This window comes from Pezoporus flaviventris, unplaced genomic scaffold (assembly GCF_033815535.1).
Source record: "Pezoporus flaviventris isolate CSIRO_AGI_PZ_B2104156 unplaced genomic scaffold, CSIRO_AGI_Pfla_v1 ptg000072l, whole genome shotgun sequence".
Classification (NCBI taxonomy): Eukaryota; Metazoa; Chordata; class Aves; order Psittaciformes; family Psittacidae; genus Pezoporus; species Pezoporus flaviventris.
Genome location: NW_026892620.1, coordinates 340,420 through 484,598, shown reverse-complemented (window position 1 = coordinate 484,598; position 144,179 = coordinate 340,420). Strand labels below are relative to the sequence as shown.

The 144,179-nt window shown below is 40.7% G+C and overlaps 1 protein-coding gene across 3 annotated transcripts; it reads right to left on the bottom strand.

Annotated features, from left to right (window-relative positions):
* Window positions 1-47,237: 47,237 nt before the first annotated feature.
* On the bottom strand, window positions 47,238-133,576 carry NCK2 (NCK adaptor protein 2). Of its 3 annotated transcripts, none has more exons than XM_061472632.1 (5): window positions 133,288-133,576; window positions 101,860-101,931; window positions 79,848-80,089; window positions 58,210-58,931; window positions 47,238-48,616 (listed from the first exon to the last, which is right to left on the bottom strand). In XM_061472632.1, the coding sequence occupies exons 3-5, from the start codon at window positions 80,071-80,073 to the stop codon at window positions 48,422-48,424; spliced, it is 1,143 nt and encodes a 380-aa protein (XP_061328616.1). In that variant the 5' UTR covers window positions 80,074-80,089; window positions 101,860-101,931; window positions 133,288-133,576; the 3' UTR covers window positions 47,238-48,421. The 3 variants fall into 3 exon arrangements, with proteins under 3 accessions (XP_061328616.1, XP_061328615.1, XP_061328617.1); XM_061472631.1 differs by having other exon boundaries at window positions 101,860-101,927; XM_061472633.1 differs by lacking the exon at window positions 133,288-133,576 and adding an exon at window positions 126,491-126,547.
* Between the last annotated feature and the right edge of the window lie 10,603 nt (window positions 133,577-144,179).

Here is a 144,179-nt window from a genome sequence, read left to right as displayed (position 1 = left end):
GGCTCATAGTGCCCCAACCCTTACTGTCCATGTGCCACAGAGCAGGGGATGCTGAGGGCATGCCGTAGGTCCTCATGGATAACTGGTTATGCTGATGTGGCTGAAGACCACCCAAGAGGGAGCTTCATTGCCCCCTTCTCCTGGCTGCTGTACCCCACAGCACCGTTCCCTAGCTAGAGCAGCCCGATGGTGTCTAAGCATGCCATAGCCAGAGGAGGCAGTGGGACAGCTTGTGGGGCGCAGCTACATTGGAAAGACACCACAGCAAGCTCACAAGCAAGAAGAATCTTGGAGTATGGCCTGATCCAGGCTCCTTGCATGGGCTGATTTCCCAGCCTGAACATTTGGCATGTGGATGATGCAACAAGTCATCTATCAAACAGAAACCAATTCCTTGCCTGTCTGGATAAAACACTGATAGGTAGCAGCTCTGGGAGAAGCCTTCCATAAAGGAATAACTGAAATATCAACTAAGTGAAAACTCTGTCTAAAAGGATTTCTGATAGTCACCTTTCCTACAGTCTGTGACTATAAGTCTGCATTTTGCATTATCAAAACTTTCCTCCAGAGGTTCAGCATCGGGGAGAACAGCTCTGAAGGAATAGCCGAATTCACAGGCACAAATCTTTGAAAGCTACAACCAGGGTTTGGGGTTCTTTTTAATAACTAACAAAATAAGGATTATGAAAACAGCCACGAGACAAATCAAGTAGGACTGGGTGAGAATTGTACCTCAGTAGATAGCCTTGTGTTATTAAACCAGTAACTGGAGCAGAAAGCTACTTCTAGACAGATGCAAAAGGAAGAATTAAGGAAAAAAAAAGGGTGTTGACGAGTCATTAGTCTGAATTACTGGAGAAGGGGCAGCAAAGTGACAGGTAGCTTCCAGCAAATTTCTATGCAAAGGTTTTGTAGACCCTACCCAACCAAAGCTTTGAGAGGAATTTCATTTCTGATCACTAAGAAAGGATTAGACAGTAGCCTGAGGAAGCTTTGATATTTAGAAATCTGATGATGCAACCGTGATGGGGAAATGTCAGCAGAAGGAGGATGCTTTTAGCAGCATGGGAGACAGACAAGATGGGAAGGAACACAAGTCCTGTTCATGAAGATATTTTACTTCAGATTTCTTGACCCATATTATTTAAATAGCACGTCAGCTCAAATCAGAGAGAGAGACAGTTTCTTCTGTTGCATGTGTGATTTTGCCTCGTGTTGCCCATAATACCAGTAAACAAATCCTGCAGTTACTGAGCTATACAGTAACTAAATCAGCTATTTTGGGGAAATTCTTCCCGTTCTCCTGCGGACTCTGCCTGTTTTGGCTGGTCCCCCGGCCTCCTCACATTCCAGCCATGGCTCTGTTTATATGCCTGTATTTCACAGTACCAGGAACTCAGACTGGAACGCATTTGTACCTCTGACCATACTATGAATGGTCCCTTCTTGTGAGGACATGTGTGAGCTCTCAGAGCTGAGCAGCATTTTGTTGAAGGCACCAGCACACAGGTACCCTGCTGCCAGCTTTATTCCATAAATAACTGCAGCAGCATTTCTTTTTTGGGGGGAAGGGAATACCCACAGCACTCTCCATCCCAGTTAAATGAGTGAATTCCACCAAAATCCTTCTCTCTTCAGACTTCAATACTTGTCTAAAGCAGATGGCCCATAAATAATACATCCTAGGAAACCCGATCAGCTACCTCTGGGATATGCTCGAGCTCCTGTCTCTCATCATATCATCACTAGATTAGCTCTGGGAATTCTTTTAATTGAATCCTTTTAACAGGTCATGTGCACAAGAAGCGGTGACTGGGAAATTAGATGTGTTCGGTTGGGCTACATCATTGGTAATCTGCAGCTGGCAGGTCCCTGTTCGTTGCTTTCGGCGGTGTTTGCTGCTGCACTTGGCTGCTGACCCCTTGCTGCCTGAGCCTGAGGCAAGGGAGCCCAGGGTTGATGTGGCTGAACATGGTGAAACTGGGAAAGAAGAGCCAGGGGACAGAGTATCTGAGCAGTGCAGTCACATGCAGCCAGAGCGTTAAGCAGGGAACACAGTTCTTCAAGCAAGGAGGCACTTGTTGTCTTCTCAGGGAGTTGAAAATGCCATTTATTTTAGGGTGCAACACAAATCTTTGCCTTTAGTACCCCCTGCTTTTTCAAATTACTGAATTTTAGCAGTTGTTCAGAGAGGTCCCATAGGATTTATTCTGACCATCGCCCAACCTCACTCCAGGCATGTGGGCAGAAATACCAAGTACCAAATATCATAGAATCATAGAATCACAGAATCACATAATAGTTTGATAGGAAGGGACCTTCAAAGGTCATCTAGTCCAGTCCCCTGCAATGAGCAGCATCATCTTCAACTAGGTCAGCTTGTTCAGAACCACAACCAGGCTGGCCTTCAATGACTCCAGGGATGGCGCATCCACCACCTCTCTGGGCAACCTGTGCCAGTGCTTTACTACCCTCATTGCAGAGAATTTATTCCTCACGTCCAGCCTGAATCTCCCCTCTTTTAGTTTAAAAACGTTGCCCCTTGTCTTATCACAAATGTCTTTCCCCATCTTTCTTATAGGCCTCTTTTAAGAACTGATAAATGACTTCAGTAAAGTCACTCCGGAGTCTTCCCTTCTAATGGGGTGGGTCATTGTTAGAGTTACATCCATGGTAACATCAGCCTCAGGGTTTTTCATCCTCTTCATACAGGTTTAGCTCTACACACATTGGCAAATTGGCATCAGGGCAGTCCCTGCTTTGCTGGTCAGGTCCTTTACAAGCTCAATTTCATCTGCCCAACCTCCACTGTGCTGGGAAACATGTTTACAGAGCTGCTCTGTGAATAGCTTCACCAAAATGACCCCAACTAAAAAAAAACCTAAACCTTCCTCAAAGCAAAGCAAACAAAGAAAAACCTCTGTTTGCTATTGGTAAGCTGGATCTTCCTGTATTTTCCCAAGGACTTGGTGGACAGAGCTGCTGCCATTTTTCATTCACACAGCTCAGGCAGCAGCAAACTGTGATGCAGAGGATGGAGAAATGGGACCCTTCTGCGCGATTTCCCTGCCAAGAAAATAGCATTGCAGACTTACACCCTGACACTGCAGTCCAGGCACGCAGCTTATGAGTGCATGGGAACCACAGAACAGCCCCCTCCCCTCAACTTCCCCTTGTCACTCATTCCTTCTCCCCTGGCTCCTCCCAGGCACCTGTGGAGGGTGAAGATGAAGCCCTGGCCAGGTTTGTGTTACCTTCATTGCACACATCCAGAAGGATGGATGTGTGGGATGAAGCTGGGGAGGAACTGTGTCTGTATATTTGGGTGAGAAGGGCAAGAGCAGGGCCTGCTTTTCATACCTCCATGTCTGCGGAGACACAGCCTGGTCCCTGCCATCACAGGCTGCAACGTGCAAAGACCCGTTTCCAAAGGGGTTGGAAACCACTCTGCTTCTTTAAAAAAATTGGGACCAGAAAAGAAAAGCTGGGCTTGAGTCCTTAACTGGAAATGCCTGCAGGGTGCAAGTATTTGAAAGTAGCACTGCTAAACCAGAATGGCTTTTAAATCATAACAAATCATATCTTGCATTTCTGTAATGCCTTTCATCCTATGTTTTCTTCACAAACATAAACACATGGAGTTCAACAACACATCTGGCAAAGTATTGTGCTGTGTGGGAGCTTTCGCATCCCAGCTGGGTAGATGAGCAGACATGTGGGGTCAGTAGTGACCCCTGTCTGTGTCAGACAGGATATCTGAGGCAGCAGCTGGAATACGACCAAGATCTCCTGACCACCAGCCTTATGGTCGACTTGGGAGATATCTTTCCCTGTTATCCCTGTGGATTTAATTGTCAAGAGAAAGAGTCACAGATCCAGAAAAATAAAATTTTGAGGGGGGGAGACTGCAGGGACAGAACAAACTCAACTTTTCCAGCAGTCTTTTTTGAGCTACAGAGTGTCTATCCAGTACATTGGCAATGCAGAGATGTCACCCCATTTAGGTTTCTGTCTCTTGCATGCCCGGTTGGTATCCTACTGGAAAGTGATTATCAAGAGATGCATTTTCTGTGTGGCAAATCAGAATTTGTTATTATCACCACCCCATTAATTTCCACACACATCTGCTGGAGTACTTGTTTCTGCCTGTGTCTCACATTTATCTTCATTTAATCCTCTTTTTACTGCCCTTGTCTTAGTGCCAGTAACTATCATGAGGCGCTGTAAACACTTGTTAGTTAACCATTTGCGATCACCAGCTCTTCAAACTCCACATTATGCTAGTCATTGGGGTTTAGTGGGTTCACTTTCTGCAGTATCATGATTATTTATGCAATAACTCATAAGTAAGCATCCCGAGCCGGTCTCAGCCCTGCAGGGACAGGAGGGGAGAGGAAGTTTGGGATTTTCAAGGAGGTGCAGGAACTCAGGAGCCCAGTTCTTCCTGGATGTTGGTGGGGCTGGGCTGTACTTGGCCTGTGCCAGCTTATTCTAGAATGATCAGCTTACATCCTTTGATAAGCAAATAAGTCAGGAGGCTTTGCATGTCCTAAGCCTTCTTCAGGTCCAACGCCAGCCTAAACGTGCCCCGGCAGCCTCCACCATGCTGGGTGCTGCCACCCCTCCGATGAGCAGCAAGGTGGAGTGCTGTTGGCTGATATGAAACCTCAGCCTCAGCAGCTTTCATCTCCTCTTTCAGCCATTGTCCAAATAAGACACATCCCCAGCAAAAGGGAAATGCTGCTGAGAAGACAACACATCCCATTCTCAGACATGTCAGCTTTCTATCTGTGACTACCACCTACAGGGAACCCCAGGTGAAAGTGTTTTCTGCTGAATCGAAGATAATTTCTCACAGACTACCTGACAGCCTCTTTCCCTCTATCAAATGTAATTAGCTTTCCACAATTAAAGGGCTGCAGCCAGGCTCAGCAGGAAGGTGAAGGAGCTCCGTGATCAACCAACAGCTTTTCATTTCTGCTCAGCGTCCAGGCAGACAACAGCCAGGAAGCCCACATTGAACTCTTCCATAGGACCACATTGTGTTCGGCATCTCTCGTTTGGAGACATGAGAAGAGCCAAGGCTGCAGCAGCTAAGGAGGCTGTGCTGTTGTCAGGTGGGGGTGAGCAGCAAGAGGCAGTGCATGCAGAGCCTGCAGGACACCATGATAGCGGGTGGTCTGTGCTCCACTGAGTGGACACCAGCAGATGTTACCCACAAGGGTTCTTCTGGTCTAATTCTATATCCATTAATGGGATAAAAAGAACATAAAAGAAGTCTTGATACCATCTCCCAGCACCAAATTGCCTTGGTGTGCTGTGATCTGACCTGTTCAGATTTATTGTGCCCACTTGGAGTTAAACTTCTTTCTGCCTGCATCTGCAATACATATCTAGTAGTCATGCATTGATAGGACAAAAATAATCACCCCCCTCAGGCCCCCTTGGGCAACTGCACAAAGCCTGGATGCAAGGAGGTTCGTTGCACTAAAGGCCTTAGCAACACATGCTAGCGCTACCCATCCACAGAGCGCTTCCTAGCCTCTCTGGGGAGCGAGGAGACAGAAACCAGGGGCAATCATCATATCTTCATCCGTACAGCCATCTGCAGCAGTGCAAATAATATGCATGTGCCTGTGCCAGAATCTCCTCTGCCCCAATTTCCCCTCTGCACTGATTCCCTACAGCTTGCTCCCTCTTGCCTGCTTGCCCCTCCATGACTTTGTACAGATTATGTGCAGTTGATTTTAAGAGAGCAGCATTTTGTAAAGGGCATGTCTTACCGTAAACTGATAGAGGTGCCTAGTGTGGCTGTGAAATGGAGCCCGCCTCCTCCCCTATTCAGGCACTCCAACATCCCATTAACTTCAGTAGTAGGAAATTACATCTTGTGTCAAGGTTGAATTCATCTGACTCCAATTTCTTCCTGCCGGCTCCTGTTATCCCCTTGCCTGCAACTTCATACCACCCCACCATGCCCTTATCAGATAGATTTTTCTGTGGGTAAGAACGCGAAGTCACCGTTCACCTTCCTCCTCAGTGAGAAAGCCAGCCTTTTTATCTGAAGTCACACCTTCAAGGCTGGGTCTCTAGGATGAGGGTCACCCTCACTGTCCTCCTGTGGACTCCCCTCAGTATTTCCTCACCCTCCATGCAGCATGGCCCCATAACTGGGCATCTCACTCAAGAAGTTGTCTCATGCACGCTGCATAGAAGCACAGCAATGTGCTTGCTTCTGTTTGATGCTCCTCTTCTTGTGCAGCATTGCCCTGGGAAGTTGTGTTGAGGAGGTTATTCATAACCATTCTCACAGCCTTCCTGAGACAGACTCTCCTGTCTTACAGATACTCCTTACATTTTCCAAGCTGTCATTTTCCTCTACTTAGGACTATTCAAACATTCTTTGGATGGTGATTATTAACTATACACTGTTCTTTCTCAGTAGCCTGTCCTTATCAGTGTAGATTTGACCACTTACTTTCCCACAGTGCATTTTGTTTTACAGTGCAGGTTGATAGTAGCACTTAATGATTTAAATATTAGATGAAATTTTGCTGGTTAAAATTCTTGAGTGTTTTTATTTCCACAGGTATTCTTGACTACAGTTAAATATGGGTCTCTTCCTCTTAAAATCTGTTTCTGGTGGTGACTTAGACTATAATGCTGGCTGTCATAATGATACTCCAGACTCTTGTAGTGTAGAAGACAAGAAGACTGTTGATCTCCATGCCAAAGCTAAATCCCAGCAGCTTATTTAGAAGCAATTTAGCTTGTAAAGTTAAAGTTTAATTGCTAAAGTACCTGAACATTTACCAGGTTAATTAGACAGGATCAGCAAAATCTCATTCAGGTGTAGTGGTTTCCTTATTTCCATTCAGATATGGATCTCTTTCAGCTTCAATGGATTCTGCTGTGAACTTTCATATCCAAGTCAGCAAAAATGCCTGCAGCCTTTTTTCTCTTCTCACTTGCATTCTTTTTTTCCCTTTCCAATTTTTGTCAGTGTTGATTACATAGTGGTACTCTGCTTCACTCTGAATGCTTAGTTCTATCTGAAACTCACTGAAGCTGATGAAAGTCCTTCCATTGGTCTCAGAAGGACCCAACTGAGGCTCATAATCTATGCATTACCTTGGCTTTAAGCATCTGAGGCACGTAAAGAATATAATCTCTTTCTATCATGTCTTCTTTTTGTTCCTTTTTTTTTTTTCTAAATGCCATACAAGCTGTTAATGGAGCAAATGACATGGAAACATAATCTGTATTCCTGCAGGTTTTGTGGCTCTGCTTGCTGCTTATTCCTTATCACCCAAAGCGATAAAGCCATGTTGGTGATACCATAATTGAGTTTAGTGGAAGTAATTTATCAGGATGCTAACAGAGAATGAAAACTTGGGGGGGGGGGGGGGGGGGGGGGGGAGGGGGGAAGGCTAGCAGCAGGAGAATATGAACTTTTCAGAAACAAGAATCTTGTTTTTTATGCAAATGGTTATGTTAATGAGAACCAAAGGGGAAAAAAAACATAGTCACAACAATTTTGCTTACAGAGCAGATGATAGCTTATCTAAGGAAAAAAGATTTCAAAGTTCTTCCTGAGATGTCATCTGGGTTTCATTAACTCTCTGATAATGCCTGGTGTGTAGGATGTGTTCTTCACTCCTTGCTGTTAACTGATGAATAATAAGTCTGTAATTCTTGATTATGCAGAGAAAACGTGGAAGAGCCCTATACAAGAACAACATATTTTTAGTGTTTTTTCCCTGGAAAACCCAAACTTTTCTCAAGAGCTAAATCAAAGTCCTAATAGGCTCAAAAGAAAGGCCTCACTGATTTCAACAGAGTTTGAACCAAGCTTTTGCATAGTTTATTTTTCTATTCATACTTCTATGAATTATTATGTAATATTTGCATTGTAGGAGCACTCAAAAGCCCCAAACTCTGGGCCTATTGTGCTGAGCTCCAGATAAGCATAGAAGCATAGAATGATAGAACAGTTTGGGTTGGAAGGGACCTTAAGATCATCTAGTTCCACCTCCTGCCCTGGGCAGGGTCAGCTCACACCAGACCAGGTTGCTCAAGGTCCCATCCAGCCTGGTCTTGAACACTGCCAGTGATGGGGCATTCACATCTTCCTTGGGCAGCTTGCTCAGTATCTCATCACTGTCATAGTAAAGAATGTTTTCCTTATATCTAACCTGAACTTCCCCTGTGTAAGTTTAATCCCTTTACCCCTTGTCCTATCACTACAGACCCTGGTGAAGAGTCCCTCACAAGCATCCTTGTAGGTCCCCTTCGGTCTCCATGCAGCTTCTCTTCTTCAGGCTGAACAACCCCAAATTTCTTAGTCTGTCTTTATACAGGAGGTACTCCAGCTCCATTAGCAAGACATCAGGCTTTGTAAATGAGTGCATGCCCAATGGCTAAGTTGTGGAACCTACTGCTAAAGTATCCAAGAACTATGAATGAGTTCAAAGAAGGGATACACAAATTCACAGAAGTCCACTGATGACAAAGAGAAATTAAATGTTCCAGAAACCCTTACTGGCGCAAGGTGTTTCCAGGAGAGAAAATACAGTATCCAGGGTCCCTCACCAAGCCCAAAACAACTGCATTATCACAATAGATTCAATCTTATTTGGCTGGGGAAGTATTGTTTTTGAGAAATTCTCCCTTTTGTTTCATTAATTGTTTTGTTTTCCTCTCTAAAGGTAGAGGAACTGTGAAATAGCCCTTGAAATTCTTGAAATCAAGAATTTCTAATTTTGATAAATTAATCATCTCCCTGTAGTGTGACCAATTATAGGCAACGCTGGGGAAAGCACTTGCATGTTTCAGAATGTCTCAAATTCATTAGCTATTCTACTTGAGTTACGAGTTAGTGAGCAAAATAAAGAAAATGACTTTGGAATAACCCCTTGCAGGTCCTGCGTTTTTAAAGAGGCAGCTAACAATTTAGCATCTCCGCCTTTTCAGTTGTTTGCTTTATTTAAACTAAAGGAGTTGTTAAAATTTAATTAAGTTTATAAACCTTATTAAACCAAAGTTGCTGGGGGAGGGGAACCTCAACCTACAATCCATCCCATTCCTACCAGTTTGATGCCAGTGCCAGTGAGATGCCCAGATCCTGAAGAGCACCTTAAGAGCAGCATAAAGGAATTCCAGCCACTCCAACCAGTCAGCTTCACTGGGGGCCCAACTTAAATGCCTCTGTGCAAATGTGTGTAGCATGGGGAATAAACATAAGGAGTTAGAGATGTGCACATATGTGCAAGGCTACAATCTTATGGGCATTATGAAGACATGGTGGGATGACTCCAGTGACTGGAGTGCTGGAATTGAAGGATACAGGCTCTTCAGGAAGGACAGGCAGGAGAGACAAGAGGAGAGCGTTGCCCTGTGTGTCAGTAACCAGCTGGAGCTCATGGAGCTCTGCCCGTGGATAGACGAGGACTCGACTGACAACTGATAGGTCAGGATTAAAGGGAGGGCAGGGGCAGGTGACAGTGGGGGTCTGTTACCGTCCACCTGACCAGGGCTACCATGTGGGTGAGGCCCTCAAAAAACAGATAGGAACAGTGTCCCCTTCACAAGCCCTGGTCTTCATAGGTGACTTCAACCATTGCAATATCTATTGCAGGGCATAAGCAATCCAGAATGTTCCTGAAATGCGTTGATGACAACCTCATTCTCCAAGTTATAGAGGAGTCAATGAGAAAAGGTTCTATGCTGGACCTTGTTCTCACCAACACGGTGGGGACTGTGAAACTCAAGGGCAGCCTGGGCTGCAGTAAGCAGTGATTTTAAGGTCCCTTCCAATCCAAACCATTCTGTGGTTTCTTGATTTTTCATATGAAAGAGAATGTAATCAGCTTTCCCTGATCTCCAGAAAGAGGAGGAACACCAGGCATGGCATCTTGTCCACACCTTCCCTAAACGCCACAGCTAAACTGAGCATCAAGGGAAGACACGATATGCCCTGGGCCCTCAAAGAACCATCAGGAGCATGGAAGTAATTAACCTTTATCCCACCTCGGCAGGAGTTAGAGTCAATGGAGCATTTTGCCAGGGAATCTGTGTCTGAGGATCTAGTTGGGTTTTTGTAATTAACCTTGATTTGAAAGTTTAAATCTTGGGCCATTGTTGATCATCTCACATTGAAACATGAAAGCTCTGGGAAGTCACACATGCAAGCAAGGAACATGGTAGGTAGGAGGCCTGTTGCCTGCCGAGTTAATTTATTCAGGGAAACACAGTTCAAGTCAGAGTTTAAGTAAGCAAAAAGTAAAAATCAGGGCACCTTTAAAAGTTTTTCATCTCCTGCTGTTATTTTTCCTTCATGATGTCATGTCCTCCTAGTTTTCAGATGGCAAACAATTCCACAGCAATGACTTTGATTTCACGAACAGAAAACAATGATTCCAGGAGAAGGATGAATCAGAAGCAGACGACCTCTTTAAAAGTAATAATAATAAAAATAATCTCCTTTTTCTGCAAACACCTTGGGCATTAAAAAGCTAAAAGAAGAGAAATAAAAAAAAATGAAGTGATATACAAGTCCCAGAGCTGTCGCTGAAGACTGTGGTTTGTTTTAAAGCCTCCAAACAAGACGTAAGTGGGTCTTTTACCCTGTAGCTATTGCTGCCTCCAAAATAGCCAAAACAAGATAAATATGTTCCTCCTTCTACTGTGGAATTCTGAGCAGAACATGGTCTTAAGCAGCACATCAGTGCAGTTCCCACAGCAGACAAGGTCAGAGTTTGACCCTTCGCTTTATTTTTAAACACACTTTTTTGCATTTGGAAGTGTAAGAAGTAGTAGTTTAAGGGGGGCAAAAAAAAAAAAGGTCCTGTTTCTAAATGAAATGTCAGCAAGGAATCAGTTGTTTCTGCTTCAGTCAATGCTTCTAATGTCCTCACTGCAAGGGTAGACAAGCACAGTTCACTTTCAGAGGGACGAGTGCGCCCCAGTAGATACATTATTTCATGAGGGTAGAATAAATGCCTGAGAAAATGTCAGAATTGAAAGAAAAGGGAAAACAAAACCAACAGATCATAAATTAGGGCAAATTCATGATCTGCCTCTACTCAAGAGAATACACAGGCTAAATCAGGGGGGATAGAAGGATGATATATGCAGTTCTGAAGGTGGGCAAGAGAAGGCTTTCATTGAAGTTCCTTGAAAGAAAGAAGACGTTGGAAAGAAAAGCTTCTTAAACATCAAAAGATAAAGGACACCAATCAGGCTTAGCAAGTTAGTCTTTGAAATGCGGTACCAACTTCCAAGTCAGCAAAACGTGCATAGATGTAAGTATAACAGCACATTGTTCTCTTCTACTTCTGAAAAGTTACTTTTGTAAATGAGACTGCATGCCTCTATTAACAGAATTTCTTTTTCTACAGTCTGAGTGTCCAAAAATAAACCAGTAAAGCAGAAAATCCTCATGTTGACAGAAATTAAGACTAAGCTGCCTATTGAAAATCTTTCCCAAAGTTGGATGCATCCCCTTGCTTATATATGCTAGTGCACATTTAATTCCTGCAGATAACAACCCAATTGCAGTATATAAGTCAGATACTTCTGCAGCCCAGATTGAGTACATTGGGTTAAACATGGAGCACCTTCCCACCATTGCTTTCAGCCTCCTGTTGAGGATATTTTAGCACTAAAATGGCAGAGTGCAGTTCAAGGAGCAAGGGGAGAACAGCTGATGTGTTGGTTTTCTTGCTCAGCTGCTGAGTCTACAGCAACCAAAGGGGTGACACATTTAAAACAACCACACCTATCCAGGTACACACACACACACACACACATACACACACACACACACACACACACACACGTCTGTATTATCAGCTTCCAGGAGATAAAGGGAGAGATAAAAGGTATGGTTTCACTTCCAGCCTGAAGGAGATGATTGCAGACAACTTGGAGAACAGGACCGCTGAAGTGAAGAAGCACAATTTCCAAAGGCGCTGCCATGCAGGCAGCAGAAAGAAAACCACACTGAACTTTGTAAGAGGAGCTGGAGAGCATATATTGTACCATATGTATATCACTGCATAAATGCAATCCCTGAAAGACTTCCCTCTGCTTCAGCAGGAAAGTTACCAGCAGCCCTGTGCTGCATATGAGGCGACGGAGAGGGGTGCTTCCTCAAGCTGCCCCATGGGATAGGACAAGCGTGGCTGCCTTCCCCTTTTGGGAAGATTCTCAGAGAAAAAAATCCACAAATCCAAGGGAGCAGGACACAGAGGCCTGTTCTCTATAGAAAAAAAAACCAAAACATTATCATTTTGTTCTGGTACTGCTATGAAGCCTGAATAACGGATCAGCAGAAGGAAGATATTTAGCTATTAAAAATAAATGATTCAGACATGAATTTTTGAGGCTTGCACCATATGGCTGGAAAGCTTCTCTGGGAAAAAGAAAAACCCTCCTGAGACTGAGTTTGGTTTTGATAGCAACTTGAGCAAGGGTGTGCTCGCTGGGAGCCTCTAAACACTCTTTGTCAAAGCAGATGCCTAGCTGCTTACCTATGACAACGACACATGGCTTTTCCTTTCATCAGAGATTTGGTTAATGTTTGAGTGGCTCTGTTTATAGCTCTTCAAGGACTTTAAAATACATGACTTGTCGGCTCTCTTCCTATGCACTGCTCTTTCAAGAAAAGACTAGACAGCATGCAAACCACATGCTAAGTAACATTTAAACACATGTTGTCTTTAGTACCCCGCTTTTGGGAGGCAGCTTGGTGCCAGGGTGACCTCCACAAGGTGCTTTGGTAGGAAAGAGGGAAAGAAAGGCTGCAGGCACCACACTACCAGTATCCCAGGGAGAGCATCGACTGTCTCCCTCACTAAGACCTTCATCTCTCCACCACACTGGGGATCAGGCAGTACATTGAACCAGAGGGGCCCTCTTACTCCATCCTTTGACTTGCATTTTGGATGTGGAGGGCTGCAGCAGGGCACACCAAGGGAGCTGGGAGGAACAAAATCTCAGACCTGCATGGGGTTTTGGCTCAGACATCACACTGATGTTTTATCATCTCGGCGGTGAGGTAGAGAGTGGAGAAAGGAGGCACATGGGAGGCAACAGATGATACCTGCTGAGGAGAGAGGGAGAGAGGGGTTCTGCCATCCCATCCTGCAAAGAATGGGTAAAAAGCATGTGACAGACAAGGTCACATATGCTTTTTAATTATGTGTCATTTACTGCATGAATCCTAAGTTGTTAGGGTCCTGATCAGGCAAAGGGACTGCTGAATAACAAAAGGAATACCTTTGGGAGAAGGCTGTAGGACTTAGCTGGGGTGAGTGCTGGGGAAGAGGCTACAGCCCCTGTATGTCAGTGATACATGGGGTGGGGGCGCAGGATGTAATGCAGCTGATGCAGGTCTGTCATGGAAAGACCAGCTACTGTGCAGTAGCTGTTCCAGCCTTCGGAGGGGCTGTACACACCCCCTGTGGTGCTCTTTGGCCTTCTGGCTGTCACTCCTAGAGAGGCTCACGGAGCTGAAAGCAAGCTAATGGCTTTTCAAAGACAGCTAAGCCTGGGGTGAAGGAGGGCAGCATGAAGCTCTCTGGCCACACGACGTGGTTATACCCCAATTCTTTAGAAAGCAAAGATAGATGAGAGGTCTCAGCCCAGGTCAAGCTATCTTAACACAGTCTCTTGGGGATGGCAATTAAGCAGTGATTGGCACACATACACACGAAAAGGCCATAGGTGGTGGTGGATGGGAGGTCATCCCTGTGGACTCAGATTTATCCCTGTTCCATGCTCCCCTCCCCGGATGCAAGACTTACAGCCGTGCCAGATCCTCAGCCACTGCTCAAACCCCGGACAAGCTTCGGGCTGCACAGCTTTTGTTCACAGGAGCGGCTCCCCCCTGCTCGCCGCAGGAGCCTGGGGGATTTCAGCACGGTGTTACATCTCTTGGCTGCTTTCCCTGCCCCCAGCCTGCTGCTGCTGCTTTTTAAGGCAGTTTCTGAAAGGGGGATCCATCCCCCCGGATGGCTGGTGCATTCCCAGGAGTGGTATTACTGCTTGGATGGCAAGATGCCATGTCCTGGGGGTATGGGCACAGCCCCGCAGCACAAGGACACGTGGCAAGCTGTGGGACCTGGATTCTTCTGTTGAGTGTTTTTCTACAAAGCTGTACATACAGCACGGGTGGACACGTCCCATCATGCGATGCTTAGCTCTCTCCTGCTGCCCCAAAACCCCAATCTTGCTGTGATTTCCAGCAACAGGACAACAGGGCCTTTTGTCTGGGTTTGCTTTGGACAGCTGGGGCTTTGAAATATGAATGCATGTATTTTCCCTTCTTCCTTCTCCTTCTCCCTTTCTCAGTGGGCTTAGCTGAATTGCTCTCATAACAGATTGCGCCTCTGCAATTGGGGCATTTGTGCCCCTTTCTCTGCTTTTCTCCTAAGACAACTTCATTCCTCCCCCCCCCGCCCCATGCCAGGGTGACTCTGCTTTGTCGTCACAGATCTGCAGGCAGAACCAGACTGTCTGAGGCAGTGATTGCGGGTTACGAAGTAATACCTGCATCTCATCATTGTTTTATTCGACATGTGGTGATCGGGTAGCTGTCACCACCTCTCTTGCTCTCCCTGTGGCAGATGACAGATGTATCTGTGTTCCTAGTGCCGTCAGGCCCTGCCGCTGCCTGTATCTGCCGCTGAGTTTTTCAGGTGACACTTTCCATTTTCTCTTGCTTCTATCAGCAAAAGCATTAATGTTTCTTTTGCTGCTCCTTCCCTTCACTTCCTCTGCTTTTCTGCCAATGTGTATTTGCCACACTGGTCTCTCCTTGCACCCCCAAATGACAAACTATGTTAGTAAAGATCCAGCTGCAAGCAAACCCCAGTGCTGCAGAACCTGTAATGGGGCCTTTTGCACTTACCCTGATTATTACAAGCTATTAGTCAAGCACCTGAATGTATTGAGTTGTGCAGAAAGATCATGGCTTTGTTTTCGATTTGCCTTTTCTCCTGTGCAAGCTTTCTTGCACAGCACTCAGATGCCAAACTCCTACCCATGCATTTAATTTTCAGTATAGATGCCTAGCAAGCAAGAAGCTAGATTGGAAACCCTTCTTCACTGCCTCATCTGGTAAACATTATCAGCTAGGGGTCTGCGAGCTTTGATTCAGGTCAGCTGGCATCAAAGGAGGCTCAGGAGTGTTTGCTTTCCATTCCAAGGGTGAACAAAATAATCTCTTCTAAAGCTCAGGTCTCCGCCTGCCCTTCATTAGGGGTCACTTCGCATGGTGGGGGGAATAGAGAGAGGAGAAATGGTGTGCTGAGTAAAAGGCTCAGCTTTGTTCCTCTGTGTGAAGCGAGGAATCCGCAGACCTCTGATGGAGGGAGGCAACCACGCTGCCGCTTGTGCAAATATGTTGAATAATAAAGGTGTTAGTTTAATAAATGTCCTGGAGGAGGAGGAGTTGCCCTACTTCAGCATTCTCTCCTTTGAGCCTGAAGTAGCTGTGACCGGTGGTTTGTGATCTGAGAGCACGGGCAAAGGGGAGATGGGGATGAAGATTTAGCTTTTTGTAAGAGGTTTCGTTTGGTTTTGCTTTTGGACATGATAGTCACTATTGCCATTTCTTCCCCATCTGCTGCTTCCTTAAACACCAAGTGGCAATGTGCAAAGCCGGAAACAAATCACTTTCCCAGCCCAGACTCCACTTTGTCCCAGCCATTTACCTTCCTGATGAGGCAGACTCTGCATCTGGAAATGCTGATCATTTTCAGCACATTTGCATATTCTTTCCTTCTCATCATTTCCCCACATTTTAAATTTATTTTGTGCAAAGGGAATTATTCACTCTGATTTTTGAGCATCAGCTGTGCTGTCGCCTAAGCAGAGCTGAACAGGCTGTAACCCTTCATTCTTGGTTCTGATGGAGAGGAAGAAGAAGGGTCTTGCAGGGGTAGCAGGCTATGACTCCAGTTATCCAGGTTTCCTTCCTCAGTGTCCTTCTGCCTCACTTGTGGAGAGCAGGGCCAGCAGATCCCCTGCCCTTTCAGAGGTGCAAGAGGCAAAACTGATCAGAAAAGTGGTCAGATCCCAATGTGATCCATGCAGCTATCAACAGTAAATTCTTCCTTTTCTCCTTCTTCCTTTTCTCCTTCTTCTCCTTCTTCTTGTTATTGTTATTATTATTATTGCCTTATGTTTGCTTTTTTTTCTCTAGGCAAGTGACTACTCAAGCAAAGTGAAGCATCTTCAACAAAAAGGTTGAGAGACGCTCCCAGGGAGCCCAGGGCAGAGAAGAGGAAGCTAACCCGTATCTTCCATATTCTGCATTAATGCTGGTGCTTTCTGAGAGGACAAGGCCCTCTTCTTCCTCCTGCTGTACTTTTTGAGAAAGTAATGCTTAGTAAATACATTTGATCCAATGCATCCCCCTCAGGCAAAGGGACCCCGAGCTGCAGAACAGGGAATGCAACAAGGCTCTGCCCTGACACTGAATGCAAACCCCACTCAGAGAAATCGGGGGAACCAATGGCCACTTATTCCTGGAAGGATAAAACCTACCTTCATGCAGTCAGCCATTTCCAGGCTCATGAGATTTCCTTGGGCTTTCTGAATGTCACCCAAATGCTCTCACTAGAGAGGACCATCATTTAAAAGCACGTTTTCAGCTTGTCACGTGAGTGGCAGACATACATGTCCTTCATGCCTCCTGCTGAAAGTGCACTTCAGAAGTTTCCTAACAAATGTAATGCCGCAGGACAAAAGGACCTCTAGAAGTACACCTGACTTCTGTGTTGAGAATAGGCATGTTGCTTTTTGTGGATATATAACCTCATAAACTCAGCCTCTTTTCTAGTCTAGAAAAAAACCTTCCTCAGCTTAGTTCCGTCCTGTGAGTAGGTTGTGATCTTCTGTAAGCTTCTGCAAATGCTGTTAGACAAAATACATCACAATAACAACTGGCAAACTGTTACTTCTCCTGCTTCCTCATCTATTTCTCTCTTCTTTGCATGACCACAGGTTTGACAGCATCGTTGTAAGGCCATCTGAAGCCCTCACTCCAACCTGCCCATTCTCATCACCTCAACACACATTAAAATAATGCTCTTTTTAGCTCTTTTTATTTTTTTCCCTTAGCTGCTTCTTTCATGTTCTGATCTGGTGACACAGCCCCATCCCCAGGGACAGGGGACCTCTGTCCTGTATCACTGGTGCTCCATCAGATCACAGCCTACTTGTTAATTCACTTACGTCACATGACAAAGTGAAAAGCTCAGGAACAAATAACATATCTTGCTCCAAAGTGTTATTTCTACTAAAATGCAGCACATTTCAGGATACAACAGTTTGATGAATAAGCCTTCTGTCTCCGACCTAGCGAGCAAATGAAATGGTCAGCGCTGAAGATTTACGGCTTTCCGATACACTGCCAACTGCTTCACCCGTGTGTCCACTCCACCATTCATTCCTCCCCTCAGCACCCTCCCTGTTGCTGTCTCCTACAGCTGGAGAGCCTGTTGGCAATTCCAGCCTTGCCAAACTCTTCCTTAGACCCTGCTTCTTCCAGGCTGCCTGTTAAGTTGCATAACAACAGCTCCACAGTGTGAACAGCTTAGCTTTGGTGTGCTGTGCCAAGGGTAGCTCTTCCACCTTTAGCTCACCCTACCTTTCCCCTGTTCTGCTACGTGAGGATCTATGTATCCCTCTGGCTCTTGGCTTCAAGGAGCTGGAAAGAGGAGCATGCAGTGAAACAAAGCTTGTCTTTTTAAAATTATGATGAATGGATTGATTTGGATTTTTTTAGTTATTTACCCTACCCTTAGGTAAAGAGTTGTGATTTACTGCCAGTGTCATCACAATGGTATCAGACTTTGTGTGGGTCATGATGGCATTAGCTTGGAGCTCTTCTTGTCCATGTAGCCTTCTCTGCTGACGTGTGGGAACCAGGTCCCATTTGTGTAACTGCATCCAGTTACAGAGGGCTGTCCTGATTTAATTGTTACAGATGGAGTTAAGGCACTGCCAAAAACATTTAGGTAAGTCCTTGCATAGCAGAGCTTTTCCTGTCGAATGAGGATGCTCAGTGTAATCTATTACTTTCCACCCTGCAATAACCCACACGTAAGTCTTGGGCAGTTACTATTCATCACAACTTGACCTTGTATTCACCTATGGAAATCCTTAATACAGCAATTATCTTTTATATCAGTGACTCCATTTCCCCTCCAACTTTCAGTCATCCTCCCATCGTGGACTCATATCTTCAAGTTTTCTGAAAAAGCAATTGCACATGCTTCAAGTTTACCTTGATTTTCATTGCAATAATCTAAATTCAATCCTAAAGCTTTGCACTGTGGTTCAGATTAGGGACTTACAGTCTTAGATGCAGCTGGGCTGATCTCAAGAAGCAGGTTTACTTGGTTTGTTAAGGATCTGAGAAGCTACAGGAGATAACCCTCAAGGTCAAGGGTCCATGTGAAATACACACCACAGGGTAAGTATCTGTTAACATTCACTGATTTTCCAAACACATGGCTCATTCCTTTTCCTGATGGAAAATATTTGTCTTGCTGCTTACTTTCTCCAGCTGGTTACCCAACACAATCTCCCTGTGTCTTTTTATTCAGGATGATAGGTATCACCTCACACCCCCAGAGTCTGAGCCTGGGAATATATGACACTGCTTGCTTCCTCCGCAGCATGGAAGAAAGCAGCATTCTCAGGACGAGAGGCAACGGTTTTATACTAAAAAAGAGGAGATTCAGGCTGGATGTGAGAAAAAAATTCTTTACAATGTGGTTGGTACAGTACTGGTACAGGTTGCCCACAGAGGTCGTGGTTGCACCATCCCTGGAGACATTCAAGGCCAGGTTGGATGGGGCTCTGAGCAACCTGATCTAGTTGAAGATGTCCCATTGCAGGGGGTTGGACTAGATGACCTTTGAATGTCCCTTCCAATTCAAACTATTCTACAATTCTATGAAGTCATAAGCAGACCTGCTGGGGCTGACAGCTCCTGCCTACCAGTGTGCTCCACCTCAGAAAGGCCCAAAATCCTCCACAGTTCCGATATCTCTATCAGCACAGGGGTGATTTTGGTGTGTGTTTAAGAATATCATGTGGTATAAGCTCTCCCACATGGACGTGATGGCTATAGTTTTGGGGCAGATGGGTGCTGAGGTTTCTGTATGTGCCCTGGGGGTGGACGCCCCAGCTTTCCCAGCACTAAAGCACAACAAAGGAGATCTAGAGGCCACCAGTTGGTCTTCTGTGACTTGAACATAAGGGAACATGTTGTACCAGGAGCTACAAAAAATAATCTCTCCTAATATGGGAAGCCTTTTATGTTATTATTAAGTTAATTTCCAGCATGGGCACACAGAGATGGAAAGGTGGAAAGGGAAATAGCTTGCAGGATTCAGATGGTGTGGATCCATGGCTTGCTCCAGCTGATGGGTGGGAGACACTACATGACAATAAATATGCAGTCTTTCTCTCAGCTCTATTGGCAGGAACAGCAAGAGCCGGATGCAAAGAACAGGGAGCTGGTTTGATCCTTCTGTTCTGCCCAGCTGAATGCTGGGGTACAGTCTTCAAGAGGTGTGGGGGGGGGGAAATGGTGCCTGCCCTGTGCCAGAACAAGCAGGAAGATACTTGGTGTCTGGAGTCCATGTTATCACCACCTTACCACACAGCCATACCATTCCACATTGGTTAGTGGATAAATGCACCCATTTCACAAGGGTGTCACCCATCCACACTGTGGTTAATCACAGGCACAACAGTGCTACCTGGAAAAGGATTATTATTTTGTTTTCTTTTAATTAGAGAGGAAAACCCCTAAATAGTGCTCACAAACACACCAGCAGCACGTGGCTATGTTAATAATTGTGCTATGCCCAGCTGTAGAAGGAAAACAGAGTCACAAGGAAAACAGGCCTTAAAGAATAGAAGTCAGTCACTATAGCTAGAAGGAAGACTGGAGACTGCCAACATCTCTGCACTGTAATAACCCAGTTAATTTTTGCATAGTCCAGTTTAGGGATAGGGTTAAAGTTTATAATCCAGGTTGCAGTAACATTAATGGTTGAAGAAAAGCCTAAAGCTCCAGCAGGCTCTGGACTGCCAAAGCAATGTGTAGGCTATAAAAACAAGTATCCTCTGACAGCTTTTTCCTCTGGGCTACAGATGCAGGCCTTTGGCTGTAGATGAGCTAAGGTAAGAGTCTGGGGAATGGTTAGGGTTGGAACAGGAAAAGGTGGAAGAGTTGAGAGAGGAGCTCTGGGTGGCATAGGGCTGCCAAGGGGCTTCCAAAGTAAGGGGGGAGCAGCAAAAATGTTTCTTCCCAGATAATTTTTCACTTAAATGATGGCTCCAGGCTCATTCCACAGTTAATGTTAGGGTTAAGGTATGGGTTACCTGGAAGCTTGTTCCTCTGACATCTTTATAGGGACCATGGCTGGTTGTCCCTAACTATAGTTAAGGCCAGGCTTTAGCTTTAGCCAGGAGAGAAGCCCTGAAGCTTTAGTCAGTGTTGCATTTCCCACAGGCTGCCAGAAGAAGCAGCAGTCTCCTAAAAGATCATTCCTTTGATAACTCCTTGATTTGGGCTTTGGGTCCTTGGCAAAGGGTTCATCATATTCACAGTGTTACAATTGGATTTAGCGTTGGGAAAGGGACAAAGCCTAAAGCTCCAGTTAGCACTGCACTGCTGAGGGGCTTCCGAAGGAAAGAGTAGGCCACAGAAAGACTTCTTCTGTGGTCATTTTTTCATCTGGATTACTGCTCTGTGTGCCTGGCTGAGGATCAGTGCTCAGACTTCAGGGCTAGGGATGAAAGAGGGACAAAAGCTAGAGCTCCACCTGGCATGAGCCTGCAAAAGGTTTGGAAAAGGCTGGAATGAACAGCAAAAAAAAAAATACCCCCTGCTGAATCTTTTATCTCAGCCATGGCTGAGTGTTCTTATCTATGGAGCAGCCCTCACCCTACAGCTCACAGTTACAGTAAGGACACTTACAGGTCCTGTAGCTGCGCTGACATGGGGCTGTTAATGCATTGCCAAAGGAAAGCTGAGGCTGCAAAGAATTTTCTCCCCTCACAACCACTTTATCTTGGCCATGGCTTGGTCTCTTTGGCAAATGCTCAGCTCATACACATGGTTTAGGGTTAAGCTCAGGAGAACATGAAAGCCTAGAGCTCCATATGGTGTGGAGCTGCCAAGTTGCTCCCTCAGAGAGGGACCAGTTTCACTAGGGTTTTACCTCTGGAAACTTCATCATTGGTGTGGCTTGTGCTACATGGTGATAGCTCAGCCAAGGTCAGTGCTCTCTGCTAGGGTTAGGAGAGGGAAAATCCCAAATTCCAGTTGGATTCTGGCTGAAAAGGAAGAGTGCAAAAATATTTCTTCTCTGATAGCTTCTTGATTTCTTCTGCAGCTTGTGGTCCTTGGAAAAAGGGTCAGCCCATGCCTATGCTTAGGGTTTGGGTTAGGAGAGGGAAAAAGTTTAGAGCTTACATCAGTTTGGGACTGCAAAAGGGAAGGAAAGGCTGCAAAAACACATCTCTAGGAACTTCTTCATCTGGACCCATGGCTTAGTGTCCTTGATTATGCCTCACTCCAGTCCATTTGTCAAGGGATGTCAGTTGATGCTTTTCTCTCTAACTCACTGCAAGTTGGATCATGCCTGTTTGTTGTATTTTCCTCCTCAGGGCTCAAATCAAACCTTATTCAGATGTTACATAGAAGTCCTTTGAAATCAAACTACCCAAATCTCACAAACTTGGCTGTATCCAGAGGTTGCTCACAGTGCTCCCAAGGAGAAAAGTATCATTGATATAGTATCATTGAGAAGGCTGCGTGGAGGCCTCATAGCAGCCTTCCAGTATCTGAAGGGGGCCTATAGGGATGCTGGGGAGGGACTCTTCATCAGGGACTGTAGTGATGGGACGAGGGGTAATGGGTTAAAACTTACACAGGGGAAGTTTAGACTGGATATAAGGAGGAAATTCTTTACTGTGCGGGTAGTAGGGCACTGGAATGGGTTGCCCAAAGAAGTTGTGAATGCTCCATCTCTGGCGGTGTTCAAGGCCAGGTTGGACAGAGCCTTGGGTGAGATGGTTTAGTGTTAGGTGTCCCTGCCCGTGGCAGGGGGGTTGGAACTGGATGATCTTAAGGTCCTTTCCAACCCTAATTATTCTATGATTCTATGATTGATGTGAGGAAGAGACCATAAGTAAATCCATTGAACTGATGCTTCTTGGCTGTGCAAACCAGAGGATAAGACATACAGACAAATCCATCCTTTTCTTAAGGTGGACAGAAGTGTACCAGAACTTGCTCATGAGCAGATTCTGCTCATAACTTCACACTTGCAAGGCTGTTGGCATTTTCACTTAAGCAGCATCAAGTAAGTCCCTCCTGGGGCATGGCCAGTTCTATACTGTATTGCCACAACAACTGAGCTCTTCAGTGAACAGTCATGCATGCAAGAGGTTCAGCCAGACAAGTCACAGTACGCACGCTTGGCCAGGACAAGAAAATATCAAGCCCTCAGTTTTCCTCTTATGCTCAACAGAATCAGTGAGAGGGTTGACTAGTGCCCAGACCTGGACAATACCTACTAAGTGTGTTTCTTCAACCAGGGAGTGGAAGGAAGTAAAGTAATGGTATACTTTTACAACCTGGCTCTGCTAAGAAGGTGATGGGGTGATGCAGAGCTCACTTTGAGGTGCTGCAATCTGAGTAAAACAATAAATCAACAAAGCACTTGAAGATAAGTAAATTCTTCCTGGAAGAAAAATTTGGATTAAGGAGAAACGGGAATAAAGGAAGGGTGAAATTAGGAGAAAAGGTATCCATGGGGAAAGAGAAGGCCAACAGGTCCTGCTAAGGGGAAAGGATAGTGATCAGAGCGAGCATGAGATGCAGGAGACCCTTCAAAGCTACCTCTTGTCTACATCTGCAACAGTAAAGGGGTCAAGGATCAAGATTCTCAAGCTAATGGTCAATGGGTCAGGAGAGTGAGTGGCCTAGTGGGATGACAAAGGACGCTCATGCACTGTCACTTGCCTGAGGCAGGATGGAGGCAGAAATAGACTCGAAATCTCACACGAGTTTGCAGGTATCAAAGCCACCAGCTAATAGGCATGCCTAGAGAGCAGGGAAAAATATGATTCATAGGAAACCCTGTGGAAAACACTAGCAGCTGCCACTGACAACTTGCACAGTGCAGACCACCGATAGTGCAAGTGGTGGGGGTGGCCTTGCACAACCAGACAACCTGTGCTCAGGCAATGATGTTCACGGAGCAAAGAGACCCGGGAACAGCCTGTTGCACAGCCCAGCTGCCACATCAAGCACCCAGCAAAACCATTCTCATGGATGAAGTGCCACAGGTAGTTAAGTGACAGGAGCAAACCCCTCTTTGGAGGTCAGACAGAGCAATGCAGGGACTTGTATCTTAATTTGGTATTTCCTGGTTTGCCACCATGGGCTTGATGCTTTGGAAAGATGTTTGTGCTCAGCACTAACAAAAGCTGGGCTGGCAGGCACTGAGGTTGTTTTTCATTGAAAATCCAGTTTAGCACACAGCAAGATGTGCTAGTAGGTCCCATCAGGTGCTTGCACCTGCACGCAGTTAAACGGCTTGTTGGATCAAGGCCACAAGGAAAACATTTGCTGGAATGTAAGAAGAGAAGAACAAAAAATACAAGATCAAAACAATCCACTTGACACTAGGATCAGGAACCTGTTTTTGTGCCACAAGGATCTCAGCTCTTCCCAAAGGCATACAGGGCTCAGGGCGCAACCCATTTCAGATCAAGCTGCAATCTCAGCCACATTACAGGTCTGCAAGTGCCAGAGCCAGCTTCAGTTTTCAGAAGCATGGATGCAAAGCTAACGTGAACCAGAAGTAAGTTGTTTATGCTCCCCTTGAAAATATGACATTCAAATCCTATTCAGAATTAGCTCTACAAAAATGAAGCAAACTTAATAGCTTATATCAAAGTTGGCCTCACTTCAGGAAAATTTCTGTTGCCTTTGTAAACACAGCTGAGCCTCCATTTTTCCCCTTCCTATTGGCAACGTACTTCACTTGCTTAAATAAAGATATCTAAACAATCTCTCTTTGTACAATAATTTTTATGCTTTGCCCATCAGTCTATTTCAGTCAGCTGCCCCTACTCTGTGCAGTACAGTGCAAAGCAGCACTCAGAGCATGCATGAAAGTGGTTGGGGCTTTCGTCAAGATAACAACAGAAAAAAAACGTTTTCTGTGTGTAAGTGCAGGGTGAAAGCAAGCCCATCTTCCAGCATGTCTGTCTATGAGACTATGTCCTGCTACTGTTTCCGTTACAAAAATCTCATTTTTCTGGACAGAACTAATGGCACCAATTTACTCCAGCATAAAATCTGCTGTTCAGAATCTGCCAAAAATCTTTTCCATGTGTAAAATATTTCTCTGTTTTATATCCTAAAATCACTACTGCTCAAACCCCATCAGTTATGTCTGCAACACAAACACTCACTTCATAAAGAAATTGCTTTTATTTTTGCCTGTACTCCCTGTAACTAATTTCCATTCATCCCCACCCCCAGAGGGGAGTGATCCTGTGCAGAAACATCTGCTGAGGGAGAACTGGAAACTGACAGCTTTTTCTGCCCAGCTATTTCAGATGTTATGCCAACGAGCAGAAATCACTGTTCAGCAGACTGACTAAAAACCTTATCAGGTGTTTGGGCTGAGGGCAATCCCGGCAGCAGTCACTCAGCCCAGGAAGTTCTCTGAAGCAATTTGCCAGCTTCTCCAGCAACCCAACAGCCCATAACAGCGTGTAACAATGGTATGCTAGGAAAAAAATTGTTAGAAAATATTAGGGATATTAGAAAGAAGCTCTTCCCTGTGAGGGTGGTGAGGCCCTGGCACAGGTTGCCCCGAGAAGCTGTGGCTGCCCCATCCCTGGCAGTGTTCAAGGCCAGTTTGGATGGGGCTTTGAGCAACCTGGTCTAGTGGAAGGTGTCCCTGACACGGCAGGGGCATTGGAACTAGGTAATCACTAAGAACCCTTCTAAACCAAACCATTCTGTGATTCTATGATACCTAACAAAGTATGAAACTTCTCTCTGCACCTCCAGATGCAAAGGGCAGCATTTCTGCACCCATCCTGAATTTCTGCCAGGTACTATCCTAAAAAGCAAGAGCAGCATTAGCTCTGAATGTGGGTAGGCTAGACCAGATGCTTCGTGCAGTCCAGCCTTAGTCTAGTGATTTCCCATGTGTCAAACCAACCCCAGATTTTCCCTAAAGATCATCCTTAGATGAGGAGAAACCCCTGTGAAACAAATTGTTATGCTGCTGGTGTAGCCTGGTCGCCATTAAAATGAAATGAGGGATGATGTTGGGAGGGCACACACATTGCTAGATTAAGAGGGAAGAAAACTGTGTGCTTACTAATGATATCATCTGAACAGCTGCATGGGCTCTGCAATTGATACATGACATTTTAAGCATGCGTAAGTCCTTCTCGTGTGCTGCAGGGGAAAAGCAGCTCCCCTGAGGCTTGGGAAGACGGGTTTATTTGTCGCTCTATGCCTTAGCTCCATTAGCTTGGTTTTAAATGACTGAAGACAGAGCACAGTTACCATCCAGTCTACACAAATACATGATTTGGTTAAAAAAAACCCAAGCCATTGTCATTTCCATCTGAGAACAAGTGCTCCTCACTTCACCAGCTGCACAGGCAGACCTTTGTTACATAACCCCTACGCGCGTTTTCAGGGACCACCCCAGAGGGACAGATTGTGCCTGGCAGAGAGAGGATGGATGTGGAGAGCATCCCCCTGGCGTGCCAGCCCACTGCCTAACCACCGTCAGGATTTGGGGCAGAGAAACTGTGCAGGTCTGTGTGAGCAGACAGATTTCCTTAAAGGAGGATGGTTTTCCCTACCCCTGAAGTTAGACCAAGTTTTGGCCCCCAGTGAATGTGCTGTGTTGGCAGTCATTACCCAGCTGTTGCAAGGCTTGTAATTCAGTTCCATGCTGCGATCATTGTGAAAGAGGTGAGAGAGAAAAGCTGCCTACAGAGGAACATTGATTTTTAAATGGCATTTTGTTTCACAGCAATACTCAGTTAGAAAAGATTGGAACATCTCCCATTAGGCCTTTGGGAAAGGAACCTCCCCTGGGTTTGATAGCACCAGGCACAGGCAAGGGCTGTTCACTCCAGCACTTCATGTCATCCAATGTGAGGGGCAGCCCTCACCAGTTCCCACCAGGGACTGGTATGAGATGGGAATCCCCCACAGAAAGTGCTCATTCTGCAGGCTGGGTCTGGGATGAGCTCCTTAGGTCCTGCACAGAAGAAATGGCTGTGCTCTGTCTCCAGCCCTGTGCACAGTAGTCTTGATCCTTATGCTAGACATATGCCATTGTCTTCATGTTTCAACAGAGAAGACAGTAAGCATCAGGATAGAAGAAGGTCAAAGGTCTGGCTGATTTTGTGTACCATGCTCAGTTTCCAAAGGGTATCAGAAAGGCTTTTTACCCCCATGAGAAGATAGAAAGAACCTAGAAATAAGCACCACTTATTGGCTCCATCGGCACTCATGTTGCCGGAAATAATTCTGAATTACAAATGTACTAAGGTCACCTTGTGCTTTTGCTGAAGCAGCACCACCCATGGAGTCATTCAAAAGGAAAAGGTTTTGGTTTAGCCTTCAAGTTGCACTCACTGCTTAAATAGCCTCTCTTAGGATCCAAGCCCCCACCATCCCCCTTTTTTTTCTAATGCAAATAACAAGAAAATACATAAAAACACACAAAGTTTAAGATTAGACAACAGGAATTTTCCTCAGCAGAGACATTTTACAGAAGCCCAGCAGATACAGAAAATAAGAAACCTGCTAGGAACAGGGGTAAAAAGGCAGGGTTTTATAACCACTGAGGACAGGGATGGAAGAACAGCAATACCACACCACCAGTCAGTTCACTTCAGTCAGCAGCATAACTTCTGCATTATAGAAGTTCATGCTTGTACTGAAAACACAATTGCTAACTCCCTCCACCGGCATGAAAGTTTCGTCGGATCAGATCAGTGGTGCTCAAGTAAAATTAAACTAGCAATTGTGCTGCTGTACAGTGCTTGCTTCGATCACAATGCTGATTTTACACAAAAGTAGAATGGCTCCAGAAATGAAACAGAACAACATCCTTTTCTGATCTTTTTCTGGCTCTTCTAGTTGCATTAGACATGCAAATTGCACACATTTGCTTTTCCAAACAAACACATGGGAGACAATGAAGCAATCTTGTCCATGGCAGGTGCTGGGTGCCTATTAACATGTTTTACTGAGCTTCCCCAGGCAGCCTTTCAGCTGAGCCAGCAGAGAAGACATGGTACCAGGCCCAGGTTCATGAACTATGGCTGATGCCACCACGACAGATGCTCTGTGACACCAGAATCTGGGTGCTCACTGTTCAGCTCTCCTCTCAGCAGAGCAGGGACAATCGTGAGCGCTGACAATCCATGTGGAAGCAGTGGGTGGCTGCCAGCAGGGGCAGTTCCTCCAGTTCTTGCCATGCCTATGGTACAGAAACTCAGGGCACGCAGAGTGAGATGTGCTTTTGCAGCACACCATGAGAAGGGCTTTTAGCTGCAGACTTGCTTAAAGGTTTAAAGACTTCAGAGCAAGAAGAAAGACAGATTGAAGTTGACTTTGCAGGCTTGTGGTGGGGGAGAGCTGGAGTTGAGGAAGAGAGGGAGGAAGATCTCAGACTTCCCAAAACATCTCAGACCTCGGACTACAGAGAGAAGAGACAACCATTGAAAGGAAATTGATACAAGCGCATCAGCAATTTCTGCCTCAGACTGTGTTTTGAGTGCTTGTCAAGTAATACAAAAAGAGCTGTTTTCAGAAAGCCTTCCCAACTGGCTGGTCAATAACTCGACAACAACCCTGTGTTCGTGAGGTTGACCTGGCTGTGCATGGAGCAGCTCCACACACAGCTATGAGAAAGCCATGAGCTTCCAGCAAAAGCACTCTCAAAGGGGATGCTCTCCTTCACCTCCCTCTCCAAAAGCTTTTCCAAGGCTCTCCAGAGTCATAACGTACCACCCTGTTAATAGACACCGATCTGACTATGCTTGGTTTTACTTCCAAAATGTCCTCACAGAATGACTCAATTCCTGCTGTTAGCACTTGATGTGATTGACTGGTTTTCTCAACACAACTGCAGCTCCACACAGGGCTCAGGCAATCCCCAAAGAGAAATCCTGAGATGTTCCTGCAGCTCAGCCACACCTGGGCAAGCTGTGTCTCACCTCTGGATCTGGATCATTACCAGAGCTGTCTATTGATCTGTAAGGATCAATACCAGTGACTGGAAGATGTATGGTGCTCCCACGTAGCAACCGTGACACGAGCCAGCTCCCAAAACTGTTGGCACCTATCTGCTCACCCATCACATGTATTAGCTTTCTCACTGCTGGCTGCTGGGATGATCCAGATCTAAAAGGCTCCACTGCTGCACTGTACATCTTAAATTATACATGCAGAGCTCTGCCACAGGAGAAGAGCAATCAAAGTGATTTATTTCTGGGTGAGCAGAAAGCATCCCCTTTGTCTCAAAACAGTAATTACCGCAGGCCACATTCCAATGCTAGCTAGCCTTAGTCAGGGCAGAAGTTTCTAGAGCAGAGATTATTTGTGGAGCAAGGTATTCCTCAGCAGGTATCAGGATGTCGGTTTTCAGCCCTAAAACATCTACGTGAAATACCACATCTTTAATTATTTCAATTTATCTTTAATCAAAAGATGTGTAGCTGCAGTGCCTCCCTTTCTCTTTGCTGATAGCTGCTCCCATAGATACACAGAGAAGCAATTAATTACTGTAAATTTTAGAACAGAAATAGCTATGCAGATATCCTTGAAGACGGGAAAAATGTCAGGAGAAAAGCAAGATAAATGACAAAGTTATTAAAAAAATAAACATTTGCTTAATGCAACATTTACCTAAATGTTTGCCAGGAAAACAGTAAATACACAATATAAAGCCTGATGCAGCACAATTACATAGGGAGGCTCAGAGGGTAAACTCCCCCCCTGCACTGAAAGGCAGCCTGAGATGCAAATCTCCTTCCAAGCCTTGATATCATCTGGGCTAGCCCGCTGCACAAAAGTGGATTTTATCCAACATACAGTGACTTCTTAAACAACCCACTTCCTTTTACCAATACTGAGCTAAGTTTCCTTCCACATCCTCAACGATGCCTTATCAAACCCCACACCCTGGCAGAGTGCCAGGATTTAGACTCCCTTTTCCATTCATCAGGGCCTTGCCATTGCTGCTCTGCAGGACCAAAGCCTCAGGCCTCTGCAAGACCTGAGCTCTAAATACAAGCCTCTGTACGGGGCAAACAATAAATGAGCATTTCTTACATTCTCCCAGTTTATCAAATAATGCAGGGTGCTCTTCCAGGGAGGCGAGTTATCCCTCACCTCAGCAGTCCCCAGCCTGTCTGCATATCTACAAACATTATCAGTAATGATTTTATGTTTCTAGCAAGCTACTGATACAAGTGTTAAACAGTGAAAGGCCAGCAAATGATCCCTGAGGAACCCCACTGTACACACATCAGCTCAGAGATGATTCCCTCCATCCATCTCCATTTGGAAAGCTGTCAATGTCAAAACCATTTTCTGTTGGACATCGTTCATTTTCTCTCCGGATCAAGACGTGAAGGAGACCCACTCAGAAGACTGCTGCATCTTTTATCAGGCACGCTTGTAACCTTGGTAAAGTAAAACACATCAAACTGATTTGACAAGATCCGTTTTCCTTACACTCAGGTAGATGGATACTAACAAAAAGGTCCTCCCTTAATTTGTTATTAAAGGAGCCCTGTTTCAGTTGTTCTATTGTTTTGCTTCCTATCAATGTGAAGCTGACAGACCTATACTTACTTGATTTTCATAACATGCTTTTTTCCACTCACTGACTAAAAAGCAGCATTCAGAGGTCAACAGAGCTCTCTCCCCAGGTCTTTAAAAAAATCTCAAATATGAATTTCTTGGATTTAATGATTCTGAAATGCTCAGACTCAGCAGCTGTCCCTCATAACCTTCTCTAGCTGATGTCTCACTGGAAAATACTTCAATTTCATCTTCATGATAGCTCTGCATCTTCTATTTGCTAGGCCGTGCAAAACTGTGCATCAGCACTGGCTTGAACACAAATCTCAGCAGAAAACAGCAGGATTGAGCCAGTCTCCAGGTTGAACGTTCAAAGCTTCCACCTGAAAAGCTCCTGGAAGGTAGTTTCAGCTCTGCACAAGCTCATCCTCTCAGCTCCATGAGAAGAAGTTATTTTCTAGAACATCTTTAAGTATTTCTGGTTGAGCTATAACAATTTCTTTGATGCTTGTGTGATGGACTAGGAGGGAGTACAGAGGGCTTCATGCCAGAGTTAAACCTCTTCTAAACTAGAATAAAGTAAAAGCTTTGTTCTACCTAATTTGGGTTATGAACAAGGGCTTGGATCACAGCCTAATTCAGCCAGCCTGCTTTACTCCCCCCAGGAAGCCTTGCTGGAAGCAATCACCCCAACACCAGGGTAACGCTCAACTTCACATGCACTGCAAGAACAGTGACAGAAACCAGCAAATGTCCTCACATGCACTGGCAGCTTTTAAACCTGCAGGGGTTGGACTGCCTGACAGGAGGAGAGCTGGGACCCTGACACTGTTCAGACTAATAAGCACATGCTTGACTGCAGTTCGAACAGCAGCTGTAATTGCCACCTGCATTATTTTCCTCCACTGTGTACAAACAGTGGCAGGCCCACATTTCAAGGAGGAGAATATTCAAGGAGGAAGTTTGAGATGGTGATATTCCTCCCCTCACAGGCTGGGGGGGGTCTCAGTACCCAGCCCACGTTACCCATTCTTTTTCACATGCCAAACCACCCTTGTTACATCACTTCTGACAAAGTAATGCCCCAGCTTCATCTGTGAAGTTTCCAGCAAGTTGTGAAAACTTATCTTGCAGACCATAAAGGTTGCATTTGCATAGCCTAGATATTATCAGCTAATATAAAAACATAATATCTCTTCTTAGTATCCCAGTAATATCTAACCCATCCTAATTTCCTGTTGTTTCTTTCAAGAGACAGCACATCAGAACAGCTGTGGTGGCAAATTCAGCTGCAGATGTTGCACGGAGTGCGCCTGCACTCACATCATAGGAGTTTTCAGGGAATGGCTTCCATTAGATGCCTATCAGCAATCCTTCCCTTTGCATGGGTTCAGACACTTGATGCGGAACAATAGCAATGGTCTATAGCTAGATTCGGTTAAACAATGCAGTTCTGCTTAAGGAGAAGTTTGCACTGTCAGAGATCCAACTCTTCATCCTTTTCACAGGAAAGCCACCAATGTTTTAAAAATCCATTGCAGAATTTACTGGGAGCACTACCACTGACAGCAGCCACGCTGTCAGTATGAAAGATGAAGCTGCAACGTAACACAGAATGAATGTCCACTTTTGTGCAAAAACACAGTCCTAGAAAGCTACAAAAACATTTGGAAACAACAGCCCTTTCATTTGGCCGTAATACTGCCCTCACGCTGAATCCAGTTCACCAAATAAAGAAGACAGCCCCGTATCATTAAAGATGATCTCATCAAAAAGCAGCTCCTAGGAAGTTTTCTCACATAGGAGGCTTTAGCGGCCAGCCCTGATGCAGCCTGACTAGGAGCGGTGTTTGCTCAGCACATTCTGGTGGTTTCGGAGACAAAGCCAGCATTCCCAAGGCTAGAGGTAATCAAGCAGATGAAGTCATGCACTCCGGATGCTCCAGAAAGAGAAATGGATTTGGGGGGGGAAGGGGACAGGATGGACACACACACACACCACATTTAGCATTACTGCATGGAAAAGGAGACAGGAAGAACGTTCCCCTTTCAATGATTCTGTATGTGGCAAACTGGCATTACCAACAAAATAGGGTTTGAAGGGATGAACCATTTAATGCCAGGAGAAGTCAGACTTCACAGGCAGCCCATCTAAATGCAGGCACTATAATGGAGCACCTAGGCCTACGTGCTCTCCCAAAGATCTTTGGCAGCTACAGAGGGACCAGTGACTTATTTTAGGGATTTCAGTTAAGTGTCACCTCGTTATCATCCCCATCTTTTTCTAGGAAAGATGCTGCTAGTCAACGACACATAGAAATAAAAGGTGAACCACATGCTTACAACAAACCCTTCCATTTTGAAGCCTGTTTAAGGAGCAGGCTAGGGCAGAGGAGGAGCACAGAGCAGCTCTCAGTAGTGATACTTCAAAGGCAGCCTGAGGTCGGAAAGCAGGCCAGGATTAGATATTGATAACCGCAAACATTTCTGAAAGCAACTGGGGTTTTAAGAGCCCTTGGGTTTTGGAGTTCAACTCCAACTGCTTAAGGGAAATAGATTTTCAACCCCTTCTAGAAAATCCTGTACTAGTTGCTTAAAAACTGAAATCATTGTATTGACCCATCCCTGAACTCCTGTGCCTTCTTTTTATATTCATTTCTGCCTGCAGGCCCTCCAGGGAGGGATCTGGCCTCATACTGCAGCATATTTCTGGGGCTTACATTGCAATTATTATAATGGACAGCTTTCTTTTCAGATTGGGGAAGAGTCTGGTGAAAATCCTTTCCATTCGCATGTGTTTTCAATCATTTTTTCCTCCTTCTTACGCACACACACACATATCTCTTTCCAATTGAAAAATACATCGTTTCCCTGCAGATAGCACAGTTGGATGAGTAAAAGCTCATTACTTTCATAGAAGTTTCTTTTCTTCCAAATGCCTTCTTTTTATTTTAACTCTTGCTTTATGCTTTCTTCTAGCTGGGTATGGATTATAGGCATAGTGTCTGCTGCTGGATGGAAGTGTACCATATTCCATTGATCTGCTGCATATAAGATAAAGCTACCTGTGGGTAAACTGGTAAACTCCCCTGGGGATTGTTTATGGAAGGAAAACTCATGCCAGGTGCCATGCCAGAATTTCTCTCCATATGAGACAGGCAGCTGTGGTCAGGCTCAATTCACTCCTATTGCCACTGAAATGGCAGCAAGAAACCTCAACAGAGAAAACAGTTCGCACTTCAGCATTCCAGCCACGGATAAAATACAGCTGGCATCTCTGTTGCCAAACATCCCGCCGTCTCTCACCACACTGATTTCACTTCATGCTGAGTTTAGTGGCAAAATCCCAGTGCTAATGAAGTTAATGCGAGTTTCACCATTGGATTCAAGAGGGCTGGGATTTCACACAGACTCTTCAGTCATAAAATTCTTTCTACTCACCCCTGAGCTTAAAGACTGTGCCCGTTACGCCCTGCACAGAGGATCTGGGGCTGATCCAATATCCTTTTAAGTTAACAGAAAGACTCCCACTAACTTTAATGAGGACTGAGATAGATGGTTAGTGGATGAGAACATTTTCTTTGAGAGAGGAAGATGTTGTTCTACAGCCACTTACATCAGCTTTTAACCCCTCACACACTTCTTTTGTGTTTCCCTTACCCTCCGCCATGTTGATCTCAGTTGTTGCCAATAATGATTTTGCAAGAGTTGGGGAAAGGATTCTCCCATCATAATCATTCAAGTCTTTATTCCTCCCTCTTCCTACCATTTAATGTGAGAAGTAACAATTGAGGAAGTCAGAGTATCAGCAGAAGCATTCAGGAGTGAAAAACATAAAGATGTAAAAATGCACTAGAAAAAATAAACTGGGTAACCGTGGTTGAGAACATGGCATGGCATCAGTCATGCCTGCAGCTTACAGCAACCCTTCTGCATCAAAGCAATGTTAAAAAGGGAGGAGACTTTAGTAACCAAAGAGCTGTGACAGCAGAGTTGTGCGTAAGGGAAATCTATTACTTTTGTACCAATGCCAATCAACAGATCTGAATCAATGTTCTTCCCTTTCTGTGTGAGTAACGGTGGAGACTCATTCCTCCTCCTGATCTTTCCTGTCACCCCCTCTATCCTTCTTGCTGCATCAAACCTCACACCTGCGTACCTTGGCTTTCTCTCGTTCTACCCCACACTCAGTTTTCCAAATACCATTCTACAGGGCACCTCCTTAAAAAGAGCTTACTCATACCTCTGACTACTGGCCGTTTGTTTTAAATGGGAGGCAGTTTCTTTTATCCTGGATGAAGAAAGACACGAAGATAATCCAGGTAAACTACTTCTGATCCAAGTCTCTCAGCCTGTGGGAAAATTCTGAGTGTCAGTGAAAACTGGATGACACTGAAGCCCATGTGAACATTGTGCAAGCCTTCACTGTGTTTTACCCCAAACACTGGCATGAAAAAGGGCTTTTCTTAGTACCTCATACCTCTATTTTTACTGCTGTCTTTAAGTCCTACCCTTGGTAGTACACCATGCTTGAAAGCTGAGCAGGAAGTCACAGGGCCATGTGCAGGGCTGAAATGACAGTCACAGTTACCTGAAGCATCAGCCATGGGGTTTTAGTTCCATGCCATTGGAGGGAAACATTCCAGTCCTGGCCTTCCCACCCTCAAGCCCCACATGCCCATTTTTTAATGTTTTTTTTTGATCCTAAATGTATTCTCAGAGCAATGTATTCAAATGGAAATGAATAATCACCAGCTCAACAAAAGTCATTAATCCCCCCTAAGCACACTTCTGCATGAATCTATTAATTCTCATTCCCAAGTTTTCAGAATTAAAGCAAGTGTTTGATATACGTGCTACCTCATCTCTTTAATTAAACAACCTCCCACTGCTGGAGTGGGTGAAGTATTTAATCAGTCAACAGCAAGCATAGCCCTCATGGAAAAAGTTTCCGGGCTTGCCTGACACACAGTAAAACACTGAACATCAGCTCAAATTTCTCAGCTCACATTAAATCCCATTTGTGGCAGGAGCAGCAAGGGAATTAATTTCCTGGGATCTTTATGACATGTACCTTAAGAGAGTATTCCATGGTTCAGATTTATATTGAATAGACTCTGCACCCTTCTTCACAGGCTGAAGTGTGGCTCAGATGAACACCAAAAGAACACGATGAATAACATCCCTAAGCACCTGAGTGACAGCAAATCAGTGACCTATAGGAAGCAGGTTTGCAGCACCAATGCAATTTGAGGTAATAAATGTCCATTCACTAGTGTGATTTGCCACTTGGCAACTCTGGCAGGGAATTTGAGCTACCGAGTGATATGCTGTCTAAGCAGTGCTGAAAAAGGAAGAAAATAGCTGTGTTTATACTTCTCAGTGCTGCAAAGCATGTGGAAGAAATCAGAGATCTAACAAGCTGGTGGCAGAAGATACACAGTACCATTCATTTTAATTAGTTTCATAATTCCCTCTTTTTTAGGAGGGAGGGGTAGGAGTTGTCTACAAAGAGCGTATACAGCATGCAGTACCCTTGTGATAGTTTGTGATTTGTTATTGTTCTCATAAACGGAAAATGGAAACATACCTATCTGTCAAGAGGGTGGACTTCGACACATCTGAGACAAGCAAAAGTCTCTAAAGGCTTTTTAATGGTGTCTCATAACCAGGCCCCAAGGATGTACTTTCAATTCTATGTGTGATTGAGAAATCTCACATCCTAAGCACAGGTACAAGTGAAAGCATCAGGGCAGTACAGACATTGGGTGTTCATGTGAGATCGTGACCCTGCTTGCACAGGGTAATTTAGGACTAGAGGAGAGCTGAGCATGGAGCAAGCAGACTTGCCTAAAAGACCTCGGGCACTTCAGTAGCTCATGTCTTGGGGCTCAGAACTGGAAACTGGAAATTGCTTTGAGACTTTTAAGCTTTTAGGTCAATTTGAACAAGCTTCTCTTAAGTGTGTGCATTGTAAACCACCCCAAAAGTCCCAGAGGCCTAACACTATCCCATCCCCTTGATGGAATCAGATTACAAGGAAAACTTGGGTCATCCAAGAAACATCATCTAATAACAAAGTCATCTCTGGCAGTCCCAGTGGGCCGCAGTGTAGGAGGCTGTGAATCACTGAAGATGTGGGAAAATGGCAGCAAGAGAAAGAAAAAGACCGGCTTTCAGCAGATAAACAGGTGTAACCTCACTAAATGCTTCTGCAGGCAGTTGTCAGAACCTGATCCCTGCCTGGAAACTCGCTCCTCTCTTCTTTAAGTAGCCAAGCTCTGATACTCAACATCCTATAATGAATTCCAGGGTAATTGCTGCAATATTGAGCTTGTGAATTTAACCAGCTCCAGCCATAGAGAAGAAAGAAACATCATTAAGCAGCAAGGACTGAGAAGCTGAAACAAACAGAACACGAGAGGAACGAACTGCCAAACTTTAGCTAAAGTTTATGTGATGTCACTATGCCATCACGAACATAAACATCAAAAACCATGAGATGAACAAATTGAAACCAACCATTCGTAATCTACCCTTTGAGATCATTCATATAAAGTTTTTACTACAGTGACACAATGTCAGTGTTAAAACCAAGTCCCAAAAGTGGGACTATGCAGGGGGACCTGCCTGCTCTGTAATTCCAGAATGCCAAGTGAAAGTATGCTTCCAGAGCCAGCTCATTTTTTAATACCGAGTTATTATAGATGAACAAAATGTACAAAATCCCTATGGGATGGGAATGTAAGGTCCGAGAGCACAGGCACAGCAATACCACAGTGTACTTTGGAGAGCTGGAACACTATTCAAAAGGTGTAATAAACCAAATAAGAAAGCAATAGCATCCTTTTCTTCCCCAGCCTGAGCTTTTTAAGTCCAGAAAAAGCATAACATTATTTGAATTTCTAATAGTGAGAAGGTTTTGTCCATTAAAAATATATTTAGCACTTAAACTACTTTCCTCTAACTAGGGTAAAATAACATTAGGAAAGGGAACTCTGGCATTGGAGCTGAATTTTAATAACCAGAAAATCTGGGGAAAGCCATTGTGATTCTATAGCAGAAAACCTAGGAAATCAAGTTCAGTTAAATAACAGCACAATAGTTGATACCAAAGTAAGCAGGAAATCCTCTTTTATATGACATTTTCTTTGCAGATCTGGCACCATGTCCACTTTTTATCTTTTTTGCAAGATTGGCAAAGTAAATATGCTTCGCCTATGATAGTTTAGAAAAAACACAGACGTATAATTCATTCAGTAACTCTGGAACAGAAGTTACCATTTCCGATCCCCTCTGTCCTCTGAAATTAGGTCTCTTAAAATCATAAGGGTAAGTGCTTTAATGCTTTCTGATATCAAACAAAAGTCAGTAAGAAAGAAATTGTATTAGAGTTTGATCCAAAGCCAAGTCTAGTCACTTTGATCTTTCCATTAAATTTCAGCCTGCCTTGGTATAAGCCCTTAGAAAACATCCAAAGTAAATGTTGATGCTCTTTGTGGTTATTGCGTAACGTCGCAAGGCTCTTTGCAAATGATCTTCTCCTTCTGTGTCTCAGCTCATGGCCACTGGGCATTAAAAGCCGAAGCATTATCAAAGTAACAATCAGGGTGCCAAATAAAGAATATGAATCTGCAAGCAGTATCTCGCTATGGGAAGTAGCCATGTACGCAAAAGACCAGCTAGAAGTCTATGATAACATGTAAAAAACTGAGTAAGCACTAGCATGTTCCAACACCTAAAAGAAAAATGTTAAAAGTGTATATATATATATATATATATATATATATATGCAGAGCTACATGTGCCTTTACTTGGCAGCATCACTGAGGGTCAGCAATTTTGTGTCTGTGCTTGCATAATTACACAAGAATCTTGCTGCAGGATGTTAACAAGTCTGTATATTCCACACAAGCGGCGGGTGTAAGTTTTAAGCATTTACCAGAAGACAGTACCAAGGCTGGCCAGTTTCCTGAGCTCAAGGGCAAGAAATTAGGAGGGAAGGAAGTACTGTCAAACTTCCCTATGTGCTGGGAAGGCCAAAGCTTACAGGAAAGGTGAAAGATGTTAAGAAAGAAGCATCCTCATTAACTCCTCCTATTTTTGCAGTACCTTGCTATTTGTCATCTTAGATGAGCATGAAAATCTCTAGCTGTCTAAGTTCACAATTTATCATAGCTTAATTTCAAAAGACTGTTCTTCTGCTGATACAAATCCAAGCTATTGGGAAAATATCTCTGCTTTCTTTTTCAGGTCACTAAATGATGGATGTGGTTTTCATCACTGGCAAGCACAGCAGTCCAAAGCGCAGGGAAGGGCTTATTTCAGAGCCCAGCTAAAAGTTCCTAAGTCACTTCTAGCCATTCCACCTGGGAGGAGATGGGTCCTATCCAGAAGTCAGAAGGCCCCACAAGAACTGATGGAGAGCCAGCAAAGAGCCTGAGTCAGTCAATAGTGTTAACAACAGTGTATTTTACTCCAGATCACTGCTTTTGCAACAGTTATGTTCACCTGCTTTAGAAACAGAAGCACCACAATGGATTTCAGTGTTTTTCATGCTTTGCATCACCCTAATGTGTTTATTGGTAAGTCTGCTATTTCAACTGTACAGTTATAGGAGGGCCAGCACAGCCATTAAGACCTCTGCATTGAAAAGAACAAATTCAGAACAGACATGCATCATATTTTACCTCTTGTCATTAAGTTTTACACATCATCAGCTCCTGATCCAACTCATATCCATGTGGATGTGGAATCACATAGGCTCAACATAGAGCCTCATACTACTCTTCCACTGGTGATGGAGCATTCCTGCTATTTTCTGGATGCTGCTGGTGGGCAACATGTTCATCTGGTTATGGCAGTGGACAACCAGCTTCCTGGCTGGCATGTGTACAGCTACACAAGTGCAGCTGTTTTTCATATTCAGCAGGAAAGTCTGGTGTGAGGAGAAGCAGGCTTAAGAGGTTTTTTTCCAAATATCAGACTTAAAGGTGAGATAAAATCTGAATAAGTATCAGGGCTGCAAAACAGATTGCAGAAGCCAAAGAGATATGTGTAACCAAGCAGTCTGCATGGTGGGGAAGGCGGGAGAGTAGAGGACTTTTAATGCAATCATGGGCACAACTAAATGGTTCAAACACTGGCTTTCCCTTCAGAGACCACTGAGCTCATCAAGTATTAGTCACCCATGGGCAGTCCAGGGAAAGTCTGCACTCGTGTTCAAATGTCATTAAACCTTTTCCTGGCGATCACCCCGCTGCAGGAAGGTGTGCACTGATTCTGAAAGGATAAGAGAGTTAGTTCTGGAACAAATCAAATTTGAAGAAATATTTTAAATGGAAAGTAAATATGTGCACACACACATCTATTGGGGACAAAAGGGATTCCTTAGATGTCTTCATTTCCTGCTGCAGAAGCAGAGGCTGATGGCTTATTCAAGCCCACTGCTATTTATACCCACTCTCTGCATCTTGAGAGAAAAAGCAAAACCACTTCAGAACAAAATTGAAGTTCCTCCAGCCTGGGCTTGCCAAGCCCGGTCCCTTAGCAAACGCCTTGTGCAATCATTCTGAACTTCCCTCCTGCTCACTGGTGCCAACATATGTATCATTGCATTTGTGTGGGTGAACGCACTCCTAATAGCATTATCTGTCACCAGTCCTTTTATGATGCTTCATTTCCATGGCTCCTCAGTGTATGCTCTTCGTCTGCTCTCCATCATCATTGTACAGTACACAGCAATTATTCTGGCTGTTCTTTTCAGTTTGAGCTGTTCCTTCCTTTTGTACGTGGGCTGGGGGTATTCTTTAATTAAAAAGATGTTGTTTACAGTATCAGCTTTTTGAATGAAGATTTATAGCAGAGCCCATAATAGCCCCAATAAACAGTGTGAAATGTCACCTACAGCTACAACACAGTGTTATAATTATATTCAGCAGTAACATCTCCACTACATCCTAACTATGTATTAATACACTTCAAGCAAAACTGCTACTGCTGAACTGTAACTCTTAGAGGAATCTTGATATTCTCTCTCTCCAGCACTGGAAAACACCATCCAGTAAGTCAGGGAGAAGAAAATTCAGCAAGCAGGAAAGGAGGGGTGGGCAATCCACCCCAAATACCAAAATAAGAATTTCACTGTCCCTGTTTTTATGAGCATGCTGTGTGACACTTTCAGTAAATACATGGAAATACTGACCATATCATTCTCTCCTCCCCATTTCAGAGTTGCAGATGCTTAGTCTGTTTGAGCACCAAGCCTTCAACAGTAAGAATACGTGCACTGAAGCCATAAAGTCAAGCTGCTGGCTGAGGCTGGGATTGTATCATCCAACAAACCACCTCTGTGAATGGTAAGAGCAGTTCCTTGCTGTGCTCACAGCACAAATACAGGCGCACCTGAGGAAGTGTGGCTTCTCTGCAACCTGGATGTATAAAGGAGAAATATGAAGTACAGCAATTTTTCCTGTTCATTAGATGGGCTTTGAATATTAAAGGTTGAAAATGGACAGAGAGTAGAGACAACTGAAGAAAAGAAGAAGGAACTGAAAAAACCTGAGAAGCTTTAGGCCACAAGAGAAAACAGGAGAAAAGGCAGAGTAGAAAACTCAGTGCAAATGGGGCAGGAAGGCACTGCACAACAAAGCACAGGACAAGTAGGATTCCTGGAAACTCAACAAGCTCGAATGGAAGCAATGCCAGACCACATGCAACTGCACAAGAAAACACACAAGAAAAAAAAACAATCACAGGTCATCATGAAGTAAAATTGTTGCATTTAACAGTGCTGGATGACTGCACAGTGCCCTATCCTCAGAGGTCCAGAACTGTATTTGTTATGCACAGCTTGGTTTCGGGTATGTTTCTGAAGGTGGTTGGGTTTGTTTTACAAAAATTCAATGAGTATTCCAGAATTAACGTTGTGCTAATGCTGAGGAAAGCAGTATCCTCCTCCCATTGGTAACTAAAGTAGTTCCTGGCACTGCACTATATAATGAGCTTCTACCTTCTTACAGCTTTAAAATGATTTGCAAGCATTTACAGAATGATTTTATTTGAACCAAAACTGTAACCTGTTCCCTTTATTTGTTTCTTTTTAAAGACTGGCCAGAGTTCATTCCATTAGCACAAAGTGCTTCCAAGAACTATTATAACGTTGGAAAGCACCTTCAATTCTTATATCCCCAACACAGGATCCTACAATTCATCAAGAATGGTATTATTTCCCACTAAGCCAACACTGGATGGAAAAGCTGTTGTTCCCAAATGGTCCACAGAGTTTCAGAATGGCAGCCAAAAAGACTTTCTGAGAAGTAACAGGACTGCCAAAGACAGATGTGCGTGCATTTCTGAAGAAAAGGTGGAGGGGAAAAAAACCCCAAAACCTAAACAGGAAGAAACATAAGAAAAAAGACAAATCTGATATTAATTTAGGGAGACAAGTCTCAAAGACCACCATTAAAAGCCATGAGATATTGCCATCAAAGGGCCCATGATTGGTAATCTAAGACTTACCACATGGCAAAGGATTTAGCTGAGATTGCTAACTTCTGAAACATGCTCAGACTTCTTATTTTTGCAGAACAGGTTACACTAAAGAGCATCAGAAGGCTGACAACACAGGTGTGCTATATACTGTATCAGAAATGCCAGCTAAAAAGAAATGACATAGTTTCTCTTAAACTATCCTGAATTTCACAGCACAATGATTTCAGAGAGACAAGCCAGAGAAGTGGCACACCTGATCAGTTACCTGTTAGCACAAGAAACATCTTTGTGCCTTATTAACATAGAACATCAAACACTGATAATGTCAGCACCCACTGCTGAATTAGTAAAGGCAAAGGACAAAAATAACTGCATTAAAAGAGTTCTTTGTAGCATCCATCCATTACTGGTGAACACTCATTCAACGACTTGCTCTTCTCTTCACATTGAACTCCTGTGCTTAGCCCAAGCCAGTTGCACAAGAGCCTTGACTATGTTATGGAAATGTCCCCTAACATAATCACAGTCACCCTGTCTTCAGCAGAGACAGGTTATGCCAGCACAAAGTCAGGCTGACGCCAGTGCAAAACCAAGTAAAACAGAGGAGCATCTCACTTTTCACTGGAATAGAAACTTGGGATGACTTTCAGCAGGAAAGCTACCAACAAACACCAGTACCCTTTGTTTTTCTTAGCAACTCAACATCCATTTTCCCTCATGCAGTGCTAATTCCTTGAATTTACTTTGTACTAAGCAGACTGTACACCAAAAAACGGTTAAGTTTCACTTTCACAAATCAGCTATGCATATTCAAATGAAAACAAACACCCTAATTCTCCAAAGAGAAACCATCAGATACTTGTTTCATGATCCCAGGAGCCTGTTCTCTCTGCCTTTCTGCTGGTGCCCTTACCCATGACTCTGTGGCTGTATTATCATCATCATCTGTGGACTTAGTATTCCAAACATACCAGCCTCCCACAGCTGAAGGGCTTCTTTGCATTACCAATTATAATTGCACTGAATGCATTACTGGTTCTGTGACACAAAAAGGAACAACAACAACAAAAATCAAAATAAAAATCATCAGGCTTATTTTACCTTGACAGAGTTGAACCCAGGTGAAAAGCTAAATCAGTAACCCACAAACCCACTAATTAATTACCATAGAGATGTATGTACCCAACCTAATGGAGATCAAAATTAGGGAAAAAAAAAAGTAACCCATTATTCACCATCACAGTTTCAATTACTGCTGGAAGAACAATTCCTGTGAATATATTCTCTGTGGCCTGGCTCACACCCAAAGAGATGCTTCTCAGCAAGAAGCTCAGAAGTGAGATTTGGCTTAGAAACCGGAGCAAAGAACCTCTTTTGAAGTCTTCCTTCAAAACTCCGAACAGAAAACCCCCGCTACCAAAAAAGTCCCCACAAATCACAGTTCTCCCCTTTGAAGAGTACTATTTCCTAGAGCAGGGCATTGGGATTAACAATTTTATCCATCCATTCCTTCATTAAGATGCACTAAGTCAGCATTAATTTGTTAACCTTTGTAACACTTCATGCACTAGTGCTGTATGATGCCAAGCTAAATTCCAAACTAGATCTACTTAAGAAAATACAAAACATTTCTTACCTGTTACTTTTTCCTTGTAACTGTGAACTCCCACTGCTGAAGATAATCTGCCAAGTTAAATTGATTTTTTTTTTTTTAACCTCCCACTCCTAAAACATTTAATATTACCACATATGAAAGAAAATGCAAGGGAAAACTTGTCTAATCTGTCAATGGTTACATGCCACTTCTGTTAGTCAGCTTCTGTATGAGCTTGGGTAGATATTTCAAATAACAACAGAGGACACAATCCATTTTATAACAAGAAACACAGAATATGCCAGAAAAACTTGATTTTAAAATACAAAAGTAGCATAGGGTTCCAGAGGCATGTAAAGGACCAGAAAAATATAGTTTCATGTATATTATATATAGGCTATATTTCACGTTAAGTCAATATAGGTCAAAAAATGTTCTGTGCATTGGTTTCTCCAACAAACTATCACTATGTGCAACATCTCCAGATATAAATACTGACCTAAAGTAGAGAAGATAATAAGCTACTGCTTTTGCAAGACACCAGCACAAGAAAATACACTTATTAGGTATTGTTATCGCATACCAAAGTAGGTGCACATTTGGGTTGCAATTGCAGCATACTTTCTAGAATAGCATTACACAACTAATCTACTTGTTACTTTAAAAACCTATTCAACCTAGAAGCAAGTAGCGAATGAACAGCAGCATTTACCTGTATCCCCCTTTTACTCTGAAACCTTTCATTCATGTGGTCCAGGTGATCTGTAACACTTCAAGACACTGCACTCTGTACTCTTGCTGGTTTACACTTTTCCACTTCTTGAAAAAAAGGCACTGAATTTTGGATGTACTGAAGAGAAACAAGTTGAAAGATCCACGGTTTCTGGTGCATTTTAAGAGCTCGGTTACTTTAGCAATACACCTTTCACAGCTTATCAGTATAAATACGTTAACAAGTGCCCATTTAAAAATGAGTCATCCCACACCACTGGAGTAAGGAAACAGAGCTTGTCAGATTCAGGTTCTGGAGATTGCACAGGTTTCATTTACCTCTAAGTCCCTGAATCAAACTAGCTTAACACTAAGAAGGAACAAAAGCCCTTACAGTTATTTAGCAGCTTTCACCACGGAAATTGTCAGACCTAATCCAAAAGTGTGATCCTTTTTCTAGTTTTTTATTTATTGTTTAGACAAAATATGACTTATTTTTATAAGTAAAATTGTATAGTGGTATTTTAAAAGTACTTCAACTTTGTGTTGTAACAAGAATTATTCTAAGTGTGGAAGACCTCTATTTCCCCTGAGTGAAACCATTAAACGAGGCAGCAAACTTTACAGTACAGAAGAGCTACAATAAAGGCTTGGAAGAACAGCTGTAAACTGTAAGGATTTCACATAAATTCATGAGAAAAATACCTGAATAGAGAACACTAAACAGAATCATTCAACAGTGGGACTTTACAGTCCATTCATACAGTCACATTAATTACCCAACTGTACATCTTTATTGCCTCTTTTCTCCCCAAAAGCAAAGACTAAGCAAACCCGTTGCTTTTATAATACAGTAGATCCACATGAGCTTACCTGGCATGCTCTCAATTAATTCTTAGATTAACCCTTTAATAATTTGTCCCCACCTCATACATGACTACCCCCAATACTAAATCAGGTCAGCTGTGGCTACCTGGTACCCAACTGTGCAGTATTTTGCTGACAGATGCTCCAAACCATCTGAACACTATACAGCTGTATTAAGTTTTGCTTGTACTTTTCTGCAAGATTCAGGCTAAGACTCAGCACTATGCCATAGGTTCATGGCTAGCAGCTGCCTGGCTTGGAACCTGTGCAAAAGTGTGTGTGCATTTATCTGTGAACCACTGTAATACTTGAAGCTCTCTGAATATTTTTGGCCAAATACCACCATCAGCAACAGTAGTGTGGCAGTGTAAGCACTTGTACAAAGAGCAGCAGTTCCCAGTTAGCATTGGGCTATACACCACTCTGGAGTGGCTGGTATAACACCCCTTGGAAAATGCCTCATATACACATACTTTCATAAGACTAAACAGCATAAAAGCTGGGACCAAGGACTACACTGTAGATATTTATGAAGAATAGCTACCACAGCATCCTTTAAATAAAACATCTTCAGAAGAGAAGCGCTACAGAATAGAGGTGCTATGATGTCTATGACAGGATTTTGACAAGGTGAGGCTATTTGGTGATACTACAAAGGGTTGAGATAACTGGAAGAGGGAGCTCGTCAACAAGCTTTCAGAGCTAGAAGTGAAAACATGAATCTCAGACTCCTGCCACTGCATGGAAAGTACAGCAACTGCTATAGATTCAGACAACTCATTCACATTCCTATAAAAACACCAGCATGGCAAGAAAACATTAACAGCTGTACAGGAATAATACTTAAAAGTACAACTTATGCACCTACACAAACCAAGCATGATGGGAAAAGTGAGACTGAATACTATAAAGAAAAATCACCACTTCTACTCCATCAGAAATTATTCGAGCCTTTAATTAAAACTGCAGGTGAAGCAGCTCAGGTCACCACAATTCCTCTCATCTTGAAAAAAATTCCATAGTCCCCCAGCTCCAAGCTTTAACAAAGAGGCTTTAACTAGTCAAAAATCAGGGGTGAGGTTTTGCCAAACAATAGGAAGGTACATAGAAAATAGGGAAATAAAAATAAAATCCATGTCTACTGTCCCTTTATTAAGCAGTTAGTATTGGAGACTGTTAATGCTTACGCCTAATCCAGCAAATGAGGTCAAAAAGGCAGCAAGGCTTGCAGAATCTTATCTCAGTAGAGATGGAAACAATTGAAGAACTATTAATGAGCTTGTTGAATGGAGAGAATGTTGATTAAATACAGCATGGGCAAGACCAAGATGAGAGCTGCTGGGTCATAAATTCATTAACTGCTTCCAAAACAAAATACTTTCAGCAACTCACACCTTAATACTCTGAAGCTGTTTGCAGAGGATGAAGTAACAAAGAATAAATAAGTAAATAAAAAGGCACATGGTAAAAACTTCATTTATACATCTACTTGATTTAGCTTTATGCCACTAAAACTAGAAAGGGGTTAGAGACTTAGAGAGCTTGTAAAAAGGGACTATAAGAAAAAAAGAGAAAAAAAGGATTGCAAGAGGCATAGGAAGGCTCCTGGAACAGGAAACATAGGGAACATTTCAGAAAAATGAACAAGGGGCATGAAAGAGTAATTGCAGTAGTCAGTTTACTAAAAAGGAAAACCATTCCCATATATTTTTCCAAATACTACAAAGAATCAATGAGACTGAAAGGCAATTCACTCAAATCTGAAAACACTCAAACATATAGTTTCATTGCCATTCTTGGTACATGCTTAGTTCCTTTCACCTAAAGAAAGAACTAGGTATTAGAAGGCAGAAACCTAGATTCTCTGCAGAATTCGCTTATGATGTTTAAGAAGCAGCCCCCTGTGGAGTCCTTTTGTAGGTATATTGTAAACAACTCGTACTTCTCACCAACTTCCTACGGCAAGCTTCTATGTTCTTAGAAGACAGTCACGGGTAGGTGCTCTTCAGACTAACGCATGATCATTCTAGATTGCTCTGAATCACTGCTTTTCTTCATTAAGCTGGACCAAGCAGAAGCGCCACCGCTCAATTTGTAGTTAATGCGAGTACAGAAAAATACAGTTGTTAATTGAAATACAGCTGTCAATTCAGATAACCTTACAGAAATAAGATTTCAAGAGTGGACAGAACATAATGTGTGTAGAACTTCAAAAACTGTACTTGCATCTCAGGCCTGAGCAAGACTGCGATTCATTCAGACTTAACAACGCAATCTCCTGGCAGTGGTATGATTTACACCAAAGCAAGTCAGACAGCACTGGTGTCTGCTTAACCCACACTGGAATTATGCACAGAGGTAGTTGTGCTACCACTGGCTGAAACACACAACAGGTAAGGAACATGTTTTAATAGCAAAAAGGTACCAGGAAACAGCTCCATCTTGCAGCTTTCATTAAAGCTATGAACAGACTTACTTATCACAGAAACAAGTAACACAGAGCTCATTAGACAGACACTGTCTTATATCAAACTGTCCTCTGCAGTCGCAGAAGTTTTCTTTTTAGGACACACAAATTCCAAGACAAAAAAGTTCATTATTCACTCTATTTCACCTTGCTACAGCAACACCAGGACTACCACCCAAGGATAAATCCAGTACTCCATCGTGACATAATACCTTTTTTATTACAATATCCAAAAAACTGAGTATGCAAGATTTTGAGATCTTACGATCCCTTCTTCAGTCTCAGGAATGTGCCATCTAAAGACTGTATATTTAAACCATAAAGGAGTTTAAATGTAAAGAAAAGAGAAAAATGCATTTTCTTCATAAACATTCTGTGTGTCTCTTCCTACCAACCACACCATCCTCTGTAAAACCCGAAGATTTCTTTCTGTAAAGCAAATATATATATAGTGTTGGTAGCCCGCCCCACCCCATCCCAAGATCAGTTTTTATTAATCTTCTGTATTAGTGTCAACAATCAGCTACAGATACATATTACTTTGAGAATTAAATACATAATCGTTTAATTCAAACAAGCAGAAGGGCAAGAGGAAAAAGCATTATGTGGATGGCACATTTGGTTGTAGATTACCAAAACATTCAGCCTTTACAATTCAATGATTCTTTCTCTAGTAATCAACTTTCAAATAAAATTTCTCTTTGTTGCAATTACAGACCAAAATACACTAGATAGTTTTCTTTTACTACAATCTTACCATAGTAGTTTAAGAAGTACTATTACAAAATGCTTTTAATTAGTGTACTCTTTACAAAGAGTCAGAGAGGCAATGTAATAGCAGAGTACAGTGTAAAGAGTGCTTCTAGGAACTAGGAGGTTTTGTAATATACTACTTGGTAAGCGATATAGCTACAGAACTCACAGCCACAACTGTTAGGTCTACTCTCTCTCACTTAAGTAGCTGCAGCTTCAGTGCATTCAGACTGTGCCCGATGTCTCTGAACGGAGAGTTCTGCCTGCGTGAGCAATCTGATCAGATTAACACTGATTTGAATTGAAAACGCCCCTCCTTGATCTGAGCTAACTATGTAAACGTACACAGGAGAGGGGAGTTTTGAACTCAGCCAGGAAGGTGAGTGCTCGCCACGGCCACCCAAGGGAAACTCTCAACCTGAAAAGAGGTGGCCAGAGATTAACAGAACTGGAACACAAAATAGAGGCAAACAAAAAAAAAAAAAGACAAACAGCAACCGACAGAGCAAACACTTTAGAAAGAGCCTATTCCTTAAGCCTGCTTCAGATATTGCTCTGCTCTATAAAAGTGAATTTAGGACCTAAGGCTTGTAAGTTATAAGAGGCCCAGGTGGCCAAGTCCATCTTCAATGTCACTGAAGTGCTTTCACAAGATATAGCTTTTCCCCGTGTTCACTGGTGAAGATGGGAGCCTTTTTGTAGTGTTCCACCAACTCATCCATAGTATTAAAGCGTCGCTGCCCAATACAATAGACACTGTCCACGAGCTGCACCTTGAAATGTTTGTTCTTCCCCGATGCCTTTAGAGATACTGAGAAGTCACTGGGCTGTTGAGAAGAATTAAAAAAAAAAAGAAAAAAAATTACATAAAAGTGAACAAAATGAAGGCATAATTTTGTGGTTTCAGGAACAAACTGTGTCATACAGTTTATGGTAATTTATGCTAGGCTTTGTTCCATAGCTGGGTGCTTTAGCTGCTTAAGAAACCCAATAGTCTATTATTCAATAAATAATTGCCACCATTATTAACATGCAGTTAAGTCAGTTAAGTGAAAGCTCCCCAGATGCACAGTCTGAAGCTGCCAATTACATGACTAAATTGCAACTATTATCTTAGCTACTCAATCTAGAAGCAGGAGAATATCAAGGAGAAGGGAAAAACTTCCATCACATATGATTTCCTTGCTAAAGGTCCTGGAGAAAGCAATTATTGAAATATTGCTTGGATGAGATGAAGAAAATTCCACATACTGCTTTTTTTTCAGAGCCGTGACCACTAGAGGGCCATTCTTGCTTTGCATTGCAAAAGACAAAACCACATTCACCTTTTTATCTTCATTACCACATGTATGGGGAATAATTTCTCCTATTGAGTACACCTTTTTTGTAAAAAAAGGATAAAGCTGTAGAATAAAAACACAGTATGAACCCCACCATCAAACCGCCTCCCACAAAAGACAAAATGTAAGCACTAATTAAGTTATTCAGGACAGAACAATTTCACATGATAAATCTCTTTGTCTTGGCAATCAGTTGCTTTAACGAAGACAACGCTGTCTTCCCAACAGTTGGGATAAGACCATTCTGCTTTCTGCACCACATCATCCCTTGCTTTCAGCTGAACTCCTCCTCTAGCCAGCAATTACTGCTGGCTGGTCCTAGAGACAGGAGCACAGGCATTGCCCTGCAAGAGGTGGCTGGAGTGGGTGTCACCAGCCAGGGGAAAAAACAGAGTAATAAAAAGCAAAAGCACACACCAGTTTGTAGCAAGCACTTAATGGAGGCAAGTAATGCCGGATGTGACTGTGGATGTACTGCCGCAGGGTCTCTGCCCACTGAAGGCTCAGCTTCTGGCAGAAAATGGTGAAGGCGCTTGCTGAAATGTGTCAGACGCAGCCTTCCTGCAGTCCCTGGTCAGGCTGGTGCTGTGAGCCTGAACTTGCCCAGGCTAAACAAATGCCATAAGCGGCTATCTGGTTCACAGCATCACCTTACGAACCACCCCAATGCAGCTCAGACACAGCAGAGGACCAAGCAGTGGGGAGCAGGAGCTCTCGGACATTACTGCTGTCACCAGACTTTGGTTCATAAAACCACATAAACCAGACTCTGGAGTCCCCCATATTGTGTTTGGACGGTCATATATATACTGAATATGTATCCAAGTAAACTGAAAGGCTGCATTTTCACAGGCACACTGTCTTTCTGTGTCTCTGCCCCACACATTCCCACATTCTGTCTATCCCAAAATCTTGTCCCTTGCATCCCCCCATCACCTGTTTTTTAGCACCAAGGCCTTTCTCTTTCTTCCCTTCCAACTCCATTTGCCCTGCCCACAGCAGACAAAGCTCCTGCCATGCCTGTTGATCTGGCTCTGGCTCAACTCGCCAGGCTCGCACCTTGGCTTTGGGCAGCAGCTTGCTCCCTTTTGCACTGCTCAAGCCAGCAGCTCCCAGCACCTCTGGACTGATGCACTTCTACCTCAAGCCACTACATTCCAGATTCACAGGCATAATTTCTTTAGAAATTATTTTACATAACACCCATAGAAGAATTACTTCTTCCATCCATGGTCCATTGTCACTGGGCCATGGCCAGGAAGGCTGCCTCAGGCATTGAGCAGCTCCAAAGCCAAATACATGCAACACCCCCTGTGACTGCCAAGATGAGAGGGCTGGGGAGGGAGGGGGAATAGGATGGAAAGAAATGTGCATAAAAGCGCATCTTTGGTGCTCCCAGTGCTCCACCCAAGATACATTCTGTGGCCTGTCATCCACCCCTAACTCCAAGTTTGAAAACTGCTATTTTAAGCCAGCTAGCTCTGATATTAAACCCCTGCCACTGGAGCATCACAAACAAGGCTGCACAGAGTGCACAACAAGCCTAACTTATTTTCAACACCTACCCTATTGGGTTAAAGCTAGCCTGGTTGCACCAACACTGTGATGTAGTTAATACCTAAAACGCAGTGTGGACAACCCCCAGGCAGCAATGACCACACAGGCCTTGGACCTGTTTCAGTGCACACCTCCATAGCCATAATCAGCAGCCATTTTAATGGCAATAAACCACAGTCCTGCACAAACAAAACTCTGGGACCATGGGCTCATGGAGGAGAAATTTAGGGCATGGGCTCTGGGCAGCGTGCTGATGGCTGTGTTTGAAACACACAGTAACAGGCAAGTCCATAGGTCTCTTTAGGAAGAGCGCTCAGGGAAGCACAAACAAACTACATGCTTACGATCCAAAAAACCCAAGATCAAGCCCTGCTGACTTATGTTCTGCTGCTTCCACGGGTGATGTCTACGTTAAACAAAAAACAGTAACCCAAAGGCCCTCATTTAAAACAGAAGAACTTACAAGTGGGAAGTTCATAATCTGCACCAAACACATTGTTTTTTGTTTTAGGAACAGGAAAAGTTGTTATGACAAAGGTTTAAAAATAAGTGAAATAATCACTTCACACTCACCAAAGTTTTAATGTCTTCTGACAAAGCACAGTTGTTTTCATCATGTCAAAATTACATGGTTTTAAAGCTCTTTTTATCTGCTAAGAAACACTGTCTTTAGAACAGAAAGGATGTGCTAATGACACACAGAGAAGCGCTGGAATAGGTCTTAGACCTCTGATCTACTGACCTGTGTCCCAGGCACCGGCCTGACTTAGATCCTTGTGAAGAATACATTAAATACTTTTCCTGCCATTTTAATTATAACGTTAATGAATGAACATTCTCCTGAACTACTGTCTATTCTTCCCAGCCTCAGAACTGCTAATTGGATTGATGCATAGATAGAAGATATTATTATCGCTTATTTTCTCCAGAATATGTTACAAAGTTTATTCTTTTCATGATCTGATTTAATTCAGTACAAAAAATAGCGGAAAGGCTGATCTAACTCTTTTGAGAGCCATCATCCGGTGCAAAGAGATGGAAGAGCTCAAACAGCTGTTGCAAAACCCTGAAACCCTTTATTGGCCTCAGCGCAGTAACTTCTGCAGGATTCAAGACCAAACAGCAAAGGCAACTGGACTTGCATTTGGCTTTATTTTGGTTCCTTCCCACTCTAACAAAGATGCAAAATGGTTAAAAAGACTTATTAAAAAAAATAAAAATCTCTAGATAAACTACTGCTTTTAATGTTACCATTTCAAAGTATGCTGGTTCGATACAGCTTGAATTGGTTCCCTGCTGTCCTCCTTGGATTTGCTCCAAGTCTGTTTATTTTATTTACTGTTAAAGCTATTTTGTTTCAACTGCTGGCCAATTTTTCTCCCTTCTCCCTCTTAAATTAATTGCTACATTTGGATGTTTGCACACTAACTCTTCTAGGATTAAAAGCCTCACATACACCAAATAAAGGCATGTCAGAAGTAGGCTTTAATCCCTGAAATCTATAGAAGAGTTGTTAATTCTGCAACAGTACTACAGAGCATAGCTTCGTGGCAGGGAGCCTGTGAGTATTTCTGTAGCATCCTAATTGGGAAGACCTAAACCTGAAGTTATATCAATTCCTGAAACAGAAAATTGAATATTAGCTGTCATGCATCTGCAGCTCTTCAGTCCAGGTATAGTAGTACTTTTAATCATTTCAGATTCCTTTAACTCCTGCTTATGACTAAGATGTTCATAGGCTAACTGGTGCCCTCAAAGTGAGGAAGACAACAGGTAGGAAGATGTTTCTTTTACTTCTTTGGTCAGAAACTTTACTGTCTTTAAAAAAAAAATATGGAAAACATTATCATGAAGACAAGTTATAAAATGATATAAGGAAAAACAAGTGAAATCAGGAAAGTAGTTTCCCTCTTTACAATCTCCATCTGAGAATGAAACAAGGCAATTTTATCATAGATGGCAACGCTGGGAAAAATAACTCCCTCTCAAAAGCCTTTTACTGATCCTGTAACTTGTTTTCTCCCTCTTAATCCAGTTCCATTTGGCAATGTCCTTCCTCCACCATAGATATTACGATGCACTCGCTCTTCAGACTATTCTAGACCATATCACTTGGAGCTCCCCAACTCCTCCTACTTCCATACCCAGGTTTCCCCTTCACCCCTCCTCCTTCTCCTCAGTCACCCAGCCAAAAAAACAAGTCACAGCTCAGAAGTCTAAGGTCAGGCTGAAAAGAACCATCTGGAAGTGTCAATTCCTTTTTCTACCCCTTCTACCTCATTTAGATATAAATAAATACCCTTATTCTCTATGCAATGTTCACCATGTTCCAAAAATCAATGTTACACAGATCAGAAACATGTATTGGCTCCACTGATTTTCAAATGCAGCTCTAAAAAAATTTCTATACTTCAATTTAAAACAAGCCACTGGGCTATTTCCTTAGCTTATTTTTAAAGATAAACTTTCTTCTCCTCTCTGCTGTACTCATCAATCACAGCATGTCACAGAACATGACAAATGCTTCAGTTTCTGAGCAGTTGCCACATTTCATTGCTTCTATCCAGCACTTGCAGGATTAAAAACACAGGAAAATATGGGACACCCTGAATACTACAGAATTGGCACCTCAAAAACCATATGAACCCTCAACCTGTGCCTCCTTCCTCTGCCGTCACTATTGCTGGACAAAAAGCACAGAAGCCAAACGCCATACCAAAGACTGACACAAATCCAGTCGTACCTACAATCCTCAGTGCCATCTTACTACATCTACAGTCATCAGAATCACCTTAATACTATGCCCTGCAACCCCATTTAGGACCAGTTACTGTAATTTGATATCTGTGACACTATTGGCAGCCATTACTTCCTAATCAATAATTGCTTCTGAAATTGCCAAAAAAATTGTGTAGCTCATTCATGGTAATAAATAAAACTGGCCTGAGAAAAATAACATTATCTCTACTTTATGGGAAGACATCACAGGGCTACGAAGCAGTGGTGTTTGTCTCATCACCAGTTTCACAGACGCTTGCAGCAGAACTTAAGAGGCCTGCAAGTCCCAACAGAAGTTCCCTTTGAAGTTTAAGTGTCTGCAGCAGAGGATCTGCTCAGAAGCTAGAAGTGTGGTGTGGTTGCCCTCTCTCATCACCAGCCACAGCCCATTACTGCTTCCTGTTAACTACAGCACTCACAAGCACACTTGTTTCTCAGGGTGAACCTGAACAAAAAACTCTTTTCCTTCCAAATTTGCTTCTCTCCAGTGGAATCTTAGATCTTCAAAGCATGACGATCACCTACCCAACCCAGGCCAACAGTGTCAGCCAAGACTTGTTTGTCTTGTGCTAGGTACTACACTAAGAGAACAAAAATCTGACCACTAAAGAGCCTGCAATTCAAAAAGGGCAAGAAGTGGCTGTACATGGACTGCAAAGATTAAATCCGCATTATTATTCAGGAGTGCTGCTTAAATGAGACAACCAACTTCAGTTTTTAATCAATCAAGCAGCCTGCAACAGAAAGAACAAGTCAAGCACTAATTCTAACTAGGTATGTTCCACTTCAGTTTCCTCCTTTACATCTCCAAAACCAAGGTGACATGACCTAGGTATTACAGAGGTGGCAAAAATGTTATCAGTAGGGAACCGTGGCTGTTACATAAACTATGGGCTTAAATGGTTCAAACAAGTTTACGGTTCTAATAATAGTATTTCGTAATTAATGACGATAATCAGGCTACTAGCTACCTGACAGTGTTCATCTCAGGATATTCTCCACTATGGCAGCATCTAAGTGTAACCGAGGAGAATATTTTTGGCTAAGGAACCTAGCTGTGAGACAAACATCTGCTAAAGTTAAAATCTAGAGAAACAGTGTAAAATCTTAAAGCTACTAAAATCTGAAATGGAAAAACATGACAGTATCATCAAGTGAATACAGAATAATACAAACCTTCATCTACCCAAGGAGAGCTTTTCACAGCTCAGTAACAAGAGCAAAACTCAAAAGAAATCTAAGAAAAACTTTAATGCAGACAACTTCTCGTAACTATGGTGATGGAAGGCTATAGAAAATCCTAAAATACGTCAAAAATCAGGCATGGGATTAGCAGGATGACTCACTGTTTTATTGATGGGCCTTTTCAGAAAGGAATAACCCCTGCATCCACAGCTTTAATAGGTGGATTCATAACACAATGGAATAGGAAGTGCTGGTCTGGTGGAAAGATGAGCAAACTTTGCTATGTTCTTTCTAATCAAGATCTTTTGCTCTGATCCTGCAGACACTCCTGGTAACTCTTAGCCACAGCATAAACAGCCTCTAGTCACACATATGAAGTATGGCAACCGCCAAAAATTTATTAGTTATTTCTAACATCTTTATTTGTTCCATACATAATAAGCTTGAAATAGATCTTTTCTGATCTTCTTCATAACTATGCCCATTTGCTTATTATATCGCTCTTGGCACTTCAGGAACACCCCCTTCTTCCCCCAAACCACAAAGTAGGTATCCCCAACGCTTTTATAATTCACATATATAAACAAATTATATGATGGTATGATCTACAAAGATTAGGGCAGACAAAAGTCTGAGATGTAAAATATTTCTTTAAGCATAACAAAGCCTAAAACTCTTTAGTAGTACTAAAACAAAGGAGGCCTTTACTTTACATGCATAACTACAGTTTATCTCATTACTTAAAAAAAAAAAAATCCAAATATAAGATCTGCAAAAAGATAGAGATTAGAAAAAGGGGGGAAAAAATTGAGAAGAAAAAAGGAAAAAGGAAGAAAAAAGATCACTTCCTCAATTCAGCATATTTTTTTTTTTATTGCATGTGTATAAGAAACTTGCTGTAATAGGAACCGAGTAAGTTTTCTGGGATTCCAGTAAGAGTTAGATGCTGGAAACAACTTGAAGACCACATTCTCCATAAATCTTTTTGTGTTCCACAAAAAAAACTTCCTCCGCAACAACACAGGTAGCAAATTTGAAACTGCTTTGAATACAAGTGTGTCTAATGCTACGATGTCATATTAAATTGAAAGGAAATTTGTTTGCTCTAGAGGCGTACTCTTAAGAGCAAAGAAACAAACCATGGCACAGTGGTCACTGCGACATGGTATGTGCTGAGAAATGGCTGCGCATTTTTGTATTTTAAGTAATGTATTAACTTTCAAACTTCAAAGTTTTAAAGTTTCTAAACTTTCTAAAAAGGCAGAAGGAACTTGATAGATACTGTCTCAGGGTAACCCCACATGCAGCATCCAGATTTGAAAGTGAGCTTCTGTCTGCTGGACAGACACACCAAGGGTACACTGCATCCAGTATATCTGCCTGCCCCTGTCAGACGAGATGCTACTTTGAAGAGACAGCTGAACTACTGCAATTTAATGATTACCATAATCCTCTGGTAGCGTTCTACATTATAGAAGACTGCATGCCCCACTTCAGTCTCTTCTGTTGACTAAACAAACTTGATTCCTCCCAGGCTCTGTCAGTCATGTTTTCTAAATTTCTATTTTTCTTCCTGTTCTCCTTTGGTTCGTTTGTATCTAGCTTCAGTTAGTGGTTACAGTTAACTGAGAGCAGAAATAGGAACTCGATGACACAGAGCTTCAAACAAAGGGTAGTTTTACAGCTATCACGTCTTCTTCAGAGCAAATTCATCAAGGAAAGATGCCCGATATTTAATCGGACAACAACAGTATTGGATACAGATCTAGAAAAAAATAGAGTATTTGGGACTGTTACAGTTATATTTTGTCAACAAAGTTCTGCATGATGTAAAAATTTCAGTATAGCAAGAGTCCTAAATTCAGCAATAATAACAATAAACTACTAATGTTTTCTAAAAAATTAGACTCCAAAGTTGTATTTGGATACAGAAGAGCCAATGTGCCAGTCAATCCCAAATTTCAGCATTGCACATGAGGAATACGTGAAAAGTCAAACTGAAGCCCAAATTTTTTAGTTGCTTGTCCACTAAAGAGTACCCTTTCGTTTGCACTGCCTAATGCACCTGTCTCAATACCATCTCAGACTTTGACTTCATTCTGGGACCTCTGTGAGTACCTGAAATTGTTATTTAGGAAGAACAGAATCAGCAAATGAAACGTGAAACACACTTCCAAAAAAATTATCAGGAGCTAAAAGGATCTTTATTCCCAGATTTGAGCTCAAGCTTAGTTCTACCCTTTACTTAAATCAAATTCTTTGCTTTCCAGCATGCAGTCATGCCAACAACTACTACTGACTAGTTACTGAAATCATTTACATGAGGAACAGCATATGAGAACAGTTTTCCCCTGATTTATAGGCAATTAAGATAAAGAATACCACAAATCCTAACCAGAAGTGATGAATGCAATCAGTACAGCCTTCTGAAGCCATTAGAGTTAAGAAATCTTTTAAAAAAACATATTATGGCTCAAACTATGAACAGTTGACACTGCTTTAGTTTCTATTTGCAATCTATGTAATAAACCAGGATAGCCCACGATACATGCACAGTGAAACCTCACACAAAGATGATAGAAGTCTGCAGCTGCATGTTAAACTGATTTCAGTATTATCATATGCTCAAATTAGAAGATTGTGCTATTAATTATTAATTTTTAACTTTTATATGTGAAGCAACAAGATATGGAGACATCTATGAAACAACAATTTGTTTTCAGGGAACGGTCCTACAACTGAAGCAGTAAATGCAGAAAAGCCCTAATTGCGAATTCAGATTTGATTCAATTTTTTTTCTTAGCTTTTGAAAATCATATTAGGGAACTATTAAAATCTGTCACCTTTTCAGAACCACAGTCAAGGGATAATAAAAATTTGAGTGCCTTAATTATGAATTCTCTGGCCTCAGCATACAAGAAAGGCCTTTCAGTGTAATTTTAAATATGAATTTTCAGGATTACAGTGATCCCTAATCAGTATTACTTATATCCCTCTGATGTCATCAAGGCTCAATTTACAAAGCATGTGAGCTGCTGACTTGGCCCTCATTGTTGTGTATCATAATCTTAACTATTAGATACAATACTTTAGATTTAGGTTGTAATAAGGTAAATAGAGCAGAAATACATTAAAATGGAATTTTAACGAATAAAGAACCTATGTTACTATTCAATTAAAAGCAGAAAACTGACCAATGCAAAGACCTCATTTGAAATTATCTCTAAAATCAAATTAATGACTAAACTTGCAATTCACAACAACTATTTTATCTTGTAGTGCTGTAAATTTGAGGAGGATTGCAGATAAGGAACCCACGAAAAGTCAGACTGAAATCTGAAATATTTACTTGCCTGTTCACCAATTAAAACCCCCTGGATAATACAGAGCCAGACATTAAATTTCAGTGTAAATGTCACTGCATTTCAGTAACAGACCAACTCTCACAAGCAGCAATTGTATCTGTTGGTAATGCCTACATATAGGGAAGCTATTAGTGGTCATGCTTGCTGACCCAAGCATGGGGTATTACAGAGCCTGCTGGGCTGAGTACCACTTACCGAAGATTCACTATCTCTAACAAGGAAGTCTCCTTCCACTCCCCTTTCATTCAGGGCACATTCTGCTTGGTGTCGGGTAACATTCCCGTAATACCACTCTCTTCCAGCAAACCGTCCGGTAGAAGATGGTCCCGTGTAGCTTATCTGAGGTGGATGGGAAGTGTTAATGGCAGGACCATCACTAATGATTACTACATAGTTTTTAGGAACAAGACCAATTTGCCCTCTGGAATTTTTACATTTCCACCACTCAGGGTCATTTTCTGGTTTTTCAATGACTTCCATTGTTTCCCCTTTTTCAAAGTTGAGCTCTTCTTCTGTGACAGAGCTGAATGGATACAGTGTCTGAACAACGTGGAGTACTTTGGTGCCCTGGCCGTTACTCATGGAAGCCCCTTTCCTTAAGTTGAGAAAGCTGGGTGAATCTGCGGTTGCCTCCTCAACCTCCTCTACCACATAGTTCGAAGGAAACCAGCCAATCTGTCCATTGTAGCTACCTCTCCACCAGCCATCACTGCACTTCTCCATGACAATCACTCGGGATCCTTTAACGAGGGACAGTTCATCCTCCCTTTCAGCAACATAGGCAAATTTCACATAGGCTGGAATGTTGAGATCATAAATCCGGTCGGCGCTGCTGCCGTTGGACGGGTACTCTGCGTCTGTGCTAGGGGTGGGCGAGGCGTCTCTCGCGCTTGTCTTTCTCTTGGTTTTTCCCAAACCTGTTCAAGAGAGAAATGTAATGTGGTCACTTGGACTGCTCGTCCTCAGATTGCAAACACTGGATTTTAGTGATGTGCTGCTCCATCACAACACTGTTAAATGGAGATCTTTTCTGCAACATTACATAGAAACAGTAACACCTTTAAGAGATTAACATCTAAGCAGCAATTCGTGTTGTAACTGCTCAGTTTCCCTCACAAAAGTACCAGTTTTAACACACTTAAACCCAATGGTTTCTTCACATTACAAGAACAGCTAATCACTGGAACACTGCACAGCTTGCTGTTATGTCTCTTAAAAATCCAGCCAAAAGATCATGCCTTTTAATCTTAGTGATGACTTTAATTTGGCTTAAGCAAAACATGAAAGAAAATCTACAAAAATAAACTATCACAGCAACAAAACCTTAAGTTTCTCTGCAGATTACATTTTCCTCTCTTCGTCATCCAGTCAGTCCCCAGGCACCTACAGCTGCAACTCCTCCCTCTTGAAATGTACACCTCTTTCATCTACAGTTCATCATGTACTGTAAAAGTATAAACCTGACAGTCAGGAAGACCATTTGCATACATTTCCCTATAATCTGTAAATTGTGATGTACTTTAATTATAGCGTGAAATACAATGTAGAAAAGAAACAACAACAACATTAAATACTGACATTTTTTCCTTAACTAGAGGAACCCTTCTAATGCCTGTTTAAATGTGGAACTAAAACTGCACAACACACTTTGTGTACTTTCCAAGCATTTGCAGCAAAGACTGCTTAAGTATATAAAAAAGCTAGAAAGATAAAGACAAGCAGTCCTTCCTGGTGAAACTGACTTAGAAAAGTTCTGAAGAGAAAAAAAGATGGAAGTCTCAGGATAGTACAAACCAAGCAACACACAGTATATCATGCATAGGACAGAGAGCAGAAACCAACACAGAAATAGGAGCTTCTGTAGTTTTCTCCATGCTCCTAGAAGTCTTGCTGGCAGCTGAGAGATTCACTTGAGACACAATGAGTACATGCTGATCATGGCAGATTGAATGGGAATAAATAAATAAATAAATAAATAGGACTTTGTTTTTCTTGCTTCCAATAATCTGATAAAAAACGAAATAGCATGCATCTCCTTCTAACAATTCAGGACTATTTAATCTGGCCACTCCACTGCTGAAAAGTGCATTTGCTTTTTTAATATATATATATGTACATGCATGTACAATGGATAACTTCAGCAAATCTGTTTATTTAGTGCAAAACTATCTGGTTTATTTCACAGGGTTAGCTGTACAGCACAAACAGCACACCATAGGACCACACAGGGTTTGCTAGCTAGAAGGGTTAAATACATTAATTAATACAGTCTGCAGATCTCAAAGACAGCAGAAAATTCCAATGATCCTAAAGTGTTCCCTGACCTTCCCCAGCAGCTCCTTGCTTCCTGCAGGAGCCTGCTTACATCCTAATGTCATTCTAACTACATCATTTCAGCCAAGAACACTGGTGGCTGCACTTTCACGCAAAATGAGGGAGAGCAGGTTATTGTACTAGGGGAGACAATCACAGGAAAACCATGCCCAAGCAAGCGTTAATCGGAAGCTGGCCAGGCTCCCATCTCTGCCTAGACTAGAAATTTTCATCAGTTTAGAGATCATTTTCAACAAAAAGACAAGGATGCAACAGAGCTAAGGAGCATTAAATTAGGGTGATATAAACAAACAGAACTTCTGTTAGGAAAGAGGGGAAATTACTTGTTATAACTTCACGGAAAACAAGGAACTGTTATTTCAATAGATTCACCCTACATAAAGCCCTACACTGAGACTGAACCTTCCAGATTAAAAGCTTAGGTATTGATGTGCTTTGTAATGGAGATATGCAGCACCACTTCCTGGAATTAAGCAGGAGAACTAATAAAATAAAAGAAAAATCCAAGCAGATGATGAAGTAGCTGGCCAGGAGAAAACAAGTTGACAACCAGAGCAGAGAAATAACTGTGAGATAGGGGGTTGCAGTGTGATAAGAGAATGCCATAAACTGAAAAAAAATAATGTTGACAAACAGGTGAAAAATTTATCCCAAAAGAAAAATCTGATGTCTGATAAAGTTATTTAAACATTTAGCTAAAGGTTATCATCCAAGCATTTTCTTGCACTTGGAGTTTTATAAGTTCCATCTTTTCCCACAAACCTCCGAATACTACATCTGGTGTTTAAAATGTTCCTTTCTGTCCTCCCAGTTCAATACAAATATGGGGGGGGGGGGGGGGGGGGGGGGAAGAGAAATAATCAGAAACTTCACTTTTTGTCTTTATCAATAAAGGCAGTCAGAGCTCTTCAGTTTAAACTTAACTTTTAATCTAACCAAACTTTCAAAGGCCGACAGCATGATTAGCCTTTTGCAATAGCAGTGATGTGCATCAAGTACTGTGTTTCCAGTTGATTTGACCAAGGTATGCAGAGACCCATCTGCAGCCAAGCACAGCAAAGGGCATGCACATTATCTAATGCTCATTTTTTTCCGTGAGGTTACAACATCCATAGCTGTGTCTATGACAGAAGAGGAAACAAGTTGTTCCATGAGCAGAATAAAGGAAATCTGTTCCTGTTTTTCTCCTTACACCTCCTGCTGCACTATTCCTCTTTTGCCTCCCCCATCTCCTGCAGGATCCACAGTAAGTCCCTTTACCCTATGACTGCCTTCACATTCCCAGGTCCTCCTCATACCTCCAGCTCCCCACTGCCATCTCCAGACTGCCCTCACAGCACACTCCATCTCCCATGGTGCTGCCCTCCCTACCTTTGTGAGTCTGGCCAGCCAAGCTCAGCACCCAGGTTCCCACTGCTTTTCAGCCCTGCAGACTGAGCAGAGCTGGGACTGCTCTGGCCTCTACGCCAGTGAGGGACACCAGCAATAACCCTCCCAGGCACAGAGTTGGAGAAACCTAGTTAGTTTACCTCTGCCAGTCTGTCAAGTTTGCTTAAAATTGGCTGAGTTATCAAGGGTGGACAGATGGATGGACAATGACAGCTGACTCTAACAGCATGACTGGTGTAAGCTTCATTTCCTTAGGAAACAAGTCTAAAAATACAATTTAGTAGGATGGCTGGTCATAGCTAAGCAAGAATAAAGTTAGGACAATTATAAACTTCATATGCATCTGTGACAAAAAAACACAACTCCATTAGAAAACAGAAAGTACAACCTACATGAGTCATCTTTGGAAAAGTAAACACTGCCATTATTCTTCACTAACAGAAATGCTCGCTTACTACTATTTGTAAGGGTAACGCTATTATGTCTGAATGGAATGAAACCCACATAAGGAATTTCATGGAAAACAAAACATTCACGTACTTCAGGATTCATATCTGGAAGAGTCAAATATATTTGTGATTGCAGCCATAATTTTGTCATTTTTATTGTCTTTAATGAAAGCTTATCTACTAGTGAAATACAACTGTATCTTCCCATTTTGACTCATTGGTTACAGTTCAACTGAAACCATAATCCTTTGTAATACATCTAGTTGTTAAGGGAAAACCTAAAGCAATGGATTAGCTTTCAAGTGAGGGCAAAAGAGTGGGAGCAAAAGCATTGCAGAGCAGCAGAAAAATTGTTTTATGTTATGGCATTTCATAGGGAATAATGCTGCTCACAGTCTACAGCTGACCCACACTGAACTGGCTCATTTGTGTTCTTAGAAACAAGTTGCCAAGTGATGTGAGAAGGTTTAATTTTTAGGTGGATATATTGCTGAGATAAAAACAATAAAATGGTTAGCATCATTTCCAGAGAAGGGATCCATGACAAATCCTTCTTCTCCTTGCAGTGAATGAAATTCTCTGGCCCCAAGGTCAGTCCTAGGGAGACTCAAGAAATGTGCCTCCCACATTACTTCATGCCCTCTTCCTTTCCTCGCTCAGTTTCAGCTCCGAAGAATAGCTTGTTTTGCGAGCAGCAGGCCAAAGGAAGATCAGTTTCCTATGAATTTGCTTCCTGTCTAAGTCCCTATTGTGCAAACCCCAGCTTTGCACCCTTTCGTTACCAGCCTGTCCTCCTGATGGCCTTCCCACTGTACTTGTAGGTTTTCCAGTTCACACCTACAGTGCCTGCTCCGTGCAGCTCTCCCAGCCTTCCCACTTTATGGAAAGCTCCTTAAGCTCCCCCAGGAAATGCCTTGAGCCCCCCTCTAAACCCCAAACCTCAAAGTGGTGGAATTTGCTTCTGGTCACTCCCTTTTGGCCTGATACTGTGACAGGGCCAATTCCCCTACCCCTGCCTATGTCTTCGGTTATGCTCCTGGCCCAAAGCTTGGCTGCCTGTGAGACAGCACAGATGCCTCAACTGCCTAGCCTTCTGCCCACTAAAACCAAAAGGATTTTCCTGTCCTCCTTCTGCCTTCACTAAAGGTGCTGAAACAAGGATGCTTAGCTACCACCTTTGTGAAAATTGGTGCTTAGGGTAAAGAAGTTTAATTATGTTTAAAACTTTATCCTAATACATATTTTATCAAATACATAACATTTGCATAAAGGTATTTTTTGACTCTAGTAAGAATTCATATTCAATTTCCTAATTATGGTTTATATTACGTACTCCCTTTACTAGAAAAAGCCCATTTACAAAACATTTTTAATGGTTTAATATCTAATTTTAGGAAGACTTATTTGATGATTCGTTCCACATTCCTGCGAGCGGGTGTCCTTGCCTGAAACAGATGAGTAACCATGTTTTGTATTTTAAACTGCTTTCGCTCATCCCACAGGTAAAAGAACAGATTCACTGATGTGGCTGTATAATGCATTTCTACAGGCTTATCTGTACTCACATTTACTTCATTAAGTTCTATTTAAGAATAACACACACTAAACACTGAAGATATTCACAGTCAAATTCTGTAGCACTTCCCTCCCAAGACTGCTCCCTAATTTATTACATCTCATATGTAGCTTAACTTTAACTAGACTAAATACAGTTGTGTTTCTTTTCCAAAGGGATTTTAAGTTCTTTCAATACCTCAGATTATTGACTTTTCCATCCTCCCATCTTCCGCATGTAAAAAAGGTCAGTAAATATCCAAAGCCAAGTTCTGAAAAGCAGTTGGCAATGAGACTAGCGTCATCTGAATTCTCCCAATCTGTCTTTCCTAAAACCTTCTCTGGTGCATAAATCATGATCAAAAATATTTTCTGTAGCTTACCCTGCACATCAAATCAAATTCTCAGGATAAATATAAAAGGCCTTTCAGAAAAAAAAAGAAGTGTGCAATACAAGAAAACTGTAATGCTTTGAGAAATGATAAATGCAACATTTAATTTCCAAAACAGAATTCCCCAATCCCAAACTCAGTAAAAGAGACCACATGCCACTAAATATGCCAAATACAACATTTTCAGAAGCCTCTGGCAACTTCTTATTAAAAGATTGAGGGCCGTTAAAGAAGGACACCTTCCCTCCCTAAGTAAGTGGCCTTTAAACTATAAAGGCCATGGCAAAACCAACAAAAGAGTCTTAAGCAAATTCTTGTAAACTGCTTCCTCTTGAAGGGACTAGATTTTTTACTAAATGGTATCCTTCAAATATCCTGTATCAATGTAGCAGTAACTACTTTTAGTCTAAATATACAGCAGGAATTTAACATCAAATGCCGCTGTTGATGTTGGTAATGCTGTTACCTTCCCTCTCCCTGTGGCAATTAGGAAATCAACTTTAAATATTTTGTTCTATTGCTATATTTACATCTTAATAGATTCTTTTTCCATAACAAGTCAGAACTGATTTTTGTACCATGTTCTCAACCTTTTGTGTTTGAAATTATTTTCCATCAGTTATTAAGTATTATAACAAAGCTGTAAATCAACAAAAAAATTAAGTATTATAAGGATCATTAAATAGATATCTGGAATTAATAGTGCATCAAATACCGCCAGCTACTTTCTCTTACAGTCTATTTACAAATACAACAGCTTTTTCTCTATTAAAAACCTAAATTATGCTGTATCACCTAGTCAAAACACAGGAACTCAGCTGAATTAAAAGCATACTTACATACAGTCAAAACCAAAGATGGGCAAAAAATTAGTATATTTAATTTGTATGCCTCTAAAACAGATTTTCTTAAATCCTCCAGAAATACAATGCTCTGCCCACCTGAAAAGGCAGGCAAAGCTAGTGAGGATCTCTGCCTTCCCACTAGCCCCCACGTTACCCAAACTGGTCATGCCATCCACAAAGTAACTTGCTCTGCCGTGAAGTTAATACCCAAAAATTAACCCATGATGCATGGTTCTGTCAAAAGCTGGCTAACTGGCATGATTTTAGTGAGATACATGCAACACTGGGCTTATTCTGATGAGTCAGCAGGAGCCCTGTGGTGCTTTGCAGGGCTGAAGTGCTTCCCCTCCTTGCTTGGGATGAAACCCTGGCCCAGCTTCCCAGTCCACACTACATGGCAATGCCTTTGAGCACTAAGCTCAGCTTCAGCACTTGAGTTCACAGCTCTTCAGTATCAAACTGACCAATTTATAAAATCAAAGGTATTGAAAAGGGGAGGAAAAAGGCAGAAAATTCTGGGAGACGTTTCCTTCAGCTTCTGCCTTAAAACTTACCCATGCTGCCCCAACTGTCATGCAGGCTGTCAAGGCATGCGTTTTAACATAACATGAATATTGGAAAATCTATTTATGGGAAAAAGTAATTTAAAAATTACCCAGTAACTGAAATTTCTTTATGTTACTGGTCATTCTTCTCTGAATTAAAGCAAACAAACAAAACACAACAAAGCGGTTACTTTACAATTTGTGTACTGCTAGAGTAAAATGCTTTAAACAGTTAGTACCTACTTTATGCTTAAAACAATGAAATCAAGCCACCACAAAGATCATAAGTACAGTATGTGTTTTATGAAAATATTTCCATCAGATTTTTAAAAGAATATTTTCTTTTAAAAAATATAAACCCATTATAATTCTAATTGAAACAAGGCACTGCAGAGCTGAAAAATTTATCATTACTGAAGTCTATTCAGACAGCTTCCATTAAACAGCTGAAACATTCAAGCAAAACCAGTCTGAGGCTGATAAGTTTAAGGAAGTCAAACAAACTAGGAGAACTCCAAGTATAAATACCCAGATTAAGAGCTTGTTCAGATACTGGGTAATAATAGTCACCCCTGAAAGAGCAAGAAAGAATATTTTAAAAATAATTTCTGTTAATCTTAGTGATTTAAAAGCTAAGAAATTAGATGGAAATACATTTTATTTCCCCAAATTGAAAACCAAGTTTTTCAGAGCAGCTCTCCTAGTTCTAAAAATCTTCCAAGAAGTGGCAACCAAAAATTCTCATTCAATGTGGAAATCAAGTGTATTGCATTAGAAGCAGCAGAACCAAACAAGTTTATCAAAACATGTTTTTTTGGTTTTTGGTTTTTGTTTTTTTTTTAGAGGTAACATTTATTCAACATTTTAGTCAATTTTTACTTGAGATATTCAAAATCATGATTTTTCTGATGCATTTCAATAAAAGTGCAATTCCCTCTGCTTCATACATATGCAGTTAAAAAAATGACCCTTTTCTGTTTACCAGCTTATTCATCCCAAATACTAAGGCTCTGAACTATGTTGCATATTAATGCATACAGTTAATAAGCACTCAAAGGGTACAGTGTCTTTTTTAAAACAAAAAAAGCTTTTTGTATCAAGTTGTAATTAACTTTTCAGTAAAATCCTTAGGAAAAAGCATAAAACTATGTAAATTAAGTAATTAATTCACCCAATACAGAGATAAACACACAACTTCTTGATAGCTGGAACGTCCAGATCAGACATTCATCCAGCTTTGTAATTTATTATTAATTTTTTAAAATAATTTTAGACTAACTTTGGTTCTTTATTAAAAAGGAATTCAGCAGCCTGAGGTTTCTTCTGTTACACAGAAAGAAAAACCAAACATTTCTGCATGTTTTCAGTCTGCGAACTCCCACTTATTCTTCTCCCCGTCCACCTACATGTTCATTTTCCAAGTGAATGTTCAAAGGCCAAGATCCATATGGTATAGTCAGTATTTTAGAAGCAATATCTCCATCAATAGTACTCTTTAAAGGACACTGCTATAAATTCCAGACACCTTCAACTGCATTTGTGATACAGAAATGAAGTTTTACAGCTCTATTAATGACTTTCTGTATCTTCTTTAAGAAGCACAATACCAAAAAAAAACACTGCACTAGAACAAATCAGAAAATGGAAACTCTTCTTTAAATGTCAAAGTGAAACTCTGACATTTCGACAGTCAGACTGCTTTATCTCTATGTTTTTCAAATACAGGAAAATGTAGTTTACAAGTAACCCATACATCAAGCACTATTTAGTATGGAGGCTTCCATAAGGAAATCAACTCAAAAACTGTATTAAAAAAGAAGTACTGCATTAATTCCTGTAATTCAGGCTGTGTTAAACATGCCTATCTTATCAGGAAAGGTACATTCAAATTCCAGTACAGATAATGAGTTTCCTGTACCCAATGAATTTTAGAGCAAGAGGTCAAAATGACAGATGTACTACAGGAACATGTGGACAGAGTTCTTCCGAGGGTGCATAACACATGATCCAAAGGCTTCCATCAACTGCCTCATGTATGTTCATGTATGTTTCCCCAACGGAAAAGTGAGTAGATAAAGTCCTACCAGGAAACAATAAAATGGCATTGGGATTTTAAATCCTCTATGGAATAGCAAAAATGGTCCTCTTGGTCTCAAACAGAAGGCATATAAAACTTCAAATATGTTTGCCTAAATACAAACTCTTGCCCCTCAGAAAGTATACAATAGCTTATATTTCCTCTCCTTTTCTGGCACTTGATGGAAAGATGATTTATGTTTAGTTATCTTGCATTTATATGAAGTAAAAGAGGTACTCAGGACAGCTCGGGATACAAATCCAGCTTGCCAGCATGAACCCACTTTTTTTTTTTTTGTTAAAAAAATAAAGTGAAAGTTACAGCAAGACTATCCCAAACGCAAGATTATGGCTCTCCAATTTAAAGACTCTTCCAGCTGAGATGGAAACATTCTATTTCGGATATGGGCAATTTTAGTGCTAACTTGGTCTTTTCACTTCTTGTTTGCTCACATTTGCTCTCAATTCTGTACATGAAAATGAAAGGCCTAATAGGTGTTAAAATTGCATATTGCAGTTCACATCATCAATCCCAAACCTGAACAGGTAAATTACAAAGCAGTAACTATACAAACCCTTGACTCAAAAAAATGCTTGAAAAGTCAGTGATGCAAATACTGACCAAAGGGCAATCTCTCCTAGCATCAAAAAGCTCAGTATAGTCCCTCCTGAACCTAACATAGTCAGCTACTCTTTAAGGTTATAGCATTTTATTCCAGTTGGCCCATGCCAACACCAAGCATGATGTAAAGCCTTGGCAAGTCTGCTGCAAAGGTCACAATGACAATGCTATGCTATACTGTGTTTCCAAACTTTAAATACCATGTTACAAGAAAATCCAAGGTATTGATTACTTTCATCTTTGGAAACCTCAGAACTCCTTAGAAGCCTGTCACAGACACTGCAATTTTACTCAAAGTTTCCTTCAGGAAATAAAACTAAAGTAAATGCCACTTCTCCTCACAAGCTTCCTCTCTGAATTGCAACGTCCATAGCTCGATTAATCAAGGGCTCTCAGGTTATTTGCAACTACACAAGTAAAACCAGACCTCTCAATCACTGAAGAGGAAATAACAGGAGAAAAACAGCTCACTTCATGAAACAACCCATCTCCTCTGAGGTTTGGCCCTCACAGCCAAAACATAAAACCTCACAACTCACACACAAACTAAACCAATTACTTCTGTAGATTAAAACTCAGCAATGAACTAGTAACAGAGCAATAAATTTTGCTCTTGGTCTGGAGAACAACCTCCTGAATTAACAAGTAGAAAAAACATCTTACAGGTCTGCAAATTGGTAGATCCCATGTACAAGAACATTTTCACTGCATCAAAATACGTTTTCCCCTTCTTTCTTTCACCTTCTCTTTTCTTTTATTTAGAAGTATCAAAGACTGCTAAACAAGGGCAATGGCAGTGACAGTGTAGAGTTTAGACAGTTTACAGCCAAAACCCTAAATCAATTTTCTGGTGCAAAATGCAGCTACAAATAGTCACCTACTAGAAACAGCACCCTGAATGCCCACTTGGACAACCCGCAACCGCAAAAACTACTAGCAAGTAAACAAACCATGTGTACCTCTGAAGTGACTCTCAAAGAAAGCCATTTCTGTTACTGGAACCCCCGACTTTCAAAACAAAGAGAGGTGGGTGTTTTCTCTCACATAGCAGGTTTATGCTGTGTGTCTGCATACATTATGCACCATCTTGATTCCTGCTTTACAGATGCACTCCACAAAACATAACATTTTTGAGGCTCAGAAAAAGGAAGGAAATCTCTTATGCATTCTAAGACAAAGCTCATTTTTTTGTGTGTGAATGCTAATCTAGTAATTTTGTTTGCACAGTATGAAAACATGTCACAGAATGGTCACCTATTGTTCAGGTTTTCAAAAAAACCTGAGAAACAGAAGGCAAGGAAACCCGAGCGGGACCACACAGAGAAAAAGAAACAAATTTACACTCCAAGAGACCCTGGGAGATGAAATGTGAAGACACCCCAAAGCCTTGAAAGAAAAAAGAAGAGATTCAGTAATACTGAAAGACTTATTGGAGATGCATATTGGAGAAAATTTCCACATCTAAATGAGAATTCCCTGATGATGCTAACAGCGTAGAAAGAGCTGCCACTGTCAGTTCAACATAGAAAAATCGCTTGCTCTCTAAGTCACTAGATTTCTTTGGAAAATGGTGTCCCTGAGATTACATACTCTCAGGTTATTGATTTTTGCCAGGCATCTTAGCTCAGTCTTTAGAGAGGTGACCCAGCTATGCACACCAAACAAGTTATGCACAGGACCTCAAAATCGACTGTTTCTTCTCTGTACCACCCTCATGCGCTAAGCCATGAAGCTACAGGTAAGGACAGTATACATAACGACTTCATTTTCTGAAGAACTGTGGTCACTGCATACCCCCATAAACACATGCTTATGGGAAGGGTCCAACCCAGGCAGCAGAGAGTGACACACTGGCCCTCTCTGCAGTCCCAGTTCTGCTGCTTCAGAAGACTTCAGTCCTCCCAGGAACCTGAGGGGAAAGGAGGACAGAAGAGAACACAAGGCAAGAAATCCAGTACATGGCATGACTTGGAAAAACTTACTCTATTTTCTCTGCCTTGGAAGAAGAGACATAATTAGGAGATGGCTTGAAGGATTTTATTCTACAGAAAAAAATAAAATAAAGAGTTGAGGAGACTCAGACACAAACATTTAACACCAAAAGGCTCTGCCACCGCAGCTGGAACCGGTGTAGGAAGAGCTACAGGCAATGGGATGACTCTCTTTAATAGGGAACAATGAAACTACCTGAGGAGCTGACTTTCAGGCTTGCTTTAAGCCCAAAATGATAACATGTTGAAGCACACTTGGCTCAGAGAGGTGCAAAAACATGGGTCCACGAAGGTGACAGCCAAGGGAAGTAATGTCACCAAAGTCACCAGTACATGCAGCCACAATGGGTTAAGGTGATCCATTTATCTTTTCAAAACACAATTATGAGTAAAAGACTAATTTTGAAATCTGTAAATGTCAAATTGTACCTCCCAGCACACAAACACTGCATGGGGAGTGGAGAAGAGAAGTACTTATTACAGTAAACTTTTAATACAATACAATGACCAGATTTATTCACTCAGCATTGACTAAAACCAGCAAGATTTATTTACGCCTTCAGCCTTGCAACATTTTACTGCAACCATCATATTAGAAAAACCTGCTGAAAGGTAGGACATATCATGGTTTCTATTATGTTATTCTCTGTTGGTGACATGGACAGTGGGATTGAGTGTGCCCTCAGCAAGTTTGCCGATGACACCAAGCTGTGTGGTTTGGTTGATACGCTGGAGGAAACAGATACCATCTAGAAGGACCTTTACACACTTGTGAAGTGGGCCAATGCCAACCTCATGAAGTTCAACCAAGCCAAGTGCAAGGTCCTACACTTGGGGTTGGGATAATCCCAGGCACAGCTACAGGCTGGGCAGAGAAGAGATTCAGAGCAGCCCTGCGGAGAAGGACTTGGGGGTGTTGGCTGATGAGAAAATGAACATGAGCAGGCAGTGTGTAACACCCACAGCCCCGAAAGCCAACCATATCCTGGGCTGCATCAAAAGGAGCGTGACCAGCAGGTCGAAGGAGGTGATCCTGCCCCTCTACTCTGCTCTCGTGAGACCTCACCTGGAGTATTGTGTGTAGTTCTGGTGTCCTCAACATTAAAAGGACATGGAACTGTTGGAACAAGTCCAGAGGAGGGCTACGAGGATGATCAGGGGACTGGAGCACCTCCCGTATGAAGATAGGCTGAGGAAGTTGGGGCTGTTCAGCCTGGAGAAGAGAAGGCTGCATGGAGACCTCATAGCAGCCTTAAAGTATCCGAAGGGAGCCTATAAGGATGGTGGGGAGGGACTCTTCATTAGGGACTGTAGTGACAGGACAAGGGGTAACGGGTTAAAACTTAAACACGGGAAGTTTATGTTAGTTATAAGGAAGAAGTTCTTTACTGTGAGGGTTTTGGGGCACTGGAACAGGTTGCCCAAAGTAGGGGTAAATGCCCCATCCCCGGCAGTGTTCAAGGCCAGGTTGGATGGAATCTTGGGCAACATGGTCTAAATGCGAGGTGTCCCTGCCCATGGCAGGGGGGGGGTGGAACTAGATGATCTTAAGGTCCTTTCCAACCCCAACCATTCTATGATTCCATGATTCTACATATTTGTCTCAAACTCTTGAAGCAGCAAACCCTTTAAAGAATCCATCCAAATAAATAATTAACGTAAGACAAACGGCAGCAGAATACAATGCATGCAATTGTAAATGTTAAAAAGCACAAACTTCTCCTCCCACCACCAGCTAGTACTGGAGCTCTGGGCACTGCAACAAGCTGCAGGTTCTGCTTTCACTGCTGCTCTTGGCTTTGCACCTTAGATCAGATAAAGGGCCTGATGCACACATCTGTCAGAAAAAGTTTTTTTATCCAACAGATACTCTGCTTGAATCATTAATCTTTACCTGGACTTCTCCAGAATATTTACCAGCTTTCTCTGATTTCAAGTCCTGCAGGTAACAGAAAAAGCATGAAATTTGTTGGTTAGACTTTTTATTTGGTTGCTTTGGGTTTTTTTTTGGGGGGGAGGGGGTTGCATTAGTCTTGTCCGCAATTTCATTTATTTTTTCTTTTTAAGCACGTCCCTTTAGAAATTATGACACAGGGGTTTTTTTTAGCCTTATTTTAGTTCCATAGAGCACAGACTTCAATTCCTTTAATGATACTTTCACTGGAAGTAGTTGATATGCATAATGTTATTTAAATTTTTACATGCCTACAATAGGTCCATAACCATAAATTTGTGAGGATTTTTTTGCATTCTGGGTAACTATTAACATGCATAATAGTAACACTAATTCAAAATGAATATATTCTTCAGCTATTATGTATATATCAAATTGATAGTAGGATAGCAGACCCTACCATGTCAGCAATATCTTCTTGTATCATTTTCCATATGCAGAGCTACTGCTACTGAATATATCTCTAGATCTTTAAAAATCAATAATGAAATGAAAATAGATGCTTAAACAAGGTCAGAGTTTTGATGATGATCAGGAGGCAGATATGTTTCCAGAAAGCAGCAAAGCATTGGAATTCCTTATTATACAAATCACCTGCTACCACACCACTGGTGTCAGCGTTGCCAGCTCCTACCTCCACATGCTCTAGACAGGAATGGAAAAAATCTCTTTCCTGTGTTCTGGAATAATTTCTAATTTCTCTGCATCTAATGACAGTAATTCATGCAACCAGACTGATCTATTATTACTGTTAAGATGGAAGAAATGCAATTGCTCCAACTTTTTTTATCCCAAACCACACACAGAGTTCATATCGGCTTCTCTCACTACCGCAAAACCATGTTCCTCAATTTCATCACTGGTGAAGAGTCGCCACTGTTGCCACCCTGCCCCACAACAAACATGCTTATTTTGAGCAATACAGCTAAAAAGCAGGATGCAGTGCAGCCAAGAAAGTGCTTTTACCAAGCAATTTCAAACACAAAGATATTTTAACACAGAGATTCTACATGAAACTGAGCAAGAATCTGTGCTGTACATAAAAAGTTCAACTACTTCTCTATAAAGATTAGCTTAAATTACTGCATATCAACTGCTTGAAAGTACCAATACAGGCGACATACCATCATCCAGCCCTCCAAGAAATATGACAGACATACCATTACTGTCATGCCCACATTTTCTGACAACCTAGAAAGCTTCAAAGCAACATAAAGTCTCACAGGAAAAATACTTTTATTTTTCCTACAACGGGATTTTACTGCTTATCTCATGTAGAGATGTTTGGATTTCATATCACTCCTTCTTCAAAATCCTTATATATGATAAATAACTAGAAAAGTAGCTACATACTGTAGAAAGTTTTGAAGGTTGGTTGGTTACTTATTCTTTTAAATCAAATTTATAAAATTCCTGCTCTTGAGTGGAAAGATCAGCATTTCTTATAGGTCTGTAACAAGGAATTCCAACAACACTGGGAACTTGAAGTTCTAAAGAGATTAAAGTAACTTCTGTTGTCTTATACGGCAGTTCTGTTTTTATTAACATGAGCTCTACAAGGCAAGAGGCTGTGCTATACAACAGTGAACTTAAACAGCGATTACATATCTGTTCTTATTTTTACCATTCTTTCCTTTTGTAGTAAATTTTACACCCACAGGCTGTCCAGAAAATGCTACAATTTAAAACAATTAAGAATAGAAATATTTTCAACCTAGCACTTGGTCATATTATGAATTTAATGTGTTTTCTGTGATCTTGCAACAAATATGGCTGCCAGTTTGCAGACAAACACAAGCTCATCAAGCAAAGACTATGAAATACTGTGCATGCTTCCTTTAAAAACTAGTGCTGAAGAATGGGAAAAAAATCAGCTAAAAAACACAACAATTAAGAGTAATATAAGTAGCTCTCACTAATGAAAGACTTCAGCAGTAATCAAATTTCAGATGTCAAGACAAGATTTAGAAGCAATCTGATCGATAATTAAATGTCACCGTACAGTTAAATCTACTAGCATGCCACGTCAGAACTACCAAAATTGGGCCATTAAGGTATTTTTAAAAGAAAAAAATCCTCAAAACCAAACCAAAAAATAAAGATCACTAACCCACACACCAGAAGCTGAAGGCAGATTACCTGGAGTGTAAGATTTCATATTGCATGACCATGTTATGCAGAACTATGACGGTAACAGTTTAAATACGAGTTGAAATACTTGTCTCTAAAATGGAAGAACACCAAACTTCTTAAGTGACAGTGGTTTCCAATGTTAAAGAAAATATTACATTGAAAAGATGACCTATTCTGCATACCTGCTTGTAGTAAGAAGTGTTCGTCTAAAGAAAAAAGAGCAAAGAAAAAAGAGCTAACTTCCTTGGTAATTTGCAGAAAGACACAGTGAAAGATGGCATTTAGTAGCTCTCAGGCAAATGTTCAGCTATAAAGTGAAAAAATCCCAAGCTTTTTTATATAAATGAATAAAAACAATCAGGGGAGGAGAAAGGTGTAAAACTATTGATTCCTGGAAGCTACAGTACATAGAGCACTTGGGAGCTGCTGCACTGATCTACAGATTGACCCAGGTAGACACTGTGGAGGCTGACAAACACAGGAAATACTCCCAGATGCTCACAAACTTCTGAAATAACATAGTAGCAGTACTGATGCAAGCATAGACTTGCTTCTGTACTTAACATCTCAATTGGCAATTCTTAGTTTCCACGTGAAAATTTGGCACACTGAGTAAACTAAAACTAAAAAGTTACTGAAATGTTTTGCTGACTTACAGCAGATTAATAAAGAAGTCATATGAAGGATCTCTCATGCAACTTAAATGCCTCCGTGAAATGTTACTGAGCTTATTGTTGTTTGCCACCATTGTCAACAAACATCTCAACTGTTTCTATTGTTCCTATGCATTCTGTAAACACCTCTTCTGTATTCTTGGGTGTCCAATCTCTCTTTCAATACCTTTTAATAAACTTTTTTTATTTTGCTGGGCATCTGTTCAAAAACCCACACCAAGAACCAAATGGAAATGTTTTTAAGGTTTCTTAAGTGGCTGTTCACTAAAGGCATAAGGCCAGACACCTTTAAAAAAATCCCTATTATGCAGTGCTGGTTGTGAAGCAAAAGCAGTAACGTTCATAAAATCACAGACTGCCATGAAAATGGCACCCTGCTGCTGCATCACACACATCATTCACCCATGGACATGCTGCTGCCTGGGGAGTTGTGCTGTTGCCAGGAAAATGACTTGCAAAGGGATGGAAAAAATGCAGAAGTTTTATTTTACTTACATAAACAACCAACTTCTGAATTATTTTTGCTTCCTTCAGATAAGGTTTCTGTTCAGCGTGACAGAGATGAGCCAGCAAGTAGAGATCATCTTTGCTGCAGAAGGGGAAATGCATGGAGCCCCACTCAGAGCCAGCTCTGGGGGTGGTGCTGGCAAACACCCGCTGCATCCAAATGGGTATGGGAATTCCTCACCACCCCCAGTGCATGGAAAGAATTATGCCACAGAAAATTACAGTTTGGAAGATGCATGCTGGAGGTCTCTTCCTTAGTAAGGCTTAATAGATACGTGTGAAAAATACCCTCCTCACAAAAGAAATACTGTACAAGGAAACTATTTTAAACTTCATTATAACGAAGATGAAATTTTAATCACAGGACTAGAAGCTGTCTTTTGCCTTAAGAACAGTAATAATTACCAGATTTCATTCAATATGAGCAAACAGAAGACAGTCATTTCAAACGGCTAAATTGCCATTAACTTTGAACTTGCAGTATCAGTCAGTTAAGACAAAAAAGGGAGTGAGAAGATGAATCATTTAAAATACTTAATAGGTGGCCTATATGCTACATTTCCATAATTAAAACTGGGCCACTGTAGCTACGGACCCATTAGAGTTCACTCAAGAAAGGGATTTTATATTACACAAGTAACACATGTAAAACAGAAAACCGATACGGACAGCCATCAATACAGAAATTACAAGAATTGAAATGTCTTCATGTCACGCAAGGAAAACAGCAAGTTTTGGAAGAACTCCCCAGTGACAGGACTAAAAGATGATACAGTATAATGGTATACATCCTTAAAGGGGAAAGAAAGTGGTGCAGAAAAGGTTACTGCTTTGTCAAAAGATGTAGGATCATCCAAAATTATCTCTTCAGAAACTACTGGGGATCATTTGAGATTTGAGGTGAGCTGTTTTGCAGTCCACAGGTGACCGATTTAATGAACGTATGCTAAACAAGTGTCAATCAGCATTTTAATGTGCACCTGACATCTAAAAGAGCTGGTTCTGAAGACATTCTAATTGCTGAGGTTCTTTTTGAAAAAAAGCTCAAGTGCAATGGAAATTCCAGGAACCTCAAGACATTCCTGAAAATGAACTGATGTTTTAAACCATCAAGCCGCATGTTCTAAGTACCCACACTACCATTAACCTTTCACCAACCCCAAGCCAAACAATGGTAAAGCTGATGAAATTCTATCAATAAAGTATTCAAGGGCTGAGATTTAATTAATGACAGTCAACAGAGTTCCGGGAAAATTAGTTTTCAGCATCAAATAGGCATGACTTCATTCTCTGATGAGATTAAAAGTTTTCCTGATAAAGGCAACTTCACAGAGGTAGTAAACTCTCATGATGTATTTGGCTTTTTATGTACAAGACACCGATAGTATTAACTGGTACTATAAACTTTCATTAGAACACAGACTACATAGATTAAGTACTATTTACATGACGCATCTTCAACAGCCAACTATAGGGACTATTAATTAAATAGTAATAGCTCTTATGGTGTCTGCCACAATTTGAAATACGGCTGGCACCATTCGTATTCATGGAATACCTGGAAGTATAAATCAAGCGCCAGTAATTACTGTGGATAAGCATAAAGAGTGGCAGATAGCTACAGGCAATCCCATAGACAACACACTACATCATTTGTGCAATAACAATGCTTTCAGATGAAATATGTTTAAAGACAAGGAAATGAAATTGATTAAGGAAGAGGTAGGAAGAAAAGTGCATCTGTATGGGAGGAACCATTCGCAGGAGCGCAGCAAGCAAAGGTGGGCACAGGTATGTCAGAGGCTTCTTCTACTTAAAGCCCACTAGCCTAGTCACTGAAAAGAGCTATAAGCCTGCTGTTTCTCTCCTGAGACTTCATAAAACTTTAGATTAATTATTCCCCGATTATTAAGTCAGTTTATTTATTTTCTTTAGTTCAATACCTGATATTTCAGTAACAGGTTCAAGATCAAAGTTGAAACAGATGCGGTTTACAGACCAATACTCATGATCACCATTCCCACCTGTGCTGGGTTAGCTGGTATTTTAATGTGAATTTTTCTTGTGAACTTAGCAGAGGCATATTTGATTAGACATTAGACATATTTCTATAAAGAGAACTTAAGAACTTGTTTGACTGGGCGCAGCAATACTTTCAAAAGCTGTTTCACTAGATCAAGCATCAGCCTCGCAATTTGCAAGCCTTTGTTTAAGAAGTGCATTCTTGATGGCCACTCAGAAGAAAGGGTCCTCTAAGGAAGGACACAGGGTACCCTTGTTTTGAATGGGAAATTACTGCAAGACGAGCAATGCTTAATGACTGTACTGTAGTTGAGGACTCTGACCCAGGGAAGTAAAAATATATTCGTATAGGTACATGGTGCACAGCACAGACACAAATTTCATTATGCTAAGCATAAACTATAACAAAAGAAAACAACTCTGAAGCTCCAACTGGGGGGTGGGGGGAATATCCTGAGCCAGTTTGTGGGTTAGATGTGGGGTAGGTATGGCTTAGGCAGCTGCTTACTGTCACAGGATGTATGAGCATAAAAGAACAGAAGAGATGCTTCGACCTCTGTGCTTAGCAGGTACATGTGGTCACTGCATAAGAAAAAGCTAGGCTCCACCACATGGTATTTTCCACTTCATCTGAACAAACAACATATAAAGAAAGGGGTAAATCAGTAGTTTGTAATAACGGTCCTTCAGAACTTAAAAACCCTTGCACGTGCATGCAGAGGCCTAAGGTTTGGAAGATGTGACACTAGCGAAGGCTCAGACATGAAACCACCCAGCTTTGTTCTTACACCCTTTCATCAGTTGCCACCATAGTGAATCACCCTGAAGCATGCAGTTTTGTTAAGTTCAAGCAGGTAAACGTGTATATATGCTAGTACAGTCTTTGTTCCTTCACATAAACTCATCCCTGTGGGATATAAATAAAAATGTGCTTATTTACATCAAGTAAATACTGTCCACATTCTACACAAATGCTTGATACATTATCATAACAGAAACAATCCTTTCATAAACTAGCTTTTAGACAAAATATATGTATTTAGACAACATAAATCCATATAAAAGGGGATTAAAGTCACAACTGGGGTTTTGATATTAACTAATTAATTGATGTTGGAGCATATTCTTTATGCAAATCTTTGAAAAGGCATAATCACATTTGCTAGCACTGTGATGAGTATACTCCAAGAGTACCTGTAGAAAGGCCTATGGTTTAAACATTAACATTAAATCTTGTGATAACCTTGATCACCTGCCACCCACACTACAGTCAATTTCTATGTACTTCATGGCAGCTCAGCAACAGAGGACACAGTAAAGAAGTGACCAAGAAACCTAACCTATTAGACATAACATTAGCGCAGGACACCTGCAATAAACCTACATAAGCTACTGCTATGCTATTTTTAAGTGATCTTTTTCTTCTTTCTAACAAGTCCAATCCCAAATATTAATTTTTCTGTGGAAGAGTCAGTATTTTCCATAGCAAACTCTAACAGAATAAGCTTTCCCTATGTAAAGCTTCTCAAAACAGGCAAAACCCAAAACACAAGTCAAAAATAGCTTCAAAACATCTCCGGGTGCATATATGTTTCTGGTTTATTCATTATATCCTAAAATACCCTTGGTAGATTTCTTTTTTTAGCCCCTAGATGTAAAGCAATCACATATCACTATGTTTAACCTTTTCCAGCTCTATGCAAATACTTTTATTTTTTTTAGCAATTTAATCAGTCATTAAAAATCATTGCAAAAGAGAGGAAAAAAATCATTTCACTTGACTCCCAAATACATTTCTTCAAAATGCACTCAATTTTTTTTCAAAGGTGTATTATTTTACATGAATGATACACTATTGTGAAGAATTTATGAGCAAGTATAAAACAGAGAATATACGAAGGACCTGGAAGCAGAAGGAACATCTCAGACCACAGAAACTTAACCCTTGACGTTGCACATAGCCACATCTTATAATCCCATTCATAAAATGATTTAACTGTGCTATAATCGCTATGCTTAACAATCCAGTTTACATCCTTCTATTTTTGAGTGAAAGGACTTTGCAAGAGCGGAGAGGATTCAGCAGTTAATATCTCAATGAAAACACAGTTCTTTAGCCATTGAAAACACACAACCTCTGACAAACTGGAACAAAAATAACATCTTATTCTCCTGATGTGATGCAAGAACACCCACCCCTACTCTCTCCCTCAGTCATTTAACATGTCACCTCAAAAAAGAAAAGCCAAGTAAGCATATTAAAAAATAATATTTATACACACATTACATGCCTATCTGAAACCCAACAAGTCTACTACACAACTTCTAAAATACGAAAGGACTTACCCAATGTGTCTTTGAGATTTTTAACCAGAGAACCCTTCTTCAAGCTGTTTTTTCGCTCCACATAATTTGATGGCACATATCCCGTTTTGTTGGCCGCATTTCTTACCCTCCACCATGTTTTGGAATCATCTAATAGCCAAAGACGCTCATTTTTCTTGATGTCAAGTTCTTGGTCCTGCTGTGCAGTGTAATCCCACTTTGCAATAACAATAACTTCTTCTGTCATCTTTCATGGAGTCCTTCTGCAACAAAATATTAAAATACTCATCAGTAAATTATATGATGTAATTCTTACTCAGATTTTCCTTTAAGGTCTGAAATAAACAAGAAAATGGAAGGGGAAAATCAGAAAGTTTTACAGAGCAAAAACTCATAGATCTGAACCCCTCTTTTAAAAATAATAAAAATTATTTTAAAAATAATAGGCCTTTCTTACCTTTTTTCCACTAAATATGACAACACCTTAATAGTAAATTCTAGTCATAATGTATTACATTTGCTTCCTCTCAATATATAGAAAATATTAGTCAGATATGCATTAGCAAAATATAACTTATAAAACCATTTGGTTTTTGCATATAGCATCATAAAATTATCCCACACCTGGCATTCAAAGTTCTAATCTGAGAAAAAGAAATTTAAAAAGGCACCATTCAAAAAATGTATTTTCCTTCTGCCCTAGCTCCTCATCCATATACTAACACATTATTTATTAGTTTTCTGCATCTAAACAAAGTTATCCATCTTTATTTTGCAAATACTTCAAGAAGTAATGTAACTCAGCAGGGAAATATGCCATCAAAAAGAAGGCACTGTCATTAGAACAATGCTTTGAGCAGGCAGCACAAGACTGTATTTTAGGAGAAGCCTTCATTCCCACTTTACTCCTGGGAAGATCCCAGCTCACTGCAGTCCTGCAATGGTCATGAGCGAACCAGGTGGAGAAGAGTACCCACTGTGCTTCCCTCAACTGTACTTCATTTCTTGCCTACCTGAAACTTACCCAGAGTTCTGTTAAGATTGAATAAGCTGGCTTGTTTTACTTACCTGTAACATGAAGGAGCCTTTCCAAAGCTATCTTTCAGCTGCATAAAGACACCTGCATGCCTCCACATTTTCCTACGCATCCCAGTAATTACCAAGAACAATGCGAGGGAACACAGTAGTGTGCAAAGAAGAAAAAAGTCCCACGCCAGTACCAGTGACATTCTAACACATTACAGTGCCAACCAAAACATGTTGATTTGATCCTTTAAATTCTGAGAAGCTACCTATAATTTTCTAATCACTGTTGAGGGATTTTAGGAAAGAGGAGGTCAGGACAGAGTGGGAAATGAGAATGTAGTTGCAAAATCAATGCAGCAGATTTTAAGTAAAAGCTGTAGATTTTCCTTTATATTACAGGTTAGTAGAAACAGGTCCCAGAGTACTTCAACTATTCACATCCAAGGATCTTTTTAACATGATTTGACTTTGTTGCCCAATTCTTAGTAGTCCACAACCACACAAACTCTAATACCTAATACCTTAGGTGACAGATGGGTAATTTAAAAAAAAACAACAACCCAACCCAAACCTCACTCAGAAATTCTGTTCAGCACATATCACCCTATAGTCAGAAAGGGCTCCTTCTGCAGTCTGTAAACACACACACACTTTCTCCTGTCAGCTACAGCATAAGCTGTGAAGACTACATGTCAGACAGCCTAGCAGCCTCCTCTTTCAAAGAAAAAGAAGTTAACCTATTTATTTAAAGTTAAACCTTATTCAAAGTTAACCTGTAATCATAAGACACAATAGTCAACTCTATTATAAATGAGTAGCCTCCTATTATCACAATTTTTGTTTTCAGGAGAGCATTATATTCGATTGACCTATGGTTGCTAAACTGCATGACAGCAAAGCTCTGGAAAGCATTAGCAACGTCACCCCTCATGGCCAAGGGAGAACAATGTTTTTTAAAATCTGAAGTAGTAATCAACATACTTAAATTCATTTTCTAATTAGAAAACACAACAGAATATACAACAACAAAACCATTATTCAAACATGCATTTGCATAGCTGAAAGCCCCAAGATGAATTCAAAAAGAAGTGACGATGTTTGCAACACTTGAAACACAACTCTTGGAATTCAAACAGGCTGTGACTTATGCAGGTAGAATTGATGACTTCACAATAAATAAGTCACTATTCCCTTAAACTTTTTTTTTTCCCTAAAATAATAATCTGTCAATGACACAGGATAGCCTGAGCTTTGGACAGCAGTCTCCAATAAACTGCCCTGGTTTCTGACTCACATGAAATGGACAGATAGCCTACAGGTCGATAAGCTGAGGTAGCCACAGGGGAATTGCAATCAAGCATGTTCTGAAAGCCAGCGTTGTCAATATAATCTCTCTCTCCAATTTAAATCTGTTTATTTTATCTCAGCAATTGTAAATTGGTCAATTCTTACTATTTCTGGCAACATGGAGAACATAAAGAAATAGGACACCATCAATTCAATCGGCTGGTGTTGCCATCACAAAGGCTCTACTTCTAAAAAGGTTATTTTCACAACACAGGCACGTTTAAATTATCTACCAATATTACAGTATATGAATAATTTAAAACAACACATTAGGCATAATATTTGACTAGTGACTGATGGAAAACTATCAAATTCTTTCTATTCCTCTGAAGAAAACAAACAAACGAAAAACTCGCACTGACTTGGCTCTGCTGCAAGAGTCATCAAGTGTTTCCCCAAGGTGCTGTACAAGGACAGAAGCACAGGAAGAGCCCACACGTCAGGGCTGACATCAACTGTACAGGTCTCCACTACCCAATTTCTTCAATTCCAGTTCCTGCAGATGTGTAAAACTGCCACCCTGCCTGAGAAACAATGTCACTTCACAAGCAGTCCCTTGCATGATGCAATTTTGGCAAAAGTGTAGAGAAGGTACGTTTCTCAAGTGGCATGCTCCTGCTGAACCCGCTTCAGTAAAGTACTCCAGGTTTTGCGGTGCGTTTAATGGCACAAGTGTTCCTACCCATGTGGAGACAGGATTTATAGTCAAAATGCATCACATAATTGCAGTTAAACATTTGCCTATTTAAAGCTCTACGCATTTGTGTGGAGAAGTCTGGTTGTGCTAGTTTTTTAGTTTAGTTTGGGGGGATGCAGTTGGGCAAGGGGATGTTTGCAGGTTTTTTGGGGGTTTAAGAGGGTTTTGGTGGGTTGTTTTTATATGTGAAGAACTAGTATTAAAGGCGTTAGAACTACTTTCTTACAATTATGGTATTAGACTGGCTCCATCAAGGACAATATGGTTCTTCCTGTGACATTTGCAGAGCTAAGATTTCTTTATATGTGAATAAGGAAATATTTGTTCCTCAGAAGGGGGGCTGCAGAATTAATAGTTTTGAAATGCTTCTGCAACACAGCTGAGTGCCAAACAGAAGATTAGAAGCAAATGACATAACTAGGTTTGGAAAAAAAAAACAAACAACTTAAGGAAAAACCAACAATACAGCCTCCCAAAGCATCCAAATGTCCAGTAAAAACATGACATGCACTCAAAACATTAAATTTCTGTAGAACATTGCTTAGTACATAGACTGTACAACAAAAATTCCACAGTCTCTATAGTTTCTAATGTTAGCATGAGACTCTTCACATCAAGAAAATGAAAATCCATTACTGCGAATAGTGTACAACCATCTGGAATGTTCCTCTTGAAAAAGCTGAAAAGTTCTAGTTCTGAAACAGTCTTCTTCTCATGACTGATCAGATAACACTCCCTACTGTAACAAGCACCAGTGAAAAGCTTTGAAATACCTATGCAAGGAACTGTAAATTTACAAAATATAACAGTCATTTCTCAGTACAAGATTGTTTCACTTCAAGAAGTATATATATATATATATATATATATATATACACACACATGTATGGCTTTGAGTTTTAGCTTAACTTATCAAGTGGTCATTTTCTTTATGGCAATACAACTTCCAACTGCAGTTTTTAAAACAAAACACACAAAAAACCCCAAAACCCAACCCAAAACAAAGACACCATACTAAGCGAACAAGCAAACAGAACTCCACATCCCAGACACTTGAAAAGATAATTCTTATACTAGCTATGTGACCAGTCCACACTTCCAGTCCCTTTTAGACCAGCATTTTGCCTGTTGCTAGCAGCAGTAGTGAACTATTTTTTTTTTACCAACACTGTATTTGTTGAAATGTTACAACTAATTAGTTTAGACTGAGCTCAGATATTTTCAGCCATTTGGTTTCTTCCCTCCAGTTTAGGCTTTGTTGGGAGAGGAGTCTTGTCTTCAGTGGCAGCTGCCCTACTGCAGAAGCACACGTAAAAGTTTTCCTACACAGAAACACCCTTGGGAGAGAGGTTAAAACTGAGAAATCCACCAGGCTAGAAACATAGTGAACAAAAACCCAGCCAAGGCAAAGTCAGTTATAAAAGACTTCATTGAAAGCCTGCTCAGATAGGTGACCAACACTTGCTGTCTCTAAGGCAGAACAAAGGCAGACATTAGTGGAATATCTAGTAATGTAACTCCCATATAGACTTTATCAGAAGAAAGTCCAGAAAGGAAAATGCTATGTTCAATAAACTATCTATGATTTAAGAATTTAGCAATATCAGGAAAAAAATCCCAAACACAAACAACCACCTATGCCATTTTGAACCAATAATTAAAACTGAACCACACAAGCAACATTTGAGATTATGGAAACTTAAATGTAGAGGAACTTAGGATGATTTGCTCCCACAAACACATGAATCTGCTGATGATTTTTCATGTTAGAGATTTGCTCAAGTGATGTTATTTTAAATAACAAACTACATATAATTGTTACACAGATCTCACCTTTCACTAGGCCTGGATTCTCACACACACATACACACACCCCCAGCCATACAGGGATGATGTGATTATCCCACAATGACAAATAAGAAAGGATCCACTCCAGCATGCCACTTGAATTGGAATCTTCTCCCTAGAGACTGACACAAGTTAACACTCCCCCTAGTTCAATGTCCTGTCCCAATGGGCAGAAAAGCAGCATCTTTTCTTGTCCTCAGGAGGAAGGCTCAGGGTTCTGCTGGGGATACAATTACTTAGGACAGGGCAAACAGGAGGCATGGCTGAGCTTTAAAGATCCAGTGAGAAAGGAAGTAGGTGCTCTCCTCTTTCAAAATGTATTTTGTGCAAAAGAAGATGGCTGAACAATGACTGACAGTAATGCTTGAAATTTAATCCCTCACCAAGGGAACAAGCGAAAATTCTATTAATAGGAAGTGCCAACTGATATAACAGACTGTTCTGGAGTTGGATGTCCTCTTAAAGCACACTAAAAGGCACTAAATTGATATGGAGGCTTCTACATGACACTGATGTTCATAAAACACATAATTGCTACACAATATTACATAAGACATAATCACTACACAATATTTAGTTAATTGCCTTGGGAGAATAGAAAGCTAACAAATGACATATCACAGTTTTCCCTAAGATCTGAAGGCTGAACAACCTCCCCTTCTCCTTCCCCCAAACTTGGAAAATCAAAATGGGTTTTGAATGCACATGTTGATGGGCCAGCTCTTTGGCGTCTACTTGGTTTATCTTTCACAAGCTATAGCAAATAGGCAATATATGGTCCTCTAAACATGGTGGTGGAAAATAAGGGAAAAAGCCTCTTTCCTTCAAGGCCTTCTTCATAGTAAGTGAATGTGCTTACAGTATTCTGTAATTAATAAAATAACTTGTATTAGATCACTTAATCTGAAGTACACTCAAAGTCTGAAGCTTTTTTACTTGTGAAAATGCACTCTCTGGTAAGCCTGTCTAGTGTTTCAGAAGGTTCGAAGCTTTGTTTTCACTTACAGTTGTTTTCTGTCTTGCTGTGTGTGGGTGTGTGGTTAGGTTCGGGTTCTTTTTTTTAAAACCAGCCTGGATGAATAGTTTTGACATATAGAAAGCGTTCTAAAAAAGCGCATCTCTCTACATTTGAGATCATTTAATTCGATTCTTGGCAATCAGTAAAGCACCAAACTCAAAGACAGAGCTCAAAAGGCATTAAAAAGAACAGGAATGTGAATTCAAATAAAAACTTGTGAAAAGAATACACCTTTTGGATGTACTTTCAGCTGTTTCCAGTGGAACACAGCATTTCTGACATTTACGTGTGCTTGAAAAAACAGGAAAATATCTCTTTCATGCAAAGTTAACATAAACCAAGCAAAAAATACTTCTAATGATTGCTACAAGAAAATCTCAAAACGGAGAGGTTTAAAAAGAGTAAGCAAACGACCCAAATTATAGAATCATAGATGATAACAGAAAATAGAATCACAGATCAAATCACAGCAACTTGCAACCCTTTGTTAAAACCAGAAAACCCTTTATTACATGGGCTACTTGCTGGTACTTAGACAAATGGTGATGGATCACATAAAGGCAACCTTGTCTAACTCCTTCTACAGTTTAACACTTTAATACTGCATACAGTGTGTGTCAATCCACCCCAAGGGACACATTTCTTCGGAAAGACATTACTGCACCAAAACTTATTGTAAGAATACTCCCTCCCACTTTTAAAGAAAGTTAACTAAATAGCTGTAATGACCAAACATCCATCATCCAGCTATGCAGTTCTGAGCTATCAAACTGATACTTAAGCAGAAAAAAAACCACATACCTGGGCTGCCTAAAACTGCTGACTGTTTTAACACAAGCTTGACAATTAATTTGGGGTATTTCACTATTAGGTCCCATTAGGATGTATTGACTACACAACTGAAAGTGATAGCTGAGTAAGTGCAGGTGATTATTATCTAATTTACTTTGATGTGTAAACTGAAGGCACAGTCACAATCAATAGAAGCTGCTGTTGGTACTTTAGGCAGGTCAGTTTTCCAAGGCTGAAAGAACAAATGAATAGAAGCTGTACAGAATAAATGTGAACAAAGATGTAAATAAACGAATACCCTCTTTAAAAAAAAGCAAGTAAAAAGTTCTAGAGGTTTTCTGTTTCTCCCCTCCTGGTCCTTTCTTTGAAAAGGAAAAACTCATAGCACCAAGCTCAAGTCAGGAAATGCAAATAAAAGGTATCAAAAGAAATATAGTTCAGCTCTCATTAAGAACTTTAAGAAGTTATTAAACTGTGTCTGGAATAAATTAAATATTACCAATAGAATAAATACAGAATTAGAACACTATGTTTCCTGCACATGATGTAGGAAAGTGTTTAATACCTATTTCCACTCTATGGGATTATTTTACAATGACAACCATTTCCTTCTCTCTCATTAACTACAGTATAAAAATACTAAGAAAAATTAAACACTTTAAATCTTCAAATGTACACCAAGATAACAGAACCATCCACAAAGCTATTACAGTTGTAAGAGTCAACTCTGAGGAAAATTTGGAGCAATGAAGTAGTTCTGGAGCATTACAGTTTTGCCACTAATTTGAAAGCATAAATTGAATGATCTTTGATAGCACCTCCAAGTAGTCAAACCCTAATCCTAAAGCAAAATGAAGAGACAAAGGACCTCTCTTAAAAACCCACACAGCATACCAACAGATTATGGATATGCTATGGTTTTAAGGAAGACAAACATGAACAAACTAAAACATTTGTTCTTAGGTGCAAAAGTTCTCAAGTTTCCTTATGAGTCACTTGAGGGGGGGGAGAACATAGACAAAAAAAAAGAGCAATTTCAGACAAAACTGTGAGGGCAACACAGCCCTAACAGTCAAACGGTTTAATGACATTGGAGGAGGAGCTGCCACACAGCAGGTGTGCCCTGCCACAGCCTGCTTCTATGGGCATTGCAAGTGAGGGGTTTTTAGATGATACAGGCTGCACATCTTTTAAAACAGTGAAGGATCAGTCTTAACTAACCAGTAATTTAGAACTGTACTAACTTCACCTTGATGCTACTCAACAGCCTGCCCCAGCACACCTCAAACCCTTTTCCCCTCTCTATCGCCCACCACTGTTTCAGGGCACAACACCATGAGGTTTGGGGTTTTGTTTCTTCAACCGGATGTCTCTTGACAGCTTCTAAGCAATGTTTACTTATCTTGGCCCCACAACATATCTGATATTTCAATCTCTAATGCAATTACAGTTACACTTTGCATCTTGCGTTACAGAGTAACTTCAAACCGGAAACCTCAAGACTAGTTTAGTGGTAACAAATGTCTGCATAGCTCAAAAAGAGTACAAAAATTAAGCCTGCTTTTGTCTTGTAAATGGCTTAGAAGTCTTTTAAAAAGACACACAAAGAAATGAAGGAGAATACAGATTAGACACACCCAGAAATGCACCCTTCCTGCTAAGGAGTCAGTGCAGCAATTTACCATTCAACAAGAAAGAAATCTCACTTTATGTATGTTTATATAATAACATCTAAAAGGATGTTTGCAAAACCCCATGTTTCCATGAAGCCTATCACATGAATCAGCCTGCTCAAATGAAATAAGCAGGGACTGCTTCAAACAATCTTTTAAAATGTAAACTTGCCATTTAAGGAAAAGCAATAGTTTTAATCACAGTCTGAATCTACTTGGCAAGACCCATCTGTGTTTTGCATGCAGCCCAGAGTCTTAGCAATGACCATCTCTGATGGCTGTAGGTGATGCCTAGGCCCTTTACAGCTCTCCAAACCCCACTCCGGTAGGAAGGTGTAGCACTAGTGTCTACCAGGCAAGATCAGAGGGGATGCCCTCCAAGTGCAAAGCCCTGCTAAGAAGGACTTTGGAATACTGGTGGATGAAAAGCTGGACATGATCATACAACACATGCTCACAGCCTAAAAACCAACCATATCCTGAGCTGCATCAAAAGTAACACAGCCAGCAGGTCAAGGGAGGTGATTCTCCCCATCTACTTCACTCTGGTGAGACCTCCCCTGGAGTACTGCATCCAGCTCTAGGGCCTTCAGTACAAGAAAGACATGTCTTCCTTTGGACATGCTCCAACAGGAGCATATACAAAGGAGGGCCACAAAAAAATGTTAACATGGAACATCTCTCCTATGAAGAAAGGCAAATAGAGTTGGGACTGTGAGGAAACTCTGGGAAGACCTTACAGCAGCCTTTTCAGTACTAAAAGGGAGCTTATAAGAAAGATGGGGACAAATTTTTTATGAGGGCCTGTTGTAATAAGACAAGGGATAAGGTTTTAAACTAAAAGAAGGTAGATTCAGACTAGATATAATGAAGAAATTTCTTACAATGAGGGTGGTGAAACACTGGAGCAGGTCACCAAAGAGCATGCACCATCCCTAGAAACATTCAAAGGCAGGTTGGACAGGGCTCTGAACAATCTGATCTAGTTGAAGATGCCCCTGCTTATTGCAGGGGGGTTGGAATTAGATGACCCTTCCAACCCAAATTACTCTAAGAAAGCAGCAGATACTTTAGTCTGCTACCTCTCTAGTAGCAGAAAAAAAAAGCCATCTGGGCTGTTACAAGGTAGGCTGCTGCAGCACCGAAAGAACACAAATCTGAGATCTGGTATTCTGTTAGCTCGCATTAATTCAATACCACCCTAATTTTATACAATGCTCACTCTGTTTCATGTTGTGACCTTCACACAAGCTAACCTTCACAATTGCATATTTTTAAAATTTCATTAGTCATACTGCTGTGCCACAGAATTTCCAAATGCTTAATTGCTGTGACCATCTTTAAAACACATAATGCTAAGTACTATCTTTCCTATTTATGTGATAAGCACTCTGCTGTTTCAGGAAAATAAGTTTTTAAAACTCTTTTGATGTCTTACTTGAAAAGAATATTTCTATACGCCTATTATAAAGTAGGCACTGTTCATTTTTAGCCTCTGACAGATGATTTAAATTTAAAATTCTATTTCAAAGGACAAAAAGCTGGTGTTCTACCAGAACAAGCTGGTATTATAACAACATGCATTAAAGTTCTGCAATATTATAAGTTATAACTTTCTTATGCTTAAAAGATAGATAACAATAGTACAGAGAAAATACTCTCAGTAAGTCTTTAACTAAGCTGAAACTGAGTGTGGTCACCACTGCACAAGGCAAAGGGCTTATAATAAAAGCCTGGCTCAAGTATTTCCATGAACATAGGATGACTATTAAGAAATTGGCTAAGGACAGGTTTAAGGGATAAAAGCAAATTAAAAAAAACCCTAACAACAAAAAACCCAAACAAACATATGTCAGTTTGTTTTGTTTTTTTTTTACCTTTTTTTTTGTTTGTTTTTGGTTTTGCTGTGAGGCGGGGTGGGAGTGTTTTAAGGTATTTGTATTTTTATGTCATTCAGAAAGTAGAACAAAGATTAATGGACAGTACAAGAAATCTTCCACAGACCAAGCATAAAAATGCTAAAATAGATTTCTGTAGTTAGTTGAATTTGGGAAGAAGTTATTTCTCTGCATCTTGAAGACTATAAAAAAAAATTTTATCTTTTCATACCCTTTTATTACATACCTATCAGAAAACATAAGAAGTGTGAATCAGTAAATTACCATCACTCGTTTCTGTCTGTTGAAAGAAGGCGGGGGGGGGGGAAGTGGGAATAACATCTGAATATAAAGGAACACCTGACTGCAGACAGTCAGCTAACATCCCTTCCTACAAAGCCCTTCCTCCACCCTTTAGCCTCCACAATGGACCTGCCATATGTCTTCAGCCTCCCTTTCCTGCATCTGTTGCTGCAAACTCCATCAGCAGGCATGGCTCAAGCAGGTGCTGGTGGTGACTGCAGGTTCTTGCTCTGCCTCCATCAGCAGCCTATGCAGGCGCAACTACTGTGAATGACCCCATCTGCAGTGACGTTTTCCACTACTAGGGCAAAGAGCTACTTCGTGCTTTATTTTGAAGGCATTGCCATCAAGAGCAGTGGTTTCACACATTCTAGAGAGCAACAGTAAAATACAGTCCGTGTAGAGAGGACTTCCTCAGACCTTCTGGCTGCAAACAGCATGAATCAAATAAGGAGGCAGCAGCTCTTTTAGCCTGTATTTCTTGGCTGCAGAGTAAACACATCACAACCCCAAATGCTGCCTCACATTTAGGTAAATAGAGAGAGAGGGTCAGAAGGGAGTAGTGGCTCACCTTTTCCTGAATTCTTTTAAAAGGAGTTTCAGGAAAGCCATGCAGTTAATAAACAGCTCAACTGCACTAAAGGAAACTTTTGGGAAAAGAGACCTCATCTCGCCTCTAAAACAGCAGCAATGATGAATGGCCACATCTCCACCGTGGTTTATGGGTGTTTCTACTACGTCAGAGAGACAGATAAGCTTAATATTTGCTAGTGTTGCTCTGGACTGCTCTCTCTCCATTCCTCTCAGCTGATAGCTTACCTATACATTTAGAAATACATGAAAACAAACAAACAAAACCAAGATAGAAGAGAATGAAAAGTCCAGGAAGAATGTAACATACATTACGTGTCTACACAAGATGAAATTACAAATCATTTTACACCTACCAACCTCTCAACAGTCCTTACTAAAAGTGGGTGGGAGGGAGCCAAGCACATAAGATCACAGAAGAAAAAACAGACCCTTTACTGAGAGAACATTTAGGTAGTATTATCTATATGACAGATTGGTGAAACGAGAAGAACAAATTAAGTGCACCACACTTCATGCACTTCCATCCTCAACTACTGATAAACCTACATTCTTGCCTTGAAGTTAAAACAACGAGCCACTCTGGATCTGGTGGACATCATGAAATTTTATAAAGTAGACATCCTTGAATTTCTTTCAAGATTCCAAAGAAAACACAGGTTGTAATGATTTGCTTCCACTGCTGCTTCTTTACCCCTATCTCAAACATTCAATGGTCTACAGGAATTATAGTTCACTGGAAGTATTAGTACATTTATGTACTGTATAAACAAAGAACAGTCCTCAGACATAAGAAGTTTAACCTTGATCTTGTGCAGAAGGACAAAGCTCAGAATCACTGTGGATTGCTACATTTTGCTGCTAATCCTTTGAAACACTGCTACCTACTTTTCAAGGGATTTCACTTTAAACTGTCTATAAAATGCTGAAAATAAAATTGAACTGCTGACCTTCTGTTCCCCAATAGAAAAAAAATCATATATTCGCTTTTTAACTAGAAAGAGGAAAAGATGTTTGTTCAGTTCAAAAACGCATTTATTCCCAACCAACGCTGTTTAAGAAAAAAAAGTAAAAAAAGAGTACATTGTCTATTTCTAGACAATGTTCACTTTATAGTCTTAAGCAATTTATCAATTGCTTTATAAAAAAGCCCATTCAATCCACCTCATGACAGCAGGAAAATGTGAAAAATACATATATTAAAACAATTTTCAACTTTCTAGCTCAAAGAGCACTAATGTGCTCAGATTCTGTTCCTGTGAAGTTTCCAGTTTACTGTCATTCCAAGTACTGAATAAATTCTTAAGACTTCTGGATTTTTTTTACATGTCATCTGGACCAGAATTTGTATCCAATACAAACAGGTGAACGCAGAAACAGCAACAAAATATTGAGATACTTCTCAATTTAACTCTCAAAGTTCCACAGATTTTTACCTCAATTTGGGGTTGCTGAATGCCTATTTCTCATATCTAGGCAAAGAGCCGGTTTCTAAAAGTACAGTCTTTGAATAACACAGGTAAAAATAATCGCCAGATGCAAGATACCATTCTTGACTCTGTGCTTATGGACATAACTGAAGAGGCAGCTTGAAAGATAGTGTTAGATTTCATTTAGAAACAGCTAATACCATTAAATTTATTCCTATATAAATCTGCACATCTTCCTGAAGAAAATTGGATGATGAGATAGTTACTCAGAAAGCTATCCTTTTAATTTCCTGTTAGGACAAGTACCAAAAGAAAACTCAATTTAAATGAAGAGACACTCTTGGATCTTTTCTCACATGTAAAGTGACTGCTGCAGCTTCAAGTCAGATTCAAGTCAGTCAGTCTCTTGTCAGAATGACTACTTTGCTAATGCTATACAACTGGGAAAGTACCAGCCCAGCCAAGAAATGGGCATCCCAGTCTCCTCCTAAAGTTAGCAGTTCTCCTTCCATCTAACAGCTCTTCAGAGTCAAGTCAGGAATCCTCTCTTAGCCCTCCCAAAACACAAGTGCAGATGAAACTCTTTAATCCTCACACTTTCCCAAATAAAACAGGTTTCAAAATTACCTGTCCCATAGCTCTTATAAATCCTTTGAAGTCGAGACTATTTTTGGTATGGAATGTTGGCAGCATTCACTTATTCAAATTATTTCCTACATATCTTCCTCCAGTTTAAAAGAGGTCCTCTTCCAATAAGTAGTGTTTGTGAATACTCTGCCACACAATTATAGCAGCAATCCATTGTTAATTCCTCAGATGAAAGAGAAGGGGGCAAATCCAAGAGAAAAATACCATTCACTGAAGGGTGAAAGGGTGAAGGGGACTTACTGAAACCCTTCTGCCAGACATGCTCTAGAGAAAGCAGGCTCATGTGGCACGTTAGGATACTCCTTACTGGGAACTCTTACCTTGCAGTTCAGGTGTCGGCTGCTCTAAGACTACTTAGGCAATCTGAAAAGTTGTTCCCCTACTATTACCCCAACATGATTTTTCATTGCCCCAGAACTGATGCTCAAAAATACCCCCAAACTTCCAAAAGTAAACTTTTAGCAGATAAAGAATAGGAATATCTTATTTTTTCTGTAGAAACAGTTACCTAAACCCAAGAATAAGCAATTAGAAGAGTCTACACCTCTATGAGCAAAAAACACATTCAATAGAAACCAATGTTGCCTGGCAATGCCAGACTCATCCTCCTTTATTTCTACTCTCAGCTCTCGTGCTTGAACAAAACTGAATCCTTCCAAACTCCTCTAAATCTCCTACAGTTTTATCTTCTGCCAGGAATTTCTTCACAAGGCACTTTTCTGAATAAAATCTCCCCCCAGTAAACAAATTTGTTCAAAATTAAACATCTGGCTTTGGCTGCTACATCACATTCCCCTTCATGCAGAAATGTTATGTGCTCTTACACCAATAAGATGCTCTAACCTCACATGCTCGCAGACACATTTTCTTCCCCACTCCCACTAGATAACAAGAAAATGCATCAACAAATGTGGAAGGCAAATAATAGCAGCCAAGTAATTTTCAAGCATGGGAAGACACTGTGGGTATTAATATCTGCAGTAGAACCAAGATTAAATAAAGGAAAAACAGGTTCATAACCTTAGGTCTGAAATTTGGAAGTTCAGCCACAGAGTCCTCGTTCCCTCCAGATTAATACAGATTTTTTAATTTCCATTGCTACTGAGTATCAATAAAAGTGACAGTGCCATCACTGTTTCATACATGAGTTTAGCTGACAGCCACACAGAATATTTAGTACTTGAGAGCTTCCTGTAGTACCTCAGTATTACTTGTAATAAAAATTCAGAAGCAACATGCCACAACTTTGTTATAAGTAATATTACAGCAAAAGTAGTCAACTCCTTCATTACCTAAATCAGACGTTACTAAGAGAAGCCAATAGTGTTATGCAAACCTGGGGAACCATGAAAAAGGCTTCTTAAGGAAAATTCATACATAAATATTGGGAGCTGTGGAGCAGTATATGAAAGGAGTGGCAAGTTACAATCCCTTGACTCATCAAAAGTAGAAGCAAGTATATAAAAAGAATTACAAATTACCTTACTGTGGGGGACAGAACAACCAGGGAAATGAGGAAAAACATATGCATTCCCTCTCCCCCCCAGGACTTCAGGGAAAACTTAGAGCAGAGACATCTCTCCCTTTCCTGCACCACAGAACCTCTGAATGCTTCTAGTGACTAATACCAAGCATTTTTATTTGTTTTTGTTCTTATGCCTCTGGTTGAAAATTAAACCCTGAGGAACAGATCTTGGACTGAAGCGTTGCCTATTGCCTTGTTTCTGCTCTTCTAGCATATAATACATTCAAGGTTCAAAAATTCAACCCTGAAACCATGCTTTAGTTCCATGAAGGTAAACAGCACTGTGTCACTGCATCAAATGCTGCCTTCAGGTTTCATTCATCCCATTTGTAAGGATTCTGCAGTATCAGTCATGGTGCTGACTCAGGCTGGGGAGATGCCACCACTTGCAGGCCACATTCCTTAGTCTGACCAGGGATCTGCTTTATGCTGCCATTTTTCTCCCCTCCTCCTAAACCACAGTCATAGAGCACGTCACAACCACCTACTGATCACTTTACAGACAACTTTTTTCCTGAAGAATATGCAGCAGCAGCCGCTCCTCACACAACTGGAGATAAGGCTGGCACACATATGGGACACACCAATTTTGGCCACATGATGATCTGTTACTAGTTACAGGTTAAAAGGCTCTCAGCTCACAAGTCAAGATTCCTGAAGTTTCAGTAATGTACTGCAGTCAGAAAGTATGTTATAGCAGCCATGCATCTGAAGAGTGCCTGAAGCACAAAGTCAGCAGCTGAGAATGCAAGTTTCCATTACTCCTTTGGCAGTAAATTCTGTTTCTAAGGCGCACAACTGTCAGAGTCTTGCTTATGAACTAGATTCAAAACCAGTTTTATAAACATGCATATATACACACACAGAGATTTGTAATTCTAGTCAAAACATTTAAGTTAACCCAAGGATTTCACACCTTCTTCTTCTGAGGTAAAACGCTTTAGCTTACCAAGCACCCTCATCTCCATCATCATAAACTAGCACTCTAGGAATAATGGAACAGACCTTTACAGTTCCTATACAAATCCAGGACTGGCAGAAAATACCATTTCATGATCATCAGGGAGAAATAAGAAAAAAAAACTAACACTCTGACTGTTTAATCTTGAAAAACAAACTCAGAGATCAAATATAAAGAGGTCTAACCCTCACTCAACAGCATTTTTGGGGCTGCTACATGATAACTTGAGAACTAATGGTATGAGACAACCCAGCTTATCAGGGAATGTGCTAAGCGACAAAGAGTTACTGATTTGGTTCAAGATGGAGAATTCAAAATCAGTAACTCTTGGGAAAATCTGGATCCCCCAACTACCTGCTGCTTCAGGGAAAGGATCCCTCTAACATGACCTGCCACAGCCTGCATGCATGAGAGGCAGTTATTTAATTTACCTCTCACGCACACAAGAACATATAGGAACAAAGCTGTTCAGATGTCTGTGTTTCACATTAAAAAATTGGGCTACAGGTAAATTTTGAAGGTTAGTAGGAAGAGGTAGGACAAGAGGTCACAAGAAAAAGACACGCTAAAAAGAAATGCAAGGACTCAAACTAGTTAGGAAAACAGCCCAGTGTGAGTAGCAATGACTGTAGCAGGAGATCTGCTGGAAGGATTATGCATACAGCTGGTGAATAAGAAAGCAGGAGTAGGATCATTTAAAAGAAAGGAGGGGGGAGAAGAGGGTGACAGAGCAGGTAGAAAATGAGCTGCACAGAGGCTCTATTATGGGGAACAGCTCAAAGCAGCTGACACAGACAACAGCCTCCAAAATTAGGAGGTGTAAAATGAGAGCTGCAGGAGATCCCTGAAACAAAAGGGTGTGAAGAGAGAGCACAAAGGAAAGTAGGCATTAAAGCCGGGATTCTGCAATGTCTTACAATGAGACTCTTAAAATCAGGGAAAGAAAAATAGACTACGAAAGATTTGTATTTGTATTCTGTGTTTTGTGTTCCTACTAGCTTAAAAATAAACAGGACAAGCTCATTTTCTCAGTCCTCTCTGCTTAGTACAATTCAAGCTTTGTTACTACAGTGCAAACAGTAATTGTAATCCAAGATTAATTAACAGAGTTATTAGAAACAGAATTCCACAGCAAATATACCACACTAACCTTTAAATATTTTCTGTTCTGTGAAATTCACTGATTTCAGCAGTTATCCAGAGTGCCCCTGGGTAACACACAAAACCATGTGCCAGATACAAAAACAACATGAACCAAGCATACAGTCTCTCCTTAGTCATTAAAAACACAGTATTTCAGCAAGCAGAACTGTTTTTTTTTAATATGATAACACTCTTGAATATGTACCGTTTGAACATGATGTTATATGGAATATATTAAGAGCACTACTGAAAATACACATTACAGTTTTAGCTCTATTTCTACTACACACCAATTCTAACATGAAAAATTAATCATTTAAAGTTCCCTCACCAGGAACCTGCCTCCACACCAGGAGAACTGCCTTCCAGCCATTATCAAATGGACGAACAAACCTTCAACTGATTTTATAAGTGACCTACACCAACACTGGCAGCGTGCCTGCTCTGCAAAGCAACAGCTCAAGCAGTCAGCCCTAAAGAGCTACAAAACAGAAACCTGAGGGGAGGAGATCCCCAGGAGGTATTTGCAATCAGGAGATGACAACAGCTCCTTTATGGGACACTTAGAACTTGGAGTAACTGGTGACCTCAGGGGCCTCAGCTGCTAATCTGCTTCCTCCTTCAGGAGGGTTTGGGATCACTGACTCCCATCCCACGCCAATACAGCCCTATCACACTACACAGGGCTGGCACAAGGACTCCTCCCACTCCCCACATCCCAAAAGCCTCAAGCTGACTTTCCCTGACCTATGCCTCTATGTACAACACTCACCTAAGTCATGAATGCTTTCAGCATCCCTGCGATGTAGCTTAACTGCTTAAGATTTCTTAAGATCATACTCTAAGTTGCCTCTCAAAAGTGCAGTGCACATTTAAGTCTTCTAACTGAAACTGGCATAACACAGGGATATATTTATTTAGAAACCACAGGAATAAGGGCTCAATAACCTGTTCTGCCAGCGCCATTCCTTTAACTGCTGGTTAAGACACCAAGGTTGGTTGCTGTACTCAGTACTCGCTGTACTGAGTACTGTACTCAGTTCACAAATATACTTGGGCACACGCTTAACCTTAGCTTACTCTATATATCTACTTTACATATATAGCTTAGCTCATATGATATATTCATGCATTCTTTCCAGCAGGCAAAGCTTTTTTTGGCTCAGAAAAACTGACACGCTGGATAAGACAGCAGCCAAAGTCCATACTGGCTATCAAACCGCAAAACTACTTCCACCAGGAAAAATGCAGTCATCGTTTTATTTTTTTAACTGAATTTTCATGTATTGATGAAAGCTGTACAGTGTTCTCCTATGAGGAATCCATATTAACTGCAGTTAAAGCATACTGAAAAGGCCATTTGTGGACCATAAAAGCTACTGTTGGGATCTACAAACCTGAGTTGCACCTGAAGCTGTCAAAGCTGGAAAAAAATTAGACAAGTGATTATTAAGAATCTAATTTGACATTATTAGTAAGTAAAAGCATGCATGTATTTTCAGAAACAACTACAATTACTAAAAACAGAAAAAGAAAAAATGTAAAAAAAAAATCTAAAAGAGAAAAGTATGTAATTCATGGAAGATAAATTTATTTGGGAAGTATATCTGGTAAGTGGTATGAAAGTATTCTTCCCTCCTGTCCACAATTACAGGTTAGAAAGTATTATACCACTAGTATAACATAATAGGCGGTAGCCTACAAATTCATTTACTATACTAGATGTCTGTAACTGTGTTTAAGTAATGCTAAAATTGCATTCAAAGGCTTAAAATCAACACTTCAGGCACCTGGGATAACTGATGTAATTACAAGAAACTTTTAAGGGAAAGGAATCCAGACATCCACTCAGTACATACCTTTCGTTCTCAGTTATTGTCGGAATCAAAATTTCTAACATAACTAACTCATATGAAACACTAAGAAAAGGTATTGCTTATAGGTGTAACATTCTGATCCACAGAAATCCACCAAGAAATATTTCCATGCAGCATCACAAAGAGTTCCATCAACCTGAAATGTTTGTATTGCTTTTTCCTCTTTAAACAAGGAGGAAGATCAGTCTTTCAGAAACCGTGAGCAGGTCCCCAGACTCACAATGTCAGGAGCCTATTTGTGTTACAGTTGTTCTGAGTGCATTTACAGGTTAGGCTTTCCACCAAATGTTGTGGTACTGTAGCTACAGACATCTGATCACAGTTTGGCAAATTTGCTCAGTATTAAAACACTGACAACTTTGCTTGTACCTGTTTGCTTCTGGTCTTATCAAACGATCTCACTCCTGTGAGCAGATGTATCCCTGAAGAACCAAACAGGACCTTCCATACAGGTGCATGAAGTCTCAAAAAATTATCCTATTAAAGCACATTTCCCAGAAGATTTTTATCTTCACCACTCAAGGCACATATTAATATTGCAATCACTTTTCAAAATATTCTATTGTGAAAATACAAGATGCAACTTATTTTTTGATTCAAAACTGTAAGGAAATGAGGAACAAGTTTAAAAGCACAGAACCCCACTACATACAATATAATTTCTAAAATAGGTCAAATACTTTTTGGATAATTTCAGATTTGCGACAACTGAATGATCGCAATAAACTGCCAGAACATTAGACTTCATCTGTAACTTCATACTAGTTTAATTGCAGAAACAACAGATTTTTTTACATTTTTAAGTATGCTTTCCATGTAGTTCTCTTCCAGAAAAAGAAACAAAAACAAACAACTGAAAAAAAAAACAGCTTGCCCAGACAGATTAAGGATGAACTGGAAGATCTTGACACCCACATACTCAAAAAATCATGTAAGGGCACATTATTGTCCACAGTTCAGTGAATCTTAAGAATATTTTTTTAGTGCAATTTGTGAATATTTACTCTGTTGTTAATCTCATTTCCCTTTCAAAGGGCAAAAGGTTTACTATATTCTGCTTTATGCTTTACTGAACCTACACCTAGGCAGTTGCTTCCTTGTGGGAAAAGCATTAGAATGTTCCATGTTTTGAAGAATTATATCTTTACCAAGCTAAATATAGTCCATCAGAAATATGCACACAAAGAATGGAAATAGAGATAAATATTAATACAAAAGTTAGATTTAATTTTGTTACTGAAATTAAGTGTTGTCTTATTGGACACAGCAAGTATACTGGGTACCCATCTTTTAAAGAACAGGGAGTGGAAGAGACACCCCTATACCTCCTGCCAGCTGAGATGTTCAAACAGTTCTTCCTCTGCTTCTTCTTTTCAGTGAGCTATTATCAATTTACTGCCTTTTGGGAAAGTATATAAAACCTTCACCTGCTGTCAACACAGTTCAGGTATGGTTGCTTTCTCTCCCTCCTCCTTGTTTTAAAGGGTAGAAGAAAAAATTACTCCATAAGCCAAATATCACAGAAATAAGCTCAACACCTAAAGATTACTCTAAACTCAGAATCCAGATTACAAAGCAAGCAGTGGATTTTTTTTTATTATATTCACTGATTATTTAACTAAAAACTATTATAAAAAAGGACACGGGATTCCAAAGATAAAACTCCAAAGAATGTTATAGTACACATCTGAAATAGACACAAAATGTGGGACATAGTAAGGTACAAACTTAATTTTGAGTTGAAATTTTTTGTAGAAAAATTAGAATAATTTTACTATAGTTAAGTCTACAGTCTGATGAATCATTTGCTTTAGGGTCAACATGTTTATTTTGTTTTTACATTAACAGCCTTTGCAAGAATATTTTAATTTTGCTACCTACACAACACAGAAAAAATATAAAGAACACTTAATGGAGTTTCTATTCCAGAAAATTATTACAAAAAGATTTCTCACTATTCATCATTAAGCACAAATACAAGATGTTCAAAACTAGATGCTGATCTGTTGGAAAGGCCAGGGTTATAAATGTATTCATTTCATTTAAAGATATATAGTGGATAATTTGAAAACACAGTGCAAAAGCCATCTGTAGCATCTCAGTTTTTATCCTAGTACTTCAGAATTTCCTTTACAGTTTGAAGGAAACAATCATCTGCAACAGCACACGTAGACACTTTATTTAAGACTGGATCACATTTTTAATTCTAACTGGCTCACCTGCACTTTATTAAACAAATTAAGTCTAATTTTAACATCTGATAACACTTCATTGAACAAGTATTTAACAGAACTCACAACAAATATCAAGGCACATGAGGACTTCATACACTGCTTCCCATGTGAAGGCTCAAAAATGTCAATAATTAGCCTGCATAACTTCCTTCTGAAGAAGGTAACATTACTTTTATTTTATAAACAGAGAATTTGAGTAAGAAATAATAAATCCACCTGGTAAAGTAATGAATGAAACTAAGATTCTTAGTTTTCTGCTTCATGCTGCAGCCTCAGAGTGCTGAAAGATCACTCTGTGTTCAGTCTTTTTGTGTTTATTTTTTGGGACACTTGTAATAAGCTTTCATTTTATTAAAACTTTCTATTAATAAATCTCTTCTGAGCCACAGAGATCAACTACAGTTACTAGAAACAGACAACAGGGTATACAAATTAACAGAAATGTAGCCAGTCTCTACCACAAAATGAAGCCTATGGAAAACATCAACTTCATTAGGTTACTTCAGATCTTCAGAGACAGTCCAGGAAGATACTCTTGATGCAATGAATGCAATTCTGTTCCACTCCCACAGAAAACCCACAAGCCTTCTTTCTTCTCAATACTTTATAAGCTATTACTTAGTTCTTAGAATTCAATCAAAGAATAATATTAAGCCTGCTCCACCATAGGCCATGGATGGCTGCTACTCCTCCATACCTCCCACACCACCACGTCCTTCCTACAATGCCTTCAGGAGAAAACATCCCAAGTCAAAGCAGTAGGTAACAGGAGACAGGAGCCAAAAAGAAATGGTAGCAATATCCAGTACTTAATTAATAGTCTGAGCCTATCTTTTTTTCTTGTCTTTTTTTGAAAGTAAGAGTTAATACTGATTTGTCTCAGATCACTGAAGGAAAAAGACTTGCTATTTAATCATCTAGCCAGCAGTTAAAAAAAAATAAATTAGAAATACTATGCTACATAAAAGCAAAACCCAAGCAATACACCCAGTTCACTTGTTACCTTTAGTTACAAAAATAACCACTGAACTTGAGCCACTCACCTTTGGCACGCTGTTAAAAGGATCCAGGCAGTGAAAGGCAGGACTCTCCAACAAAGCTACGTACACCACTACCTGAAACAACAAACACCACATATTTTAGATTCGGCACTAAACTTGGAAGACCTTTAGCTAGGTAACTTAGTCTTAATACTAGCAGAATCTCCTAAAAGCAGGCAGAATGGCTCTAACTTGATCCACCTGTTAAGCACAAATAGAATCCATCTTCAATTTACTTTTTTCAATGAATACAGGGTCAATTTAACCACAGTCAATCCAAACCATCTAGGGGAAAAAAGATACTAAAAACCCAGGCATCACAATACAGAGAAAAATCAGTCAAGAAATGGAACTAAGAATTCAGCCCAGTTTTAGAAATATTATATTTTTTAAAACACCATTATTTACTGTTGCCTTTAGTTCTACATTAGTCAGTCTAACCTGTACATACTTCCTAAGAAAATGGAAACACCATTACACATAGAAAACTGAAGTACATCAGCAAAAGCATAGCCAGCAGTTTTGTGAGACATGACTCTTTCCAACCATAAGGCACTCACACACATTCAGATATGTAATCCAGCTGCATTACTACTTTGTGTGGTTTGGGGTTGTCTGGCACAAGAGATACTGACCCAACACGAGTGAGCTCTGACAGAAGTGGTGAAGCTTGTCATACCACACTTCGCTACATCAGTTTTCCTACCCAGTTACACACCTTAACCGTGCTCTTGCTGAAAATTGTATTTGAAATTATAGAACAAATATCAAGTAAATGGGAAAGATGCTTCAATAAATGAAGCAACATTAAAAGCCTGAGGCATGACAGATCTATTTTCCTACCAGCTGAGTGTTTTGTAGTACATGCTTTTCCCCTGTCAATAATGCAAGAACATTTTTAATACTAAGGGGAAAAAGTGAGAAAACAAAAGTAACTTCATTTTTTGTTACAAGATCATCTGAGGTAGTTTCCTCCCTTTCTTACCTCACAAGTCATCTACCACCCATTACCATCCACCACCGAATACTGCACCAAGCTTCAATTTTGTTTAGGATTTTTTATTGTTGTTGCTTAAAGGAAAAGCCAACACCTCTCTTGATTATTGCTTCCACCTTCAGAAATGCACATTTACATTTAGAACTTGCATTTGAAAATGAGATGAAAAACAGGACTGTTAATCACAAATACAAAAGTAGCTTTTTCAGGTATTTATTAAGTCAACTGGGGAAGTAGTACAGTTGAGGAAAATAAGAGTCCAAATTCCATCTAAACACATAAGAAAAGAATGAGTCATGTGTTTATCTCAGTATAACAATGCTAACTTCCTTCTCTACAAGAATAGTTTTATTTTCACAGCTCAACTAACGTACATTAAAAGTAGCTCAGGATGTTAATGGTGATAGGGCAAAGAGCCAAAGGAAGAAGATGCACAAGAAAACCTCATTCTTACCAATACTTCAAATGAAACACTGATAATCTAACACACACATAAGCACAAGATTCAGACCAGCCTCTGTCCTCTCTGGGCTCAATTCCATTGTATTGTGACCTTCTATTTTTCTCTTGCTAAAAATCTTCACTTTGCTATGGAAGAGCCAGAGGAAGTTTTCTGCTAAGAGTCACACAGAGTCTCACTTCCCCAGAAGCGCAACCAATTTCAATCCACACCCCCACAGCCCAAAGCTTTGCCTGCAATGCAGTGAGTTGCAGAGTGACTCAAACTCACGATGGAAACCTGGATAGCAAATAATTCACTTATACTTTAAATATGTTTTTTGAAATAACCTTTCAGTTACAGAAGTTTGAGATCTTCCTTCTTGAAGGGCAGTCAATGGAAACAGTGGTTAGGGTATGAGACTATCTGCTCCACCTAGGAGGCTTGTACCGTAGATGGGGTTTTCTGGTTCTGCTGCTGCATCCTACCAGCCAGGACTCTAACAGCTGCATTTTATAGCAAAGCCAGACTGGGGAATGAATAGTTAAACTTGGAATATGAAAGAATCTCCATCAACCTTCAAATTAAGTCAACAACTTCTTTGAAATGCAGCAAGGCAAAAGAGTACAGAGCTGGGCAGTCATGTGTCCTGGTATCATGAGTTCCTATGACTCCTGTACTACCCGGTGTGACATCTAGTTGTCATATCCCAATCCTAACACCAACACTACTGAAGTAGTGTCAGCCCTGCTGCATATAAAATGTCACAGTTCCTTACCATATGTGACTGCCTCCATATCTTATGATTCCTGTGAGGCCTAGAGCAGAAGAACAGAAGATGACCACAAAGAACAGGAATAGCAGAATATAGGAACTGGATGAACATGTGATTACAAACACACAAGGTAGAAAGGCAAAACTATCTACATTTGAACAGCAACCTCAGTCGTTCTCCTTTGGTTTCTATACCAAGGTCTTCAGAACACAAGGGCTATATAAGTTCCACAGCAAAAAGTACTCCTAAATAGTCAGAAATAAAAAATTGAACTTGATGCTTGAAAAAAAAGCATCAGAAGATGAGTATCAGTAATATCTAATAAGCACCTTATATTTAATTGTGTAATCTTTAAAGATTACAACCTTAAGAATAAATTAGTGCTCTTGTACTGATTACATTACAAATAACATCCAAAGTTATTAATCACCTTTCCTTTCACTAATAGCTCTGATGTGCCCCATTTTCTTTATCTCCATGGTTAAAATCCAGATTCAGCATTGCAATGACTATTTCAATGACAGCTCTCTCAGGCTCTCTCTCTAGTACTTGACTACCTCCCATTTAAATTCTGACATGAAATAGCTAAAACAATCTCTGATACTTAATATGCTAATACACAAGAATGATCTGACCATAAACCTGTAGTGCACAGAGTGGGTATTTTACCTCTGATGGTTAAGGCATTCAAGTGACTCCAATAACTTCGATAAAATTCAACAACTGACATATTATTGGTGACCTTCTGGAGAACAAATGAAAAGCATCACATTAATACAAATTCTCCTGTGGAGAAGATCAGGCTGGCAATCTGCCAGTTCATTACACCATCTAGCTCCACTCCAACATTAAATATTGCCTTCGTTTGTAATTGACTGAAATGCACTGGAGCAATTGCAGGTAACCACTTCAGGCTATTAAAGTATTCCATTAAGACTTCTCCATTAGGCAGATATTTCAAATGAAGTTATGTCAAAATAGGCTACACTCAAAATATTTTAACTATGCAGACAATTGGGCAAGCACAACCCAGTTCCCCAGAGCAGCTCTCAAAAGCTTGATGCCTGAATTTGCTTAAAGGGAAAAGAAACTCTCTAAGTTCATTTAAGACTCTAGTATGAGCCGAGTATTTTAACCTCCTATTCATATATATATATATATATATATATATATATCCTCACAAAAGTCACTTAATATTGCCTTCTTCTAAAGCTAAGAAAATAGCAATGTTAAAATATGCAACTATTAACTCGGATAAGTTAAGGCAATCACTGAATACTACATTTTAAAATTACGTATGAAACACAGATAACAGCAAGACTGGATTCACATAATGTATAAGGTTTCAAAAAGGCAGCACATTGCAACATTGCATTACAATGTGTATAGCATTCTGAAAACAAAACAAAATTTAAATCTTTTCATGCTATACACTCTACACAACTAAGATTTTCTTCTCTAAAGATTTCAGTTCCTTAACATCAAGAAGGTAAGTGAAATGGGCACAAGAACAGGCTCACTCCCTTTCATGCAGAAAAGACTGCCACATACTTAAAACACTAGAAAACATTTAAGTCTGTATACCAGCTGTGAAAATGCGAATAGCTCTTGAAGCAAAGAAACTTCTGTGTTTTAACGGTCTTTTTTAAGCTGCCCAGGTTTGGAGCCATCACCAGAGGCTGTAAGGGTTACCCTAAGAAGTCTGTGTCTCTTACGAACAGTGCATAGGCAGCAGGTTGTGTATCTTATCTGTGCTCTTATCTGGCATGTAAGAGCTGTAGTACACCTCCCAGCCATGCTGTTTGTATTGGAGAAGTTATTAGAAACGTATCACTGGTCACTCGGACCACTTTTTTGGTTTTGTTTTAAATAGACATATACTTGGCAGGGGGTAGGGAGAGGAACACAGCTAGAGACAGCGCAATGGCTCACACTTCAACCCCACACAAAGAGGCTACGCTGACCTATATTCTCACTTAACTCCTGTAGTCAAATGCATATCCTCTTCAGACTTATGTATACAAGATATGTTTCAAAAAACATGAACATTTTTTATAACTGCTTGCACAATCACTAACTCCCGATCTTCTCAGGAAACACAAGCAGTTGATTGTCTAAATAATATCAACGTTTAAAATAACTACTGTATTTCAAAAAACAGCTTCCATTGCCAGCTTCCTCTGTAGTTGCAATCCAACTGCATGCATGACTCGCATCTTTTTACATTGGAAAGAAATAAGGAGGGTGACATCTGTTAATGACTGCATCTGCTAAGAATTCTACAATATATACAGAATCACATTATTTTATTAAAAGTAATCACATACTTCTTACATTCTTACAGCTAGAAGTTTTCCCAAAGAGTCTGAGCTATTAAAAAACCTAATACTGATACCAAATTACTACCTAAACTCACTGTAATATGCAAGTTTCCAAATTCCTGGCTTAAGCAGGATTTCCCAACTTGATACTTATTGATATTGACCTAATTCAAATTTGATTATGCTGAGCCGCAAACTTCCAGGGCAGTCCCTGCATAAGAAAAAGCAAAATGAAACCAAACCCACAAAGCAGAGTGGAGAAATTGTGAATGGGAAGCCAGGAAGCCTTTCCCTCAGCAAGGCTACAAACTCATTAGGAGGACATGGAATATTGCAGTCACAGGAAAACAAGCAACAAAAACCCAAAAACAACAAGAACCTCCATGCACCTGTTTTTTCAGATGGATAATTGAGCATCAAAATAAATGCAAGCCCTGTCTAGTCACTCTGCAAGCTGAAGGAAGCTCATGACAAAAGCACCGTGCCAGCAAAATAGCCCCAGGTTTTTTAAGCACTCCTATTCAGGAGCCATCTGTGAAAAGTGAAGTATTGAAACTGCATTTTACCTCAATTCCCCAGGTTTTTCTTTTCTATGTACAACAGGAATAGGAACACGCAAACTTTCTCATTTTCCTTATTTAAGGGTCTACAACTGGCTATATAAGTGTATGCATAAATATCCCTAAAGCACACACAGGAGAAGCAACAAAGGTCTTGATTTATGCTTAGGACAGCTCTAAGCCCCTCAAGAACCCTTACAAATATATTCTGAAAGACATAAATTACCAATTATAATTGCAGATAGATAAGCAGAACCTGAACTATAAGTACCAAGGCTGTTCTTAAACTTTGTCTCCCAGTATCTCTAAGGAAAGAAAAGGTAAGACTTTAACCTTAGGTAGTGCTTAACTAAGCAAGCTTCTCAGCTCATGGTCTGAACATAAGATAATTATTTTGGTATCCTTAATAGGATACCTTATTATTCAACTTAAAGATTTCATTTTTAGAAACATCTTAGCATTTACAGTTAGCTAAATTCTTTGGCACTTATAAATTATAATTTGTACATGTAGTTTAATAATTCGTTCTGCTGGAACTCCAGACTTTTTCTGATCGATACTTTAAATCTTTGTTTTATAAAAAAATACACAGTGATGGTATTTCCATTAAGCAAAAATAAGATCAGAATCTTTGAACACCTGAGTGGCTAACAACTCATCAGCTCAAGCACCTCCTTCACAAATCTATTTTTCCTACTGTGTATTTGCATTAAAATGTTTTATGTAACACATACATGACCAGTTCTTCCAAACCTCTCTAGTAGAGTCAGAGCTTTAAATTCAATACCTGTGGATTTCAGGGCTATGAAAGATGACTACAAACAACATATTAATACACTCTTTACAGCAATCGAGTAATCTACACATGTAAATTACTGAAAATACACACCTCTACTGGAAACAGGCATACACCGATGCTTTATGGAGAAGTGAAAACACAGATTCTGATGAATTAGCTACCACAGAAGGATGCAACACTAACTCACTATCAGAGAAACACTAGGCAGAGATACCTGGTTATCACTCGTAGCTAGGGAGACTCGTATTTAAGATAAGCAAATAAATCTTACATCTCCACAGATAGTGATTTGCCTTGGGGTGAGATGTAACAGAAAATTAACTGTAACAGGGGCTACTGGGAGACTAGGGATTACTAGTACCATAGAGTCAAGTAAGGCAGACCTTGCCCACTGGCAATTTAAAGTTAAAGGCTGACTGCAATCCTTATTAGAGCTCCTGTTCTGGTAAATTATTCATTCTTTCTTAGTCCGAAGAAAATCTTTTGTATGTGTACGTTCAACACAGCACTGTCTGAATTTGAAATATCAGTGCCACTACTGTCTTGGTGCTAAATTATATGGATAAGGCGATGTTAAGCAGGACAGGTGAAGATCAGTGACTGTCTTTGAAACCACCAGGCAGATACAAGGAATTGGTGGAAATACACAAAGCAGGACCTGACTGATGTCTTCAAGGAAGACATTGTCGGAAGCTTCTTGATAACTCTCAAACTACAAGGCAGTATGTTACAAACTACAAGACTTAGTATGTTACACAGATAGAGTAAGGCCTGGTCTGGGCACTCCTGACCTGCTGTAAAATCTGCCATCACCATCAGCTGCAGCAATCACTTCCTGCATCTGAACCTGTTTGTTGAAGGTGTTTGGGGTTTTTATCCTTTCCTCAGAGCCGCCAGGTACATAAGGATGCTGTAGATATTAATGTCCAAGTAGAGTATCTTACTCTGGAAAATTATGCAAGCTCTGCCCTACAAACTTCACCTGAAGCACTGTGAGCATGAAGGGAAGCCATTTCACTGTGAAGGGAAGGCAGAAAGAAGTCCAGGCATCTTGGCACTGGGGTGAAGAAATCAATGACTTCAGCTGAGGGAGCAAGTTGAAGAAATCTACCTCAAGCACCACCAGAAAGAGTAGAAAGATTTACTGTTTACTCAAGCTGGGTATTCTATTGAAAAGCACAGGGCTGAAGAATTCATACAAACAGACATTAAACTGGAATCCATTAGTAAAACTGAGGGAGGGAAAAAACCCAAAACAAAACAAAGACCACAACACAAAATCCCTTACTGAAATTGGAATATGCTCAAATAGGACCTGGTGTTAGAATTCAGTAATGCCCTGATGAAAATTATCTTCCCTGGGAAGAGCAAGGTGGTTTTGTCCCAGTATATTTGTATATCAAAGGCTGGGAAAAACTGGCATTCCAGATACAAAGTTTTCCTGAGTCTCCTCTGATGACCCAACTGAAGAAAACAATAAACTTCATGCAGTTCAAGTACAAAACTACCATAACAAAGTGTTCACAACTAACAGCCAAAGGTCAGTAGAAGATAAATACTTGGAACATAGAGGTGGCTTTGATTCCTACATGAATTGGCAGGTGATACATGCTAGTCAGTGATGTGTGGTACTGTGCCCATCATCTTTGGGCATGGCAGAATGACAGTCTCTGAAGTCAGCACCTTCAATGTGCAGGTCAAAACTAAACCACTAGGTTCCTCAGATCCACAAAAAGGAACTAATACCCAAGCTGCTAGGATCAGTACTTCTAAAGAACACAGTCCACCAAAATACTGCTTTTTCTTCCAACTTAACAGTCAGAAATCGTTGAAGCAGTTTTTGCCTGAGCTACCCCGCAAGTTTTGCTTTAGACTGACAATGAGAAACATTAACACAGCTTTGGTTCCACCACAGCTTAGAGCAGCCCTAGCCGGAGGCACTGCCATTATTGCCGTTTGAAAGATAACTAGATATTCCAAAATCTCGTAATACCCAAATAGAATTTGGCAACACCCTACCTTCTGAGGTTTTCGGCACCAATTTTCTCCCTTTCATGTCTTATATGGTGTCTTATTCTACTCATTTTAATCATGCCAATTCAGTGGCAGACTACAAATGAAAATGCAATAGAAACATTGCAGGCACTGTAACAATAGTCAAAACAAAGATTTCCTATGGCAGCTGTCAAATTAATGACATCTCCAAAGCTATCTAAATACAGTATCTGGGCAGAAATCCAATTATGTCAATTCTGCCTGAATACCCCAAAAGAGAGTCCTACTGGGGTTAGAAGTGGAAACAATTTTAAGAGCAGATTAGCTACATAAGCAGCTCCACACTTGAAACCAGAACAGGGGAACAAAAACCTAAAGGCATGACATTTATCTGGACACATGGGAGAGGGGGGAAAAGAACTGTCAGACATCTGGCAAAAGGTCAAAGCCAATTACCTTGTCCAAATTTGCCCCTCAAGATAATAGCTTCTAGGTTCACTTCTTCAAGAAAAGAAGTATTGACTCCAGTAGTTACAAAGATTTCTGCTTACCTCTACATCCCCCACGACTGCTTTGGTTTTTCCAAAACTTTTTTTAACAAAATATTACCAGCAGTAGTAGAACATGCCAACCTCCCAGAAGCACGAGCTAAATTTATCTAAAACCCAAATGAAATAATATTCTGCCTCAGTTAAATACTAGGCAGCAGTGACAAATGGTATTCAGGGCTTTTAATTCAAGAGTATGATTTCTTGCTGGTTTTGCTGCTTTCCTTAAACCATTGTAACCACTGATTTCTGTTTTCCCTTGGAAGTGTCTGTGTTACTGCTCAATTATGTGGCAAGTTCAGTTTGTTGAACCTTGCCACAGGATTGAACTACAGACAAGGACCAAAGTGGGGATGAAATAGCCTTTTAATTCAACAAAGAAAACAAAACAAAAGGATTCTGTTCTTTCTTTGCAGGCATATTAAAATAACTGCTCTTGAAGCCACAGAGAAATAAAAGTTTGCCTGCTTTTTAAATGAAACTATTAAAACTAGGAAACTCGAGTAAAAACTGCATGTGCCAAGTAACTGAAGCAATATATATTGGTTAGTAACTATGTCCTAATTACAAACCTTTATGTCTATTATGAATAGATAAACCTTTAAATAAATCTAAGTGAACAATGATGAAAAGCAGCAGTCTGATTAAGGCTGTTTCTAACCCTGATTTGTCTTTATACTGGAGAGAACACTTTCAAAGGTAAGGATATAACTTACTGTACATATATTGCAAGTGTTTCTGCTATCAGCATGATATCAAATTCAGAAGAGAGCAAAGCATTCATTATGAACATGCCTATATTTAGGATTGTGCGTTCCTCACTGAGCTTTTTACACCAAGACTCTCACAGTCAGAGGCGAGGGGGATTTTGTTGCTGTTGGGTTGGGGTTTTTGTTTCTTGAGCACAGACATCAGGGATATTCAGAAAAGTCTGAAAATAAGAAAGTTTCATGGTCAAAATATGTTAAGTTCTAGAGTGTACAGCTAATTCAAAAAGAAATTCAAAGAAGTGGGTAACATGCAAACACAGGGTTGCACTCCAGAACTCAAGACAGCTTTGATTTAAAGCTATGCCAATGAACAACAGCTACCATGTTCACTCACTCAAGGTGAATCTCAAAATCATTTTGAGAGGCATGCACAAAGATCCCTTCGCAAACCAGCGATTTTGGATATTACCAGTTTGGACCAAATCCAAATCAGTAACCCACCACATTTTCTGCTGCATAACTTAGAATATCAGATACAACAATTTTAACTACACTTGTTCATAATATACTGCATTTTCTTACAATTAAAAAATACAAAGTCAATTTAAAATAGCTTCCAATTGAACCATGCAGTCAATGAGGCTGTCAAAAACATTTTGGCAAAGCCTAGAACAAAATTCTTCAGCATCAATTTTATTTTCATTTTTTAGAATATATACAAGGAATCTATTTGTTGCCAGTTCTTTATTACAAGATATTTCATTTCTGTATTTGCTCTCTAGAACACATTGAGCACAGTATCATGAATCCTCCTTTGTGTCACACAGGCACTGAAATCCAATTACTAGTCTATTAGGTCTCATTTAAACCCCATACGGTATGACAATAAACTGAACGAAATGAGCATCAGCACGTTTTTCAACCATCTTTACAGTATGACATAGATGGCAATCACAGCTTAATAAAACTTCATTTACAAGGAAGGTAGTTCAGAATGTTCTCTTTCTCTGCCAGGCATTTCAGGGAAAGCTGGGAAACACAACTTCTTCACACCCTCCCTTGAAGAAGCCAGTTGACCATCACTATGTCATGCTTCTCAAACACCTGAGCCTTCTGCTTGCAGCACAGAAGTTTGTCTTGGTGCTCAATGCTTACAACACATGCAAACCATACCAACCAACTGAATATTTACTCCAAAGGCATCAGTTTCTTTTTTTTTAAAAAAAAGAAAAATTCCTGGATAAGGAACCCTTTGATACAGGGTGACATCAGGTTGGGAAGAAGGGAGGGAAGAGCAAAACAAAACTATGCCAATCTGAAGGGTAGGAAAAAGATGATGGCATTTTAAGTAAGCTGTTACCCTATTTGAATGTAAAAAAACTATTCATTGCTAAATCACAAGGAAATCTGAACAACTTTCAGAAGCTCTGAATACTTCACCACTTCAAAGCAGGTAATTCAGGGATGATTTATGGATGTATTATAATCACATGCCTTTTTACCTTCGTTACAGTATTTCCCAAGCTTGTCTCACTACACAGCAACTACTGTTTATAGACATCCAGGTCTGCCCTTTGTCTTCATTGGTTATTTTTCATTCGCAAAAGAAACAAAAAATCCCTCATTTGTAGTAAGCAGTTGTCACAGTCAAAGCTCTCTGAAGGATGCGCAAGAGCCTTGTTGAATTGCTGTTTCTTAATAGCTGACCTGACTAACTCATCTTCCTCGTGCAGACTACAAATCAAAATGTCATGCCGACATTTAAACACATGCTCTGTTGCTAAAAAACAAAAGCCAGGAAAACACATGCTGTCCACTTTCAAACATGTTCTCCAGACAAAAAAGCTCAAAGGTTTAAGAACAGACTTTGAAATACTTCAGTCATTACATGAAACAATTTTAGTTGTAATTTTATTAAATCTTGTTCTTTACATGCCTACCACAAATAGCAAACCATGAGAAAAAGGTAAGTTCCAAGTTGAGGGAGAGAAGATGATGATGTGGGGAGGAGAGTAATTAAATCATTTCAAGGTTTGTGCTCTAATTCTGCAATTAGAATGGGAAGATCTGGGCCAGAGCTTTCTCTGTGCAGAGGAGATTATAAAGACAGTAACATTATTGATTTTTTTTCTTTTTGCTAGAAAAGGAAGCAGAAGGTGGAGGCATTTCTCCATGCATATCACTCAATCACAGAGTCTTTTCTAGTGTATTTCCACAGGGTTTTTTCTGCATGCTCTTTAAAATGCCTTCCTCACTGCGCTGCCTAGCGTTTGCTCCAGTTTAAGTTCTTCCCATTCATCTTCACCTTATACCCACAACTATGGGCAGGCCATATAAATGAACAACAAAGGCCAAAGACCACGGACCCTCAATTCATTCTACCTGCTACTTTGACCAATATAACAGACCTTAAGAAACATGAGCTTCACTTGCAAAAATTTGAAGATGTCAGCTTCAAGATTCAAATGTCTTTGCCTAAAAATGAAGCTAAAAGTACCATCTCTTTGTTTTTAAAGGTAATGAAGAACTGAAAACACTAAATTGTACTTATAAACTTAAATAATTTTGAGAACTCTAATTTACTTTCAAGAAGACAGAACAATTTCCTTTCTACAGATTTTAATTATATTTGCTTTGGCTTTCTTTTACCATTCCTTTCACTACACTATGATGGCAAATATAGATCTTATAACAAGAACTTATTCTCTGGGGAAGTTATACCTCTTGAGCTGCAGAAGAGCACAAACATCTTGAATGCTTCAGAATACAAAGCCTATTGCCATGACACTTCAGAGTAACAGTCTCAGAAACCCACTGTCAATTGCCAAAGCATACACAGAATTTATGTCTGAAAAATGGTTTATAGCAATCTTTCATTAAAATCAGTGACATCATAGGTGCCACGAGTGCTTTCTTCTTCTTAAATAGAAAGCAACAGTTCCCAGTAAAAACCAAGAATTTTCAAAACTAGAGCCTAAATACAGGCTACGAACATATCAAGTGCTTAAATTATTAGCTACTGTATTTTTAGAAGCACTTAAGAAAGTGCTTCTAAACCTTAAGAAAGCAGCAAAAGAAGCTTCAAGTTCTTCACACATTCAACATATGGTAGGAAAAAAAACCAACATATATATATATATATATATAAAAAAAGAAAGAATAAAAAATCATTCCAGGAACAGACTTTCTGCATGAACAGGATTTAAAATTCTGGTCATGGTCCAACAGACAGAAATAAACGTACCACAGTGAAGCAATATTGAAGACAAAAAGCATGATACATCATCTAGTACCCTCTTATAGGGTACACTACTAATTTATTCCTTTGCCAAAAAATTATTCTCACCTTACATTTTACTAACTTACAGTAACTTTACACATGCAAACTTCCTTGTTCAATTAGAATTACCTTACCCTTTCTGTGATGACAGGCATTAATGATCTCAATATTCAAAATACAGAAATAGTCAATATTCAGCAATTCAAAATACGGAAAACATGGAACCAAGCGACTCAGGCCTACTTGTTTTTATTACAGACAGTTTACTATCTCACTTTGAGAGATGCAAAGGAAAAGAGGACAGGGAAAAAAAGCAACCCTCCAGAGTGCAAACCCACTGGAATTCCCTGCCATGGGTTTCTATGCCTATTAGTAATCAGTAATGAAGTCTTGAAGTGCTGCTCTTATAAACTGTAAACATTATAAAACTTTGTTCTTTGTTCCAGAATCAAGTTTTAGCTTTGCCACCTAAAAAAGTTGGCTGGCTTCACCACAGAAACATGACTCCTTTTCCGCAGAACACAACCTGATGGGAGCTTCAAATGAACACACCAGGTCTCAGATCCAAGCTCAAAGCTGTCAGAATGAAAACACCTCCTGCTTGAGTAAAGCAGCAGATTCTTGAAGGAAGGATCACTACAAAGGGAGGAGGCATTGTTTCTTCTTCCAGCCTCTTAATATGCCCACAGGCAAAAAAACCCTTCTCTTTGTCCACAGGCAAAAAAAACCTCAGTGCTCCCCCTGAAGCAGAGGCAGGAGTACTGCCTGGACCTGCTACTGGAAGAACAGTTACAATGGCAAGCAGAAGAGTAGATAATCAGATATAAACACCAGCTTAAAAACATTCTTGGCACATACTACTCAGTGAAATTTATGGTGTTAAATTAAAGAACGAGCCATCAGACTAATACACACACATCCGCAAACTCTGAAGGCATCTTCTGTACCTATGCAAAAGCTTCACTGAAAAATGGAATGAGACAGATGGGGTCCTCACAAATCAACCACAGGACTTCTGTAATTCTCAGCAGGGCAGGATTTCCCCCACAACCCGAAAGACTGACTCAGGCTAATTACCAACAATTCTTCACTAAAAAAAGCCCCCAAACAACACAAAACAAAGCCACCCCCACCACCACCACCCCCCCCCACCCCACACACACACACCCCCCCGCAGTTTATGGTTTCAAAGAAAACTTGCAGAACTAAAAGTATGTGTAAATTGATGGCCCAAGGGCAGCATGACTTCTGCTTCTGGTATACAGGGCTCCTCCAGACAGTACAAACACATAAACAACAGCACAAATCTAGCAGGGATATACCCTGGTTGCTAGACCTTGCTATCACATCTTCATTACTGCCATTACCTGTGATACCTAGATTAAAGCTTGGATGGGCATGCAATCATAGCTTAATTTTATTGCAGAGAGATCTGCCAAACTGCTCCTCACTGGTGTCTTCAAAACAAGAGCTTGGGTAGCAGATGTAGTCTGCTAGTAAGTGGCTGGTAAAGGGTCTACACCTTGCGTACAATACAGAGTGGGAGGCTGGCGTGATAACTCACATGAGAAGGTCAAGCAGTGCAAAAGCGGAGGAAGAAACAGGACAAGAGCAGCCATAATGTAAGAGGAACAACACTGAACGAGATGCAGACTTTATGCAATTAGCAATTCCCTACACAGACGGGGGAGGAAAAATACACACAGAAGAGCTGTGCAGAGTTTAGTTTTCCTAATTAAGCTGGTGACAGGCAACCATTAATTAGAACAGATATTTTAAAGCATTCAGAACAATTTGACCAAAAAAAAAAAAAAAAAGGGCTGGCTGGTAATAGCCTAGGTGCAGGCATCTTTTTTGATACACTAACAGTTTGGAGATAATAAATTCAACGAAAATGATAAACAATAAAGGTAACGAAGACCATCTACAGAAGGCATTTTGTACTTGACAGCTTAAACTCTAATCCTTAAAGATAAAATCAGTACTAATGAATTCAAGCCAGTCTTTGAGAAGGGGAAGAACAGTGGTGACTTTTGTTGTTAATTCTTATCCAAGTCAAAGACACATGATGAAAAAGTTCAGCATACAGGGATTCTTCAGACGTCTGACTACATTTTGGGATTTTTCAAGGTTTCTTTCCAAAGTTTCTTTCAAGATGTGAATACACACAGTATTTCTAGAAAAAAAGTAGGAGAAGAGTTTTCAAACAAAGAGATGAAGAATGAGGACGAACTAACAAATTAACAATCACAGAATCGTTAGGGTTGGAAAGGATCTTAAGATCATCTAGTTCCAATCCCCCTGCCGCGGGCAGGGACACCTTACGCTAGATCATATCACCCAAGGCCTCGTCCAACATGGCCTTGAACACTGCCAAATGTACTAATACTCCTCTTAAACCATTTCAAAACGAGTCCAGTTCCTATACAGATGGAAATTTGAGAAGTTTACTACCATTCTGACACAGAACACTATGCTTAAAAATTGTGTTGTGTGTAAAAGAGGTAAAGCTGTGCCTTTTCTTTTATTCCCACCCAAAAAAAACCAAAGTTGAATTTCAGAAATGCCAAATTCTTGATCACAAATAAACAATACACTCAGTATGAGCTTAATGCTATATAGCTTGCTACAGAATTTCAAGAGCAAGGAACAAAGTTTTATTATTGTTGGGGGATTTTATTTATACTCCAGAAGTCTTTAAGTGAAGCACATATATGAACTGAGATCTGTATTAAGAAAAAAAAATCCTTCGTCTCAGAAAGAGTAAGATCATTTGAAGATGGATTTCACAATAATAAAAATAAAAGCCATTCAGAGAGAAAGGAAGGATACAATTTTCCCCTCCTAGAACTCTCCCTGAATTTTCAGACGGTTACCCATTACCCCCCACAAAAGGACACACTCTCAGCATCAGGAACCCCACACCCTGTGTCTATTCATGCTTCTGACCATGACCTCTAACCAGGAATTGCTGCTCCATGGCCCGTAGCAGGAACACACATGTGCATAACCCTAACTATTCTGTGATTCTATCACAGAAGTGCAACTCCTGGCCCTCCTGCCTGCTGCCAGCAAGAGCCAGTTTCCTGCTTCTTGCCCCTCACCAGAAGATCCATCCTTGTCAAACTGATTTATTAATTAACGTAGGCCTAATGAATTGGTATTTTCCAGGAGGCAGGAAAACATTTTTCCACCAGAAGGCTGTGTGACTAAGAACATCAAGATTGTCAGTAATTATAAACACATGTAAAACTGCTGCTTTACATCACTGAATACCATCCCTTCATCATCACATTTTTATTGCAACTGGAGTGCATAACACACACTTTCACTCAAGGTCAGAAACAGCAATTAACTGGCACACGGCAAGTTAAACTGAACCATGGAGATGATCTAACATGGAGGAAACTCACAACCTTATTGAAAGCCTTGGGGTTTCATGCAAATCAAAAAGTATAAGGGCTGTGGGTTGGAAGCAGTTAGGAACAATTACTGTATCAAGGTACAACACTTTATAAAATAAAAGTCCGGGGAAAGGATTTAGTAGATGAACATGATTTCCCCTGTGAACTCCCTCTTACTGCTACAGGAAGACAATTAATTTAACGAATTCTACCAAACAAGCAACAACTGTGGCAAAATATTAATCACTCAAATTATCTATCTCGGAAGAAAGGGTTTTTTCCCGTCTTTCTATATAAAGAAAATTTAAAAATTCATTGTCTTTGAATCTGAAGATAATTCACAGAGTTTGTGTAAACTTACATGAACACAACCAATCTCGATCAGAAAGTATCTTATCAGTTTGCCCTTCAGAAGGATATGTTTTTTTCTAAACAAAACCTAACGCAAATTCCCCAAACATCTTTTCTGCATTTAAAAAGTTTTCATTGAGTCTCCAGGATTAAAAATAACCCTGGTACAAACATCTCCAGTAATGCTTCCTCAGCTTTTACTAACCAACAAAAGCTTAAGTAATCTACTCATGAGGAAGAATCAATACAGAACCTTTTAAAGAGACACAGCATATATAAAAATAACAGTTCAACAATACCTAAGAATTAAGTTCAGGCACTAAAGCCTGAAAGAGAGGTTTAGGCACAAAAAGGGTTGGAAATGAAGGACTGCAACCAGTAACAGCATTGCCAGTAGCAAAAGGATGCTCAGTATTTCTTAGCATCTCCCAGAATAACACAGCAGCACGTAAACTGCAGTCCTGCTGAAATTAGTGCGTATTTTGAAACATAAATTATGTCTACACTTTACTGCATTAGGACAGCAGCTAGGAAATAAGCATGCGATCCCTCCAGCAGAATTTACTTCAAAGCCTCCCCCCTCCTCTGCCTACAGAGCTTAGCAATAGATAAAATTGAGAATGCGGTTTTCATTCATTTCTTCCAGGCACTCTAAAATTCACACACGCACCTCAGAGTGGCTTGAAATCTGGTGTGCCATATGGCAGTGCATTTGTCATTTCCAGAAATATGTTGAATATGGGTTCCAGAGATATAAAGCCCAAATGAAAAAGAAAAAAAAAATTAAAAACAAAACTCCTGAAGCCAACAGATTCTGTTCAAACGCCACCAACGTTATACTACGCACAACTGGAGAGCCTGGGCTTTGATCAGGCTTCAAAGAACCTCTTCATTTGCCCCAGAAAATAAATCTGATGCCTTAGCTTGTGGAGACTTATTTCCCTACTGTTTTTCAACTCTGTAAAGTTATTTACACTTGCCTTAAGTGAGCCTGAAGTAGAAATAATACATCAACATCAGTACTAGAATTACAGAAACATATTGCACTTGGAGCGCAAAGTAAATGATTTACAAGCTACAAAACAGTGGAGAATCAGGATAAAGAGTTTTATGGCTATTTCAGTGTGAACCAACTGAAGAAGAAATAAGTTCTTCCCATTCCTGCATACAAAGTTTAATGGTGCATATTATGAAGCAACATTAAAAAAAACAACAGAACAATTATCAAAGGGGGGGGGGGGGGGGTGTGTGTTAAACATGAAAATAAGAAAGGCTCTCCGGCAGGCTGAAATAATCACAGTCTCCAAACTCAGAAATCCAAGTAAGATTTAAAAAAACAAAACCTAACTAAATTGGCAGAGCTGAGCAAAACATCTTGCTGTTTCTAAAATGAGCAAGTCCCATGCTGTAGGTAGCAAACACTACAATTGCTACATTCCAGGGATGTGTACTCTCCACTATTTGCAATCTGTGATGAAATGATCCTTTCTTTAAGAAAGAAAACACGGATTAGCACGCAGCAATCAAATGGCATTACATGACCAGAACGACTTTCCTTCTTGCTTTTCTTTCAAGGCTGGAATCACAGATCATGGTATTTTCCAACACAAATACATAGAAATAGAATCATTCACCTTTTTGCTGGCGTGCTCAGCTTTACCTACCTCTCTTTTCTCCTTATGTTGCCTCTTGAAACTAAGTTATCTTAGGCACACATCTTTTTACCCCAAGGATAAAAATTAAAAGCAAGTAGGAACTGTTAACAAGAACTGGTTTGTTTTTGTTGGTTTTTTTTTTTTTTTTGGGGGGGGGGGGTACTTTGTTTTGAAACAGAACTCAAATCAAAAAAAATCTTACTCCAAATGGGGTGGATCCTGGAGTGAAAAACTTCTTGTGTGCATATTCCAAGTAGAATTTGTTTTGGACACAGTGTATATATACTATGTATCCAACATGGGGAGGTGACTGGAAAGACAGCAAGGAGGTGCAGGTGATTCTATCATCAGAGTCTGATCCAGCCCTACTGCAAGGTTTCTAAGCATGAGGAAGAAAATCAAGAGCATTTCCACCCTAACTAGGAAAGGATATTTGCAAGCACCTAAACGACTTAAGGCAGCATCATCTGGGATATTTAACATAGCACGCTGTTCCACTATACTAATCACACATGTTCATCCAAGACCAGAATCCATCCAGCTACCCCGGCTGATGAGTGTTTCAGCAATGAAGAGAAAGACTACCACAAGATCTGCCACTCAAATCTAATGATGAGAGTGTATCTGCTCAAGGCAGTGGGCTTTCAGAAAGCCAGGTTTTTTTTCTCCAGGCATAACAAGCATAGAGCTGCCAGCCGCCGGTGTTGCCATCTAGAGAAGCTATTCCTAGAAAAGCAAGAAAAATGTGTGGGCTGAGTTGGAAAGAAAACGTGGAAACTAAAGCAAGCTGGAGAGTCCCCTGTAATAAAAGAGGTGAAGAAAATCCCTGTGTCTGCTAAGATATAAGTTGATGAGCAGAACTCTCCCACCCACCCAATAACTGGGCTTTTTAGGTATACTGAGCTCGTGGGTGGGATGAAAAGCTGCTTTTACATGCTCCTGCAAAATTTTACTGTGCCCAGCAGACAAATAAAGTATACTAAATTTCCTGAACATTTTAATATTCATTGCAAGGCAAAATAAACCCAAACAAAAACCTTAGAAAAGCTGCACTTTACAGAATTTTCTATACGTTTTGCAGGTTACACAGAAACCACCTGATGATACTGCCAGAACAATTCAAGAACCCTAGTCCATGTTTGACAGGTCCAGCCCTACTGCAAAAAAAGGAATATCCCACACGGGAAGCCTAAATGAGACAATGATGTCAGCATGATACATGCAAGTGATCCTGGATAATTAAAGAAGAACTTTCTTTAATTATTCTTACAATAAAACCAGTTTGAAATTCAATTTTTACCATATTCTTAATTGTAGGTCTAGAAAAAAGAAAACTCGTCAGCTACTGAAATTGCACACACTCTGCCGTTCTCCCATGGCTATAACTACACTGGCAGCAAACTGTCCTAAACAGACAGGAGTAGCAGTTCTCACACTGTGACAACTAAAATGCTAAAGAGACAGAACTGATTCTCAATTGTGAACACACTTTTAATCACAATTTTCTTCCTCACATATGTGCTTTTCTTGCCAAAGTTGCAAATCCAAGCCTTGGAAAAGTTAACTAAACATGTTCGTAAGTGCCTTGAGTATCATAACTCAGCTGATTAAACACTTGGAAGGGTTCACCTGGTGGCTTTGAAGTGGAGCAGAGGACCAAACCAAAGCTCTGCAGGTGGTAACGTAATCCTTGGGGATCTATCAATAAAATTGTAACAATTCTTTAGTTGAAGCAAAGCCAAAAGATTCACGATGGGAAATGAAGCTACACACAGTAAGAACGTAAAACTTTACTCCCTGTACCCAAGGTTAGCAAACTATTACAACATCAAGGTACGTGCCAGTAAAGCTATTTTCCTGTCTTACAGATTTAGCCTTTAAGGTGTTTTATGCACTTTTTCAAACCTTGCTGCATATTTTAAGTTTATACTTAAAGATCTTCCTGCATTCCGAGACAATTCTTATTATTGTCCTTTGATGCTGGCTTTTTCTTGGATATTTTCCAGATGAAGCTCTAAATTGAAGTTCAGCAGAAAAACGATCAGAGCACTACATTTCAATAACAGAAGCACTGAAAATGTGTCCTTCAGTGTATTAAACTCATTGCTGGAAGCTACATATGAAAATATATTACCCACCTTGGAAAACTCTCCATTGTTATAATTTGGTCATTTCACACACCAGTGATCAATCTCAACTGAGCACATTCTGTAAGTCCACACATAATGATAAAAAATTAGACATACCAGAGAAAAATTAAAGCCATTCCTTTGTGAACGAGTTTATTCACCTAGTGATTTTACATAAAAATCACTTTTCTACTGCTTCTTGGTATGAAGCTAAACAAGCTGAAGATATATGAATTGCTGACTACAAGGGTCAAGGACTCAGCAACCTGCACTGTGTCCACTTTGCAACAAAAGCTGGTAGGCACACAAGAAAATAAATAAATCGACTTTAAAAAATAATCTTAGAAGTATAGCCAAATGAAACTGCTTTTTTAAAAAGAGAAAGGAAAAGAGGAAAACTTAAGTAATACTGCTGCACCATTCCCCCAGTGCCCTACCACTCGGAGATCCAGCACTAGACCTCATCATACAATTCTCACTACAGCAGCTCCCCCTCACCCATGACAAAGAGTGGACAAGCAACAGAATGATGCTGCATAGCAAAGGAGAGCATAGTGTTATTTTTATACAACTCGCTTTAGTCCAAAGCAAGCTCACACTGGTGAATCCTACCCCAATTTGGACCACAGCAACAGTCATAAATTCAGTTCAAATTTAACAAACCATTCCCAAATACCAGGTTGGAGGCATATATATATATGTAGTGCAAGACCAAAAATACAATATTCAACAGAACAACCTGTAATGCACTCAGTACTTGCTCCCAGCCTGAGCAGATAAAGGAAGCAGGCACCCTCATTTCTGTGACTGGTATGCGACTACATGCTTAACCAACAAAACAATAACAAAATATCTTCATCAAAATCCCATTCATAGCTGTTAATTTAATGGAAAGCCTCTTTCTGCATGAAGAATACATGAGTAATAGCCTCCACAGCAACTTTAACAGCAGACTGTTAGATAAGGGGCTACATAACCCAGCAGCTGGATGCTATTCAGCTACCTGACAACCTCTAAGTAGCTTGGAAAAAGTAAATTAATCAGAAAAAGTATGCCCCTAAGGCAATGACCAGTGTTCCCCTGGCAATGCAAAGGGAGCAGAAGGGAGATGAGGGGGGAAGGAGGTGGATTCAGATGCTTTGAAAGAGGGATTAGAACAAGCGGTTGTGTGATTCAAGACAACATATGATGATCCCTCTGACACAGCAGCTGCAGGAACATACAGACTTCTCCACAGGATGGTTACACACATTTATTTTAGCCTTCCATAAATTTACAGTATTTTAAGACAACTGCACTGAAAGCAATAAAAAAAAGCACACAAAAAAAAACACCAAAAACAACAATAAAGAAAAACCCACAAACCATAAAACATTCACTCGTGACTTTTCTCCATGTGAAAATACTTTTTCTCATCTAGTGAAAGACACTTATTGTCAGAAATATGTGGAAGTAACCCCAATACCCTAATTCAATGCTAGAAAATATTCACAGAAGAAAAAAGTTTAAAACAATTATATAGAAATGTGTGCAGGGGTTCAAAAGCGTGGATAATCTCAGAAACCTCAAGTGTATTTTTGATCACTTTTAAATGCAATGTTTCAGTCAAATCTTGTTCATTTTATTCCCAAATGAGTATAACCATGCTAGACAGAATACAGGTTTTTCAGTTTTATCTTGTGAGTTTTTTATTTGCTGAAATATTTCTGCCATATGGATGGATTACAGGCAACTCCAAAACATACTCACTCACAGTCAAGGCCATTCCCAATCTTAACTATGCACAAAACACTGCAAAATGGAAAAGGAAGAGGGAAAAGACTAACACAGCCCCAAAGCAGACGTTATCACCTTCTGTTTAGGTAGCAGCAACTAAAGTATGCACTGAATAAAGTTTTTTTTCCTAAAATAAAGATCAAATATTTATAAACTCTGAAAAATTAAATGGTATTTCCCTAAGAAAATCTGAAGAGGCATCTACACAACCACAAAAACTATGAGTTATATTGATGCCAGGTGCAAGTATTCTTCAAGTATTCTTCTTGGGGTTTGGAATTTTGATTGTTGTTGGGGTTTTGGGGGGTTGGCTTTGTTGGAGTTTTTCTTACATCTAATAGGCACCACAATTTTAGAAAGATAGTACCAGCAAGATAAACAACTCATTGAAATCTGGCTGCTTAACACCACGCATGGCATCTTGCATGCTGGGCTTATCCTTTACATTCAAAAAGCTTGTCCCAGAAAGACGGGGTAGAAACAAGAGCCAAGGGCTGCTGCCAGTCAGGCGGGCAGCAAGCAGGCAGAGAGAGGTCAAAGCTTTCAGCTGCCAGCACTACTCAAGCAGACACAGCACAGGTTCACCTGCAGGCAGAATGGCTCTGCCTGAGATTTGAGGCTGGAAAGGCAACACCCCATTTCCACACACACCTACACCTTGGTAGGATGAGAGCTGACCAGTAGACAAGACTGAAGCTGTTTGATACTAAATTTTGTTTCCAAGTTCTGAGCAGCTCGCAGTTTGTAAGCCCTGCCATTTCACCAACACCTCCCCTTGCGACTGCAGAGCACAGGAGACCTGCAAGACATGCAGCCCTTCCCTCATTGCTCTTCCTTACCAGCTGCTTTGCCAAACACTTTCAGTTCATGCACTGAAAAACAATTTCTAAACTGCCAAATGCACCTGAAATTAGCAATACCAAGCTGTTATCTACACAAACAAGAAGAAAAAGGGTTTACAATCACAAGTTTGTTGATGATTATCTTGCTGATCTATGGTCTATACACATAGAGACAACTCCTAGGTTTTTCTGCAAACAAAGTGATTTGCTAATACAGCAACAGGTGCTCTGCCTGAACTATCAGCAAAATTATCTTCTCTTTAGTAACTCTACCTCGATTCACTTGCACTCATTCACTGACATCAGACTCAGGACTGCTACCTCTGAAGAGCAAAACACTTAAAATTTCACTACCTGCTTCGCAAGCATAGTATAATCTACTGAATACCAAACTGCTTCTAATGCTATGTACACTTAGTAACAGTATGTATGCCGTCGCTGCAGAAGAGCAAGGCAATGTCCATTAATTCAGATCACAGTTATGTGTGGTATCTTTTAACCACAAGTATATTACTTATATTATCTCAAAGGAATCTGAACAACCAACTACTTAACTGCTAAAATTATCTATCTGGAAAGAATAAAAGAAAATAAATATCAAAGAACAGATAAATCACAAGGACAATCTAAAAAGACTTTTACGATAGAAGACTGAAACTAAGTCTAGTTGCACCATTAAACAATGTCTTATAGCTAAAACATGGGGGAAGGGGAGAAGGAGGAAGTGTTATGTTAAAAATTGTTTATTTAAGTGATCTGCATTAATATGTTTATCTTCAAACCCTGATTCCTCCAAAAGAGATATTATCACCCTCTATGCATTTAAGGGCTTTTCTTGCATCCCATTTTAATTTTTCCTTTGTTTGCTTTCATACAGTCTGGTTTTTGGTTTTAAATTCTAGGTTTTCATATTTTTAAATTAAAAATCAAACTAAATCATTCCTTGTTTTTCCCTTGAGGAACTAACTTCCTCTTTCCACCAACTTCAGCAGGCATTACATCAAGCACTGCCTGATCCACTCCTGGTCTATAACATCTCAGTACTATCATTCATTAAACAAAGCTAAATTACTAGCAGTCCCACTGACTTCATGGGACTGATGACAGAGTGATGTAATACACAATGTATAGGTGTAAAGTCTGCCTGTAAAAATAAGCTGGCTGTGTGACACTGCAGGCAGAAGTTCAACATGTAATTTAACATGCATGTCATGACAAGTTAAAGAATGTATAACTAAAGAGGAGTTGACCTGCAATGTAATTGTGGTTCTTGTCTTGAAAAAGACGTACTTACGGCTCTGCTTTGTGTTTTGTAAGTAAGAGGCATTCATTCCCATAGGACTACTAGCAGTACACAGAGCCACAGCAACAGTAGGAAAAGTTAGGATACAAAACAAAGAATAAACATTTTGACAAAGCCAAAACATTGCATCTTCCTTATGTTCCAGAGAGGCAAAAGGAATATCTGAACTAAATAAACATCCAGGATCTCTGGTCAGCAAAACCAGAAAAGATCCTAAAGGAATACAACCACCACTATTACAAGATAGGACTAATGTCAGAAGACACACGTTGCTGCACTAAAGATATTACACAGGCTTGAATAGTTTTCTATCATTAGAGGTCTATAACATTTCAGTTTGTTACCGTTCCCCACGCATTCCTTAAGAGCCTCAAAGCTCATAAAAATGATGTGTCATATTTTGATACTTGTGCTAAACACAAGTTTTATTATTACCAGTGTTTAAACCCAACACAATCCACTCAGTCCTTACTGAGCTAGCTGATTAAATATCTAATATTCATGAACCAGAATTTTAATATTGAATGCTCAAAATGATTCAAGGTTTTTGATGTAACGGAACATAAGTCATTCAGTGTCAAGTGGAAGGCAGGGCCTGTATTATAGCATTAATTATTTGGGATACTAGCATTAATTTCTTTCTCTATTTGAATTAAATGGATTTCAAAACAGTGTGGATTTATGAATAGCCCACAATATAATTATTTCTATATTATCCCTGCAGCATTAGCAGAAAGACTGCCTACATACCTGAAAATGTAAAGGAAGGAGACTGATCATCAGTTTTCCTTTTAACCTTTTTCTGACAGACAGGAAAGGTGAAGCTCAATATGTTTATACTCTAACTGGCTTACACTCTTTTTTGATTAAAAAATATATGTCTATACTTATAAACACCATCTACATATTTTTCGTATTCAACATGCAATGATTAAAAGAAAACACATTAAGAATACACTGTAGCCAATTTCTTTTATAACTAAAACAAAAAGAATTCTTAATTAAAAACACAAAGCTGCAAAAATAGCAGGGACTTTTACAAAATTTCAACACTCACTGGAAAAAAAAACCACTAAATCTTAACTTTGATTTCCAAAGTTGCTACATCCCCAGGAGTTCAAGGAGTTCTGGTAGGAAAGACTAATGAAAGATACAGACATGGTGCCTTTTTTCCATCGCCTAAATGGTACCAATTTTCAATTCACTTATGTTACAGATACAGCCAGACAGTACTTGCTAACAAAAACAATACACAATGCAAAACAAATGAAGAAATACACCACCACTCATAAAACTGCTGTCTGCAGATCATCTGAGTCAACGAGTTACCAGAGCTTCAGATCCTGAAGGAGCCAGCATAACATTCCCATACAAAACATGCAAAAATCAGTATTCACAGGTTTTCATCCAACTTTACAAGACTTGTGCAGTCTGGTTAAACCAGAAACAGCTGTCCAGTCGAAACTGCAACTTTACAAATAAACATCAGCCAAGGCTAAAAATAAGCCAAACAAACCAGCTGTGCCACTGACTGCCGCTGCCCACAGCCCATCTACACAGGTGCCAGGTCCTGTCCCTGCACTCCACAGCATGGTGTTTGCACCATCACTGACAGTACTGACATAAAACCAAAGATCAGTGCATAAAGCGCCCACTTCCGACCTAAAAAATACTCAATACTTGTCCTTCTGGTTTTGATGAAGTTCTTGCTAAAAAAACTGAAAGCATACATATCTTTAGAGTGACTGGATGAAGTCCAACTACCTATTTTTTTTTTCTTCTACTCATCCAAAAAAAAGCTTTCAATCTGAAGCTACCAACTGCATTTTCAACAAACACTAAATTATTTAAAACAAAACAAACAAAACCCTAAATTGCAGTCGTAAAAACAAGAAAAAAAAAAAAAACAAACAACTCTACACCAAGAAAAAGCTTACAGTAGTAAGTTTTGCTAAGCCAGGCGGCAGCATGCATTTGCAGCAGCCCGAGTCTCCTGTGGTGGAATCCAGAATCCCTGACATGTCATCTTTCAAGATCTGTCAAATTTGATAACACTATATGTGTGTCTGGAGGGACGCCATCCATTCAGGGAAATGAACACACGATTTGTTGTCATGACAGCTATCAAAATTCAGCCCAAGAACATATCATACAGCCACGTATCTTTCCTTCTGCATTAAGAGGCTGAAAAATACTTTCCTTGTTGTCATCTGAAGTATCATTAGGACATCAACTAAGAAGATGACTTCCTTGGAATAACAGTAGCCCAGGATGGCTCTGGGAGCTAAGTCCGACACACAACAGATGTGGGAGAAAACAAGTGTGATGAATACAGTGCTATTCTAAGAACAGGAAAGGAAACCTTCCAGCCATGCTATGCTGAGGGTGTTCCTAATGCATTGAAACCAAGAGATCAGTCCGATGTTTGGGACTGGACTCCTCTCCTCTGGTATCAGTGCCAGCAGAAGGATTAATTTATTGCTGTTCCTTGAAACAGTTTTAACTAGTCCAGAATGCCCTAAAATTCAGAGTAATGCACCAATTTAACTCTCCATGTGTGGCAGAAGTTTTAACAAGATTTTGTGTTTCTCTTCTCTCTTAAACATGTGAAAGGACTACCCATGAGCTGCTTTATTTTACTATATAGTTAACCAAAACCTTAATCAGTATACAAAAATTATTATGTCAGCCAACTTAAATTTCACAAGGACAAGTTAGAAAGTCCTGATCTACTTCAATTTACAGTTTGTATGCTTAATGAACACCACCATTCCTTTCTAAACCTTCCCGCCCTGCAAGGATCTATCCTCATTTTGAAGGAAAGGTTCTGAAATAGTGCTTAATGACTGTTTTCAAATAATATAAAAAGGAGCAATATAGTTAAATCAAAAGATAAACTGACTATTTTAACAGCTTACTTTTATTCTTAATAAAAAGCTTTTTCTTCTTTTTTTTTTTTTTTAAATGCTGCTCTGCTAGCAGAACTCAGAACCTCACCCCAGCATGACCAGTAAGCACCTGCTTTGCTAACCCTCCTCCTGTTCTCCTGTTGGGTCTGACAGCTTTTCCATATTTGCATGGAGCTGATCCAGTGTAACCTATAGGGAAAGACAGCTGAGAGACAGCATTCAGCTAGAAGTGGCTCCTCACACTACAAGAGGACGTGACCCAGCATCAGGAAAAGCGTCTGCAGTCTCTAGCCTCTCTCTTAACTTTGTGTATCTGCTTTCACACTCCTGCCCCTTTTCCTCATAAAGGCCTTCACATACACTCTGATCATTTCTAGAACTCAGAAACTTTAAATGGCTCCAAAGGCTAAAAATCATTTTTTCTAGTAAAGTATTAATACTCTAAAGGCCTGGTCACTTAATTTTGGTTACTGATCCATTTTGACTAAACAGTCCCACCCTGGCACAGCAAACACTACTCACATCACTTCCAAGGACCACACGTTACGATACTTGCTGAAGTGACAGAGGAAGAAAGTGCCCTACCTATCAAAATAACACAACCCGCTGAAATACAATTGTAATGGGTTATCATCTAACTATTTTTATTTTTAATTAAAAATCTTCTTGAAAACAAAGTTTATATTTCATTTAGAAAAGAAGGTTACTCCCAAATTTTGTAAACATACTAAATATATCGATTTTGTCTAATAAAGTTTCAGCTAATATCTGCAGTATATCTCGCTACCTGTTTTCAGATCTATTTCTACAGTTGTATGTACTCTGCAGACAGTAGATGAGTTGAGGAAAACCGGATTGAGTTTCTTCAGCCCAGATTAAAAACACACCTGTACTGCATTTTATTTTGCATCTTTATTCTGCCACAACTGTTAAGAGAAAAGCAACATTTTTGAGAATTCAGGTTATCTACCAGGAGTCCCAACAGGCAGACCCCACTGTCTGCTTCACAGAATAATCAATATTAGTTACACATCACCATATTAATACCTTGCTAACGAGACCAGGACCAAAACCAGCACAGCAAACCTACAGAGGGAAAAAAACTCTAAGCCACAAAGTTTGTTTCTACGAGTTTGAACAAACAGTGGCTACACAAGCATGCCTGAGCTTCCACTGTAACAGATGTTTTTCTTAGCACGAGTATTTCTAAAACTTCACTGACATCAGGTTATTGTGCATAGCTGCAGAAATATAAAATGCAATGGGTTGCTCTTCTCAAATCAAGATTTATTTCTCTACACCTGAATTCCTGAAATTTACAATATTCTATTAAAGTTTAAAAACATACACTACCAAACCACCCTCACTGCACACAGTTATATATGCTGGGTTTAAAATATGAACTCACTTCATTAACAGCAAGGAACAAATTCATTTGTTGTGCCACATATATTTAATGGAATACAAAAATATATATTTCATATTTCGAGGCACTTCCAATTTACTCATTTCATTAGCATTTATGAAACAATTAAGAATCCTTATGATGGAGAAAAAAAGATTACTCCATGAAATAAAAAAAGCAACACTTGAAAGAATTACTTTACCCACTACTGAACAGAGCAATGGTTTAATTGGGCAGAGCACTGACAACTACGTTATTATGAGGAAACTAATGGGCCTAATTGAATCTGCAAGAAAAATTTAAACAGAACTTAAAACAGAAATGAGCTTAGGATTCCAGGGCTGAGACTCATAAATTTGCAAATCAAAACAAACAGAAAAGTCATTTTTCGGAAGGTGTAAGTCATCAGGATCTCCTATGGTACCTTCTTCAGAAGACTGAACAACCATGCATGGGTTAAACTAATAGTACAGGTCACACTTCCACGTTTTACAAGGAAGAAACAACACTATTTCCCACATTACAAATACTATCCAGTTCTCTCGAAGATCTTCCACTCCAGGAACTAATAAGGGTTCTTGACTTTCACTCTGTGGAAACTATTGTTCTGCAATGCCCCTGTAAACCTAGTACACACAATGATAAAGTGTATTGCCTTTAAGTTTATTATTTCAGAGAGAGAGGAAAGCAGCTTTCCTGCAGAGCGCCTCAACTCTCCGCCTCTTCAGCACACCAGATGACCTACTTCAGGGGAGCAGGGTGCCCAGGGACAAGCATCCAGCACCTTACCCCAGGTCTGACTAAACTAACCAAAACACGGTAGCATCTAATCTCACAGGCAGTTTTCAGCTACCTGAAACCTCCTCCAAATACCTCTAATAAATCCCCACCAGCAATCCTGCTTCCTCAAAATGCCGAGCAGGGGGTGGGGGGGAATACCCATGGCTTGGAAACCATCAGTGCCTTGATGCAAACATGAAATATTTTCTAGAACACACACTTCGGATTCACAGATGCCTTAGTTTTGATTTCAAACCTGCAGCAAGTAAATTGATACAGCACCTGTCTCCATGAGTCTGGAAGCAGCTTTTATGCTCAAGAAGCATGAAAAACACAGATACTCCAGGTAGTTTTGCTGCTGCTCAAGACCATGACCAGCAAGCAAAGCTATCTGGGCATCACTTTTGGAGTCACTAGCTTACATTTTCCACCAAGGAAAGACATGAGCACCACAAAGGACTAACGTACCAATAGCAACACGAGCTATGAAAAAAAAACAAATGCTGGAAAAGAAGCAGATGCCACTGACCTTGTCCCTCTTCTTTAGCTGACTGTAGATGCGAGGTAGCACATAAGAGAGCAAATACCTCTCCTTACACTCTCACACAACTAGCCAGGAGAGATTCTGTGTATCACTATATCACAATCAGAAACGTCATCTGACAGAAGTCCAATACAACAGCTAATGTTGCAATGACAGAACAATGGCAATGAGAGCTAACATCATAAGGAGTCTGTGTCTGTTTCATGGCTTATATGTATTTGCTAATTACAGTCTTGATCTTCATGGTGCCTTCCATCTCTACACTTATTCGCTGTTCCCAAAAGCGACATCTTCTGTCAATGTCTCAAGAAGCAAGTCCGTCACAAAGTTATTTGCTAACTGCTTAAACTGACTTGGGCTAGACAGAGGATTTCAGTTTCCAGAGTTGTGAAATCAGTATTTCTAAGAAGCGACAACATTATTTTACTTCAGAACTTAATAACCCTAAAAACGAAAACACAGTACCATTAACATCACCTGCATGGTACTAACTGCTTCAGATTACTAAAAAGCAGTGGCAAAACAAGTACTTTCAAACACAAATTCTTCATGAGCTCCTACCCAGTAAGCCCTTTCGAATTCATCCATATTAAGTTACTAGTCCAAACTCCCCATGCTACAAACTACGCGTGGTTAGGCCATGAAAATTTGTTTTTACAAAGGCCACTATCAAGTTTGGCGACAGAGCAGTCGAATTCTCCCAGGTTGAGCTGCTGCAACAGTAGCAATATGTTCCTCAGCAACAAATACTGCTTCACAAGCAGGGGAAGAAATGCGGCTCAGCAAACGAGAGCTCTGAATTCTCCCGGAGGTTCAGTCAGCATTCAAGTTTTAAAGTAACAAAGTGACAAGAGAGCTCCGAGTTAAATACTACATTGAATTCATGGAATAACCCCAATACATGCAAAGGACCACATTAAGCGCAAAAAAAAAAAACCCAACCGTGGGAGATGCTAACATACGAACCAGAGTCGAAAGGCACTCACGATTATCCAGTCGCAGGTCAGACCTGAATTACAAACCTGAATCCAGACCTGACAACTTTATCTAAGGTGGGCCACAGTGCCCTGCCTGCCTGCAAGGGGTATCTCTTAGTTTGGGCACATTTTTAATTAAAAACACAATGAAAAGACTTATAAATTATTTCCTTTCCCAGACAACCCGGGATGCATTTTACCGAACAGGTATTACATGAGATATAATTTTACCTTATTTTCTCTCCTTTCTTTTTACCTTTACATCTTTTACCTAAGCTAGCATCAACCGGGGGCATATTGCAACGCGCTCCTCAAGAAAGCCCCCGGTTCTAGCTCTAATCAAGCCGAAAGTAAGGAACGGAAAGAGAGAAGAAAAGGGGGACGAGAAGGCCGGATCCTCGGAGCAGCCCGGTGCGGCCGCCCGTCCGTCCGGGAAACTTTCCTGTGGCGCCGCACTCCTCCGGCCGGGAGGCGCTGCCCGCCTTCGTCCGCCGCCGGGACCGACGGATACACAGCCTCCATTCGCCCACCGGGCCGGGAGCTGAGCCCCGCGGGGGGGGGGGGGGGGGGGGGGTGTCCCAGCCCGCCGCTGCCCCGCGGCAGAACGGCGGGTGGCACAAAGCAGCGGCTGTCACACACACACAACTCAGGAAGATGAGGAGACGACCCCGGCCCCCCCGCAGCTGGACGTGGCACACAAACACCTCCCTCTCCCAGCCCCCTCGGGCTGCCCCCGGCAGGTACCGGCTCCTCCACACCCCCCTCCCCAGGGCGGCGACGGGGCCTCCACCGCCCAGGTGACACCCGCCCCTCCCCCGCTCCCGGCGGCCCTTTACCCCCGCCGTCCCCCGCGACCGCCACAAGTTTACGGCGGGCCTGCACCCCGGTCCCCGCCCTGGCCCCATCCCCGTCCCGCCTGCGGCCGCGCTTACCTCCGGCCGGCCGGCCGACGGGGAGCGGGGCGGGCGGCGGTGGGGAGGCTCCCAGCCCAGGCGGGCTCCGCTTCTTTGTCTCCTCGGCGGCGGCGGCGGCGTCCGCTCGCTCCCCCCCTCCGCTTCCCTCTGCCCTTCCCCAGGCGGATGCGGGCCGCGTCCTCCAAGAGGGACCGGCTGGCTCCCCCCCTTCCTCTTCCTCCTCTGCTCCGCGCCGGACGCGTCCAAGGCCCCAGCCCGTGGCGGCGGCGGCAGCGGCTCCGCTCCCTGCCTCCCCCTCAGCCTGCTGCGCCCGGCGGCGGAGCCCCTCCCCCGCCAAACGCCCGCCCCCCTCGGCACAGGCACAGCCCCCGCCCTGCCCTTCCTGCCGCTGCCGCTGCCGGGATCGCGCGGGAGGAGCCCTCCGGACTCCCCCTCAGCCGCCGGGAGGTCAGCCGGTACCCCCTCCCCAGCGCGGCCGGGCTAGGCCGGGCCGGGGCTGCCACCTTCTGCTCTGCTCCGCCGGGACAGGGGGAGACGGAGCAAGAGGGGTTCCTGCCCGGCAGGAACGTTCTGACACCCCCCCCGCCACCCGCCCCCTTCACGCCTCGGGAGACCCGGCACTCCCGGTAAAGCTCCCCCGCCAGCAGCGGAAGCACCCGGGGAAAGTAGTGGCGAATGCTTAAACAAGCGGTGTTGGCGGGGTGGGGGCGCGCACGTCGGGGCCGGGAGGGAGGGAGGGAGGGAAGGAAAGCCGCGTCTCGCCCCGGCGATGCCACCGGCCGGGCCAGGGTCACCGAGCCGCCGCCGGGGAACTTCCAGCCATAGCATCAGGGTGCCTCCGCCGCTCATTGGCCGCGGGGCGTGACGTCACGGAGTGGCCGCGGCCCGGGCCCCAACCCCGACCCCAGAGCGGCGGCTGGGCCGGGATGTGCTCGGTACCGTGCCCGGCCGGTTTCCGGCTCCGCTTCAGCCCCGGGGCAAAGTTTCAGCCTCAGCGCCCCGCCCGTTAACCGTGTTGGGCGGTAATTCTTACTAAGGGTACGTACGTGCCCAGGTGGTGGTACCTCAGGAGAGGGCGCCGGGCGCGGAACCCACCCCTTAGTCCCAAATAGAGCCCTGTTCTCGGGAGCGTGGCCGGACCCCGCCGCCCGCTGCGCTCTCCGCTCATGGGGAAGGGGGTTTCCTTACGCGGAGGCCGGGGTCACTCTTGAGAAAGACCACCATGAGGCCACGGGCCTCAGGCAGGCACGTCCTTGACGGTCCCAGTGCCTGTTGCGGGGCGCAGTCCCTCGGCGGGGGTGGGTGACCCAGGGCTGTGGGAAGCGGAAAGATCGTCCCTTTGGAGTAACCCTGGGAGTTCAGAGTAAAGAGCTGCAGGGGGAGGCTGCTCCAAACGTGATAAACCCATTAACCCTTCCCAACGTGGCAGCTTCCAAAGAGAGGGGGACTCGCACATGTTGCCCGTGCTGATTCAGTCTCTCCTCGGGATGTCTTTCTTTGGGAGGCAAGGCTACACACCACCACCTTTTCCCAACCCAAAATAAAGTCAGCAGCCCCACTGTCCCCTAGCAGGGAAAACTTTGGAAAGGGTTTTTAACTCTTCGTATGCATACTGTCAGGTATTTCCATGCTCCCACTTAAACTAGTTTAGAAATCCTCAACACCCTCTTCCCCTTGTTAACTTTTACTAATTCTTGCAGCATTTAACTGAAGGTTTGGGAAGCCCCGAGTGTCTTTCACATGCCTGTGAGATAAACCCAAGAGGAAAATACAGCCTCTTGCTTCTTCCAGGAAAGGCTCTGCATGCACCTTTGGGAGGAACAGAAAGCTTTCCTTTCCAGGCTTCCCATACAAACATTTGACTTTGGTTCAGAGGTGTTAATCTTCCTTTTGAAACAATAATCTGCCCATGCGTTTTTAGAGCTGGAAAATATTTGGGGTCCCTGCTGCCTCTACCTGCCTCACTTGCATGTTCAGGCCTCATCATGGCTTGCAGAGGTTTAGGCAGAGTTTAAATGGTATCAGCCATCCAAGGACTTTCAGATATAAGTCTGTGTTTTCCCTGGAACAGCATGCACCGTGGGAGCGATAAAGGAGAGGTGAATTATCTCTGCTCTCCTTTGCATTTATAATACACAGTTAGTTAGGTTTCAGTCTCAATTTTGTCCCTCCTTACCACACCCTTACTAATGCCACCCTAAAGAAACCTGCCACTTTGTTGTTTCGCCTGCAGCGCTTGAGTTGAGGATGTCCAGGAGAAGCTGATGTGGCCTCACAAGGTTTACAGGTTAAATTAGACCTCTGACAGTGCTCAGCATTGTAGGGAGCTGAGTGAGCAGTAGATCTGGAAAAAAAAATGATAAAGCACACCTAGCTTTAGCAGATTAATGCTAATAGGATTTACAGAAGAATAATGTTTTAGGGAGGGATTTGGATTAATACATTGTCTTCAGGCAAAGGACTTTATTTAAGGACTCTGAAGCAAACTGTCGTTATGTATGTTTAATTACATTAAGAAACGATCCATTAAAGCTGTTTTTTTTCAAACTATGGCTTATGATGAACAGAGGACTATGTGGAAAGGGCTTGCAAGGGTATGTTGAAGGGTGTTTTAACTGCCTATCTGCTGAACACATCCTTATGTTTCGCCAGCAAAAAAGATCAAGATGTTGCCCTGAGTAGTATTTCAAGACGTTGAGCCTACTGAAATATTAATGTGCGCTTTTTGAAATGTCATAATTAGCTGTTATCTCTGGAGTAACATATTAAGAAGAGCTGGCTGCTTGTAATTTGAGTGAGAATTACGTTCTAAATATGAGGAGATGATAAATTTGGGGGAATCTGCGCAGAAGTGAAAGCAGTACATGATGTGGCGGGCACACTATTTTGTATAAAGTAAATGTGCAAAGCATGCACTTTTGCATATGCATAAAAGTGGTGCAGTCTTTAGAAAATATATACACAGGAGAGAAGAGCATGAATATTTCTCCCAGCCTAAGGCTGTAACTGTATAGTAAAAATGAAAGAAAAAATGGTTAAGCAATAGAAAGATGCCTCTTTGTCTTTGGCAGAGAAACAGCCCACCTCATGCTGCTGCTTCAGATAGGGTTACATGCAAACAGCCAACCCAGAGGTTGTGTGATGGACTTATTTTGCAATTACTTAATAGCAGTCAATTCATCTTGACATTCATATCTTACACAAGAGGCTAAAATAATCTTATCATGTCTTTTGGCTCATATTTCTTTATTTTTCTTCACTTTCCTTTTTTTGACTACCCAGTTTCTGTCCCCTGTGTGGTGCAGGGAACAGAAGATGGACACTTTACCATCCTCATGGAACAGCAGTGTCTTCCTCAGGATGGGTGCACATCCATAATCATCGCCACATTCCTGTCAGTGCAGATGCAAAACACACTAACGTATTTACACCCCATTGTAGCAAGGAGACAATTATCGTATTGCAGATGGGGCTCCTTCCACCTTCTCAGGAACACAAGTACCTGATCCTTTTTCCTGGTGCATCAGGTTTTCTCATCAGCTGCTCTATCTAGAGTAATGAGCTAATACCCTCTGTTATCAGCCACTGGGAGACAATTTAGAGGGGATGTAAGAAGGACTAAAAAGTTGTTAGAGAATCTGGAAAACAGCATTGTCCAGTTCAGAGGTGGACAGCAAAGGTGTTTGGTCAGTCTGTGTTAGTCCACTGGGTAGAAAATACACCTAAATCTAAATAAACTTGTTCTAAAAATCTCTAGTGCTTCTTTTCAAAACTTCCATTTAAAGGTATTGATATTATAATGAACTCCATTTATATGTGTGGAGTTAAAATATTGTGTCACTAGCAGATGGAGAGGTAAAGAAACATGAGTTAATCTGAAAAAAAAATGATTTTTAATTCTTTCTAATCTGAATTAAAAAAGAAAAAATCATTTAATAGTGCTTTTCAAAAAACTTCCCAGCTTTTGATTCAGTTAATTTTAAAATGTGGAAGGCAGTGGCAGTGTCTTCTCTCCCTCAAAAAAAAAAAAAAATCCTTCTTAAAGGGTTTATGTCTCTACACATCATCTAGTTTCTGCTTAAAGCATATGCTTGATTCCCATGTAGATGAAGGGGAATTACATGACCACTGCCAGGGGAGAATAGGTACCAAATACTCAGTTAGTGCTGAGTCATTTAAATATATTTGCACAATGATTTTAATTCAGCCTGATGGAAACGCAGCTGCTTTTCTCACTTGCTGAATGGCTGCTGCATCTTCAATGACATTTACTAAAAATACTGAGGGGGAAGAACATGTCCTTAGAGCTCAAAATATATCAAAATTCTTCTCTTCAATGGACCAGAGCTACCCTAAGGTGCTGTAAAACCACAAGCCAAATCTATCAGCAGATCACATTTTATTATGACAAATTCTATTGTTATCTTTTGTAGACAGTTGCTAAGATTCAAAGTATTTATGTAAGGAGAACAAAACGGTGGTTTGGGCTTTGGAAATGTCAGGGCCTTTGATTCTCCTGTTTATTTAAGAGTGCAAGTGTGCTGAGGGACATCTTTTGAACTCTATTCAAAGGTTAAAACTGATCTTTCATACAGTTTTGAGATTCAAAATATTGCTGCTAAATGTTTTGACTCTGCATTGTAATCTCTGGTTTGCACTTGAATAGCAAATTCTGTCCAGAACTGGCTGTTCTGCACACTGCAGGGACCTGGGCACTGCATCTTCCGGCCATGAGATGCAGCCATCTCAAGGGAGGAGCACAACCCCCTGACACGTGGCAGGCCCATGCAAGAATTCAGAGCCAGCAGTGCAAGCTATAGAGTCCCGCTGCCAAGGTAGCTTATGTCAAAATGTAATTAGCCACACTGGACTTTGCTTGGGACTGCAAGCTGTTACTCCCCTCTCATGGGGAAAAACAGGGAGAGGCAGCAGAGAAGAAGCAGAGTAGATTTTCTCGTATTTGGAGATCCAGTAGCCCGCATGACAAATGTATGGCTTTCATAAGTTTAGAGACCAGTGCTTTCTTTGCTTGGAAGGTGCATTTTGCAAGTACATGTAGTTGTTTACTGATGAGAAGCTCAACACTGGGGGCCCTCAACCTGGAGCCACCAGCCAGAACCTGGCAGCATATGTGTGCTTGAGCAGGACTTTTTTTTCTGGTCTATCCCAGCTTGGCATGGCAGCCACAGCATGGGGAGGTCGGCACAGGGAATTGCTGCAGATTGATAGCTACACTGGTGGATCCTGTCAACCCAAGACCTTGGGCAAACGGAGCAGAGGGAGGATGGCACTGATTTGGGCCAAGAGGCTGGAAAAGCAACTGCAGGTCCTGAGTGAAGGCAACACAACAATCCTGTAATGTGACACTGGCTTGGATTTAAGTTCCTACTCAGCTCTGTACTACGTCTCTACAGTCTTAACTACCAACTTCATATGCGCAAGGTGACCTCACCATGAAGAGCAATAGCTGTTGTCAAGAGTTTCACAAGCTAACAATACTGTAGTTGACTGCAGAGAAGGAAAAGAATGCTTATTAGCCGCCTTATTTCTCTTCTAATAACTGATGACTAATCATATGCCCTGCCTTTGACAACTCTATTGTCAATTACTATGGTATTGTCATTGTTATACAAAATATTTAGTATCTGTCAGAGCAGCAATTCCAAGAAGCATAAAGCTATGCAAGAAATGCAACCTTCAAACAATGTTTTCATCCTTCCTGACTGCCAGGGGAAGTCTGGAAGCCTGATCCCTGTGAACTCAGAAACCTGTAGATGAAAGAAAAATCAATGTGTTTTAAAATCAAGATTTTATGTTAGTTTCATGGCTGGTGTCCTGATTGAATTTTTGAATGTTTGAGGTTGGCAATTCTGAATTAGGTCAGATACTGTAAGTAGTTTTCTGTTATTATATCCTGGCATGAAGGATATAATGAAACGTTCATGAAACGTTTCCTTTTTGAATAGGTAATGCAGCCTGTTACCGATCAGTACATGAGGTTTTAGTCTACAGTGTACACAGATGTACAATCCACACAGATCAAATATTGTCTATAATCTACGTGGGTCATAGCCAAATCTGCATTTTCTGGTTCAGAGAATACAAAAGCATACTCTGTATTTTGCATTTCAATCTGGAATTAAAAGGCAAAAAAAAGACGGTTACAGTAGAGTGATCACTAGATGACTTTCTCTGCACCTACATGATCTACAATAACAGGGGGTCAAGCACAATGGATGTACAGTAACAAACCATGGTTCCACCTGCTTCTGGTGAAAAATTTAACCTCAAGATATTTTGTATGGTTCCTTCTTAATGTTACAGGGCATAGGATCTCTACACTTAAGAAATGAAGTCATCCTTGTTTTTTAATGGGGATTAGGCAAAAAAACATGTAACTAGTTGTAACATTAAAATGAGCATTTGGATATACAAGATGATGGGCCTCTGTTTCCAGTAGAACTGGTACGTAATTATTGTAAAATAGGGTGTACTCTGGTATTTTGCTGTCACTCAGCAAATAACTGCAGTCACCACTGTGGAATTAATTGAATAGTACATCAGTACAATCAATCGCTGCTCTAACTAATTAAAATTAGAATTAGCTGAAAGAAAAATAGTATAGAAAACTAACATGATTGAAAGATAAATTGTCCTGTGACTCCATCAATTATAACTGAAATTGCTGTACGATTGTCCATAATAGAAAAACTGAATACAAGACAGCAATATAAAAATCACCGGTCAGATACAAATATTACATAAAGGAATCTGGAAACACTGAATTGTTAAATCAGAGATGGAGAAAATTTTAACTATGAAATTATAAATATGAGTTATTAACTGATATCAAGATAAAGTAAAATTTATTTTAGATGTTGATTGCTTTTTAAACAGAACTCATGTTCTGCAACATTAGTTATTTTAATGAACAAGCTTACTTTTGCATTGTGACCATGGGCCGGATAAAAAAATAATCTGGTTACAAAATAGTTATGGGTTTCTTGGGTTTAGGTGGGTTTTGTCAGCTTTAAAGCAACCCCTTTTTAAGTAGCGATTGCAAAGATAGCAACCTGGCCATAGCAAATAGCTGAACATACATAACCTCAGATCTGCCCCACTATCATTCTTTTAGCTGATTTCTATTACATACAAGTATTGTCTACAGACAAGAAAAATAATTCAGAAATCAGTCTCCCCAGCCTTTGTTTTCTCTCTGTCACTGTCACCCAAGTTCTATATAGCTTTTGCTTACTCAGTAAAGCTTGGGCAGTTTAGCTTTCATATCTTTTATGTGATTATAGTAATAGTCTGCTGGGATGATGGAGGGCTAATTTATAGATGTAAAGCATGGAGAGCATCATATATAGGTGGTATATTTTAGCGTTATGACTCACAGCAGCCAAGTCACTTCTGATGCGGCAGAAAAATCCAGCATTCAGCTGAAACATATCGGGTGCTATTTTTTATTCTTTCTTCAATAGATTTTGTGAGTATCCATTATATTTATAGTTTTAACACTTCGTAGTCAGATACCTTTGTCCTAACATAAGTCAAGGCACGTTTATCTGCAGTCTGCGAACATACGTGGGCATGTGAAGAAGAGGACTCTGGGCAAGCATCTGAGTTAGTGCCATCTGCCAAAAGTAGGAGCAACCCTTGGCAAGAAATAGGCTATTCTAGACCAGGGGTCTGAATAGTTCCCCAAATTCCCAATATAATATGTCGCAGCTTTTTCAGTGCCGAACCTCTCTTTAGCTGAGATTCCTCACCATAGCTGTGAACACACACTGTGCAGGAGGCACATGGAGCAGGAGGCACATGGAACAGGAGGCTACATGCTGCTCAGCTGCCATATGAAAATGCAGTGGTCCAGTACGATGGGTTACTTGACCTAATACTAACAACCAGATCTATTCTACGTTTGAAATTACCTACATACTGACTTTTAAATGTATGTGGAATAAGTTAATTCTTATGAACTTTTACATGGTGTTTTCATCCCTGTCTCCTGGAGGGTTTTCTGCAGAGATCACCAGCGCAGGATCACCTGCTCCTTTCCTGGGATTTAAAATTTGGTGGTGAGGTCCCTAGCTGACAGGGAAAATTGTGTAAGCAACCTTACCTGCAGCTCATTTACTTTGTGTTGATACTGGTAGTTCCTGATCAATCAGGAAAAAGAATGTTTCCTCTTCCTGCACCCCGCAAAACAAGTTAATTTACCATAGGAGTTTCCCAGCAGACCACAGAGAACCATGCAGAGGGTCAATACTTTAGGTCCATTGCCTCTACAGCCCCCCTCAAAGGCCACAGCAGCACAGCTGTAGTTTCCTCTCCTCCCCTTGCTAGTTGCTGGCTTCAAAGATCCTGCAAAAGCATTGGGGGTGGGAGGAAAGCTCCGCACCGTGGGAGGGAAAAATGATAACAGGGTGTGGTTGCATTCTCCCCATTCCTGTCCCAAACCTCCTAGTCACTGGGCCCTCTCCACTAAAATACCCCTGGGAGGGGAATTCCTGGGAAGTATCCAAGCTAGAGGGAATGAATTGTGCCTTCAGCATGAGATGTTATTGTTCATATAGGTCTAAAGATGTTGCAAACTGGGCTTTGTGCTGGTCCCACACTGTCATTTGCCCCATGCAGCGTATCACATCACAGTGTGGTGTGTTTTAATGGTATCCTCCCCCAACGGGTGCCTTGTGCTTCAGTGTATGTAACTTTGAAATTGTTACGGAAAAGCTCATGGTTCTCACTGATTTCATCTGCTCTTGCAGTTTCACTGTGAGTCATCCAATATGGTGAGTACTTTGTTTTACTCACGGACCAGGCTGACCGAATTGAATCTTTAGTTAGGTCATCTCCTCTCAGCTTTCTTTTGGGAAAAAAAAAACCAAACAAGCACATAAAGTTTCTTGCTCTTAAAGCTGTGGAGGCACACTTGAAAAAGTGTACTCCTAGGCTCTTTTGTGCTAGGAGGTAAATAAAAATAAGCCTGCCATTGCACTTTTAATAGTGCTGCACTTTTAATAGTGCATATTTGGGGTCACAGGTTACGCATACCAGTGGCTGGCAGTTCCAGGTGTTTGGTGTCTCTGAAGCTTCCACGTATCTCCATGCAGGCACTGAAAACTTGTATTTACCCACCCTTGGGAAAGGAGCACTGTTAACAAGACCTCACAGGGTGGTGGTGAGGCTTGATGAATGTTTGTGAAGTGTTCTGAGATCCACAAAGGGAGAGCATTGAAAGAATAGTAGTCCTGTGTTTTTAACTGCTTATAGTCTACTTTTAACTGCATTCAAGTGTTTCGTTCTTAACTGGGTTTATACTACACTGCTTTGCTTGTGAATCTTAATAAGGAGGGTAGTATGATTGCTACAGCAGTGCAGCATCTACCCATTTATATTTCAGGCTTAGGTCCGACTTGATCTCTCAAAGGTGGTTGTTGCAGCATCACACAGAGCCCAAAAGAGCTGCAGAGGAAATCTGCTGAGATGGGTATAACCACCTGGCACCCTTCTAGCCCAAAGCTTTACTTGCTGCCCTTAACCTGTGGGATAGAAATAAAGTCAATCTCACACTCTTCTTCCAAAGCTGAGCCTATTGAGAGCACCAATTACAGTGGAAATCCTAAAACTGCACTTTCAGGGAAAACCCTTTTATGATTTGCTGAAGCCAGGATGTCAGCCCTCTCGAAGCAAAGATGCTGCTAACAAGCAACAGCAGTGTTGGTTTTAAGAGTAACACATTCAGTCGCACAGGCCAGGCTCACAGAATGGAAAGTTATTTTTCCCACAGTCTGGCTAAAAGTGGAATAATTATGTCCATTACTTTATCAGAGTTGATACCTTTGCAGTTGTAAACAAGAAAGCCTCACCAATTTTGCACTCAATGGAAAAAATCTGTATGCTTTGATAGCAATACACCAGAGACAGCACATAATGGAAATGTTGTCATGGAGTGCCAGCTAAAAAAGAGAGGAAAATGGCTGAATAATTAACTCTCCAAAGACTTTTTCCTTTTTTTCCTTTTTCTTTTTTTATTTTTACTTTCTTTTTCTTCACCTTTTCCTTTCTCTCCTTTTCTCTATCTTCCTCAATCTTACCTCCTCCTTCTTCTTTCATTCTCTTTTCCTTCTTCTCCTTCTCTTCCTCTTTCTCTAATATAGAAACACATAGAAATTATTTCCATCTCAAATAGGCCTGTATGCCTTTTTCGCTATAATTTAAGATTTAGAGCTATAACAAATCCAGTTGAGTTTTCAATTGTAATTTCCCAGGCGCTTCCTGCTTATGGCTTTTATCATTTCTGGCTTAATACTGGAAAACCAGACTTACGGACATGCAGATACTGTGGAATTAAAGGTAACATTCTGCATAAGCAGAATAAAGCAGTTTGGGGAATATATCTGCCAATTAATGTCTCTCAGTTAGATGAATGCTGTACTGTTTTTATGTATCTTTGGGTCAACTTGTGTGCCCTCACCTGGCAGTTCCTTGCCTTCTCAAGGGCAGGATGGGCAGAAGGATCTTGGTAAACTTGGTCACTGCTGCCTACATACATCAGCTGAGCTTCCTGAGGAGGAAGTAGCCTGCCCCATTCAGAGATATATTTTGGTCTCAATTCTTTTCCTGCAGCAGCAGCAATGTGTGTGTTTGACCTGTGTTGCCTGAGCCCTTTTTAATTCACATTAATTTCTTGCTGACCAACAACAATTGATTATCTGAAACAAATATAAATATTGCTTTAGACCTTTGTGGTTTCCCTAAGGCTAATTCCTAGATTAAATCATAATCAGATGGCAGAAAACCTTTATTCAGAGCTAGGAGAGCATCTATCTAGTATGAACCCCAGCAGCCTCTGTTTAGGCTGTGACTAGCTGCCTGTGTTCATACTGATTGATATTTTTCTAATG

What these genes read in the sequence shown, in the direction of transcription:
- NCK2 (XM_061472632.1), bottom strand. Translation starts at nt 80,073, where the DNA reads ATGACAGAAGAAGTTATTGTTATTGCAAAGTGGGATTACACTGCACAG. An exon ending in AAATCTCAAAGACACATTGG is followed by an intron (nt 58,932 to 79,847) that starts GTAAGTCCTTTC and finishes TCTCTTGAACAG; the next exon opens with GTTTGGGAAAAACCAAGAGA. An exon ending in TTAGAGATAGTGAATCTTCG is followed by an intron (nt 48,617 to 58,209) that starts GTAAGTGGTACT and finishes TCTTCTCAACAG; the next exon opens with CCCAGTGACTTCTCAGTATC.